The 131,771-nt window shown below is 58.7% G+C and overlaps 10 protein-coding genes and 2 non-coding genes across 18 annotated transcripts in view; 5 read left to right on the top strand and 7 right to left on the bottom strand.

Moving 5' to 3' along the window:
- The window catches only part of WDR54 (WD repeat domain 54), a 5,412-nt gene extending 5,291 nt beyond the window's left edge, over positions 1-121 (bottom strand). Inside the window, exon 1 of the mRNA XM_041473833.1 lies at positions 96-121. Within this exon, the coding sequence (XP_041329767.1) occupies positions 96-115 (20 nt within the window). The 5' untranslated portion in view covers positions 116-121. The remainder of the gene's footprint in view (positions 1-95) is intronic.
- Positions 122-1,047: 926 nt separating this feature from the next.
- On the top strand, positions 1,048-7,890 carry LOC121356942 (mediator of DNA damage checkpoint protein 1-like). Its single transcript, XM_041473842.1, has 12 exons — positions 1,048-1,069; positions 1,113-1,447; positions 1,585-1,749; positions 1,836-2,030; positions 2,151-3,041; positions 3,716-3,804; positions 4,104-4,396; positions 5,962-6,201; positions 6,866-6,955; positions 7,027-7,215; positions 7,463-7,569; positions 7,660-7,890. The coding sequence occupies exons 1-12, from the start codon at positions 1,048-1,050 to the stop codon at positions 7,846-7,848; spliced, it is 2,805 nt and encodes a 934-aa protein (XP_041329776.1). The 3' UTR covers positions 7,849-7,890.
- Positions 7,891-7,943: 53 nt separating this feature from the next.
- LOC121356939 lies at positions 7,944-10,522 on the bottom strand. Its single transcript, XM_041473839.1, has 3 exons — positions 10,343-10,522; positions 10,085-10,251; positions 7,944-9,279 (listed from the first exon to the last, which is right to left on the bottom strand). The coding sequence occupies exons 1-3, from the start codon at positions 10,491-10,493 to the stop codon at positions 7,978-7,980; spliced, it is 1,620 nt and encodes a 539-aa protein (XP_041329773.1). The 5' UTR covers positions 10,494-10,522; the 3' UTR covers positions 7,944-7,977.
- A 14,767-nt stretch (positions 10,523-25,289) lies between these two features.
- Positions 25,290-62,288, top strand: DCTN1 (dynactin subunit 1). 6 transcript variants are annotated; one of them, XM_041473823.1, is made up of 30 exons: positions 25,290-25,534; positions 26,603-26,681; positions 29,350-29,381; positions 31,214-31,234; positions 41,374-41,394; positions 44,380-44,568; positions 45,935-46,132; positions 46,823-47,027; positions 47,329-47,407; positions 47,958-48,117; positions 48,807-48,911; positions 49,064-49,255; positions 49,839-49,955; positions 50,635-50,787; positions 51,551-51,711; positions 52,573-52,741; positions 53,101-53,169; positions 53,597-53,659; positions 54,258-54,407; positions 55,130-55,291; positions 56,696-56,827; positions 56,940-57,068; positions 57,602-57,744; positions 57,995-58,161; positions 58,551-58,565; positions 58,891-59,024; positions 59,883-60,072; positions 60,840-60,916; positions 61,181-61,270; positions 61,931-62,288. In XM_041473823.1, the coding sequence occupies exons 1-30, from the start codon at positions 25,307-25,309 to the stop codon at positions 62,066-62,068; spliced, it is 3,768 nt and encodes a 1,255-aa protein (XP_041329757.1). In that variant the 5' UTR covers positions 25,290-25,306; the 3' UTR covers positions 62,069-62,288. The 6 variants fall into 6 exon arrangements, with proteins under 6 accessions (XP_041329757.1, XP_041329760.1, XP_041329758.1 ...); XM_041473826.1 differs by lacking the exon at positions 31,214-31,234; XM_041473824.1 differs by lacking the exon at positions 58,551-58,565.
- A 571-nt stretch (positions 62,289-62,859) lies between these two features.
- On the top strand, positions 62,860-67,341 carry NOP56 (NOP56 ribonucleoprotein). The gene is made up of 12 exons (XM_041473830.1): positions 62,860-63,000; positions 63,197-63,286; positions 63,533-63,647; positions 63,727-63,888; positions 64,082-64,280; positions 64,550-64,737; positions 64,814-64,965; positions 65,146-65,246; positions 65,420-65,568; positions 65,808-65,929; positions 66,416-66,553; positions 66,677-67,341. The coding sequence occupies exons 1-12, from the start codon at positions 62,998-63,000 to the stop codon at positions 66,911-66,913; spliced, it is 1,656 nt and encodes a 551-aa protein (XP_041329764.1). The 5' UTR covers positions 62,860-62,997; the 3' UTR covers positions 66,914-67,341.
- LOC121356947 lies at positions 65,665-65,736 on the top strand. The gene has a single exon (XR_005955658.1). It is a non-coding gene; the product is annotated as a small nucleolar RNA SNORD56 (small nucleolar RNA).
- Positions 66,279-66,347, top strand: LOC121356946. Its single transcript, XR_005955657.1, has one exon. It is a non-coding gene; the product is annotated as a small nucleolar RNA SNORD57 (small nucleolar RNA).
- A 105-nt stretch (positions 67,342-67,446) lies between the features above and the next one.
- On the bottom strand, positions 67,447-77,780 carry IDH3B (isocitrate dehydrogenase (NAD(+)) 3 non-catalytic subunit beta). Its single transcript, XM_041473831.1, is given in 12 exon segments — positions 67,447-67,574; positions 69,319-69,379; positions 69,464-69,558; positions 69,649-69,795; positions 70,624-70,694; positions 70,697-70,802; positions 72,459-72,591; positions 73,687-73,747; positions 73,905-74,025; positions 74,703-74,795; positions 77,073-77,153; positions 77,675-77,780. Coding segments are annotated over 12 exon segments (1,086 nt in total). The 5' UTR covers positions 77,711-77,780; the 3' UTR covers positions 67,447-67,493.
- A 797-nt stretch (positions 77,781-78,577) lies between these two features.
- Positions 78,578-99,127, bottom strand: VPS16 (VPS16 core subunit of CORVET and HOPS complexes). Its single transcript, XM_041473837.1, has 24 exons — positions 98,975-99,127; positions 98,125-98,213; positions 97,948-98,042; positions 96,999-97,127; positions 96,352-96,496; positions 95,823-95,938; positions 94,093-94,215; positions 93,333-93,388; positions 93,102-93,191; positions 92,270-92,364; positions 87,084-87,160; positions 86,867-86,998; positions 86,668-86,795; positions 86,554-86,589; positions 85,132-85,240; positions 84,923-85,057; positions 84,740-84,848; positions 83,890-83,987; positions 83,007-83,111; positions 82,287-82,364; positions 81,296-81,465; positions 81,128-81,224; positions 80,147-80,250; positions 78,578-79,064 (listed from the first exon to the last, which is right to left on the bottom strand). Exons 1-24 carry the CDS (start codon positions 99,025-99,027, stop codon positions 78,920-78,922), a joined length of 2,514 nt encoding a protein of 837 aa, XP_041329771.1. The 5' UTR covers positions 99,028-99,127; the 3' UTR covers positions 78,578-78,919.
- A 470-nt stretch (positions 99,128-99,597) lies between these two features.
- On the bottom strand, positions 99,598-102,995 carry NAT8 (N-acetyltransferase 8 (putative)). Its single transcript, XM_041473840.1, has 2 exons — positions 101,983-102,995; positions 99,598-100,749 (listed from the first exon to the last, which is right to left on the bottom strand). The coding sequence occupies exon 2, from the start codon at positions 100,739-100,741 to the stop codon at positions 100,082-100,084; it is 660 nt and encodes a 219-aa protein (XP_041329774.1). The 5' UTR covers positions 100,742-100,749; positions 101,983-102,995; the 3' UTR covers positions 99,598-100,081.
- Positions 102,996-103,518: 523 nt separating this feature from the next.
- Positions 103,519-114,611, bottom strand: CPXM1 (carboxypeptidase X, M14 family member 1). Its single transcript, XM_041473841.1, has 15 exons — positions 114,148-114,611; positions 113,597-113,994; positions 113,363-113,482; positions 113,044-113,153; positions 112,264-112,403; positions 112,112-112,196; positions 110,550-110,700; positions 110,250-110,338; positions 110,019-110,142; positions 108,700-108,896; positions 107,562-107,741; positions 106,221-106,518; positions 105,293-105,432; positions 104,441-104,543; positions 103,519-103,862 (listed from the first exon to the last, which is right to left on the bottom strand). The coding sequence occupies exons 1-15, from the start codon at positions 114,609-114,611 to the stop codon at positions 103,519-103,521; spliced, it is 2,943 nt and encodes a 980-aa protein (XP_041329775.1).
- A 4,121-nt stretch (positions 114,612-118,732) lies between these two features.
- Positions 118,733-126,232, bottom strand: LOC121356937 (zinc finger protein 638-like). Of its 2 annotated transcripts, none has more exons than XM_041473835.1 (7): positions 126,128-126,232; positions 123,374-124,604; positions 122,888-122,953; positions 121,092-121,956; positions 120,791-120,883; positions 119,328-119,446; positions 118,733-119,008 (listed from the first exon to the last, which is right to left on the bottom strand). In XM_041473835.1, exons 1-7 carry the CDS (start codon positions 126,229-126,231, stop codon positions 118,955-118,957), a joined length of 2,532 nt encoding a protein of 843 aa, XP_041329769.1. In that variant the 5' UTR covers position 126,232; the 3' UTR covers positions 118,733-118,954. The 2 variants fall into 2 exon arrangements, with proteins under 2 accessions (XP_041329769.1, XP_041329770.1); XM_041473836.1 differs by having other exon boundaries at positions 120,791-120,880.
- Positions 126,233-131,771: the final 5,539 nt, after the last annotated feature.

Raw genomic sequence — 131,771 nt, 5'->3', positions numbered from 1 at the left:
GCCCCCCGCCCTGCCCGTCCCGCCCTCCCCGAGGTCCGTTCCCCCTCAGTGTCCCGGTTCCCCTCAGTGCCCCCCGGTTTCCCCTCCCCGCTCACCCGGTGCTCGCCGCCGCCATGGAGACGCGTCGCGGCGTGATGACGCAAAGGCGGGCGGCGCCGGGTGATTACGTCACGTTGCCGTGGAGGCCGGGACGCCGAAGGGGCGGGATGGCCGAGGTGGGACTGGGAGAGCCGGGAGGGACTGGGAGGGACTGGGAGGGACTGGGAGGGACTGGGAGGCGGTGAAACAGAGCAGAGCGGGCGGGGGTTGGCTGGGAGGAGCTGGGGATGCTGGGAGGCACTGGGCTATACTGAGATGTACTGGGCTATACTGGGATGCACTGGGATGTACCGGGCTATACTGGGGAGGCATGCTGAGGTGGGCTGGGATGTACTGGGCTATATTGGAATGAGCTGGGGGCCGTGCTGGGGTGGGCTGGGAGGCACTGGGCTATACTGGAATGCACTGGGATGTACTGGGCTATACTGGGGAGCCATGCTGGGGTGGGCTGGGAGGTATTGAGCTATACTGGGATGTACTGGGATGAGCTGGGGGTCCATGTTGGGGTGGCCTGGGAGCTACTGGGCTATACTGGGCTGCACTGGGCTACACTGGGATATACTGGGGTGTACTGGGATGAGCTGGGATGCACTGGGCTACACTGGGATGAGCTGGGGAGGCATGCTGATGTGGGCTGGGACGTACTGGGTTATACTGGTGTGCACTGGGATGAGCTGGGATGTACTGGGATGAGCTGGGAGGTACTGGGCTACACTGGGATGAGCTGGGGAGGCATGCTGATGTGGGCTGGGATGTACTGGGCTATACTGGGATGCACTGGGCTATACTGGGGAGCCATGCTGGGATGGGCTGGGAGGTACTGAGCTATACTGGGATGTATTGGGATGAGCTGGGGGTCCATGCTGGAGTGGGCTAGGAGGTACTGGGCTATACTGGGATGCACTGGGATGTACCGGGTTATCCTGGGATGTACTGGGCTATACTGGGATGCACTGGGATGAGCTGGGAGGTACTGTGCTATACTGGGATGCACTCGGATGCACTGGGATGAGCTGAGGGGCCACGCTGGGCTGCGGGCCGTGTACTGGTCCGTACTGGGGCGCACTGGGCGGCCCCGCCGGGCAGCGGCAGCCGCGGGTGTGTCTGTCCCGCGCAGAAAGCGAAGCCCAGCGGGTCCGGCAGCAGATCGAAGCAGGACAAGTCCCGAACGCCGGGCCGGGCCGAGCCGCGGCAGTCCAAGAAGGGAGCCTCCCGAGGCTCCGGGCGGACCGAGCCCGCCGTGTCCCCGGACGCCGAGCCCCGGGAGCCGCTGGATGTGGGGCCCATCCTGGACGAGCTCCTGGAGCGGGTCCTGACCGAGAGCGCGCAGGCGGCCGTGGCTCGGCAGGTGAGAGACCTCTCCCCTCCCCGATTTGGGGAGGTTTTGGGGGGTTGCGGGTTGCGGGCGGGCTCTCAGCGCTGTGCCCGCAGCGGGTGCCCTTCGCGGTGTCGCGGGCGCGGGATGCCATGCTGTTTGTCGCGGAGTGGCGCTTCCTGGTGAGGGACGACGAGGACCCGGACCCCGAGGGGGACCCGGACCCCGAGCGGGACGGAGTCTGGAAGGAGGACGAGGAGCCCCCAGCCCACTTGTGGGACTCGTGGACACCGGGCGTTATCCCCGTCGTGGACGTCTCTCTGCCCTCGGAAGAGGTGAGAGGTTCCCCGAGCCCCCGGAACCCCCCGGGCCGTGGGACCCGCGGTGTCACCCACAGCGGGTCCCCTCTGTCCCCGGCCAGGACCTGCCCGAGGATCTCTCCGTGGCAGCCGAAATTCCGCCCGTGCGTCCCGGCGAGGTCCCCGGCGCTGCTCCCGCCCGGGATGTCCCTGTGTCCCCCGGGCAGGTCCCGTCCGGAGACGTCCCCGTGGCAGCTCACGCTGAAGGTCCCCTCGGCCAGGACACAGCCCTGGGTGTCCCTGTGCCCCCGGGCCAGGTGAGTCGTGCCCCGATCCGCCCTTCCCGAGACCCCTCGGGCTGAGCCCCAGCCCGGTGTCACCCCACGGGGGCCCCGACACCCGCACCGACACCGGGTCCGTTCCGCCCGCCGTGCCAGCCCCGCTCCGCAGCCGCCGCAGCTCCTCCCAGGCCACGACAGCCCCGCCGCAAGCCAACCATGGCTCCCCAGCCCCCCAGGAGGGGCCGCCAACCCTCCCGAGCCCCCGAGAGGAGCCTCCGACCCTCCCGGCCCCCGCGGCCCCGGGCGGCCCCGCCGGCCGCGCCCCGGCCCCCGGCTCCGCCACCGGCCGCGCCCTCGGAGCCCGCGGCACCGGCAGCGCAGGAGCCCCGCGAGGGCACGGCGAAGGTCGGCGACCAAGAGGCACGGCCGCCATCCTCCTCCTCCCTCTCCAGCGTGCCGTCCATCCAGCCGCGCAGACCCTCCCGCAGCCCCGGCGTGCCCAGGCTCGGTGCCCGGCGCGGTGCCACCCGCTGGGTGCTGCCCGAGGTCAAGGTGGTGGACGCGAGCGGCGAGCCCGAGCGGGGGCGGGCGGGAGCCTCGAGGAGCCGGTTACTCCTGCCGGGATCCGTGCAGGTGCTCCCGGGAGCCGGGCGGGTCCCCAGGACCGAGCCGCAGCTCTGTGACCCCTGGCTGGCCTCGGTCCGCCTGGCACCCGGTGTCACCGTGCGCTGGGGCGGCAGCGAGCGCCGCGGGCCGGCCCTGGCGGGGCACGGCGACGACGAGCAGGGGGAGGAGGCCTTGAGGAAGGCGGAGGACGACCTGAAGCCCATCCTGCCCTACCCGGAGTGCCGGCTCTCGGAGTACAAAGAGTCAGAGGAGGAGCCGGAAAACCCGCTGGGAGCGCGGCAGCTCCCGGGGGCTGTCCCGGCTCCGGACGGATCCCCGTCGCCCCGGGTCTCGCCGGTACCGGAGCTGGCACCGGGCGTGGCACCGTGGGACGCTCCCGGAGCTCGGGGCTCTACGCTAGCGCTCCCGAAAAGAACAGAAGTAAATAAAAAGATTTAAAATGAGTTTTGCGGAGCCGGCCGTGCCACCGGAGCCGGGCGGGAGCACCGGGCGCTGCGCCTACGGTGCCACCAGCGCCCGGACCCGCACGCGGCTGGTCCCCGCAGCCCCTTTGTCCCCAAAAGAGGAATAAGGGCGATGTGACGGGGGTGACACGTGTGGCTTCGCCCCGGGAGATCCCGTTCTGGGGAACGGAGCCGGCCCGGAGCCTCCTCTGCCTTCCCGGGCGCAGCTCGGGGTCCCTCGCTGGGACTGTCCCCGCCCGCTGGGCCATCCCACAGGGACGTGCTCCGGTCCTGCAGTGTCCCCGCACTGCCCGAAGGGGACTTTGGTGGGCATCGCCCCTCCTGCAGCCGCCCCGGGGCTGCAGGGAGTCCGAAGTGGCACCGGCGACACCGAGGCGACACCAAGGACAGCGGCATGACACAGGGAGCTTTACCTCTCCCCCGAGTTGCATTTATAGAGACACTCATTAGCATTGATGAGTGGGCGTGGTTTCATTCATTAGCATGAGATGCCGTGTTTTTCAGATAGTTTCGGCACCAGGTGAAGCCTCGGGGGATTTCGGTCCCTCATTAGCAGAGGATGATAGAGTGGGCGTGGCTTTCATTCCTAATTAGCGTGAGGCTGGTTTCACCACTCGGGTCTTAATTCAGCGCTCATCGAGGGTCCGCTCTGGCGGCCCTACAAAACAGGAAACCCCAAACTCAGGCCCGCCCTGGATGTCCCTCTGCCCCCGGACCAGGTGAGACGTGTCCCGATCACCCCATTTGTGACCCCATTTTTTTTTTTTTTTTTGCGTGGGTGCACTTCCTCCCGCGTTACTCAACACCACAAATTGAGGTGCAAAATATCGTTTGGGGTCCAGCCTGGGCGGACCGGCAGAAATCGTTGGTGGAGAAAATAAAAAAAAAAGCCCGTGTGGTTTTACAGCACCCACAGCTTATTAAGAGCAGTAAACGAGCTGTCATTTCCTGACAGGGTGGCACTGGGGACAGTGTGGTGGCACAGGCGACACGTGGCTCACCCTCCTGCCTGCTCCAGACACTCTGCTGTCCCTGCTCGGCTGCCAGCGGCTCACGGAGCAGAGGGACTCGTGCCGTGCCGTGCCGTGCGGTGCCACCGGCCGGGCAAAGGTCCTGCTGTGACCTCTGTCCCCAGCCCCACCCCGCGCCCGGCCATGGAGCTGCTGGGGGCTCTGAGCCCCCCGGGGTGGCTCCTGCTGGCCCTGCTGCTGGCCCTGCTGCTCTGCGCCACGCGAAGAAGCCCCTGGGATCCCCGCAAGTGTCCCACCGACCTGACGGGCAAGACGGTGATTGTCACCGGAGCCAACAGCGGTGAGCGGGGGCGGGGACACGTGTGTGGGTGGTGGCATCATGGCTGAGCGGTGACCTGCAGGGGACACGGGTGTCGCTTTGCCAGGGCCCCAGTCCCTGCTTTGGGAGTGCAAATGGCTGCAGAAGAAGCTGGTGGCCATCCCTGGGCACTCACAGTGTGCTCCCGGTGCCCCCTGCCCACCTCGCGAGGCTGGACTCGGACTGTTAGTGACTGATGGACAAGGCCACCATGGCCACCATGTCACACCAGGGATGGGGTCACTTCTCCCACCTGTGTTCCACTGCCATGTGCTCGGGCTGGCACTGCTGGAGACCCCCAGGCTGGGATTGGGATACCCACACGTGCCCAGGGACAGAGTGACCCCGCACGTGCTGGGCTCCATCCCCTCCCCAGTGCCCATCATTTCCTGCTGGGTGGCTTTAAATTTTTAATTTAATTTTAAATTTTTAATTAGAAAACTCAACATTTTTTTCTATACCGTTTTTCATAGATATCTGGAATATTACTTTACCACTTTTCTATACTGTTAGGAGTTAAATTTGATTCTGAGAAAAACAACATCCATACACCTTGCTTAAACCACTATTTAGGAGTATTTTATGACCAAATCTCTCTTAATATTCAATGAGTATGAGTGCAGGAATGCAAGACAATGCTCAGCTGTTAATGAGTCCTTACTCTTACATTTAAAGACTAAAAAAGCTCCCATCAGATACCCAGAGAAGACAATGCTATCACTTACTAAAACTTAAGCGTAACAATCCCAAAGAAAACACAACCCAGGGACAGAGTGACCCCGCACGTGCTGGGCTCCATCCCCTCCCCAGTGCCCATCATTTCCTGCTGGGTGGCTTTAAATTTTTAATTTAATTTTAAATTTTTAATTAGAAAACTCAACATTTTTTTCTATACCATTTTTCATAGATATCTGGAATATTACTTTACCACTTTTCTATACTGTTAGGAGTTAAATTTGATTCTGAGAAAAACAACATCCATACACCTTGCTTAAACCACTATTTAGGAGTATTTTATGACCAAATCTCTCTTAATATTCAATGAGTATGAGTGCAGGAATGCAAGACAATGCTCAGCTGTTAATGAGTCCTTACTCTTACATTTAAAGACTAAAAAAGCTCCCATCAGATACCCAGAGAAGACAATGCTATCACTTACTAAAACTTAAGCGTAACAATCCCAAAGAAAACACAAAAAGGAGAAGAGCGAAGGAGGAGTGTTATGGAGGACACAACACAGATGTTTTCAAGCCTTCAGCTTTTGGACATAAGTATATCTTTGCAATACCAATATTCACATATATTTTGCCAGCACATAAGTCTGCTATTGGCCAATCAGCCTGGAACACACCAGCCTGTTGACACAACTCAAGAAAAGTGTATTTCAGGGCAGTGTGTAAATGGACCAGATTTCACTGCTCCAGTCATAACAAGAACCTGTGTTTCCCACTGTTGGGCTGTGGCAGGGGCTGCCCAAACCTCGGGGACACAGTGGCATGGATTCCCAGAGACCCCTTGCCAGGGATCAGCCTCTCCACATCCCGCAGGCATCGGCAAGTGCGTGGCCATGGACCTGGCACGCCGCAACGCCCGCACCATCCTGGCGTGCCGGAGCCGGGAGCGGGGCCAGGCGGCCATGGAGGAGATCCGGGCGCTCACCGGGAACCCGGCGGTGCTGCTGAGGCTGCTGGACACCGGCTCGCTGGCCTCGGTGCGCGCCTTCGCCGGCGCCGTGCTGCGCGAGGAGCCGCGCCTCGACGTGCTGGTCAACAACGCCGGCGTCACCGGTACGTGCCAGGCAAAACGAAAACCCCTGCAGCCCCAAAGGGGTCCAGCGCCCCGTCCCCATGGAGTGCCCAGCTGTGGGGGTTCTATCTGGGTTTGTTTTGTCTGGGTTGGGATTGAAGGCGCTCGAGACAGTAGTTCGTGTTTGGACTTGGGTGTTTGTTATTTCTCATCAGTTAAACAGTCTCACTACTGTGAGTTCAGCAGCTTGTCGTTAGAAGGCACAGAATGGCCAACAATCTCGTTACAAGGTCTTTGAACACTAAACCATCCAATTAAGAACTGACACCTAGATTGTTTCCCCTTTTAACCCAATAATTGATACCAAAGAGCCCCCAATGAGGATTTTTCTGCTCAATTACAAAATGCCATCCAAACCCATGAAGAAGAAGCATGAAGAAGAAGCCCAGGACAACACCCTGTGCCCTCCATCTTGCTCCCATCCACAACATACTAAACATCCCAAAACCTAAATTCCCACCTAAGTGACACACCTACACTGCTCTCTATAATCTATTTCACGCTTTTGTGGATTCTGGTCTACCTTCTGGGAATCTTTCTCCATGGATGAGTCACAGTCAGTGCTCCCCTGGGGGTCAGGGCACCCCAGAGCAGACAGAGAAATATTCCCAGTGCCCTGGATTTCCACACCCACCCTCCTTTCAGGTTTGCCCTTCGCCATCACGTCGGAGGGGTTGGAGCAAACCTTCGTCACCAACTACCTGGGCCCGTTCCTGCTCACCAACCTGCTCCTGGGTGAGTGCAGGGGCTGGGGGAGTCAGGGGGGCTCTGGGGACTCCTCCTCGCTCACCCCCTGCTTGGCACAGACCTCCTGAAGGCCTCGGCGCCCGCCAGAGTGGTCAACGTGTCGTCGTTCCGGCACAGCGTGGGCACGGCCGACAGCGGGTACCTGACGGGGCAGCGGCGCCCGGGCGGGCACGACGCCGCCTACAACAGCACCAAGCTGATGAACGTGCTCTTCACCGCCGAGCTGGCACGGCGCCTGCAGGGCACAGGTGGGTGCTGGGCCGTGCCGGGCTCAGCCGTGCCCCGTGGCTCCCTGGGGACACCCCCTGTCCCAACTCGCTGTGCTCCCGTGGCAGATCCCGGGGGCTGCCGGCAGAGCTGGGGGGTCTGACACGGGTTAGAAACTCGCTGGGAACCCCCAAGGGTGGCAGAGCCCAGGCTGAGGTCAGGCTGGGGGCTGCTCCTGCTGCTCTCCCCGAGGGATTTGGGGACCCTGCTGACGGTGTGGCCTGGCAGGGGTGACGGCCAACGCGCTGAGCCCCGGCGTGGTGAGCACCAGCATCATGCGCCACTTCAGCTGGGCCATGCGGGCGCTCTTCGTCCTCCTCCGCCCCTTCATGAAGGTGAGCGGGGCCGGGTCCTGCCCGTGCCGGGGGCAGCGGGGTGGGTGGGTGGCAGGTGCCAGACCCCTCCTCACCCCCGTTCCCCCGCAGTCGGCAGAGCAGGGCGCTGCCAGCACCATCTTCTGCGCCGTCTCGGAGGAAGCCGCGGGCATCAGCGGGAAATACTTCGACAGCAGCTGCCGGCTGGCGCTGCCCTCGGCGGCCGCCCGCGACCCCGCGCTGGCACGGAAGCTCTGGGAGGCATCGGAGCGGCTCACGGGGCTCACGGAGCAGGACTGAGCCACCGGGATGTCACCCCTCAGCGCGGGAAGGGGGACACGGACGCCGCTCTGCTCCCCCTGTGCTGCCCAGGGGACATCACGGCGCCGGCCAGCTGTGACTGTGACGCTTTTATTAAAAACCCCAGCGCTATTCCCAGGTGATGTCCAGGTCCAGCCGCTGCTTCCTCACGGCCTGCAGGAAGCTGTCGTAGTCGCGCCGGTGGATGTCGGGGCAGCGGGACAGCTCCAGGCGCCGCAGGGGCCCCTCGGAGCCCAGCAGCTGCCACACGGTGCCGGGGGACACGCGGCTCTCGGCCAGCGACAGCTCCCGCAGCTCCCGCAGCGCCGGCCCCGCCAGCGCCGGCTCCAGCACCGAGTCCAGCGGGAAGGGCACGGCCAGCAGGCGCAGCGTCTGCAGCCGCGGGGCCGCGCACAGCAGCGAGGCCAGCGTGGAGCTCAGCACCGGCCCGTGCGCCGCCGGCACCGGCCCGGCCAGGCTCAGCGAGAAGCTCTGGAGCCGGGGCAGCCCCCGGGGTAGGAGGTCGGTGGCCCAGCGTGGTGGCGGGGCGGGGGGCTCCTCCTCGGGGGGCTCGTGGTGGGCGTGGGGGTCTGGCGGCACTTCCAGCTCGGCGCTGAAGCTCTGCAGGCCGGGGCAGCTGGCGAGGAGGGTGGGCAGCGAGAGAGGGTCCCAGCAGCTGAAGCCGTGCAGGGTCAGGGCGCGCAGGCGGGTGCCCAGGCCCTGTGCCAGGGGCAGCACCTCTGCCAGCGCCCGGCCGTGCCGCCCGGAGCAGCCCAGCGTCACCCGGGACAGGCACTTCCAGCCCGGCAGCTCCCGCAGCCCTGAGGGGCCGGGACTGTCCCCCAGCCACACGCTGACCTCCTCGGCTTGGGGACACACGGCGTGGACGGTGCCCAGCGCGTCCTCTGCCACCTCCTCCAGCTGCCGCAGGGGCAGCGTGAGCGGGGCTCCCTCTGCTGCAGCCCCCCGGCCCCGCGCCAGCTCCTCCAGCGAGGGGAAACCCTCGGAGTCCTCGGTGCCGTCCAGCTGCCCCGAATGGAGCAGCCCGAGCGCATCCGGCAGGGCGCCGTGTGCCAGCACCTCCAGGCACGGCAGGGCCAGCAGCAGGAAGGCCACGGCAGCCACCGTGTCCCCGTCCCCGGCGTGCTGCAGGTCGCGGGCCAGCAGGACGCGGAGCGTGGGGCAGCCGGGGCTGCGCTCCACGGGGTCGTAGCCCAGGTGGCGCAGGGCGCGCGGCGTCACCTTCTTGCAGCCGGACACGTCGAGCTCCCGCAGGTGGTGGCAGCAGGAGCCCACGGCCGAGAGCACCTGGATGTTGGCCTGGGTGTGGGCCAGCCCCAGGCGGCTCAGGCGGGGCAGCCCCTCGGCCAGGTCCACCAGCACGGAGGGCGAGAGCCGCCCGCAGCCGCCCAGGTCCAGCACACTCAGGCCCTGCAGACACACGGGGAGACCCTCAGTGGGGCGGGCAGGGGGGCACGGATGCCACTCTCAGCCCCTGCAACTCAAGACTCAGAGAGGGTGGGCAGGCCCTGTGTGCTCCCCCTGTCCCAACCCCTTGGCACACGGATGATGGCACCCCCAGCCCCACTGATGGTGGGCATCCCCAGCCCCATGGATGGCGAGCGCCCACCCCAAGCTCTATCCCCCTTACCCCATGGAAAGTGGGCACCCCAAACCCCACAAAGGATGAGCACCTCTGTCTCACTCTCCCATCCCCTAGAGGGGGTCACACCCAGCCTTACTCCCCCTGCCCCATAGACCATGGCACTCCCAGCCCTGCTCCCCCAAAGTGTTGTCAGCCCCTGCCCCACGGATGGCAAGCACCCACTCCAAGCTCTATCTGCCCTATGGGAAGTGGGCACCCCCAGCCCTACAAAGGATGAGCTGCCCCACTCTCCCATCCCGTTAGAGAGGGTCACACCCAGCCTAACTCCCCCTGCCCCACAGCCCTGCTCCCCCAAAGTGTTGTCACACCCTGCCCCATGGATGGCAAGCACCCACCCCAAGCTCTATCCCCCTTACCCCATGGAAAGTGGGCACCCCAAACCCCACAAAGGATGAGCACCTCTGTCTCACTCTCCCATCCCCTCAGAGGGTGGTCACTCCCCCTGCCCCACGCACCGTGGCACTCCCAGAGCGCTGTCACCCCCTGCCCCATGGAGGGTGGGCACTCCCAACCCCACAGACGTCACTCCCCGCCCCGCTCTCCCTCTCCCAGCCCATGCCCTCTGCCCACCTGGCAGCGCAGCACGATGAGGTGCCCCAGGGCGTTGTTGGCCAGGGCGGGGCAGGCCCGCAGGCTGAGCTGCCGCAGGTGTGGCAGTAGCAGTAGGTGCAGCGCCGCCCGCGACAGCCGCCGGCTCGTCCCCAGCAGCTGCAGCAGCTCCTGCACCAGCCCGCAGGCTGGGGGGGAACAGGGGGGTCAGCGAGGCCCGGGACCCCCCCTGCCCCTCACAAGGGGGTCCCGGTGGCCTGACGCACCCCCCGAGCTCACCCAGGTCGTTGAAGGGCCCCACGAGGAAGCGGAACTCGTACTCGTCCAGGTAGTTGTCACTGTAGTCCCTGGCCCAGAGGCTCTGCATGTGCTGGGCCAGGCTCTGCAGGCACAGCGCGGTCAGCGCGGGCACCGCCCGCCGCCGGGGCATCCCTGCGCGGGGACAGGGACAGGGACAGTCAGGGACAGCCAGCACAGGTACTGTGCCACCAGGGCATCCCTGTGCAAGGACAGGGACAGTCAGGGACAGCCAGCACAGGTACTGTGCCACCAGGGCACCCCTAGGGGGTGGGACCTAGGGACAGGGACAGCCAGCATGGGCACTGCCCGCCACCGGGGCATCCCTGCACAGGGACAGGGACAGTCACGGAGAGCCACCATGGGAACTGTCCACTGCCAGGCCATCCCAGGGACAGGGACAGTCAGGGACAGCCACAGGGCACCACTGGGGGGATGGGACACTCAGGGACAGGATGGACACCGCCACCCCTCACAGCCCGACCTCATTTTGGGGTCACTTGCCCCAAACTGCCTTGGAAACCACCCGGTGCTGGTGCCGGTCTCACTCCGTTCCCGGCGGGAATAAACCCGGGAATTATCCCGGGAATGAACCGGCACCGGGTACCGCGGTTCCCGGCAGGCACCGGGACACCGCGACGGGATCCCTCGGCTCCGGGAGTTATCCCGGGCTTAACCGGGACAGGGGACGCCCGGGCGGTGGCGCTGGCTCCGGTGCGCCTGGAATTCGGCAAGGAACCGATCCCGATGGGATCGTGAGAGCCCCAGCCCGACAGCAAATCCCGCTTTGGATTCCCCAGGAAACATCCCAGTGCAACCAGTGGGGAGGGGAAGGGTGACTGGGATGGGAGAGGGGCTGGAAGCTGGAGAGAGGGAGGTGGGAGCACGGGGAGAGGGAAAAAAATCTTTAAGGACCAGGGAAAGGTTCTTGGAGATGGGAAAAGTGATGCAGGGATTGGGAAAAAGTGGAAAAATGGAGGAGACCCCCGTGAAATGGGGAGAGAGCCCTGGGAAATGGGGGAAAAACATGGGAAATGGGGAAAAAACACCTGGGAAATGGGGAAAAAACACTGGAAATGGGGAAAAAACACGGGTAATGGGGAAAAAACACGGGTAAAGGGGAAAGAGCCCTGGGTAATGGGGGAAAAACACGGGAAATGGGAGAAAAAACCTGGGAAATGGGGAAAAACATGGGAAATGGGGAAAAAAAACCTGGGAAATGGGGAAAAAAACCTGGGAAATGGGGAAGAAAAACCTGGGAAATGGGGAAAAAAAACTGGGAAATGGGGAAAAAAAACTGGGAAATGGGGAAGAAAAACATGGGAAATGGGGAAAAAAACCCTGGGAAATGGGGAAAAAAACCTGAGAAATGGGGAAAAAAACCCTGGGAAATGGGGAAAGAACCTCAGGAAATGGGGAAAGAACCCCGGGAAGTGGGGAAAGAGCCCTGGGTAAAGGGGAGAAAACCTGGGAAATGGGAAAGAGCCCTGGGGAATGGGGGAAAAACATGGGAAATGGGGGAAAACTCCAGGAAATGGGGAAAAGATGCTGGGAAATGGGGAAAAAACCCTGGGAAATGGGAAAAGAGCCCCGGAAAATGGGGAAAAAATCCCCTGGAAATGGAGATAGTATCCCAAGAAATGGGAAAAGGACCTGGGAAATGGGGGGAAAAATCCTGGGAAATAGGGAAAGAACCTTGGGAAAAGGGGAAAAACTCCAGAAAATGGGAAAAAAACCTGAGGAAGTGGGGAAGAAACTTGGGAAGTGCAGAGAGAGCCCTGAGAAATGGGAAAGGAGCCTGGGAAATGGGGAAAATCCCTCAGGTACTGGAAAAAGCCCCTCTGGGACAGGAGGAAATCCCCCTGGACTGGGAAAAGAACTCAAAAATGGGGGAAAAACCCCGGAAAATGGGGAAAAGCCCTCAGGTTCTGGAGCAGGACCCTCTGGGACAGGAAGGGACCCCCGGGAATGGGGACAGTCCCTCCGGGAAGCGGCTGAGGCACAGGGAGAGGGCTCTGGAGCACGGTGAGTAATCAGGGCAGGGCCGTGTGACACTGCCACTGTCACTGTCACCAGGGCACGGCCCGCCGGGACTGGGAAAATCCCTCAGGTACTGGAAAAAGCCCCCCTGGGACAGGAGGAAATCCCCCTGGACTGGGAAAAGAACTCAAAAATGGGGGAAAAACCCCGGAAAATGGGGAAAAGCCCTCAGGTTCTGGAGCAGGACCCTCTGGGACAGGAAGGGACCCCCGGGAATGGGGACAGTCCCTCCGGGAAGCGGCTGAGGCACAGGGAGAGGGCTCTGGAGCACGGTGAGTAATCAGGGCAGGGCCGTGTGACACTGCCACTGTCACTGTCACCAGGGCACGGCCCGCCGGGACTGCCACGGACAGCGGCGGGACACCGGGAATGGGACATGGGAATGGGACACCGGAGAGGGGATACCGCGAATGGGACATGGGAATGGGACACTGGGAGGGGATACTGGGAATGGGACATGGGAATGGGACACTGGGAGGGGATACTGGGAATGGGACATGGGAATGGGACACCGGGAATGGGACATGGGAATGGGACACCGGAGAGGGGATACCGGGAATGGGACACCGGGGATGCGACATTAGCATGGGACATTGGGGATGGGACACCGGGGAGGGGACACTGGGAATGGGACACTGGAATGGGACACCGGGAGGGGACATTAAGATGGGACACCGGGAATGGGACACCAAGGATTGGACACCGGGAATGGGACACTGGGATAGGACACCGGGATGGGACACCGGCATGGGAGCGGATCACGGCGCTGGGCCCAAACCCTTCCCGAGGGGTTTTAGGGTCATTTCGGGGCTGTGGAGGGGTCTGCAGGGATATTTAGGGGTGGTTAGGGTGGATTTAGGGGTGTGTTGAGTCATTTTAGGGGTGTTTCAGGGGACTTAGGGTTTTTTTTAGGGTTATTTCAGGGTTGTGGGAGGGTCTGGAGGGGTGTTTGGGGGATTTAGAGGTTTTGGGGGGTATTTTGGGCTTGTGGGGGGTGTCTGCAGGGGTATTTAGGGATGTTTTGGGGATATTTAGGGATGTTTTGGGGGCATATAGGGATGTTTGAGGACATTTTGGGGTGTTTGGAGGGGATTTAGGGGTGTTTAGGGGGCATTTAGGGGTGTTTAGGGGGCATTTAGGGGTGTTTAGGGGGCATTTAGGGGTGTTGAGGGGGGGATTTAGGTGTTTTTAGGGGCCTTTCAGGGTTGTGGGGGGTCTGCAGGGATATTTAGCAGGGATTTAGGGATGTTTTGGGAGAATTTAGGGGTGTTTTGGAAGGGATTTAGGGGTTTTTAGGGTCATTTTGGGGTTGTGGGGGGGCTGCAGGGATATTTAGCAGGGATTTAGGGATGTTTTGGGAGAATTTAGGGGTGTTTTGGGGCGTTTAGGGCTGTCTGGGGAGGATTTAGGGGTGTTTGGAGAACATTTAAGGGCGTTTGGAGCAGATTTAGGGGTTTTTAGGAGCATTTTGGGGTTGTGGGGGGGCTGCAGGGATATTTAGCAGGGATTTAGGGATGTTTTGGGAGAATTTAGGGGTGTTTTGGGGCGTTTAGGGCTGTCTGGGGAGGATTTAGGGGTGTTTGGAGAACATTTAAGGGCGTTTGGAGCAGATTTAGGGGTTTTTAGGGGCATTTCAGGGTTGTGGGGGGGTCTGCAGGGATATTTAGGGGTGTTTTGGGGCGTTTAGGGCTGTCTGGGGAGGATTTAGGGGTGTTTGGAGAACATTTAAGGGTGTTTGGAGCAGATTTAGGGGTTTTTAGGAGCATTTTGGGGTTGTGGAGGGGTCTGCAAGGATATTTAGGGGTGTTTTGAAGGCATTTAGGGGTGTCTGGGGAGGATTTAGGGATGTTTGGGGGGCATTTAGGGCTGTTTGTGATCCTTTTGGGATGTTTAGGGGGGATTTAGGGATGTTTGGGGTCCGTGTGAGGGGTCAGTGATGGGATGTTTGGGATTGGGAAGGTTTGATCCAGAGACAAAGCGGGAATGACTCAGCCCCGGGGCTAATTAACGCCTGGGCTAATTGGGGGGGCTCATTAAGAGTGGCAGGGCTGGATATTCCCAGTGCTGGCTCCAGGAAACGTTGGGATTTTCCAGCAGGGAATTCTGTGTGCTGGGAATTCCAGCAGAGCGCGACCCGCCCTCACTAGCACGATATAAATAATTAATTACCAAGGATTAATTAAGGCATGGAATGCAGGCAGAGCCGTTTACCTGTGTGAGTTGTGCTGGTCCCTCACTCCACGCTGCTCAGGGAATTCCAGAATTCCCAAATTCCCACCGGGAGGGACCTCCCCGGTTTCACGCAGCATTTTTGCCTTTTCCTCTTGGTTTCTCAAAATTCCAGCTCTGGATCAGGAATTGCTGGAATTTCTGGGGTCTGTGCTGGGTGTTTGTGACCTTGGAGCTTCTTTCCTTTCTCCCTGCATTCCCAAACCCGGAGCTGCCTGGTGGCTTTGGGAATAAACACAAGGATTTCATTATTTGCTGTATTTAAAGGGGAAAACGTGGAATTTTAAAGGATTCCAGGGAGCTCTCCATGCTGAGGTTCTGCTGATTCTCCAGAACCTCAAATCCCACCCAGGAGCTGCTAAATTCCAATTTTGGGTGGGTTTTCACACCCATTGCTGAGTTTTCCAGAGGAAAATTCCTAAAGAATGAAACCAGGGAAGGGTTCTGAGGATGGCAGGGATTGGGAACTGCTCTGGCTGGATTGTCCCCTCGGCGTGGGGCAGAGAGCTCTGCTCCAGGGGCTGGCTTTGGGGGGATTGGGGTTATTCATGGATTTGGGGGTTGGTTTTTTTGGGGGGGATTGGGTTTTTTTTTGAGGGAATGGGATTTTGATTAATTGGGTTTTTTTGGAGGGAATGGGGTTTTGATAGAATGGGGTTTTTGGAGGGAATGGGGTTTCTTTATGGATTGGGGTTTTTTTGGAGAGAATGAGGTTTTGATGGATTGGGGTTTTTGAGGAAATTGGATTTTTAGGAGGGATTGAGGTTTAGATTAATTGTTTTTGGGGTTTTTTTTTGAGGGAATGGGTTTTGATGAATTGGGGTTTTTTTGAGGGAATGGGGTTTTTGGAAGGAATGGGGTTTGGAGTGATTGGGTTTTTTTTTTAAGAAATGGGGTTTTTAGGAGGGAGTGGGAGTTTGATTAATTGTTTTTTTTTTTGATGGAATGGTTTTTTTTTTGGAGGGATTGGGGTTTTTTTGAGGGAATGGGGTTTTGATGGATTGGGGGTTTTGGAGGGAATGGGGTTTTGAGGGACTGGGTTTTTTTTTATAGATTGGGATTTTGATGGAATAGGTTTTTTTTAGGGAATGGGGATTTGATGGATTCGGGTTTTTTGATTAATTGGGTTTTTTTGGAGGAAATAGGGGTTTTTTTGGGGATTGGTTTTTTTGGAGGGAAGAGGGTTTTGATGGATTGGGGTTTTTTTGAGGGATTGGGGTTTTCATGGATTGGGGGTTTTTTGAGGGATTGGGGCTTTGATGAATTGGGGTTTTTTTCCGAAGGAATGGGGTTTTGATGGAATGGGGTTTTTTTGGAGGTAATGGGGATTTTTTTGAAGCTGTTGGGTTTTTTTGGAGGGAATGGGGTTTTGATGGATTGGGATTTATGGATTATGGAATGACTTCCAGCCCCGGGTATTCCCCCCTGCTCCATGCCCTCCGAGGGAAGTGGCTGCTGAGCAATTCCATAAGGAACGAGGGAATAAAGTTTAAAGCTGGGAATTGCTCTGAGCAGGAGCCGAGGGCGTTTGGGAGGGTTTAAACCCAGGGATTTCTGCTCCGGCCGCCCCGCACAGCCCCGCACAGCCCGCGCGGTTCCGTGGCTCCCGTTCCCCGAGGACCGAGCCCTTAAATCCAGCTTTTCCCTGGAAGCGATCCCGGTGGGGATCCCGCGGGCTGAGCTGAACCCCACTGACCTCCCGCCGCATCCTCGGCGTGTCCGGGCGTTGCTGTGGCTACGGAGCATCGATCCCAGCGCGGAAAGAGCCGGGAATGCGGCGGGATGATCCCCGGGGTCGGGAAAGGAGGGAAGGAAGGAAGGAGGAGGAGGAGGAGGAGGAGGCGGCTGCGGGGGCTGCGGTGCCGCGGTGCAGCCGAGCAGGGCGCAGGCTCCAGCGGCGGGTCCTAGCGCCGGCATCCGCCGCGCCTGGAATGAGCTCCCGGGGGGAAAAGGCATCGGGAGGGACCGAGAGGTTCCGTGCAGGAGCCTGGAGTCGGGATGGGTCGGGATGTGCTGGCAGGGAGCAGGGATGGGGGAGAGGGGATGGCGTTAAGGTGTGGGGTTTTAGCTGGGTGATAATTAGTATTGACTGTGTGATTCTAGAAGGCTGATTAATTGCTTTATTCTATTCTATATACTGTACTTATTAAGAAGTTTGTTACTCTTACAGGCAGTATGATCCAGGCAGATGTAATTGGTCAATGAATTTATTTCAAACACTATCACCAGTGTCCAATTAAGAAATCACCCTTTGGTAAACAAATCTCTGTAACATTCTAAGTGTGCACGACAGGTGAAGCAAGTGAAGAGAAGAATTGCTTCTCATTCTTTTCTCTGAGCTTCCCAGGAAAATCCTGGGAGAGAGCTGTGTGTCTCTGTTAAGGGGATATGTGATTACCACAGTGCCAGGTTCGGGTTGGACCCTGGGAAAATTCCTTCATGGAAAGGAAGGCTTGTCCAGCCCAGCTCCTCATCCCTGGGGGAATTTAGCAGCCCTCTGGATGTGGCACTTGGGGACATCCCAAGTGCTGGCCTTGGCAGTGCTGGGAATGGTTGGACTCGATGGTCTCTGAGGAATTTTCACCCCAAACCACTCTGTAATTCCATGGGAATTGCTGTGAGATCCCAGGGGGTGACACCGTGTCCCCCTCCAGTTTGTGTTGTTGTTCCCAGGTGGACTCATTTTGGGTGCTGGATGTCCCCAAATTGTTGGGTCAAATTCTGCAGAGGGGGACTGGGGACAAGGCCTGCAGAGACAGCACACAGGGAATGGCTCCCACTGGCAAAGGGGAGATTGGGCTGGGATCTTGGCAAGGAATTCCTGGCTGGGAGGGTGGGCAGGGGCTGGGCTGGAATTCCCAGAGCAGCTGTGGCTGCCCTGGATCCCTGGCAGTGCCCAAGGCCAGGTTGGGATGGGGTTGGATCCACCTGGGACAGTTGGAGGTGTCCCTGGTGGGGCTGGATGGAATTTAAGGTCCCTTCCCATCCAAACCATTCCAGGATTCTGGAGCCCCTCTTCTCTGGGAGAGCTGGGAATGTTCCCCTGGAGAAGGGAAAAATCCAGGGAATCCTCAGAGTCCCTGAAGGGGCTCCAGGAGAGAGGCAGGGGGACTGGGGACAAGGCCTGCAGGGACAGCACACAGGGAATGGCTCCCACTGGCAAAGGGGAGATTGGGCTGGGATCTTGGCAAGGAATTCCTGGCTGGAATTCCCAGGTTGGCCTTTGGGGCTTGGAGCAGCCTGGGACAGTGGGAGGTGTCCCTGCCATGGCAGGGGTGGCACTGGGTGAGCTTTGAGGTCCCTTCCAACCCAACCCATTCCATGACTCCAGGATTCTGATTCCCCTCCACAGGGAGACTTTTGGGGTCCCCTGGGAGTGTTCAGGGCTTGGAGGGGAATTAACGTCCTAAACTCGCTCTGGATTTATTTTGAGTGATTAAAAACCAAAACCCAAATGCTAGTTTAGGATTTCTCTCCTGAACTCAGTTTCCTGACAAAGTCAACCCCCAAATCAGCTTTGTGCAGGAATTTCACCGGGAGATGTTTGTAAAAAAAAAAAAAAAAAATCAAAATGCAATAAGGTGGAATTTTGCTTCTTCTGGATAAACAGTGGCAGTTTCTGAAGGTTTTTAACCTCCCTCCTCCTCGTGTTCCCTGAGCTGGGGGTGTTCCAGCTGCTCAGCAGGGGGCTGGCATGTATCCCAGATCCCAGAAAAGCCTGGATGATGAGGGGGGATATTTCTGGACTCCTTTTCTCTGTGCTGATGAATTAGACAGAGAGTTTGGGCAGCAGGAAATCCATGTGGATCCTGCAGAGCCGTGGCTGGGGGGGTTTGTGGGGGGATCCATGGCCTGGGGAGTGACGTGGGTGGCACTGGGAATCCCTGGGAGTGGCATGGCTGGCACTGGGAATCCCTGGGATTGGCATGGGTGGCACTGGGAATCCCTGAGATTGGCATGGCTGGCACTGGGAATCCCTGGGATTGGCATGGCTGGCACTGGGAATCCCTGGAGCTCTGTGCTGGTGCTTCCTCCCAGGAGAGCCTGGATGGCTCCAGTCCCAGCCTGGTGTGACCCTGAGGATGCTCTGGGCTGCTCCATCCCAGTGTCCATCCCAGTGTCCATCCCAGTGTCCATCCCAGTGTCCATCCCAGTGTCCATCCCATGTCCATCCTGTCTTCATCCCAGTGTCCATCCCAGTGTCCATCCCATGTCCATCCCGTGTCCATCCTGTGTTCATCCCAGTGTCCATCCCAGTACCTGAGCAGCAGTGGGAGCACCTGCAGTACGTGTTGTTCCTGATAAATCCCAAAATACCTGGCATGGGATCCTGCTTCCTGTGCCAGGGGTCCCCTGTGCCAGTCCCATCCCTGCTCAGTGCACCAGGAAATTGAATTCTGAGCTTTAATCAGATTTTGGGTTAATCAGGTTTTGTGTTTGCCTGGAAAAGTTTTTGGAAGACTTAGGAAGGTTTATTTATCCTGGGGATTTTTTTGTCCTGACATGGCAGTGCCTGAGTTTGGGGGAAAATTGGGGTTTTTCCCCTTTGTACAGAGAAGTTTTGGCCCCAGATCCGTAGGTTTTGGCAAGGGTGGAGCAGCCGAGCCCTGCTGGAGCTTGGGGTGTTCCCAGAGGGCTCTGGATCATCTCACAGAGCTTTAATTCCCAAAACTTCCCATATTCCCTTAACTCAGGCACTCATAAAGCTCCTGTCCCACCTCAGCTTCCTCTTTAAGCTCAGGACCCTTGTGGGTCTTTCCCAGCTCAGGATTTTCCAGGATTCTTTCCCTCAGGGCTTCATTTCCATCCCAAATCCAAGCAGTAAATAAAGCAGGAGATGGTGAGTGGTGCCTGTGACTTTGCTGTGTTGAGAAATGGGATATCCTGGGGGGTGCCAGTGGGATATCTGGGACTCAAAAAGGCTTTTCCAACTTAAAGAATTTCATTATTTTAGTCTGTGATTCCATGATTTTCAACACAGGTTTCCCAGAGAAGCCCCTGGATCCCTGGAAATGTTCCAGCCCAGGTTGGATGGGGCTTGGAGCAGCCTGGGACAATGGGAGGTGTCCCTGCCCGTGGCAGGGGTGGCACTGGGTGGGCTTTGATATCCCTCCCACCCCAAACCACCCTGTGATCCTATAAAATTGTGTTTGTGAGGAAAAAATTCCCTGGTGCTTCAGTTTAACATGGAAAACTCCTAGTGAGGAGGAGCAGGAGCTGTGTGACATTCATAATCTTCTTTTTAAATTAACAACTACTCTTGTGCTCCACCTGGGAGCAAAATCTGTCTGGGATTTTCCTGGCTTTGGCTTTGTCCTGCTATTCCCAGAGCTCTGTGGGAAGAGCAGTGAGGAATTCCCATATTCTGAGGGGGTGTTCATCCTTCCTCCCATCTGAATTCCTGCTGAAATTCCATGGCTGTTTCCTGGCTTTCCTTGCACTTAGAGGAGGCTTCTGCAATTTGAGTTCTCTCTTCAAGCATTCTGGAATTTGAGTTCTCTCTTCAAGCTTTCTGGAATTTGAGTTCCCTCTTCAAGCTTTCTGGAATTTGAGTTCCCTCTTCAAGCTTTCTGGAATTTGAGTTCCTTCTTTGGCATTCCAGCCTCTCCTTGGAACATTTTCCAAGTGTTTGTGTCCATGGCTGTTGTTCTGCTCCTGCCTCTGGGATCATCCAGGATCCTAGAGGAGGATCCTGCAGGGGAGAGGAAGAGCAGAAATCCTTTAGAATTTAGGATTTCTAGAAGAAATCCTTCCCTGTGAGGATGTGAGGCCCTGGCACAGGGTGCCCAGAGCAGCTGTGGCTGCCCCTGGATCCCTGGCAGTGCCCAAGGCCAGGCTGGACAGGGCTTGGAGCAGCCTGGGACAGTGGAAGCTGTCCCTGCCATGTCAGGAGGTGGAATTTTTGGGATTTAAGGTCTCTTCCCACCCAAACCATTCCAAGGGTCTATAAATAGGTGCCACAGGTGATATTTGCTCCCAGGTTCTGGCAGGGAAGCAAGGTGAGCTTCTCTGAGGAGGTTTCTCCTTGTATGGATAAAATAATTCAGATTTTCTAAATCATCTACACTGGTTTAGAGTCTGAGGCTGAGGAGCTCATCCTCTTTGTAGCTTTTTGGAGAATTTTGTGTGCATTTTGTGCATGTGAAGTTTCCTTTAAAGCAGCGTGGAGAGGGGAAGCAGCTGGAGCTCCAGTGACCAGCAGATACCTGAGGTGACTCTGGTTGAGCTCCTGATGCTCCCAGGGAGAAATTCCCAGTTTCCAGCTGCGTTTTGTGTTGTTATCCCACTTGTGCCTTGTCAAAACCCCTTCCCTGAGCAGCATTCCCAAGGCTGCCAGAGCTCCAGGAGTTTTCAGGGACAGGGTGGGATTGTCCTGTGCAGGGGAGGAGTTGGATCCCTGATCCTGTGGGTCCCTGATCCTGTGGGTCCCTTCCAACTCGAGCTATTCTGTGGTTTGGGTGCTTCCATGTGTTGGGATGTCGGGCAGTGGCCAGTCCTAGTGGCTCCTAAATCCCCATGGCAGTGGCCAGTCCCGGTGGCTCCCAAATCCTCTTGACAGTGGCCAGTCCTGATGGCTCTAGAATGGAGCTGGGGAGGGCAGACCCTTCCCAGCTCTCCACGGGACCCCAGACCCTCCGTGGGCACTGGGTCCTGCCTGCTGTGGGACCCACAAGGCCCAGAGCTGATGGGATTTGAGCTGTGGCCAAAGGGATTTGGCTGTGGAGGGAAAACTTCCCAGCCTGGAGCCTTTTTTGCCCACCCCAGCAGGATCTGTGTGTGTGTCCACAGGGACAGGTGTGTGTCCATATGGGGTTTTGGGGGCTGGAGCCCCACACCTGCCCCCCAAAGCTCTCTGTTTTCCATGGGGGAGCAGGAGGAAGGGGGTGAGATTCCAACCTGGGTCCTGACAGCTCTGTCACAACAGCCTGGGGGCTCCAGGGGGATGGGGGCTCAGGGAAGGAGCCAAACGCTGGCTCCAAGGACTCATGGAGGGAGATGTGGCAGGACTGGGAGTCCTGGGGGTCCCAGGGATGCTGGGGGGTGCCAGGACAGCACTGTGAGTAGATTCCCCCTGTTTGGCTCACGTGGATTTTGGAATGGGCACTGCAGGAACCATGGCTGGAGCCACCCTGGGTCCCCTCTGGGTTTTGGGGACATGGCTCCTGGTGTCCAGAGACACCCACACCCTCCCAGTTTGGCAGCCTGGAATCCAGTGCCACCATGACTTCATCCCAGTGCCACATCCTGGTGTCACCCAGGGCAGCCACCCTCAGTGCCAGGGGGATCCTTCCTTTCCACAGGGCTGTTGTGGCAGCAGCACCTGGCTTAAACCCAGAATTCTTCCCAAGTCTTTCCCTCTTCCAGCTTTGTGGGCAGCACCTGGAATTTGGATCTTGGCAGAGTTGGCTGCTTGGGATTCTCGTGAAACTTTTGATCTGAGCTTTGAGTGGCAGTTTGAGGCTCCATCAGTGTCCCCTGCGTGGGGGAGGCGCTCCTGCAGGAACACTGAATATTCCTGGGCTGATCTGCTGGGGTGGGATGGAACACTGGAGCCCTCAGGTTTGGATGGAGCACAGGGGTGACCCAAATCACTGATAATTCACCCCATTTTCAGTGCCTTGGGGCACACAGGCTGTGGGTGTCTATCACGCTTCAGAAAGGGGGGAAATGGGAAAATGCTGGATTCTGGAGCGGTGCCAGGTGGGAAGTTGTGGGGAGCAGTCTCTGGTGGTGGTGGCAGCACTGCCACGTGCTTGTCCCTCAGCTGGTGTCCCTGGATGGGAGCTCTGGGATGTGGCACAGGCTCCTCCTGGGCTGCTGGCTGCTCCAGAGGTTCACCATTCCTGGCTGTCCCATTCCCACCACCTGCCCTGTGCTCTGCTTGCTCAGCTGTTCCCCACTGCCTTCACTGTGTATCCCTGGATTTCTCATTTCCTGGGATTTAGGAGCTTATTCCCCTTGCACACCGAGGGTGACAGGGCTGTCACTGTCAGTGGCCTCAGCTCTTGTGGCTTCCCACAGTTCTGCTCCTCCACCCTCTTCCTTTGCTGTCCCTACCCCCATTCCCAGGACTGGGGTATCCTGAGTGTGTTCCTTTGGGAGGTTGGTGTGGCAGAGGGGGATCCACGAGGAGCTGGCCTGGGAGGTTGAGGGAATTCTGGGCTGTGTCACCACCTGCTGTGCCATGGTGTCCCCATGTTTGTCCCTCAGGGATTGTCACCACGGCCAGGAGGTGTGACCACAGGTGTGTCCATCATTCCCCTGGGAATGCCCATCCCACCTGCTTCCAGCTGGGCCACTTCTTCCTCTTGTAAAACCTGGATTAATCTTGGTTTGAATCTTCATGGGAATTGCAGTCAGGGGTTTATCCATTGCATTGGAGCTTCCAGGTGTCTCACAGACCAATTTCTGATTAATTGGAAACAGAAGAGACTCAGTGCCTGGTCCTGAGGGGTGGGAGAGATTAATTCTGGGCTCTCCTTCTTTTCCCAAGTGTGAAAGACTCGGGAAAAGTTCAGTGAAATTGGTGCTGGTTGTCAAATGTCTGTCAGGGACAGGCTGGGAGAGCTGGGAATGTCCAGCCTGGAGAAAAGGAGGCTCCAGGGAGAGCTCAGAGCCTTAGAGGGGCCTAAAGGGGCTCCAGGAGAGCTGGAGAGGGACTGGGGACAAGAGACGGAGGGACAGGACACAGGGAATGGCCAGAGGTACCCCAGGGCTTGGAATGTGTCACATCCAAGGGATCTTACCTGGCTGCAGGTGCCATATGGACACCAGGAGGGATCAAATCTGCTCCTGGAACCTTCCCGTGTACTGGGGATTTGGGATTTTCCTTTGGGCTCTGCTCCCACTTTCTGTAACACCTGGGACACGATTTTCCAGGGGCTCTCAGGATGTTGCTGCCAGAACTTTGGGAGATATTTGGGTCTGGAGCATCAATTTTTCCTTTGAGGTGTTGGGTTTCTTCATTGTTTGATAGATTTTCAGTCTTAATGTAAGATTATTTCGTGATGTTTGATTCGTGCCAGTTGTGTTTGGATGAAACCTGGAATCCAGGCTCATGGGAACACCCACACCCCTGGTTTTAGTCCCAAAACCCCAAACTGGGTGGGCTCACTCTGCATTCCAGCCTTGGGAAGTGATGTGCAAGGGAAGGGGGTGCTTTGGTAGCATTCCAGGAGTTTCCAAAGTCCCCTGGCTTCTTCCACAGGCTGAGAATTCCCTGAATGTCCCAAACCCCCTGTTTGTCTGCAGGGCCTTCCCAGCCCTGCAGGGTGAAAGGGGCTCTGTTTTCCTGGCATAAAGAGCAGATTCTTTGGCTGAAGCCAGGCCCAGAGTGACCAAAATTCCACATTTCTGCACAATGACCAGAACCAGGGACACATGGGGTGGGGGAAATGCCAAACTGGTCCCGTTTTGGGGATTGCTGGGAGGTTGGGATGAGTGGGAAGATGGAGCTGAGCAGGACAGGGAACATCTGTGTCCTCTCTGGGATAGAGGTAGTGGGATGGAAAGGTTTCAATCAGGGTTTTGAGGATCTCCAGAAGATCTGGAGAGGGGTTTTGGACACAAGGAATGGCTTCCCACTAGGAAAGAGGAAATTTGGGTGGGATTTTAGGAAGGAATTGTTCCCTCTGAGGGTGGGCAGGCCCTGGCACAGGGTGCCCAGAGCAGCTGTGGCTGCCCCTGGATCCCTGGGAGTGCCAGGACCAGGCTGGAGAGGACTTGGAGCTGTCCCTGCACATGGCAGGGGGTGAAATTGTTGGGATTTAAGGTCCCTTCCCACCCAAACCATTCCAGAATTCCATGATAATCTGTTTTGCTCAGGCTGGTTGCAGAGCAGGCGGTGTTGGGGGTGGATCCCAACAAATTTCCCTGGGATTTCAATAATCCTGAGGGTCTCCAGTACCCAGGGAGTTCCTCACATCCATCACCTCATTGATGATCCAAGAGCATTGATCACCTGGATAACCCCACCTGAACCCAGGGACATCCCAGGATGTCACACTCGGAGTGTCCTGGTGCCTGCTGAAATATAAATGTGGATGTAATGTTGATGACATAGACTCATGGAATTGTTGAGGTTTTAAATCCCTCCAGGGCTGGGGACTCCACCTCTGCCCTGGGCTGGAGAGCCCTTCCCAGGAGGAATTTTCCCATCTGAAGCTCCCCTGGAACAACCTGAGGCCGTTTCCTCTCTGGTGGATAATGACAATCCCACCTGGAAAGCTGCTGGACTTTCCCACCCACATTCCAAGCTGGGGTACCCTGAGTCCAGGCATGGGGCAGTGCCAGGAGCTCCCAGCAGTGTGAAGGGATGGGACAATGACCTCTGTCAGCTCCTGGGCACAGAGTTCTCAGGCTGGAAACCCATGGGAATGCTGATAAAATGGGAAAAGATGGAGCATGAGCTGGTTAAAGCTGACTGACTGCTGCTCTTGTGTTTTTTTTCCCCCAAGGCTTATAAAAATGTTATAAAAGGGGCTAAATCAGGTCTGTGAGCCACTGCTGGTGGCTGTGCTGTGTCTTGTGCTCTCCCGTTGGGGAGCAGAAGGAATCACCCAAAACAAAACCCCTGGAGGAGGCGAGCGGGGCCGGAGGGAGATGAACCCTCCCGACATCCAGCCCACCTTTCTGAGGCATTCTTTCCCCCTTTGGCAGGCCTCCAGCACGGCCAGGATGAGCTCTGACGGCGGCAGCAAGCCCCTCAAGGTGGGCTCCCGCGTGGAGGTCATCGGCAAGGGCCACCGCGGCACCGTGGCCTACGTGGGGGCCACCCTGTTCGCCACCGGCAAGTGGGTCGGGGTCATCCTGGACGAGGCCAAGGGCAAGAATGACGGCACGGTGCAGGGCAGGAAGTACTTCACCTGCGAGGAGAACCACGGCATCTTCGTCAGGCAGTCCCAGGTGGGTGGGATCCCGGCGTGCCGGGGTCCCGGGGTCGTGGCTTGGATGTTAAATACAGGGAAATAGCCCTGGGGGTTTTGGGATTTTCTGTTTCTCGAAGTGGGGGACAGCAGGCTCCAAAGCCAGGTGGAATTTCAGCCTCTGCACTTGAGGTCCTGCGTGGGGTGGCACTGGGTGGGATTTGAGGTCCTTTCCCACCAAAGCCATTCCAGGCTTCCCAAGCTGGCAATTCCATTCTGTCCAAGCATGGCTGCTCCTTTTCTGGTGTGTAGAAATCCCTGATTTTGGCATCACCTGGAGCTGCCTTTGGCAGAGGAGCTCGATGGTCACGATGTGCTCAGTCTGTGGTGGCAGTTCCCAGTGTCACTCCAAATCCAGTCTCTCTGTGTCCCTGTCCCCAGCCTCTCCAGGAGCTCTGGAATTCCCTCCTAGGCTGTATCTGCTGGGGAGCCCCCAGACCACTCAGAATTCCCACCCTGCATGGCTGTAGGTGTCTTGATTTCCTTGGAATCATCTTTTCCTTGGTCTCTTTGTGGCTATTAATTAAAATTTCATTATTCCTGGTGTCAGGAATCTTCCAAAAATGGAATTCCTGTCTGACAGCTTCCCAGGTTATTTTGATTTTTAAGCTGAGCTTGCAGGTGGGAGGTGTGATGGATCAGGCAAATTCCTGCAGGAACAATTTGGGAGGTGCTGATCTGAGGCACAGGGATGGTTCTCTCTCAAGGATCTAATCCCTCCCAACCTCATTTTCCATGTTTATCCAGCAAAAATGCATCTAAAAATAGTTCAAAAGAAAAATCCCTGAATCTGGTACGGATGTTCCGGGCTGTCAAATCCAGAGCTTTGACTTTCCTCATTGCCTGTGTGAATATTCCGTGTTCCCAGTGAAAATAAGGAGTGTGTGGCTGTTTTCAGAAGGGTTGATGGCAAAACCAAAATGATGAAACTAAAAATCTGTGCCAAAACCATGGGATCTGCTCAGCTGAACCCACTCCCAGAGGGATCTGTTCCCTGGTCTCCCTGTCTGGGAATTTTGGGCAAGGGTGGTCGTTGTGTTTTTTCCAGATCCAGGTGTTTGAGGATGGAGCGGACACAACATCCCCAGAAACCCCGGAATCTGCTGCCATGAAGGTCCCTAAGAGAGGTATGGCCCAACTGGGAAATCCTTCCCAGGGAGGTGGGAAATCCTTCCCAGGGAGATGGGAATCCTTAGTGGAGGGGATGGGAAATTATTCCTGAAGGGGATGGGGAATCCCTCCTGGAGGAGTGTGAAATCCCTCCTGGAGGCGTGGAAATCCTTCCTGAAAAAAAGGGAAATTTCTCTTGGAGGAGTGGGAATCCTTCCTGGAGAGACTGGAAATCTCCCTTGGTGGGATAGGAATCCTTCCTGGAGAGATGGGAAATCTCCCATGGGGGAGTGGGAATCCTTCCTGGGGAGATAGGAAATCTCCCTTGGAGGAGTGGGGATCCTTCCTGGAAAGATGGGGAATCCCTCCTGCAGAGGTGGGAAGTCCTTCCCAGGTGAGATTGGAAATCCTTCCTGGAGAGGTTGGAAATCTTCCTTGGTGGGGTAGGAATTCTTCCTGGAAGGACAGGAAATCTCTCCTGGAGGAGTTGGGAATCCTTCCTGGAGAGACCGGAAATCTCTCTTGGAGGAGTGGGAATCCTTCCTGAATAAATGGGAAATCTCCATTGGAGGAGTGGGAATCCTTCCTGGAGAGATTGGAAATCCTTCCTGCAGAGGTGGGAAGTCCTTCTGAGGTGAGATGGGAAATCCTTCCTGTAGAGGGGAAATCTCTCTTGGAGGGGTTGGGAATCCTTCCTGGAAAGATTGGAAATCTCCTTGGAGGAGTGGGAATCTTTCCTGGAGAGATTGGAAATCTTCCTGGAGAGATGGGAAATCCCTCCTGCAGAGGTGGGAAGTCCTTCCCCGGTGGGATGGGAAATCCTTCCTGAAGGAAGGGGCAAATCACGGAATATTTCCCAGCGGGCACTGAAGCACTCTGAGCCTGTGGAATTGCAATATCCAGTGGAACAGGAGCATCCCTGTCTCCAGCCCCTTGCCGTGCCCCGTTCCCCCGGGGGCAGGGATCCCTTCCCGCTCCCCTCTGAGCGTTCCTGCCCCGTTTTTCCCACATCCGCTGTCCCTGGCTGTGGGCCCAGCCGGGCTTCCCTCCCTCCCTCCCTCCCTCCCTCCCTCCGTCTGAGCTCTGCTTTGTCGGGAATGTTTTCCCCGGGCGCTGCGGGATCCCGGGAGCTGCCGGAAGGGGCTCTGCCAGCTTCCTGCCTTGGCTGCTCCCCCGGCTCCGTGTGCCAAGCCGGGAGCTCCGCGTGGGAAGCGTTTGTGGCATCGGGATTAACGGATCGGGGTGGGCTGGGGGCTGTGGGTGTTGGCTGTGGGTGGGATTTCTCCTCTCCGAGGAAGTGAGAGGTAAAATTAGTTGGGAAAAATGGAATGGGCCCTTCCTTGCTCTCTGCTTCGGATGCTGCAGTAGAATTATGGAATCCTTCAGGCTGGAAAAGCCCTGGGACACCCCCAAATTCCCCAGCACTGCCCAGGCCACCACTGACCGTGTCCCCAAGTGGCACATGCACAGGGCTGGTAAATCCCCCCAGGGATGGGGACTCCACCCCTGCCAGGGCTGGACAGCCCCTTCCAAGAAGGAATTTTCCCAATATCCAACCTGGCCCAGCCTGAGGCTGTTCCCTCTCCTCCAGTCCCTGTTCCTTGGGAGCAGATCCCACCTCCCACCTGGCTCCAGGAATTCAGGGAGTTTTGGAGAGCTAGAAGTTTCCTCCTGATCCCCCTTTTCTCCAGGCTGAGCCCCTTTCCCAGATCCCTCAGCTGCTCCTGGAGCTCCAGCCCCTTCCCAGCTCCTTCCCTGGACGCTGGGTTGGGACAGACGGACACCAGTCCCAGCCCCCCCATCTTGGCATCCCAGAGCAGGAGGAGCCCGGGCTGCAGGTGGGGTGTGGGATGATGCTGTCAGGGATGCAGGGCTGGGATGTGGCTGCCTGCCAAGGGTTTCCATGGAAACAGCAGCTGCTGCAGCAGCACTGCAGTGGGAGGTGCAGGGATGGCTCTGCCATGGAGCCAGCACGGGAGGGGACACGTGGGGGGAGCTGCTGGTGACACCTGGGTGAGGGTGGGAATCCAGACACACCTGCCAGGGAGGGACAGGACACAGGGAATGGCTTCCCACTGGAAAAGGGAAGATTTGGGTGGGATATTGAGAAGGAATTCATCCTTGTGAGGGAGGCCCTGGCACAGGGTGCCCAGAGAAGCTGTGGCTGCCCCTGGATCCCTGGCAGTGCCCCAGGCCAGGTTGGACAGGGCTTGGAGCACCCTGGGATAGTGGGAAGTATCCCTGCCCATGGCACGAGGTGGGGTTGATGGGATTTAAGGTCCCTTCTCACCCAAGCCATTCCATGATTCTGTGTCCCCAAATGTCACACACACATGGATTTCAACCCGCAGCCATGGTGACTGCCAGTCCCTGAGCAGACTCTGCCAGTAGCTCAGGAATCCATGAAATCCAGGGATTCAGCCCAAGGAGAGCAGTGGAACTGCCCCAGCTCTGAGGTGTATCCAAGTGTTTGCCTTCCTCAGCCAGCAGCTCCCATAAGGAATTCCCTGTCCCCCCAAACCCACACCCCATGTGCCAGCATTTCCTGCCAGATCCTGACTCTGCTTCACTCCCACTTCCCAAAATTCTCCTGTCCCCCTGCTGGGTGCCCTCTGGCTGCAGGGACACTGGGATGGGGACAGGGGTGTCCCTCAGGCTCATGGCTCTGTTCTGTTCTCTTCACAGATTCCCTTGATGCCACCAAGGCCAGCAAACTGGTGAGTGACCCTGGCACTTTGTCACCTCTGAGAGGTTTTCATCCCTTTGGGAAGAGCACATGGACACACTTTCATGAGATAAAATGCCCGTGGAAAAGGGAATTTCTCCTAAAACCCATGGGAAACCAGGTGTAAAAAATGTCATTTTCAGCCACTGGCCAGGAATCAGTGGGTTCCTGAGGGATTATCCAGCACAGGTCCTGTGTCACACATTTTGATCTGAGTTCAGCAGCATTCCCTGGCTGCTTCCTCCAAACCCTGACCCTCCTGGAATCCTGGAAAGGACCTCAAAGCCCCTCAGTTCCTGCCATGAGCAGGGACACCTTCCACTGTCCCAGGGTGCTCCAAGCCCTGTCCATCCTGGCCTTGGGCACTTCCAGGGATCCTGGGACAGCTCCCCTCTGAGTACCTTCATCCAGGAGCTCCAGAGGCTCCTGGGACATGTTGTACCCAAATATGAGGGATATTTCCTAAGGAATGGGAATCTGGAGCGGGTTCCTGTCCTTGGGAATGGCCATACAGGTGTGGGGTAGAGAGGAATTATGGAATACTGAGGCTGGAAAAACTCCCTGAGACCATCAGGTCCAGCAGTTCCCCCAGCACTGCCCAGGGCACCACTCCTGGGGACCAGGGATGGAACTGGGTGATCCTGGGGACACGCTGGGTGGGTTTGTGTGTTTTGGGGCAGAAACTGGATTTTCCATGGGGATGAACTGGCCCAGCTGGGATGTGGGCAGTGTGGGAAAGGAAATGGTGGGGTCAAGGGGCTTCTGTGCATGTGGAACCTGTGGGCTGGGTTGGGGCACACTGGAGCCCAGCCTCCTGCCCTGCCATTCTGGGTAATTCCCAGGAGTGGGAATTCTCCCCACCCTGCTGTGGAGCTGGATGCTGGGTGTGGGAAAGGAGCAGCACCTGGGGGTTCACTGGGCTCAGATCCTGGGGAATGTGAGCTCCAGCCAGAGGGGAGGATGGAAATGGATTCCCTGCCCTGTGTTAGAGAGATTTGGGAAGGTTTTTTGGTTTTTGCTGCTGTGTGGGGTGTGATCCATCAACCCCTGGCACTGCTGGAGCCTGTGCTCCGTGTGCTCCCTGCCTGATCCTCCTGGTTTAATTCCACCCTGGAATTCATTAGAAGACAAAGAGAATATTTAGAAAACCTCAACATTCTTGAAATCAGGGAACGGGGATTGTTCTTGGAATTTTTTTGTGCTGCTGATGTGGAGAAGGAGTCAGGACAGGAGATGCTGCTCCATGTGCAGCTGTGTTCAGGGGCTGGTTTGTCATGGAATCCTGGAATGGTTTGGGGTGGGAGGAACCTTAAAGCCCATCCAGGGACATTTTCCACTATCCCAGGTTGCTCCAAGCCCCATCCAAGTGGGGAAGTGGCCTTGGGCATTTGCAGGGATCCAGGGGTAGCTACAGCTTCTCTGGGAATTCCATCCCAGCCCCTCCCCACCCTCACAGGGAGGAATTTCTTCCCAATATCCCAACCATCCCTGTCCTCTGGCAGTGGGAAACCATTCCCCCTTGTCCTCACATCCTTTTCTTCTGCATCCTGGGAGATCCTGGCCCCCCAATCCCTTTAACCAGTCTTTGCACCATGAAATGATTTATCCCCCTTTGCACATGTCCTGACTCCCCAAATTCTCCGTGCTGGGGTGGGGGGACAGGAGGTGACTCCAGAGCAGGGGGTGACTCCAGGGCTATTTTCTCCTTAATTTCCTTCAATTTCCCTGATCCTGTTTCCCCTCCTGCCTCTCCTGCAGCCTGGAGGGGTTCCTAGGAGAGCCTCCAGGCCTGTCTAACCTTCCTTCTGTTCCCTCCTCACGCAGCGCGGAGCCAAGCCCAAAAAGGTGCTGTCCGTCCCTTCCCCGCGCGCGGCCGCATGCCGGGGCCATCGTCACCCTCACTGTCCCCATCCCGCTCCATCCCAGCGCTGCATGGCTGTCCCTGCATGTGCTCCCAGCCAGGGAGGGGACGTGGCTGCGGGTGGTGTCACTTCACCGCGGAATCGTGGAATGTTTGGGTGGGAGAAGCCTCCGAGGCCAGCGAGTTCTCAGCAGTGTCCCCAAGTGTCACATCTGCAGGGCTGGGAAGTTCTCCCTGGAATGGGGACTGTCCCCCTGCTCTGGGCAGTGTCTTCCAATTCTTTCCAGCTCTTTCCATGAAGGAATTTTCCCACTATCCAACCTCAATCTCCTCTAGCACAGCCTGAGGCCGTTCTGTCACAGATGTGTTTATAACCCCTGAACCCTCCGGTGACTCGGGGACAAGTGGCAACTTCTCAGGGCTGTCCTGTCCCTGGGCTCTGGCTCCTCTTGGGGACACTCAAACCCACCTGGTTTGTGACAATTACTGAAGGCAAAAATCTTTAGTGCAAGGATGAGCTGAAACTCCAGAGGTCTTGGCAAAGAATCCCCAAATGGTTTGGGTTGGGTTGGGATGGACATTAAAGCCAATCTCATTCCACACCACGGGCAGGGACACCAAATCATCATTCCCTGCAGGAAATTTGGGGATCTTTCTTTTCCCCTCTTGGGAATTTTGCCAATAGAAAAGCCAAGGTGGGCACTGGAGCCATGGGAGAGGGGAGGAAGGTGTTACCTGTGCACCCTTTGGTCCAGATTTGCTTCCCAGCCGCTTTTGAGTTGATTTTTGGATGTAAATATGATCCAAAGAGCTGTGTTTGTCCATGGGAAGTCCAGAGAAGAGGAGCAATGTGGAATCTGATGAGAGCCTGTGGAGAGAGGTGGGGAGCACCTGCCCCCAAGTGTCCCCTCCTTGTGTCCCCCAGATCCAGGTGTCTGCATGTCCCCGAGGCTTCAGGGGCCGTGTGGATCCCTCATTGTTGTCCTGCCAGCTCCAAGGGGCTCTGCTGGGATGGAATTCCTGTTTGGAATGTTGGGTTCTACCTTCCCTGTCCTTGTTCTGGTGGGTTTGCAGCTGCTCCGTGTCCCCACTGTCTGCTCAGAGCTGTGGCTGGGATTAGGATCACGGGGGTGTGACTGTCACTGCCCTGAGCATCATGGATCTGTCACTGTCACTGTCCTGGCAGTCATGGGGGTGTGACTGTCACTGCCCTGAGGATCATGGATCTGTGACTGTCACTGCCCTGAGGATCATGGATCTGTCACTGCCATGGGGATCTGGGATCTGTGACTGTCACTGTCCTTGGAATCATGGGGGTGTGACTGTCACTGTCCTGGCAGTCATGGAGGTGTGACTGTCATTGTCCTGAGGATCACAGATCTGTGACTTGTCCTAGGGATCTGGGGCTGTGACTGTCACTGTCCTTGGAATCATGAGGATGTGACTGTCACTGTCCTGAGGATCATGGATCTGTCACTGCCATGGGGATCTGGGATCTGTGACTGTCACTGTCCTTGGAATCATGGGGGTGTGACTGTCACTGTCCTGGCAGTCATGGAGGTGTGACTGTCATTGTCCCGAGGATCACAGATCTGTGACTTGCCCTAGGGATCTGGGGCTGTGACTGTCACTGTCCTTGGGATCCTGGTTGGGTGACAGTCACTGTCCTGAGGATCTGTGTCTGTCACTGTCCTGAGGACCCTGGATCTGACTGTCACTGTCCTAGGGATCATGGATCTGTGACAGTCACTGTCTTGAGCATCTGGATCTGTCACTGTCCTGGGGATTGTAGTGACAGTCATTCTTCTGAGGACTGTGGCTCTGTGACTCACTGTCCTGGGGATCTGGATCTGTCACTGTCCTGAGGATCATGGATCTGTGACTGTCACCATCCTGGGGATCTGGATCTGTCACTGTCCTGACCCTCGTCCTGGCTGAGTGGACACACCTCACACAAGCATGTCCCCACTGAGGGACAGCCCCATACCAGGCCCTGCTGTCCCCTCACATTTTAACCTTTTCAGCCATTCCTGGCTGAGAGCCCCCCATGAGAGCCCCCCTGCCCCTCGGGCAGCTCCTGCCCCACACAGGGACGTGCCATCAGGGTGGGGACCTGGATAATGAGAGTAATTAGCGGGTAAATCCTCGTTCCGGAGATTACAGCGGCTCCTGTGTGTCAAATATAGACTTTAATCGTGTGCAGAGCTGCTGCCAGATGGGCCTTGCCCCCTGCTGTGCTCCTTCCCTGTTTTCCATGGATTTGGGAGTGCTGTGGCCTTTGTGGCCTTTGGGTCGTGCTGTCCCCAGGGCTCAGAGCAGGGGCTGCAGGACACTGAGGGTCCTGTCCCTTGGCTGTGACACTGTGTTGGGTGTCCTTGTTCTTGGAGCAGGAGGTCCAGGCTGTCCTCAGGAGGTGCTGACCTCTGTCCTGGGCCAGGCTGGCTGGGAAAGACCCCAAAATCTGGTTAAAGAGCAGGAAAAGGGTCTTTCCCAGGTCATTTTTGGGATGAAACAGGTTGTGTTGTCTTCATCCCCGTGACAATGTGTCTGCGGTGGTGACAGGCCAGTCCCTTCTACTGCAGTGCTGGGTGACACTGAGTCATGGGTGTCACCTCCCAGGGACACGGAGGTGGCAGGGCTGTGACGGGAGCAGGGGAAGGCTCCAGCAAAAGCTCTGCCTCGTTTGGGGGCGTCAGGATGAGCTGCCAGGGTCTGACCCATTCAGGGATCATGGAATTGTGGGATATTTAGGTTGGAAAAGCCCTCTGAGACCTCTGAGTCCAACTGTTCCCTAGCACTGCCAAGGCCGTGTCCCCAAGCGCCACATCCACAGGTGGCACGTGCTGGTGCTGTGACCCTGCTGTTAAATCCTGTCCTGCCACCTCAGGTCACCTGTCCCCTGCTGCTGCAGCCAGTTTGATCCTGGGATTGTCCCTCGGATGGATCAGGTTTGTCCCCTCCCAGTGACATCCCTGTTCTTTCACCCTCCCAGCGGCATTCCATGTGCCAGGGCTGGATTCCCGTGGCGTGTCCTGGGGCTGGGCCTCCCTCTCTGCTGGGCACCTGCTCCCATCCCATCCCATCCCATCCCATCCCATCCCATCCCATCCCAGGGTGACCCGTCAGTGGCTGGGTCAGTGTCCGGGTGTTACCCTGGTGTTATCCCAGTGTTATCCCAGTCTCCATGCAGGAGCAGCCAGGTCAGTGTCCGGGTGTTATCCCAGTGCTATCCTGATCTCCATGCAGGAGCAGCCAGGTCAGTGTCCGGGTGTTATCCTGGTGTTATCCTGGTCTCCATACAGGAGTGGCCAGGTCAGTGTCTGGGTGTTATCCCGGTGTTATCCCGGTCTCTGTGCAGGAGCAGCCAGGTCAGTGTCTGGTGGTTATCCCTCTGTTATCCCGGTGTTATCCCGGTCTCTGTGCAGGAGCAGCTGGCCCGTTCCAGCCCGGGGCAGATCCCAGCTGGTCTGTTGAACGCAGAGGGGCCACCCCAAGCCCCGTTAATCCTTTAAAGGAACGGATAATCCGATCAGCTCCAAAACCCCAGCTCACCCCAGCTGCCCACACCGTGTCCCATGGCAGGGCCAGGATGAACCCAGGGCTCATTTTCCAGCACTGCTGTTCCTCGGGCCGGGTGACACCCCTGTGGCGGCTCTTTGTGTCCCCAAGGGAGCCTCTGGTGATTATTTTGATGTGACCCCCTGGGGCCAGGAGCTGAGCAGCATCTGGTGCTGCAAACAGATGACTCCGTGGAAAAAAGCTGGAGTTAACCCTGGCATCTCCTCTCCAATCCCCCCAAGAGCCAGGAATTCTCCCATCTGTGGTGCTGCCACAAGCTCCTTCTCATGGATTTAGGATAAAAAACCTCCCTTACCCATCCCTGAGGAGTTTCAGGGACAGCCCAAAGCACCTGACACCATTTCCCTGGGGTTAAATTGCATTTTCTCCCTGCTGCTGCATTTATTGGATCTTTGTGTGGGAAGAGTTGATATATTCTGGATTTGGAGGGCAGAGCTGTGTGCGAGGAGAGGAGCTGGTTCATTAGAGCACCTCTAATACCCATAATTATCTTAAACTTAAATCCTTGTGAGCCTGCACGTGGCTCCTCCAGAGATGGACACGGCACTGGGATCATTCAGGGGCTTAAAGCCACGGATCTGGGATGATTTCATCTGGAAATGCTTCAAAAGGGGTTCCTGGTTTGGGCCAGGACTGGTGGGAATGGGAGGGAAATTCTGTTGGAGCGTTGGAATGGATTTGAATGATCCCAAAAGCTGGGCCTGTGTCAGCTCTGACTCCTGAAGGGGTTTGTGGTGCTCAGGCTGGTGGAGCTCGGGGTTTCTTTGTTAAGAGATGCAATTCCAGCTCCCAAAAATGTCCCTTGGGAATGCTCCCCTGCCCCAGCGCCTGCCAGCAGCCAGAGGGAGCTGCAGGAGAGCAGATCATGGAATGGCTTGGGTTAAACCCATCCAGGGACACCTCCCACTGTCCCAGGTGGCTCCAACCCCAGTGTCCAGCCTGGCCTTGGGCACTGCCAGGGATCCAGGGGCAGCCACAGCTGCTCTGGGAATTCCAGCCCAGCCCCTGCCCACCCTCCCAGCCAGGAATTCCTTGCCAAGATCCCAGCCCAATCTCCCCTTTGCCAGTGGGAGCCATTCCCTGTGTGCTGTCCCTGCAGGCCTTGTCCCCAGTCCCTCTGCAGCTCTCCTGGAGACCCTCCAGGGACTCTGAGCATTCCCTGGAGCCTTCTCTTCTCCAGGGGAACATTCCCAGCAATCCTAACTCCAGAGCAGAAGGGCTCCAGAATCCTGGAATGTTTTGGATTGGAAGGGACCTTAAAGCCCATCCAGTTCCATCCCTTGTCACAGGCAAGGACACCTCCCACTATCCCAGGCTGTTCCAAACTCCATCCAGCCTGGCCTTGGACACTTCCCCCACAGCTGCTGGATTCCCTGATGCAGGGTTTGTCAGGAATCAGATCCCAGCACAGATCAGCTGGACACAGGATGTCCCCAGCATGACATCCTCGAGGGGCTGCTTCCAGGGAATGTCAAAGAGGTCTTTAAATGCTTTTTCCAGGAGATTGGCAGGATTGTGCTGAGGGACTGGAAATACTGGGGGTAAAATTCCCTCTGTGGGTGGAGGGTTAGGTGTGCAGGTGAGCCCAGGGCAACCTGAGCTCCTCTACCCTCATAGTGTGGGAATTTTGGGAAAAAACGCAGTTGGAATGGGAACTGGATGAGTCTGTGTTCCTGTTACATAATATAATATCGTATCATAGGTGGGATTTAAGATCTGTGCATGGAAAGGGAGCTGCTGTCCTGCTCTCCAGCACTCCGTGGGGCATGGAGAGTTTGGAGATGGTGCTTGGTGACATCCTGTGGGTTCCCAGCAGAGTTCTTATCCAGGGACAACGGGAATGCCGGGCAGGAATTGTGGGAATGGTCCTGGCAGGGCAGCGAGGCTCAGGACGTGCTGGACACCACCCTGAGTGGCATTTTTAGGGCAGGAATTTTGGGGAGGGGCTCTCCGAGGCCCGGGGGGGTCTCTCCGCACCCTCAGCCGTGCGGGGCTGCCCTGAGCTCCCGGCAATCCGCCCGTGTGGGCCGGGGGTGCTGGATGGCAGCGCGGCAAGATGATCCCTCTGTCCATCTGTCCATCCCTCCGGGCTCGGCGCCGTCCATCTGTCCATCCGGGCTCCGCTCCGTCCGTCTGTCCGCTCCCGGGGGATTTGCCCGGCGCTCGCAGCCGCCGGCGCGGGGCGGGTTCGGCCGCGGGCACCGCGGGGATACCGAGCGCAGCCCCGGAGCCGCAGAGCATCGGGAGGGCTGTCCCGGGGGGCTCCGACCCGCTGAGAACCCCCCGTCCCCTCCCCGAGAGCGGCATCACATCCGCACCATCCTCATCCCCATCCTCATCCGCACGCCGCCCGGCTCGGTGCAGCGCCCGGCGGTGCGGCCCCTCCGCGGTGATGTCATGAGCCGCCGGGGCGGTGGTTGGAGCCACCGGCGGAGCGGGGACGAGCGGCCGCGGCCGGGGGGGCCTGCCCTGGACCCCCGGAGCCCCCGCCGAGCCCCCGGGCAGGACGTGGCGAGCGGCCGGCAGCGGCCGCGGCCATTTGCCGTGTCCGGCCGTGCTGACTGACCCGCTGCTCCGTCTCCTCCCGCTCCGGCCGTCCCTGCGCGACGATGAGGCAGGCCCCGGCCACTCGCAAGGTACGGTCCGCGCCCGCATCCCCCGGCGTCGCATCCCCGCTTCCCAGCCGCCTCCTCGCTGTTTTTTCTCCCCGTTTTCCCCGTGTTGATGCTGCCGGGCTGTAACTGAGAGCGTGACGGGCTCGGGGAGGAGGGGGGCGGTGGGTGAGCATCGGTTCATGGCTGGCTTTGCCTTCCGAGCTCCCGGAGTCCCCTCTCCGTGTCACCCGGCCAACGCAGCGGCTCTGCGGCTCTGCCGGGGCCCTGTCCCCGCTGCCGATGTCATCCCTGCTCGGGGGGGATGCTGATGCCATCCCTGTCCCCGCTGCCGATGCCATCCCCTCTGCCTGGGGGTGTCAGTGCTGTCCCTGCTGCCTGTGTTGTCCCTGCTGCTGGTGTCATCCTCACTCCAGAGGTGCCAGTGCCATCCCTGCTGCTGTCCCTGTGCCCACGGCTGGTGCCATCCCTACTCTAGGGGTGCCAGTGCCATCCCTGCTGCTGTCCCTGTCCCCACAGCCTGAGAGTGTCAGTGCTCTTCCTGCTGCCGGTGCCATCCCCGCTTCCAGTGCCACCGGTGCCCACCCTGGGGAAGCTGCGTGCCCATAATCCCGGTTTTCCTGCCAGCCACACTGTTGGGTTCAGCCTTTGGCATTCCCAGAGGCTGGCAGTACCCGAGTCCCTGCCAGGCTGCCATTCCCGCAGGTGACAGCGCGGGCACTGGCCTATATGTTTATTTTTAGTGTAACCACGATGTCACTGCTCAGCTTAAAGAGAAATCCTGGGAATTTCTGGCTGATGGCAGGGAATAGACCCCAGCTGGGGCGGCCAGGCCAGTACCTGGCAGTAAATGCTCCTGATTTACACCTGCACCTCCCTGAGCCCAGACACCGAAGCTCCTCGTCACGTGTCCCTGTTAATCCTCTTCCCCATGGAAAGTTTCACGGATGCTGCTTTCCCTCTGCCCCATTGGAGCAGGGAGTGGGGGCTGCTGGTGCTCAGCCCCACACCTAGATTCCATCCTGCTTTTTCTGTTGCTGCTCTCCTCACCCATGGAATCACACCTGTGAGACCAGGCACCTGCTGGGTGGTGCTGGTTGTTTGAAATGCAGAATTCCCAGCAGTATTCCAGGGAGCCACACCCTGAGGGGCTCATCCTGGGGCTGAGACACAGCTCCAGCAGAGGGGAGGTGCCTCTGAAGGGCCAAATTCCTGGGAATGGAGTGGGATGGTATCAGCATGGACCAGCACTGGATCAGTGCCTGGGCATCACCCCCAGCACTGCCTACCCCACTCAGGAGCTGCTGCCAATCGGAATCCTCCTGGAAACTGGGAATCCTCCACAGCAGCAGCCACAGTCTGTGAAGTTCAGATTTGAAGCCTTGAAACTTAATCCAGGAGAAGGCTCCAGTGACACCTCCCCTGTCCTGCCTGCTGGAAGGTGACATTCACACACTCCTGCTCCTCCATCCAGCACTCCTGCTCCTGGCTGGATTGGGATTCCCACACCTGGAGCGGGACCAAATCAGGAGGGCCTTGTGAGACCCCACCTTCAGCAGGCAATGCTGACCCCACCACAGTCAGTCCTTGGTATCCAGGAGGATTTTTCCAGAGTTCCTGCTGCCAGGAGCTGAGTCCATCTCGGAGCACGCCGGTTCGGAGCCCCCAACGCTCCCCTGGGAGCAGAGGTTTTGTAATTCCATCAAATATTGATGCAGCAGCATTACACAGCAGAGCCCAGAGCCTCCAGTGGAACATCCATCCCCATCCATCCATCCCCAGGGAGAGGCTGGAGCATCCTGGGTCCAGGTGGGGCTGGAGCCTCTGTTCCCAGTGCTGGCACGATGCCGGACACCGGAAAATCCACGTCCCATCCTGGTCACCGACTTTTCCAGAGCCCAGGGATGACTGGCTGGGGACAGACGGTGCCACCACAGAGGAGAGCCCGGCCATCCCCCATTCCTGATGGAGAGAGCAGCTGGAGCATCCCAGAGCATCCCTTTGCCACGGATCCCAGGGGTCTTGGAGCTCCAACTTTCAGTGATCATCACATGGAGGTGACCACAAAGGATGCACAAAGCAGGATTATTCCCTGTCTTTCCACATGGCTTTAGGGATGGTTACCATGAGGCTTCTCCCTGTTTTTAGGGTTTGGTGTGGTTTGAGTTGGTGTACGCCCACCCCATGGCCAGGACAAGGCTCAGTGTCCCTCAGTTCAGGGCTTGGTGTCCCCCAGGACAAGGCTCAGGGTCTCCTGGGACAGGGATCAGTGTTCCCCATCCAGGAAAAGGCTCAGTGTCCCCCAGGGAAGGATTTGGTGTCCCCCAGGACAGGACTCAGTCGTCTCAGGTGACATTTCCCCATGTCCAAGGACTTGGTGGTCGGTGTGGGATCCCCCAGCCCTGCCCCACTCCTGAGCCCCCCCATGTGTGGAATTCCTGAAGAAGATGTTTTCCAAGTGTTTCCCAGATTTTTGTTGCTGCTCCATGTTGCTTACTTGGACTTTGGGAAGGTGCTGGAGAGCTCCTGAAGAGCATCCTGAGGGTTTCACCTGAGGGTCTGGAACTTCTGCTGCTGCAATTCCATTTTCTTGACCAATTTGGTCACTCAGGAGATGCTGTGGAAGATGGGAATGTCTTCCCTTGGGATTGACATGGAATACAGCCTTTGGGAGAAGGCTGCAAGTGAGCAGAGCAAGATTTAGCTGAAGATCCAGAAGTGATGGGAAGTTTGGAAGTGCAAAGACATCCAGGTTTACATTGAAAACAGGGAAATGGAGCTCCGAGGTTTCCCGAGGCCTCGGGAGGGAACACAGCCGTGTTGGAGATCAGCTGGAGCTGCTGGTCCCTGCTGGGCTCTGTGCCTCATGTCCCCATCCTGGACGTGGGATCATGTGGCAGTGCCATTATCCATCTGTTCTGCTCCTGCTTATTCCCAGCTGGGATTAGGTCATGGAATCAGAAATGAGGGAGAGTGTGGAAGTGCTCCAAGGCTGCAGCTGGACAGATGTTCCCAATGCCCACCCGTTGTCCCCCAGGACCAGCCTGGTCACTCCTCCTTTTCCATCAATTAGGGATTGTTTTTAAGGGGAAAAATACTAAATAATTTCATATTTGTCTCTGTTCCAGGCTGGGCCCCGTGGCCTTCCCTCCCTGAGCTGCTGGGAGCTGCTGCATGTGCATGGAGGGGTGCGGGGGGTCCTGCCCCAAAATCATGGATGATTTAATTCCAGCCATGAAAGGAAAAGTTGGGAGCATGGGATCAGCGCTGTGGTGTCCCTGGAATTTTTGGTTAAACAAAGCAGAGCCTGGGGGCTCTGGGGCAGCTGGTCCAGGGTGCTCTGGGCCCTTTGGAAAACCAGAGGGATGAGGAGAGCTGAAAACTCATGTTTAAGATTAAATCCTTTCCATCTCCTCCTCTGGGGGTCGCTGGGAAAGGCGTGGGAGGTCAAACCCCCCATGCTCACGGAGCTTGGAATGCCCAACCAACCTGAACCATGCTTTGCCTCTGAAGACCAAAATTCCTTGGACATACAAGGTGGATCTGCCCTGGGGTATGTGTAGGGTTGGGATGGGGGTTCAGGATGTGCCCTCTGTCCCCAGCCCTGTCCCCACACTAGGCTGAAGGGGCAGGGATGGAGCTTGGGGGTGGCTGTGCTGACTGGGCTCTGCTCCTGTGGTCCCCTGGGAGCTGTGCCAGGGGGTCCCATGGGATCTCTGCCCATGGAGCGGGTTAACGAGCCCCCACGCTAACGACACCACACGCACCCGGTGCCACTGGGCACACTAACGATGCCGGGCACACTAACGATGCCGTGCTGTCTTTTGTCTCCTTTCCCTGCTCTGCCGCTCCGGCCGCCGCCGGCTGTTCTCTGCTCCTCTGTCCCTGTGTGACTGTCTGTCCTCTCTGCTTCCGCTCCCGCTGCCCTCCAGAGCACCGCCCGCCGACCCAAGGTGAGCAGCCACGGTGGGGGCACCGAGCGTGGGGGGCACCAGGTGACAACGGCCCCGTGGGTGCCAGTGCCACTCAAAGCATTGGGTGTCAATCCCGTCACAAGCATGGATCACGGGGTGCCAACAGCACTGCAGACAGGATCCATTGGGTGCCAGCCCCACTCAAACATGGGTCATTGGGTGCCAGCCTCACTCAAACATGGGCCATTGGGTGCCAGCCCCATTCAAACATGGGCCATTGGGTGCCAGCCCCACTCAAACATGGGCCATTGGGTGCCAGCCCCATTCAAACATGGGCCATTGGGTGCCAGCCTCGCTCAAACACAACCCATTGGAAGCCAACACCATCTCAAACATGGTGCATTAGGTACAAACCCCACTCAAACATGAGCTGTTGGGTGCCAACCCCACCCAAACACGATCCATTCATTGCCAACCCCACCCAAACACAAGCTGTTGGTTGCCAACCCTGCTCAAACACAACCTCTTGGGTGCCAGCCCCACTCAAACATGGGCCATTGGGTGCCAGCCCCACTCAAACACAGGACATTGGGTGCCAACCCCACTCAAACACAGGCCATTGGGTGCCAACCCCACCCAAACATGATCGATTGTTTGCCAACACCATTCAAACATGATCCATTCATTGCCAACCCCACTCAAACATCAGCTGTTGGGTGCCAACCCCACTCAAACACAATCCATTGGTTCCCAGTCTCACCCAAACATGAGCTGTTGGGTGCCAGCACCACCCGAACATGATCATTCATTGCCAACCCCAGTCAAACTTGGCCATTATTCTGGATGCCAACTCAAACATGATCCATTGGGTGCCAGCCCCACTCAGACACAACTTGTTGAGTGCCAACCCCACTCACAAACAATCCATTCTTTGCCAGTCCCACTCAAACATGATCCGTTTGGTGCCAATCCCACCACAGACACGATCCATTTGATACCAACCCCATTCAAACACAATCCATTGGGTGCCAGCCCCACCCAAACATGGTCCACTGGTGGCCAGCCCCACTCAAACATGACCCACTGGGTGTCACCCCCACTCAAACATGACCCATTGGGTGTCACCCCCACTCAAACATGGGCCATTGGGTGCCAACCCCACTGAAACGTGGCCATTCTTGTGGAAGCCAACTCAAACATGATCCACTGGTGGCCAACCCCACTCAAACACACCCCACTGGTTCCCAATCCCACCGTTGTCCTTCCACCTCATTGTGCAGAGCCCAGAGGAGCTCACAGCGGTGATGGACTCCTGTGGAGCAGGTCCAGATCCTTGGGGACCCTCTCCCAGGATGGAACAGCGTGAAATCCATGTGGCAGTGCCCAGGGTGTGCCAGGGGGTCCCTGTGGGGGCTGCTGCTCCCTGACTGTCCCAGTTTGTGCCGGTGTTCAGTGGGATCTGAGTGGGGTCTGAGGGAGCCTGAGGTGTCAGCCAGGGCTGTGTGGTCTCAGCTGGCCTTCAGGGGCTGCTCCAGCAAGCAGCATTCACCTTGGGAAGGGACTTGTGGCTTGAAGGGAGGAAATGTGGGAGAGAAATCCTTAAAGATTGAGTTTGGAGATGGAGAACTTTCCTGCAGGGAGGGCTCCATCCTCAGCAGATGCTTCCAACACCTTGCCCCAGGCAGGGGTGGATTCCATCAGCCCCAGGGCTCTGGGATCCCCCATTCCCTGGCTTTGAGTGGTTCTTGTTGATGTCTGCAGGGATGTCCCATGGGACCTCCTGCTCCTTTGGCCTCACATCTGCGCTGGGCAGGGTGGTGGAGTTGGGATCCTGGAATCATGGAATGGGTTGGGTTGGAAGGGACCTAAAGTCCATCCAGCTCCATCCAGGAACAGCTCCCATTATCCCTGGTGGCTCCAAGCCCCATCCAACCTGGTCTTGGACACTTCCAGGGGTGTGGCAGCCACAGCTTCTCTGGGCAACCTGTGCCTGGAATTCTTCTCAGCACCCTCACAGCCTGGAATTCCTTCCCAATATCCCATCTAACTCTGCTCTCTGGGATCTGTGACCCCAAAAGCACCCAGGAACAACAAACATCTTTGTTTTGAGCTGTACCTGGAAGAAAGCTTGTGGGGCTCAGTGCTACCCAGAAATTCCCTGTTTTCTGTGCCTGGGAGAATTGGGATCATCCCAGGAGGGCAGGCTGGGCCTGTCCTAGGGGTGCTGGACTTGCTGCAGTCAAGTTCACTCAGGTTTGCCGCTATTTTGGGGAAAATTAGGGCAGAGGGTGAATGTTTCTCTTTCTCAGCTGTGCCTCTGGGTAAAACCACACACTTGGTGAACCCTCATGGCACCAAAAATCCCATTTCTAGAAATAAAATCAAGTCAGGAAATTTAATTTACACAGTCAGAGGTGAGTGGTCCAGAAATAGGGTCCATGAGGAGACCAGTGGGAGCGTGGGGGGGCACCTGGTGCTTCCTTCATCCCTTTTACCACTGAGCTGGGCTCACACAGTGATTAATTAACAGCCTCATAAGCACTAATGAAGCAGCACCAGGCCCCACTGGACTCTGGGAACTCACTCCTTGTTAATTTTCTTGTTGCTCCCCTAAAACTGGGTTCTCATCTTGGGGGACTCTGAGGTTTTGCTGTCTCACCCTCTGGAGTTGGGAAATGGAATCCTGGAATGGTTTGGGTTGGGAGGGACCTTGGAGATCATCCAGTGCCACTGCAGGGACACCTCCCACTATCCCAGGGAGCTCCAAGCTGGCCTTGGGCACTTCCAGGGATGTGAAGCAGCCACAGCTTCTCTGGGAGACATGTGGAGTCCTTCCCCAATGGATCATCCATGAATTCTCTCCGAGCCCAGCTCCTCCAGAGCAGAATTCCTGGCGGTCCGACAGTGACACTGCTGGAAATGGGAAGCTGGGAGTCACCAGAAGTGTCACGGTGGGATGCTGTGGGAACACCATCCCTTGGGATATCCCTCCTGACTCCCCCTGACCCTGCTGGTGTTTTGCAGCCCACCCGGACCCCCACATCATCGGCGTCCGGCGGCACCGCCGGGCCCTCGGGCTCGGCCTCGGCGTCCGGCGGGGAGATGAGCAGCAGCGAGCCCGGCACGCCCGCCCAGACCCCGCTGGTGGCCCCCGTCATCCCCACGCCCTCCCTCGGCTCCCCCGGGGCACCCCCGGTCCTCTCGCCCACCAAGGTGAGCCGTGCCCAGGTGAGCTCTGCCCTGAGCGGTGCCCAGGTGAGCGCTGCGCTCTGCCGGTGCTCCCCGGCAGAGGAAGGACGGAAAACTGCACTCACCGCTGGGAGGAGGAGGAGGCGCCCTGGAGGGTCCTGGGGTGGTCACTGGGCTGTGGGAGGAGCATTGGGACATGGAGCTGGCCAGGGCAGCGGCAGCACAGCTGGGAGGCCACTTCCAAAGAGAATTCCCAGTGCAGCTCCATCCCTTCCCAAAGGGACACGGGTGGCATCGGAGCAGTTTGGCAGGGTTGAGGTTCTGAGTCAGAGCGTGACCCTGTTAAATCCAGAGGGTCCAGTTGGCAGCTCCCACTGGGGTGGAGGGACTGGGGGCCCTCCTGCCTTGGGATGGAAAGACCCCTTGGAGAGGTTCAGGATTTCCCAAACTTGGGAGAATTGGGGTGGAGGGACCAGCAGGGATGCACTGGGTGCCCTCCTGCCTTGGGATGCAAAGCCCACCTGGAAAGATGCAATATTTCCCAAATTCAGGGATTCTTAATCATTACAGAGTTATTCCTGTTTTGATCTTTAAAAAACTTTTTCATCACTTCCATCTTGCTTTGATTAATGAGTTAATTAGAGCTTGGGAGAGATTTGGGGCACAAGGCCAGGGAGGGAATAGCAGGAGAGGACAAGGCTTTGGGATTGTGTGTGGAAGGCAGAGCTGGAGAAGGCACCCCAGGGTGGGAACAGGGGATGTCCCCACCTGTGTCCCCATTCCCAGAGCTCTCTGGTGACTGGTTTCTGTAACTGGGTGCAGAAGTGGCTTTTTTGGGGACACCAGAATATCCAGGCTGGGAAAGCAGCAGAGGAGGAATCCACGGGAGGTTCCAGATTTTTCCAAGAAATTCCTTGGAATTCCTTGCTGTCACCCAGCTTTGGGATTTGAAGCATTAGCCCCTGTGGCTGCTGCTAGGGAGGGAGGTGACATCCCTTTGTCCCTGCAGCCCTTCCTTGGGGAATGCTGGCATCAGCCTTTCCCTGCCCTGGGAGCTGAGCTGCTGGAAAAGGACCTGGATCAGTTTTCCCTGGGGGGAGATCACCTGGGAATGACGTGGATGCTGCAGTGGGATCAGGTGGCCACAGCCTCTCTGGGCAACTTGTGCCAAGGCTTCCCCACCCTCACAGCCAGGAATTCCTTCCCAATATCCCATCTAATCCTGTTCTCTGCAGTGGGAAGCCATTCCCCCTTGTCCTGGCACTCCAGGCCCTTGTCCCAAGCCCCTCTCATCTCAAACTGCCCCAGTATTGATGACCAAAGTCAGGCCAGGTTCCCAGAGCTCTGGGATGTCCCTGTTCCTTCCCTAATTCTTGGCTCGTTGTTGTAGGAGGAGGAGAATCTCCGTGCTCAGGTCAGGGACCTTGAGGAGAAGCTGGAGACACTGAAAATCAAGAGAAATGAGGACAAGGCAAAGCTCAAGGAGCTGGAGAAGTACAAGATCCAGCTGGAGCAGGTGCAGGAATGGAAGAGCAAAATGCAGGAGCAGCAGGCTGACCTCCAGAAGCGCCTGAAGGAGGCCAAGAAGGTGAGCGAGTGTCCCTGGGAATGGGGCAGTGCCTGGAGAGGTGACTCCAGGAGGAATTCCAGCCCTGACAAACCTTTCTGTGAGGAAATTTTCCCAATATCCAACTAAACCTCCCCTGGTGCCATTTGAGGTCTTTTTCTCTGCTCCAAATCAACGTTGGGTGTATCTGGGAATCAGGCTGAGCCAAGGTGGGATTTGAATTCCTTATTCCCTCTCTTTCCAGGTGTTTTCCTCTTCCTTCTCTCTCCAGATGTTTCCCCCTTCTATCTGTCTCTCCAGGTGCTTCCCTCTTCCCTCTCTCTCCCCAGGAGTTCCAGGTGCTTCCCTCACTTGTGCCTGCAGCTCCCAGCATTCTGTCCAAGCAGCCAAGGAGCATTTTCTTCTCCCTGCCCTACTTTTCCACGGTGGATTCCTGGTTTCTTTCCCTAGGGATTTCTCTGTCTGCTCCAGTATCCCCTGTCTCCTTACCTTTGTCCTCACCTGCAGATGCTTCTCCTGCCAGGCTCTCTGGGTGTGGAGGAGGGAAGAGGGGAGTGGGACACCCTGGAGTGCTTGGCTGTCCCCTCCCATCCCAGATAACCCGGTGCCCATTGGATTTGGGAGAGCCTTGAGGGACAGTAATTTCCTGAGCGCTGCTGTGGGGTCTCTCCAGAGTTGTGGGGTCTCCTCACCTGCTGTGCTTGCCCACAGGAAGCCAAGGATGCCCTGGAAGCCAAGGAAAGGTACATGGAGGAGATGGCAGACACGGCCGACGCCATCGAGATGGCCACGCTGGACAAGGAGATGGCCGAGGAGCGGGCAGAGTCCCTGCAGCAGGAGGTGGATTCCCTCAAGGAGAAGGTGGAATACCTCACCATGGACCTGGAGATCCTCAAGCACGAGATTGAGGAGAAAGGTGGGATAGGAGAGGGACTTTGGGCTTGGAGAGTGGGGAAGGGGTGGGGTTAGGTGGGATATTGGGAAGGAATTCTTCTCTGTGAGGGTCTTGAGACCCTGGAATGAATTCTTCCAAAGAAGCTGTGGCTGCTCCACCCCTGGAAGTGTCCAAAGCCAGGTTGGATGGGGTTTGGAGCACCCTGGGATAGTGGAAGGTGTCCCTGCCCATGTCAGGAGATGGGAATGGGTGGGATTTAAGGTCCCTTCCCACCCAAACCAGTCTGGGATTCTGGGATTCTGATTCTTCCCTTCCTCTGCAGGCTCTGATGGAGCAGCATCCAGCTACCAGGTCAAACAGCTGGAGGAGCAGAATGCCAGGCTCAAGGAGGCTCTTGTCAGGTGGGAGCCCACCTGTGCTTCCCCAAATTCCTTCCCAGGCCTCTTGTGATCCCAATCCTTCTTTGGAGCAGTCCATGACATTCCTGCTGATGGTTCTGGGATCTTTGCTGAGCTCTTAAAGCATCCACAGGGAAGGGAGGGTCCCTTGTCACAGGGGATTGGTGGGGATGGGGACAATGAGCCACTCCAGACCATTCCCATGCCTCATTCCCTATGGAATGCCTCAGTCCCTATGGATGTGGTGCTCGGTATCCCAGCACTGTTCTCCAGACCCTGCCCAGCCCTGGGATCCACTTTTCCCTGGATGATCCCATCTTCCAGGGCTTGGGGCTCAAGAGCTTTTTATTTGGGAATCCACAGCCAAGAAGTTCAGGTGGGACCCATCCCTTGGTGGAAATCAGCTGGATTTTGGGAACGTTGCTCATGTCCCCACCAGGGAGGGGCAGGTGGGGATGGATGAGCTCCGTTATCCTGGCTGGAGCAGGCAGGGGCTCTGGGGAGGGCCCAGGTGCTCCTGGGCTGGCCCTGATGGGACCTGTGGCTGTCCCAGGATGCGGGACTTGTCCGCCTCGGAGAAGCAGGAGCACGTGAAGCTCCAGAAGCAGATGGAGAAGAAGAACACGGAGCTGGAGTCGCTGCGGCAGCAGCGGGAGAAGCTGCAGGAGGAGGTGAAGCAGGCGGAGAAGACGGTGGATGAGCTCAAGGAGCAGGTGAGGGACAGGTGGGATGGGATATTTGGGACGTTTGTGGACATTTGAGACAGTTTGGGGACATTTGGGGCATTGAGACTCCCGGAGAGCCACGTGCAGTGATCCCGCTGCAGGAACCAACGCTCCTGGTCCCATATTCCCCAATTCCAAATCCTATTCCAGCAGCAGGGCTGTGCTTGGCTCTGCCTGGAGGTGGAGTGTGTCCTGGCACATGGATGGATTGGGATGTGTGTCCTGGAGCATGGATGGATTGGGATGTGTGTCCTGGCTGGGATGGGTTGGGATGTGTGTCCTGGTGCAGGGATGGATTGGGATGTGTGTCCTGGTGCAGGGATGGATTGGGATGTGTGTCCTGGTGCAGGGATTCATTGGGCTGTGTGTCCTCATGCAGGGATGCCTTGGGATGTGTGTCCTCATGCAGGGATGCCTTGGGATGCGTGTCCTGGCACATGGATGCATTGGGATGTGTGTCCTGGTGCAGGGAACGATTGGGATGTGTGTCCTCATGCAGGGATGGATTGGGATGTGTGTCCTGGTGCAGGGAAGGATTGGGATGTGTCTCCTGGTGCAGAGATGGATTGGGATGTGTGTCCTCATGCAGGGATGGATTGGGATGTGTGTCCTGGTGCAGGGATGGATTGGGATGTGTGTCCTGGTGCAGGGATGGACTGGGATGTGTATCCTGGCAGGTGGACGCAGCGCTGGGTGCTGAGGAGATGGTGGAGACTCTGACAGAGAGAAACCTGGATCTGGAGGAGAAGGTCCGGGAGCTGCGTGAGACCGTCGGGGACCTGGTAAGGCAGAATTCCCTGGGATAGCAGCTGCTCCAGGGGGTCGGGAAGCTGGAATGATGAAGCCAAAGCAATCTGGGGAAGCTCTCAGGAGTACCAGAACACATCTGAGCCACACTGTGTGACTTTGTCCCCCCGGTGCCACCTCCCTGCAGGAAGCCATGAACGAGATGAACGACGAGCTGCAGGAGAACGCCCGGGAGACGGAGCTGGAGCTGCGGGAGCAGCTGGACATGGCCACGGCGCGCGTGCGCGAGGCCGAGAAGCGCGTGGAGGCCGCGCAGGAGACCGTGGCTGACTACCAGCAGACCATCAAAAAGTACCGTGAGCTCACGGCTCACCTGCAGGTGCGGCCCCGTGGGACACCTCCAGCTCCTCCTGGAGCTCACCTGGTGGCCAGGAGAGCCAGAGGGAGCATCCCCTGGGAATGCCCTGGGCACAGCAGGATGCAGCTTGGAGCTCAGTGGGTTCTTCGTGGAGCTTCCATAGGGATCCCCCAGTGTCTTCTCCTACAGGGATAGGCTGGGAAAGCTGGGAATGTCCATGAAGGCTTCAAGGAGACCTCAGCGCCCCTTTCAGTGCCTTAAAGGAGCTCCAGGAGAGCTGGAGAGGGACTTGGGACAAGGGTTGGAGGGACAGGACACAGGGAATGGCTTCCCACTGGAGATTTAGATGGGGTACTGGGAAAAAATTCCTCCCTGTAGGGGCTATCCCAGCCCTGGGCTCAGGTCTGCTGGCAGGGAAGGGAGCTGGAGAGTGGGCCTGTGGATATTCCTGGACTGGAACACGCTCTGTGCCTCTCCCTCCCCTCCACCTTCACTGGGTGTTGCACAAGGAGCCCCCCGAGGAGGAGGTGCTGGGAGGTTTGGGGAGAGGCTTGCTGGGGGTGTGGGGTCCCTGATCTCCATGTCCCTGTGTCCCTGTGGCCAGGATGTGAACCGGGAGCTGATGAGCCAGCAGGAAGCGTCTGCGGAGAAGCAGCAGCAGCCGCCCCCCGAGATGTTCGACTTCAAGATCAAATTTGCAGAGACAAAAGCTCACGCCAAGGTAGGGCCAACAGGAGACCTGGATGGGCTTATCCATACCCTGGGACTGGCTCCAAGGTATTCCCAGAGTTGTGACTGTCTCTGGATCCCTGGATGTGTCCCAAAGCTGGTTGGACAGGGCTTGGAGCAACCTGGGCTAGTGGGAGATGTCCCTGCCCATGGCCAGGGTGGAATGAGATGGGCTTTAAGGTCCTTCCAACCCAAACCATTCCAGGATTCTGGAGTCCCTCTGCTCTGGAGTCAGGCTGGGAGAGCTGGGAATGTTCACCTGGAGAAGGGAAGGCTCTAGGGAGAGCTCAGAGCTCCTTCCAGATCCTAAAGGGGCTCCAGGAGAGCTGGAGAGGGACTGGGGACAAGGGATGGGGGTACAGGACACAAGGAATGGGTTCCCACTGGAAAAGTGGAGATTTAGATGGGATATTGGGAAAAAATTCTTCCCTGTGAGGGTGGTGAGGGCCTGGAAGGGATTTCCCAGATAAACTCTGGCTACCCCACCCCTGGACGTGCCCAAGGCCAGGCTGGAGCACCCTCAGCTAGAGGAAGGTGGCATGGGGTGACACTGGGAGATCCCAGACAGGCCTTGAGGCATTCTCCAAGGAGCAGGGTTCCATGAGTGATCCCCCTGAGCCGGGCTGTGCCGGGGAGGCTCCGGAGCAGCCGGGTGACTCGGTGTCCCTCAGGCCATCGAGATGGAGCTGCGGCAGATGGAAGTGCAGCAGGCCAACCGCCACGTGTCCCTCCTCACCTCCTTCATGCCCGACAGCTTCCTGCGGCACGGCGGCGACCACGACTGCGTCCTGGTGCTGCTGCTCATCCCACGCCTCATCTGCAAGGTGGGACAGGCTGGGGAGAACCCCTGGGTGGCAAACGACACCTTTGGCCCCAGGGGAATTGGGGATTTTGGGTGTTTGCTGCTGGAGAGCTTCCCAAAGTTCTTGAGTGACTGGAGTTGCCATCCCTGGAGGGGTTCAGGTGGGATATTGGGAAAATTCCTTCTGGAAAGGTGTGTCCAGGCCTGGCACAGCTGTTCAGGGCAGTGTGGAGTCCCCATCCCTGGTGGGATTTATCAGCTCTGTGGATGTGGCTCAGGGCAGTGTGGAGTCCCCATCCCTGGTGGGATTTATCAGCTCTGTGGATGTGGCTCAGGGCAGTGTGGAGTCCCCATTCCTGGTGGGATTTATCAGCCCTGTGGATGTGGCTCAGGGCAGTGTGGAGTCCCCATCCCTGGTGGGATTTATCAGCCCTGTGGATGTGGCTCAGGGCAGTGTGGAGTCCCCATCCCTGGGGGGTTTAACAGCTCTGTGGATGTGGCACTTGGGGACATGGTCAGTGGTGGTGCTGGGGGAACAGTTGGACTCCATGGTCTTAAGAGACTTTTCCAACCTGAATAATTCAGTGATTCCATGATTATTAAATGGTCTGGGAAAAGGGAAGGGGAGGAAGCAGCCAGGGGTGGTGACTCGGCAGTGAGAGCGCTCAGTGGCCACTTTGCAAGGACAGGTCAGTTTTTGGGGCTGCAGGGGTTGTTATCCATGGCTCAGCAGGACACAGCAGGGAAGCACGGAACGCCCTGAAGGATTTCCCTGTCTCCCCCAGGCCGAGCTGATCAGCAAACAGGCTCAGGAGAGGTTCGAGCTGAGCGAGAGCTGCGCGGAGCGGGCGGGGCTGCGCGGAGCCCCCGGGGAGCAGCTCAGCTTCGCCGCCGGCCTCGTCTATTCCCTGAGCCTGCTCCAGGCCACGCTCCACAAATACGAGCAGTGAGTACCCACCCCGCCCCTTCCCTCCCTCTGCGGGCGGAGTTCCAGGGATTTGGGGAGCCGGGCTGGGAAAGGGTGGTGGGGTCGCTTTTATTGCCTTGCCCTGGGGTCATTTCTCTGTGAGCCTCCTTGTGTGTGCTTCCCAAGGGATGGCGTGGGAAGGGATTTTGGGAGCTGGGCTAGGAAAAAAAAAGGGGAAAAAAAAAGCAGTGGGGTCCCTTTCACCATCAGCTCTCTGTGTCCCTCAAGAGATCACATGGGATCTTGGGAGCCAAGCTGGAAAAAAGCTCTGAGTTCTCTTTCTCCATGACCTCTCAGTGTCCCTCGCAAAGGGTGACATGGGAAGGGATTTTGGGAGCCAGGCTAGAAAAAAACAGCAGAATCCCCTTATTCCCTTGTGAGGATCCCCTTCTCCATGACCTCTTTCTGTCCCTTTCAAAGTGTGACATGGGAAGGGATTTTGGAAGCCAGGCTGGAAAAAAGCAGTGGGATCCCTTTATAACCTTATGAAGATCCCCTTCTCTGTGTGCCCTTTCCAAGAGATGACACATGAAGGAATTTTGGGACCCAGTCTAGAAAAAACCAGCAGGATCCCCTTCTCTGTGACCTCTGTGTGCCCTTCCCAAGAGATGACACATGAAGGAATTTTGGGAGCCAGGCTACAAAGAAGCAGCAGGATCCCCTTATTCCCTTGAGAGGGGTCACATCTCCATGAACCTCCTGGTGTCCCCCAGGGAAGCACCTCCAGCCCCAGCCAGGTCACAGCCGTGTCCCTGTCCCCAGGCCAGCAGTGCCTCAGGGGCTCCAGTTTCCCATGTCCTGCCCGGAGATGCCCCCAGCCCCTTGTCCCTGTCCCCTCAGGGCCCTGAACCGCTGCAGTGTGGAGGTCTACAAGAAGGTGGGGACCCTGTACCCCGAGATGAGCGTCCACGAGCGCTCCCTGGACTTCCTGATCGAGCTGCTCCACAAGGACCAGCTGGACGAGACCGTCAACGTGGAGCCGCTCACCAAAGCCATCAAGTACTACCAGGTGGGGCTGGGGCTGGTGACACTGGGGGCAGGTGACACTGGGGGCAGGTGCCACCTCAGCTGTTGGACATGGAGCAGCTGGGATTTAGCTCCTTTTGGCAGCTCTTTCCTTTGGGTGTTGTCACTCAGGTGACTGTGGCTGTGTCCCCTGCTCTGTGTCCTTGGGGGATGTGGTTCTCCCACCACACATTTCTTCCTTCCACGCTGCTCACCTGTGGAATTAAGCACCCCCAGCTCTTTTAGGGCACTGTTGTTACTTCCATTTAAAAAATGGCCCAAACCCTCAAAATTTGGGGGTCTTTTTGAGTGTTCCCAAATTGGATTTTTTCCATGTGGATGCTGATCCTGCCATTCCCACAGCACCTGTACAGCATCCACCTGGCCGACCAGGCTGAGGACTGCACCCTGCAGCTGGCCGACCACATCAAGGTGAGTGGGGACAGCCCTTCCCTGATCCCTCTTTTCCACCTTTGTGTCCCCCACGATCCCTGTGGGAGGGGAAATGTCCCTGCTGCCACTCCCCAGTCCAGCCACTCTTCCCCAGTGGTGGCAGTGGGGTCAGGGAGTGGGGACATGGGGACGAGAAGAGCAGGAGTGGGAATGTGGAGACGCTCCTGTCTCAGGGTGGGGGCTGTATCCCCGATTTCCCAAGGGAAGAACCAGCATCCTGCACCCCTGGATAAATCCAAAACAGACCAAGAATAGCCTGACTGCCTCAGCCCCTTCCCCTGCTCCTGAAAATCCTGGGGTGGTGGCAGGGTCCATCCTGGAATTCCTGGGACTGAAGCCCCAGTGTGCCCTGGGACCCCTCCTGTCCCTGTCCCTGTGCTGAGCGTCCCTGTGCCTGTGCCCACAGTTCACCCAGAGTGCCTTGGACTGCATGGGGGTGGAGGTGTGCCGGCTGCGGGCCTTCCTCCAGGTAGGATCTTCCTCCAGGTAGGATCTTCCTCCAGGTAGCACCTGCCAGGATGGCTGGGCACATGCCAGCTTCCTGCTGTCCCCGTGTCCCTCTGTCTGAGATCCCTTCTTGTCCCTCTGTCTGAGATCCTTCCCTGTCTCTCATGTCCCTCTGAGGTCCCTCTCTGTCCCTGTGTCTGTCAGAGCTCTCTCTGCTTAAGGTCTCTCTGTGTCCCCTTGTCACTCTGTGTCCCTCTGAGGTCCCTCCATGTCCCTCTCTCTCCCTGTGACCTTCTGAGGTCCCTCTGTCTACAGTTCCTCTGTGTCCCCTTGTCCCGCTGAGGTCCCTCTCTCTAAGGTCCCTCTGTGTCCCCGTGTCCCTCTGTTCCCGTGTCCCTCTGAGATCCCTCTAGGTCCCTCTGTCCCTGTTCCCCTCTGTGTCCCCATGTCCCTCTGAGGTCCCTCTCTCTAAAGTCCCTCTGTGTCCCCGTGTCCCTCTGTTCCCATGTCCCTCTAAGGTTCCTCTCTCTCCCCGTGTCCCTCTGAGGTCACTCTAGGTCCCTCTCTCCCTGTTCCCCTCTGTGTCCCCATGTCCCTCTGAGGTCCCTCTGTGTCCCCAGGCCGGGCAGGAGGCGGCCGACCTGGCCATCCTGCTCAAGGACCTGGAGACGTCGTGCAGTGACATCCGCCAGTTCTGCAAGAAGATCCGGCGCCGCATGCCGGGCACGGACGCGCCGGGAATTCCGGCGGCCCTGGGCTTTGGAGCACAGGTGAGGGGACAGGGACACCCCTCAGGCACAAACTGGGAGCTGTGGGATGCACTGGGCTGGCAGCAAACACCCCGGGGAAGCTGGGCAGCAGCTCAGGGCAGAGGGAAGTGGTGCAAGCTGAGCTGGGATCATGGAATCAGGGATTGGTTTAGGTTGGAAAATCCCTCGGAGATCCCTGAGTCCAACCATGCTCCAGCACTGCCAAGGCCATCACTGACCATGTGCCACCAAGTGCCACATCCACGTGGATGTTAAATCCCCCCCAGGGATGGGGACTTCCCCCTGTCCTGGGCAGCTGTGCCAGGGTGGGACAGCCCTTCCCAGGAGGAATTTTCCCAATATCCAACCTGGCCCAGCCTGAGGCCATTCCTTTCCTCCCATCCCTGTTCCCTGGGATAAGATCCCAAATCCACCCCCTGGCTGTCCCCTCCGGTCAGGGAGTTGTGCAGAGCCACAAGGTCCCCCTGAGCCTCCTTTGCTCCAGGCTGAGCCCCTTTCCAGCTCCCTCAGCTGCTCCTGGAGCTCCTTCCCTGGACACAATGGAGCTGGCATCTGCATTTTTTCTTCCCATCTCTGATAGAGACCTGGATTCACACCCAGGACCGGTTTCCCTTCATCTTCCCCTTATTTCCCCCAATCCTGGTGACAATTCCAGGGCACGTGTGGACTCCAGGAGCCCACGTGTCCGTGCCATTCCCGCTGCTCCCGCTCTGCCCTGCCAGGTGTCGGACACGCTGCTGGAATGCCGGAAGCACCTGACGTGGGTGGTGGCCGTGCTGCAGGAGGTGGCGGCGGCCGGGGCGCAGCTGATCGCACTGCTGGCCGAGAACGAGGGGCTGCCGGCCCCGCGCCTCGAGGAGCTGGCCTTCAAAGTCAGCGAGCAGGTGGGCAGCCTTCACACCCCCAGGTGGGACCATTCCCAGGTGGAACATCCTCCCCACCATTCCCAGGTGGAACATCCTTCCCACCATTCCCAGGTGGGGCATCCTTCACCATTCTCAGGTGGGATGTCCTTCCCACCATTCCCAGGTGGGGCATCCTTCACCATTCCCAGGTAGAACATCCCACCATTCCCACCATTCTCAGCTAGAACATCCTTCCTACCATTCCCAGGTGGGGCATTCTTCCCGCCATTCCCAGGTGGAACATCCTTCCCACCATTCCCAGGTGGGGCATCCTTCACCATTCCCACATGGAACATCCTTCACCATTCCCAGGTGGGATGTCCTTCCCACCATTCCCAGCTAGAACATCCTTCCTACCATTCCCAGGTGGGACATTCTTCCCACCATTCCCAAGTGGGACATCCTTCACCGTTCCCAGGTAGAACATCCTTGCCACCATTCCCAGGTGGAAAATCCTTCACCATTCCCAGGTGGGACACCCTTCCCACCATTCCCAAGTGGAACATGGCCAGGGAATGCGACACATGCATGGTGCCTTGCCCTGTGCTGTCCCTGAGACTTCAGGGTCTCCCTGATCCCCTGATCTCTGATCTGTGCTGGGGTTTTGCCAGGTGTGGTGGGGTGTCCCATCCATATTCCCACATTCCATAGGGTGGAACGATCATGGGAATTCTTGTAGAGAGAGGAAAGGTCCCCCCTGAGCCTCCTTTTCTCCAGGCTGAGCCCCCTCAGCTCTCCAGAGCCTTTTCCATCTCTTTCCCTGCACACAGTGGATGTGGTGTCTCTGGATTTTGGTGTAATTATGGTGAAGGGACAAAGGGTGGATTTGATGTAAATCATCCTCTTCTGTTTGGTGTTACTTGGATTTTTGCGTGTGGAATTTTTTCTGCATTTTGTTGGTTGGATTTGTTGATGGAAGTGAAGGTTTTGTGTTGGATGTGGATTTTAAGGATGAGTCTTAAACACCAGAGGGACATCCTTAAAAATCAGAGAAACATCCTTAACCATCAGAGGGACACCCTTAAACATCAGGGAGACATCCTTAAAAATCAGAGGGACATCTTAAACACCCGATGGACATCCTTAAAAATCAGAGAAATGTCCTTAACCATCAGAGGAACACCTTAACCATCAGAGGGACATCTTAAACATCAGATGGACATCCTTAAAAATCAGAGAAATGTCCTTAACCATCAGAGGAACATCCTTAAACATCAGAGGAACATCTTAAATATCAGAGGGACATTTTAAACATCAGAGGGACATCTTAAACATCAGGGAGACATCCTTAAACATCAGAAGGAAACACCAGTTGTGGGATGTGGGTTGGGGGCAGTGAGTCCAGCCCAGGGCCACCAGCCAGGTCCTTCCTGTCCTTCCCAGATTTACGGCTCCCAGGGCATCAATCCCTACGAGTGCCTGCGCCAGTCCTGCAGCATCCTCATGGCCACCATGAACAAGATGGCCACGGCCATGCAGGAGGGCGAGTACGACGCCGACCGCCCGCAGAACAAGGTGGGTTGGGCTCTGTTGTGTCACCAGCAGGCTGTGGGTGACCAGCACAGGGAGTTGGGCAGCTGTGGTGTCTGGGATTCTTCCTGAAATCCTGATTGTCCTGCTGGTCCAGCCCACGCCGCCAGCGGAGCTCCGTGCGGCCGCGCTCCGGGCGGAGATCACGGATGCCGAGGGGCTGGGGCTGAAGCTGGAGGACAGGGAGACGGTTATCAAGGAGCTGAAGAAGTCCCTCAAGATCAAGGTGAGGTGTTCCTCACTGCTCCCTGCCTTCCTGGCTCCTCCTCAGCAATTCCTACCTGTCCCTCACCGATTCCTGTCTGTCCCTCATTCATCCCTGCCTGTCCCTCACCGATTCCTGCCTGTCCCTCACCCATCCCTGCCTGTCCCTCACTGATCCCTGCCCATCCCTCACCCGTCCCCACCTCCTGGCTGCTGTAGGATTCACCTCCACACTCCTGGTGACTTCCTACCTATGGAGATGCTGATACCAAGCCCCATCCAGATCTCCTGGGGATGTTTTTCCCATGGGCAAGGAGGTGCTGCCATCCAGATCTTGCCCCCACCGTGTTCTGGGGTGCACAGGGTGGGAGCTGGGTTCCAGCTATGGTTCCAGCCATGGGTGTTGGTGATTTGGGGACTCAGGGGAGCTGTTCTTGGTTCTAGCCATGGGTGCTGGTGATTTGGGGACTCTGGGGAGCTGTTCTGGGTTCCAGCCATGGGTGTTGGTGATTTGGGGGCTCCCCCAGCTCCCTGATTCCCTCCCTGCTGTTCCAGGGCGAGGAGCTCAGCGAGGCCAACGTGCGGCTCAGCCTGCTGGAGAAGAAGCTGGACAGCGCGTCCAAGGACGCGGATGACCGCGTGGAAAAGATCCAGACCAAGCTGGATGAGACCCAGACGCTGCTCAAAAAGAAGGAGAAGTGAGTTTGGAACGGGGATGGGAGTGTGGAGCTGGTGGAGCTCATCCAGAGGAAGCCACGGAGCTGCTCCAAGAGCTGGATTCCCTCTGCTTGCAGCCAGGCTGGGAGAGCTGGGAATGCTCACTTGGAGAAGGGAGGCTCCAGGGGCTGAAGGGGCTCCGGGAGAGCTGGAGAGGGACTGAGGACAGGGGATGGAGGGGCAGGATAAGGGGTCCTGGACAAGCAGCATCCCTCTGTGTGCTCTTCCCAGGGAGTTTGAGGAGACCATGGACGCTCTGCAGGCTGACATTGACCAGCTGGAGTCGGAGAAGGTGGAGCTGAAGCAGCGCCTGAACAACCAGTCCAAGAGGACCATTGAGGGGCTGCGGGGGGCCCCGGCCTCGGGCGTGGCCTCCATCGTGTCCGGCATCGCCGGAGGTGAGTGACATGGGGCTGGGGTGTCCTCCTGCCACAGGAGCTCCAGGGGTGATGTGTGGCCAGGAATTGGGGAATGGTGCTCCCACAGCAGCTCCTGACCCTCACAGAGCTACAGCCTGTCCCATATTCCCAGTCCTGGCTCCCAGGAATGTTGCTGGCACATTCTCATTCCCAAAGGAGCAGGAGCAGCCTGGGAGCTCTGTGCCAAGCCCCTGGCTCTGGGGGAGCATTGCAGGGGCCCTGCTTGGGTCACTCCCAGCTGCTGGGAATGGGGTCAGTCCCAGCTGTGGCAGCCCAGAGCTGCTCCAGCCACAGCTCCTCTCCTGCCCAATCCGGGGCTTTAATCCTGATTTTTCTTGTCTCTCCTGGCCCCTCTCCCTGTGCTGCAGAGGAACAGCAGCGAGGTATGGACACACCCTGCATGCAGCCCCAGTGCATGGGGGGAGTGAAATCCCAGGACACCCAAACCCTGGGACACAGCTCCGTTTGGGAGCCAGGGAAGGATCCAGGTCCTGCTTGGAGGCTGCTGGCCCTGGTGGCTCCAGGGGGGCTGGGAAGGGAGGGATGAGCATGGAACTGTGATGGATGTGGAGAGGGGTGACCCCCAGCTGGAGAGCCTTGGGAAGGGGCACTGGGAGCTGGTGGGACTTCTCCAGGGAGGTGTTGGTGACAGCAGGCCGTGCCCTGTGCCCCTCGCGGTGGCAGTGCTGATGGCAGCGCCCTCCGCAGGGGTTGGTGCCGGGCAGGTGCCGGGAGGCGGCTCCGGACCCGTGCAGGTGAAGGATTCCCCCCTCCTGCTGCAGCAGATCGACGCCCTGCAGCTCTCCCTGAAACACCTCAAGAACGAGAACAACCTGCTCAAGGTCTGGGGGAGCGGCAGGGGGTCCCTGTGGGATGGGATTCCTGTGGGATGGGATCCCCATGGGATGGGATTCCTGTGGGATGGGATCCCCATGGGATGGGATTCCTGTGGGATGTGATCCCTGTGGAATGTGATCCATGTGGGATTTGATCCCCAAGGGGTGTGATCCATGTGGGATGGGATCCATGTGGGAAGGTCTGGGGGAGCGGCAGGGGGTCCCTGTGGGATGGGATCCCGGTGGGATATGGGATGAGCTGGAGAACAGGCTCTCGTGTGGAGTGCTCCAGGGGAAGGGGCTGGGAGCAGGGTCAGCACTGGGAGCTGGGAATGCTGGTGGAACTGGGGGTGCTGCTGATGTCCCTGCCAGCCCGGGTCCCCGCGGTGCAGATGCCACTGGCACAACCTGATTGACTGATTGATTGATTGATTAATGAACATCCATGAGGCACAGCAGCCGATAACCCAATTAACCAACTATTCTAACGGATATTAATTCTTGCTGCTGATGTCCCTGCCAGCCCGGGTCCCCTCGGTGCAGATGCCACAACCTGATTGATTGATAGATTGATCAATTGTTTGATTAATGAACACCCCACGGGGCACAGCAGCCGATAACCCAATTAACCAACTATTCTAATGGATATTAATTCTGATGGATATTAATTCATGGACGGGATGGAGCAGCTCATTAACACCTCCCATACCAACCAGCCCCACGTGCAAGGGACACCCATGGGGACCGTCCCTGCTCCCACCCCTGCTGTCCTTGTTTTTCCCACCCGGCCTCTCCTCCCCGCTGCCTTTTCCCGGCGTTCTCCCCGTTTCCCGTGCCCTCACTCTGGTTTCCCGCGGATGCCAGGGTGCCCAGATGAAGATGGAGCTGGCCAGCCTGGCCCCGCTGCAGGTGCCACGCGTGGCCGTGGCCCGGGAGCGCCCGGCCGAGGGGCTGCCCACGCAGAGCCTCTACCGCAAGACCACGCAGCTGCTGGAGACCCTCTACCAGCTCAGCGCCAACGCCAAGGTGGTGGACATGAGGCACAGCAAATCCAGTAGGTCCTACAAAAACATTCCTTGGGATTTGGGAGGGTCTGTGGCACCTCTGTGTTGTCCCTGTGCCCACAGAGGGACTGGCAGCGATGTGCCACCCGGAGCAGGGCTCGCTGCGGGGTGGGATCTGCTCTGCTGGCAGGTTTGGGGTGTTTGGGTTGAGTGCCAATCCCTGTCCCCTCTCAGGGCCATTGGTGTGTTGGGGACACGTGGCTCAGTGTCCAGGGGATGAGCTGCTCCGGGTGGCTCAGCCTCTCCCTGCTGGGGAGCCCCCCAAGCCCTGAAATCCCCCTGGTACTAATCCAAGGGGGTCAGACCTTCCCCAAAACCCACCTGGTATCACCCTAAGGAGATCAAACCCTCTGAAATCCCCTGGTACCAACCTGAGGAGGTCAAACCCTCCAAAACCACCTGGTACCAGCCTGAGGAGGTCAAACCCCCCAGGACCCACCTGTACTAACCTGAGGAGGTCAAACCCTCCAAAACCACCTGGTACCAGCCTGAGGGAGTCAAACCCCCCAGGACCCACCCAGTACCAACCTGAGGAGGTCAAACCCCCCAAAACCCACCTGGTACCAATCTGAGGAGGTCAAACCACCCAAAACCCACCTGGTACCAACCTGAGGAGGTCAAACCCCCCAAAACCCACCTGGTACTAACCTGAGGAGGTCAAACCCCTCAAAACCCAGCCGGTGCCAGCCTGAGGGGTCACAGTGCTCAGCTGTGCCCGTGTCCCCCCGGCCCATCCCTCCCTTCCCGTTGTCCGCAGCGAGGAGCTCGTCAGCGCGGCTGCTGGAGCAGACAGCCCGGCTCTGTGCCCTCAAGAATTCCATCGATGCCCTGAAGGTGAGGAAGGGTCTTCTCCAGCCTGGGGGACCTGGTGGCACCCCCAGCCCAGCACTCAAGCCCCCAGGCTGGGGCTGGTGGCATCTGGTGGCAGTGAGGGGACAAAGTGCTGCCCGTTCCCATTCCCTTCCCTAAACAGTTGGGTTTGACCCCTCTGATTCCTGCCCAGGGTGGGCAAGGGCTCGGTAGGGTGGGTGAGGGGCTCTGGGGGGTGATGAGGGTCCCCCCGGGGTGGATTTTGGGGTGACCTTGCTGTGCCCCCAGGACGACACGCTGCGGGAGATGGTTCAGCAGCAGCCGGGCGCCGGCGTCTCCACCACCTTCGGCACCTTCCCGTCCTCTTCCTTCCTGAAGGTGAGAGCCCCGTCCTGAGGGACCCCCAGCTCTGAGGAGCCCCGTCCTGAGGGACCCCCAGCTCTGAGGAGCCCCATCCTGAGGGACCCCAATCCCAAGGAATCCCCAATCCTGAGGGACCCCCATTCCTGAGGGAACCCTGATTCCAAGAGATGCCTAAACAAAAACACCCATTCCTGAGGACCCCCAATCCTGAGGGCCTCCCAGCCCAAGCAACTCCCAATCCTTAGGGACCCCAATCACAAGGAACCCCCAATCCTGAGGGACCCCAATTCCAAGAGACGCCGGTTACAAAAAACCCTATTCCTAAGGGACCCCAGTCCCAAGGAACCCCCAATCCTGAGGGACCCCAATCTCAAGAGATCCCCTGTAGTGAGGGACCCCAATCACAAGAGATCCCCAGTCCTGAGGGACCCCAATCACAAGGAACCCCCAATCCTGAGGGACCCCAATCCATCCCAAGGACCCCTGTTCCTGATCCCCAATTTCGAGGGACCCCCTGTTCTGACAAACTCCAATCCCGAGGGCTCCCCCATTCCCACGGGATGGGACGGGTAAGGACCCCCTGCTCCACCCCAGCACCTGTGACCCACACCAGCCACCAGGTGCCACCCCGGGTGCCCCCCTGGGGACCCTCTGAGGGTGGCTCTGTCCCCGCAGGCCAAGCAGGAGCAGGCGCAGGGCCCGGCGCTGTGCGGGCGGGTGACGATCCCGTGCGCACCGGGGCACGGCCAGGCGCACCGGGTGCTGCTCACCCCCGACCTGCTCCAGCACCTCCGCCAGCACTTCGTCGCCTGAGCCGCCCCCGAGGGACCCCCGGCCCGCTGTCCCCTCCCTTGGGATTCTCCGTGTCCCCCCCCAGCCCGGCCCCACTCGCGGGTGGCAGCCGGAGCCGCTTCCCCCGGGGGGATCCGGGCCCCCCGCGCTGCTCTCGGACACTACAGACCCCCCCGGGACCCCCCCGGGACCGGGGCTGCGGCCCCCCCGTGCTCCTGGCATCCAATAAAACTTCCCTGGACGCGCTTCCTGCGCCTGGAACCGGGCACCGACCGGGAGGGGACACGAGGGGCTTCGGGTGGAACACGGGGGAGCATAAATGGGGACCGGGGGGTCACAGGAGGGACCCGAGAGGGGCACTGGGAGTCCCGGAGGGGACTGAGGACCCCGGGGGTCACAGAGAGCGCCGGGGTGGAACCACGGGGACATTTGGGGATCCTGGGGTGGCACCGGGAGCACCGGGAGACATTTGGGGGTCCCGGGTGGGACCGGGGGGACACTTGGAGGGCACTGAGGGTCCCAGGAGGGGACCGGGAGCGCTCTGGGCGCCCCCGCAGGGGACAGAGGGGGACAGGGGGGGACAGGGGGACACCGGGGGGACACCGGGGGGACACCGGGGGGTGCCGGGTCCCGCCACGTGCGGCCGCGCGCGCACCGACCTGCGCGGGAAGGGGCGGGGCCGGGGCGCGCGCGCGCGTCTCCCATTGGCCGGCGCGCAGGAAAAGGCGGGAGGGAGCGCCCCATCCCGGCTCTGATTGGTAGGCGCCGCTGAGGGGGCGGGGTCAGCCCGTCCTCTGCTTCATTGGCTGCGGGGCGGGCCCATCGAGGGAGACCCGCGGTGATTGGCGGAGGGCGCGGTGCAGTGGGCGCTGATTGGTGGAGGCGGGACGAGGAGGGGTTCCGGCGTGGACAATGCGTCAGTTCCGGACGGCGGCGGTGGCGGCAGGACGATGGTGAGTGAGGGTCGGGCCCGCGTCGCATCCGACGCCATCGGGAGCGGGGAGGGACCCAGGAGCCCCCTCCGACCGCATCGGGACGGGCCTGGGCCGGAGGGAAGCCGGGGCAGCCGCGTGGGGGCGGCGGGCGCGGGGATGGGCGGGAGCGCGGCCGCGGTGGCGCCCCCGGTGAGCGGAGCCCTCGGTGCCGCAGGTGCTGCTGCACGTGCTGTTCGAACATGCGGCCGGGTACGCGCTGTTCGCCGTGCGGGAGGTGGAGGAGATCGGCCTGCTCCTGCCGCAGGTACGGCACCGGGACCGGCGGGAGCGGGGACCGGGAGGAACGGGAGCGGAGCGGGGAGAGGGAGGCTGGGAACGGCGTGGGGAGGGACAGGGGCGGGCAGGAGGGGACACCGGGGATGGAGAGAGGTGGAAGGAGCGGGGCGGGAACCCGGGGAAGGCCCGAGGTGGCGGGGGGGTCGCACTGCCGGGGCCGCTCCCGGTGCCCGGGGCTGACCGCAGCCCCCGCCCCGCCCCGGCTGCCCCGCAGGTGGAGGAGAGCGTCCTCACGCTGGGCAAGTTCCACAACGTGGTGAAGCTCGTGGCGTTCTCGCCGTTCCGCTCGGCGCAGAGCGCGCTGGAGAACATGAACGCCGTGTCCGAGGGTGAGCGCGGGGCCGGGGACACCGGGACCCCCCTCCCGCGGGGACCCCCGGGCCGCCCTGAGCCCTCCGTGTCCCGCAGGAGTCCTGCACGAGGACCTGCGGCTGCTGCTGGACACGGCGCTGCCCCCCAAGAGGAAGAAGGTGCTGCTGGGGGTGGGCGATGCCAAGATGGGCGCGGCGGTGCTGGAGGAGCTGGGGGTGCAGTGCCAGACCGGGGGCGTCGTGGCCGAGCTCATGCGAGGTGAGCGGGGACAGAGGGGACAAGGGACATCTCGGTGGGCTCCTGCTTCAGTCGGGATTCACCTGGGAGGGCTGAGGAGCGGGGGGGACCCGGTGCCGTGGCTGTGCGGCGTCCCTGGGGCTGCACGTGGTGGCAGCTCAGTGTCCGTGCGGTGGCACCGTTGTCCCCCCGTGGTGACCCCGTGTCCCCGCAGGGATCCGGCTGCACTTCCCGGCGCTGGTGCGGGGCCTCACGGCGCAGTCGGCGGCCAAGGCCCAGCTGGGGCTCGGCCACAGCTACTCCCGGGCCAAGGTGAAGTTCAACGTGCACCGGGTGGACAACATGATCATCCAGTCCATCAGCCTGCTGGACCAGCTGGACAAGGACATCAACACCTTCTCCATGCGTGTCCGGTCAGTGGGGACAGGTTTTGGGGGGTTTAGAGGGTTTTTGGGGGTCCCCCTCCCTCCCTCCCTCCCCATGCTTACCACAGGCAGCTGCCGCTGCTCCAGCTGCCTGTACAGACCGGGGAGGGACAGCAGCTCCCCAGGGGCCACTGGCCGGGCCACAGGGCCACGGCGTGGACCAGGGGGACACTTGGGAACAGGGTGGGGTGGCCTGGGGACGCACAGAGCTGGGGTGGGGCCTGGGTGGCACCAGTGACCGTGTCCTGTCCCCGCAGGGAGTGGTACGGGTACCACTTCCCCGAGCTGATCAAGATCGTCCCCGAGAACTCCATGTACTGCCGGGTGGCCAAATTCATCGGGAACCGCCGCGAGCTGAGCGAGGAGAGCCTGGAGGGGCTGGAGGAGATCGTCATGGACAGCGCCAAGGCCCAGGCCATCCTGGAGGCCTCGCGCTCCTCCATGGGTGAGGGGGGCTCTGAGGGGCTCGGGGGGGCCTGGCCTCGTGCCCAGTGCTGCCGCTCACCCGGTGCCACCCCCAGGGATGGACATCTCCCCCCTGGACCTCATCAACATCGAGAGCTTCTCCCGCCGCGTCATCTCGCTGTCCGACTACCGCAAGGGGCTGCAGGAGTACCTGCGCTCCAAGATGAGCCAGGTGGCCCCCAGCCTGTCAGCCCTCATCGGGGAGGTGGTGAGTGTCCCCAGAGACCCCCCTGTCCCCTGCCCAGCCGCGGAGATGATGTCAGAGTGAATCTGTCAATCCACTGAGTTGCGCTGCTGACGCTTCCACTGCTGATCCGCGGCCCGTGGGGACTCTCCCTGCCCTTGGGGGCTTCGGAGCCACCCGTAACCCCCCCGTGCTGTCCCCCAGGTGGGCGCCCGCCTCATCTCTCACGCTGGCAGCCTGACCAACCTGGCCAAGTACCCGGCGTCGACGGTGCAGATCCTGGGTGCCGAGAAGGCCCTGTTCAGGTACCGCGGGCGGTCGCGGTGATGGCGGCCGCGGGGCCGCGGCTGTGACTCGCTGGGGGTGAGCAGCCGGCCCCAGTCTGAGCGACCCCCGGAGCACAGCGGGCTGGGGAGGGGCTGTCCGTGGGTGGGGGTGGCGTTCGGGGGTCCTGACCCCACACCCTGGGCACTCGCAGGGCGCTGAAGACGCGGGGGAACACCCCCAAGTACGGGCTCATCTTCCACTCCACCTTCATCGGGCGCGCGGCCGCCAAGAACAAGGGGCGGATCTCGCGCTACCTGGCCAACAAGTGCACCATTGCCTCGCGCATCGACTGCTTCTCAGGTGGGCGGGGGGCTTAGGGGGCACAGACGTGCTGGGCACTGTCACTCGGTGCCCGGGTGGGCACGGGGAGGGCACTCGGGGGGATTCAGGGCCGCTCTGCCGTGATGGGAACATTTTTCGTCAACAGCATCTCACCGCGGTGAATGGTGACTCCTGTGGGCTGAGCAGAGCACGGGGGGGCTCAAGGGGGTTTGGGGGTGCAGGGTGAGTGCTGAGCCCCCCCTGTCCCCTCCCCGCAGAGGTCCCCACCAGTGTCTTTGGGGACAAGCTGCGGGAGCAGGTGGAGGAGCGCTTGGCCTTCTACGAGACCGGGGAGCCGCCCCGCAAGAACCTGGAGGTGATGAAGGAGGCCGTGGTGGAGGTGAGGAGGAAGAGGAGGAGGGGATGCTGAGGGATGGAGAAGGGTGGTGAGGGTGACAAATGGAGGCAGTGGGAGAGATGGAGGAAGAGGAGGTGAGATCTTGGGGGAGACAAAGATGGAGGTGAGGTGTTGAGGTGAAAGTGATGAAAGTGTTGGGGCGGTGAAGATGATGGAGGTGAGGTCCTGGGGGAGATGAAGATGGCAGTAGTGAGGTACCAGAGGATGGAGATTGTGAATGGGAGCTGTGGGGGCAGTGAAGGTGGTGGAGATGATGAGGGTGATGAAGGTGAGATCCTCTGATGATGAGGGTGATGCTGAGGTGCTGGGGGATGAAGGCGAGGGCCCGTGTCGGAGGTGATGTCACTGTGCCATCCTGACCCACTGTGGAGGCCAAAGACTGATTTAATGAGTCTGATCCGACCAGGGCCAGGTGTGGGGACAAACGCTGGGACCCTGCCCTGGCTCACGTCCCCTGTGTGTCCCCAGGCCAACGAGGTGGTGGCTGAGGTGAAAAGGAGGCAGGAGAAGAAGGAGAAGAAGAGGAAGAAGAGGGAGAAGCGGCGGCTGGAAGCCCTGGCAGCAGCTGCTGAGGAGGCAGCAGAGAACTCTGTGATGGAGACAGAGGTGAGAGGGAGGGGGCGAGACCCTTTTGGGGGGTCCTGGATGCTCCTGATGGTGAGGGGGATGTCTGTACCCCCCATGAGGGGAGGGAGGATGGGGTCAGAGCTGATGTGGGGCTCCCCACAGGAGAATGACGTGGGGGCCAAGAAGAAGAAGAAGAAAAAGAAGCAGCAGCAGCCAGAGGAGTCAGAGCCAGAGCCAGAGGAGAACGGGGTGGAGGAGGAGGAAGAGGAGGAGCCATTGCCCAAGAAGAAAAGGAAAGTCATGGCAGAGCCTGAGGAGGAAGAGGAGGAGGAGGAGGAAAAGAAGAAGAAAAAGAAGAAGAAGAAGAAGGCAGTGGCTCGGGACTCGGAGGAGGATTAGGGAGCAGTCAGCACATGGACTGACAGACTGACGGACAGGCAGCAGCCAGGAGTGGCCACTGGAGACACCACAACCCCGAGGTGTCCCCAGCTGCGTCCTGTGCCACCGTGGCCACTTGGAACGTGTCACAGCCCCTTGTGGCCTGGGTGAGTCCCTCTGGCCACCAGCAGCCCGGGACTGTGCCTTACAGAGTGGAACTTCCAGCCCTGTGTCCCCTTCCCTGGGGACCTTGTCTGCGTGGGGCTGTCCCCAGGCCGTGTCCCCTTCCCTGGGGTCCTGGGCTGCGCGGGGCTGTCCCCAGGCCGTGTCCCCTTCCTTGGGGACCTTGTGCTGCGTGGGGCTGTCCCCAGGCCGTGTCCCCTGTGCAGTGCAGGCCAGGCCCCGCTCGTGGTGCCCAAACCCCAATAAAGGGCTGAGGTCGTTGCTGATCCCTCCTGTCCTGCTCCGTGGCAGGGGGTGCCCAGGCTGTCCCCACGGGGGTCACCCTGTCACCAGCAGCCTGCCCGGGCCCAGGGACGCTGACAGCAGCACGGTCACACCTAAGGCCACTTTATTGGAGTCGCCAGGGGCAGGGGTGAGGTCACTGCACCTCCAGGGCATCTATCACAGCCTGGGTGAAATCCATGGAGGTGGAGTAGCCCCCCATGTCCGCCGTGCGCACCTGCAAGGAGACGGGAGGTTAGGGGGACCAGCAGGGGACCTGCAAAAGCGGGGTCCCCCCAGCCCCAGGCTGGGCTGTGACACTGGGGATGGGCTCCCTGGAGCCCTCTGCACCCCCAAAAGTGTCCCTGTGCCCTGGGGACATGCAGAGGGGCTGGTGACTCCTCTGCCCCACACGGCTCAGGGGTGCCCCAAACTCCAGCTGGAGCTCTGGTTTCAGCATTGCCCCCCCAGCTCAGCAGCCCCAGCACCCCAAAAGCTGCCCCAGGGCAGGGCTGGAGGGAAGCGTTGGACCCTTTATTAGCAAAGCAGAATACAGAGCGTTACACGATGGCACAGCCCGGGGTGGCACCGGGCCTGGCCCCCCGGGCACAGCAGTTGTGGGATCAGAGCCCTGCAGCTCCCCAATTCCCATGGATTGGGGGGCACAGGGTGCACCTCCCCACCCCTTCCCAGGTTTGGAGTGTTCCAGGGTCACCCCACGCCTGGAATTGTCCCTGCGTGGGGTCCCTGTGCCAGCAGCTGCCTTGGGGGTGGAGGGTGGGGGACATCACCCTGTTTATTGCTGAAAGCTGCATGGGATGGGTCCCACGGGAATGGGGTCACAGGGATCCCACAGTCACACTGGTCCCATGGGAATGGGGTCACAGGGATCCCACAATCACACTGGTCCCACATTTCCAAGGATCCCATGGGAATGGAGGTCCCACAAGAATCCCACACCCACACTGGTCCAGCAGTCACAGGGATCCCATGGGAATGGGGCTTCCAGAGTCTGAGGTCCTGCTTTCACAAGGATCCCACAAATCCCACCGGTCCAACAGGCAAAATGACCCCATAGGAATGGGAGTCCCACAGTCCCAGGTCCTGTTCTCACAGGGATCCGAGAATCCCACTGGTCCCACAGGAATGATAATCCAATAAAGGGGATCCCATGGGAATGGGGGTTCCAGAGCCATGCTGGGTGGTCCCGATGTCCCTAGGAGCTGCCTATGATTTAGGGGCACTGCCCCATCCCCCAAAACCACCCCATAAACCCCAAAATCTGCACTGGCCGCCTCCTGTGGGGGATGGGGAAGGGTAAAGCGTTACTGGGGGGCTGGGAGGGCATTTGGGGAGGGGGCCGAGGCGCTGGGGGAGCTGCCGGGGGTCCTAAGCCCCATAGTTGGGGTGCAGGTTGTCAATGACGGACTTGACGAAGTCGGAAGTGGTGGAGTAACCGCCCAGGTCCCGCGTCCGGACCTGCAAATCCAACACAGGGAGGGGAGAAACGGGAAGGAGGCGCTGGTGAACGGAGGAACGGCCGGGAGGGGGACAGGACAGCAGAGAGACAGCGGGGACCCTCCGGAGCCCTGCCAGGACCTGGGGTGGGAACGGGGCTGTGGAACATCCCTGAGAGCCCTGCCAGGACCTGGGGTGGACACGGGGACGTGGAAAGGTCCCTGAGAGCTCTGTGAGAACCCAAATGGGGACAAGGCCATGGAGGATCCCCAGCTCTGCCTGAAGTCCCTCCCTCATGACCACAGGGGCTGGACACAGCTGTGGGTCTGGGATTGTAGCTGGAGAGAGGAGAGGAGCCAGAATTCCAGCTGGAAAGAAGAGAGGAACCAAAATTCCAGCTGGAAAGAGGAGAAGAACCAGAATTCCAGCTGGGAAGAAGAGAAGAACCAGAATTCCAGCTGGGAAGAAGAGAGCAGAGACTGTGACCCAGGCACCACCAGCCCTACCCACTGTCCCGCACTCACTTTTCCACCTTTGATCACCTTCTTCACCGCGTCCGAGACCATGTTGGAGTGGTATTCCAGGCTGGAAAAGACGGGGAGACAGGGGGTCAGCCCCTCAGAAGCCCCCCCAGACGCCCCAAACCCCCCTTTAGAGCCCAGCACGTACTTGAGGTGCCGCAGCATGTTGGAGGCCGAGAGCAGCATGGCCGTGGGGTTGGCGATGTTCCTGCCCACGGCCTGGGCGAAGGGGTGCCGGGCTCCCTGTGGGACACAGGGCACGGTGACAGGATCACCCCACCCTGCCAGCCTTGGGAATCCCCTCTGGGATGCCCCCGGAATGCCCCTCCTCACCAGCTCGAACACGGCGTACTCGGCGCTGTAGCTCTCGCCGGGCACGACGCCGGCGCCGCCCACCAGCCCCGCGGCCAGGTTGTCCACGATGTTCCCGTAGAGGTTGGGCATCACCAGGACGTCGAACTGGTAGGGGTTCTGCACCAGCTGGGATGGGAATGGGAATGGGAATGGGGCAGTGAGGCCTGGAACAGCTGGGGGGAAGCTCAGCCCCACCCTGGGACAGGGGGCAGAGCCCAGGTGTGTGGGGCTGGATGATCTCCCCGGTGTGGAGGGGATGGATGAGCTCCCAGGTGTGTGGGGCTGGATGATCTCCCCGGTGTGGAGGGGATGGATGAGCTCCCAGGTGTGTGGGGCTGGATGATCTCCCCGGTGTGGAGGGGATGGATGAGCTCCCAGGTGTGTGGGGCTGGATGATCTCCCCGGTGTGGAGGGGATGGATGAGCTCCCAGGTGTGTGGGGCTGGATGATCTCCCCGGTGTGGAGGGGATGGATGAGCTCCCAGGGGTGTGGGGCTGGATGAGCTCCCAGGTGTCTCCAACCCAGATCATTCCATGCTTGGCACACCTGCCTGGAGCAGCAGGGAGGGGACTGGGGGAGTTTTTAGGGATGTGAAGGGGAATTATTAGGGATATAAAGGGGAATTTTTAGGGATAGAAACATGCCCAGCCCCAGTGAGGCTGCAGGAACCCAGGTCCCCAAATTCCCCCCAGGAGCAGCACTGGGATGGCCCTGGAGCCACAGGCTGGGCAAGGCCAGGTGAGACACAGCTGGGAGTGCTGGGAATGTTGGGAATGCTGGGGGGGCTCCTGCCTGGCACGGGGACAACCCTGGGGCCAGGTGGGCTCAGTGTGCCCAGCCTTGGAGGTTCCAGCTCCTCAGGGGGGGATTGGGAAGGGACCAGGGACAGGGACAAGGGATGGGGACACAGGGGCGTGGCCAGCCCGGGGGTGTGGCCCGGGGGGCGTGGCTCACCTGCATGCAGCAGTTGTCGATGATCATGGTGTCGAATTTGATCTTGGGGTACAGCTCAGCCACCTCCTTATGACCTTGGCCCGGCCCTTCTTGGTGGCGTAGTCGAAGGCGAACTTGGCGATGCGCTGGGACTTGGCCCTGGTGATGATCTTGAGGCACTCGATCACGCCCTTGGCACTCTGGGGGCACAGGGGGTCACAGCCTGGGCACGGCCAGCCCGGCCTGCCCTGGCACTGGCACCTGCCCTGGCCCCTGTCCTGCCCTGGCACTGGCACCTGTCCTGGCACTGGCACCTGTCCTGCCCTGGCACCTGCCCTGGCACCTGTCCTGCCCTGGCACTGGCACCTGTCCTGGCACTGGCACCTGTCCTGCCCCGGCACCCGTCCTGCCCTGCGCTCTCCTCCCTTCCCTAGTGCTGTCATCATTTATCAGTATTGTTATTGCTATTATTAATATTCCCTTTCCTCTCCTTATCATCACATTTATTATTACTACTATTATTATCATTATCATTAATTATTACTATTCACCACATTTATTATATGTTACATGTATTATTATATCTATTATTCTTACACGTATTTATATTTATTAATTCTTACCATCGTGATTTTTTTCAATCAAATATTTCTTATCATTAAAATTTTGTTCCAATTACTATATATTTCTTATCAAATTTTTTTCAGTTATTAAATTGTTCTCATCATCATAATTTTGTTTCAATTATTGAATTGTTCTTATCATCATCATTTTGTTTCAATTACTGAATTGTTCTTATCATCATCATCTTGTTTCAATTATTGAATTTTTCTCATCATCATCACCATTTTGTTTCAATTATTAATTTGTTCTAATCTCAACCCAGGTTTGCCTTTTCTGTCCAGTTCTCCTCCCCGCTGGTGTCTCCATTCCTGGCCAGCGTTAACCCAGGACAATCCATGTGCCACTGTCCCTTTTGCCAGGCGTTGTCCCCCTGCAGCCACCCCATTCCTCACTGGGGCTGGGTGTGCTCCTGTCCCAAAATATTCCCTAATTCCACTGCTCCAGGCAGGTCCAGAGTGCCGAGCAGGGAATGGGGTGGGTTGGAGAGACCTTGGAGCTGATCCCATCCCACCCAGGGACCCCCTCCCACTGTCCCAGGTGGATCCAAATCCATCCAACCTGGCCTTGGGCACTGCCAGGGATCCAGGGGCAGCCACAGCTGCTCTGGGAATTCCAGCCCAGCCCCTGCCCACCCTCCCAGCCAGGAATTCCTTGCCAAGATCCCAGCCCAATCTGCCCTTTGCCAGTGGGAGCCATTCCCTGTGTGCTGTCCCTGCAGGCCTTGTCCCCAGTCCCTCTGCAGCTCTCCTGGAGCCCCTCCAGGGACTCTGAGGATTTTTCCCTTCTCCAGGAGAACATTCCCAGCTCTCCCAGAGCAAAAGAGCTCCACAATCCTGGAATGGTTTAAGTTGGAAAAGACCTTAAATCCCATCTATTCCCACCCCATCCATGGACAGGGACACCTCCCACCATCCCAGGTGGATCCAGCCTGGCCTTGGACACTTCCAAGGATCCAGGGGCAGCCACAGCTGCTCTGGGAATTCCATCCCAGCCAGGAATTCCTTGCCAAGATCCCATCCCAATCTCCCCTTTCCCAGTGGAAGCCATTCCCTGTGTCCTGTCCCTCCAGCCCTTGCCTGCTACTTTTATCATCCCTGATCCCTATCCCTTAAATCCAACCATTCCTTTTCCCCTTTTTCTCAGTTCTTTTCCCTCTTTTCCCCTCTCCAGCCCTGCTGGAGCCCCCCAGGCTCGCAGGGCTGCCTGGAGCTGTGCCCTGTGGGTGGCAGTACCTCGTGCTCCAGGGAGCTGTACTCGCCCTCGGTCTGCTCCCGGATGATCACCAGGTCCAGGTTGTTGTGCCGGGTCTGGTATCCCGGGAGGCTCTTCACGTGCACCACGTTGGCAAACAGGTCCAGCTTCCTCCTGGGGACAGGGACACCCTGTCCCCTCTGAGCGCTGGGGACACCCCCTCTGCAGGACCCCACAGCTCCTGGCCAGGGAGGGTCCCTCGGGAATTCTGCCTCACAATAACTCATTAATTATTAATTAACGGGGTTTTCTCAGTGATGAGTTCTGGGATCCACCACCTCCAGAATTGCCAGGGAAGCAGGATGAGTCAACAGGGACAGCTCCAGGCTATGGAGTTTTGCCTCCCAATAATTCATTAATAAATAATTAGCGGATTTTTCCCCAGTGACTGTCCCCTGCAAGTCCCAGGGGACACAGCTGGGGTCACCCCCTCTGCAGGACCCCACGGTGAGCAGGGACAGCTCCTGGCCAGGGATGGTCCCTCGGGAATTTCCCTTCCCAGTAACTCATTAACTATTAATTAATGGATTTTTTCCCAGTGACTGTCCCCTGCAAGTCCCAGGGGACACTCCCAATAACTCATTAATTATTAATTAACGGGGTTTTCCCAGTGATGAGTTCTGGGATCCACCCCACCACCTCCAGAACTTCCAGGGAAGCAGGATGAGTCAACAGGGACAGCTCCAGGCTAGGGAGCTTTGCCACTCAATAACTCATTAATTAATAATTAATGTTTTCTTCCCCAGTGACTGTCCCCTGCAAGTCCCAGGGGACACAGCTTCCCTCTGCAGGACCCCACGGCGAGCAGGGACAGCTCCTGGCCAGGGATCACCCCTCAGGAGTTTTGCTTCCCAATAACTCATTAATTATTAATTAACAGGGTTTTCCCAGTGATGAGTTCTGGGATCCACCCCACCATCTCCAGAACTTCCATGGAAGCAGGTTCAGCCAGCAGGAACAGCTCCAGACCACAGAATTTTGACTCCCAATAGCTCATTAATTAATAATGACATTAATAAAAACATTAATTAATCTTTTCTTCCCTAGTGACTGTCTCTTCCAAGTCCCAGGGGACACAGCTGGGGTCACCCCCTCTCCAGGACCCCTCAGGGTCCCACTGAAGGTTTTGTTTCCCAGCCCACACAGAATCCCTCAGCCTTCTCCTCTCGCCCATAACTCATTAATGATTAATTAATTAACTCCCCTCACCTGAGCCTCATGTCATAGGACGCCAGGTCTCCCTTGTACTCCATGGGCGTGTGGATCTTCCCTGCAGGACACGGGGGAATTGTCCCAATATCCCAGAAATCCCTCCCCTGGCACAGCCTGAGGGGTCAGCACTGCCTCGGGGCTGGGGGGGACAGGGACAGGGACAGGACAGGGACAGGACAGGACAGGGACAGGACAGGGACAGGGACAGGGCTCACCAATGAGGGCCACCTTGCTCTCCTTCATGGAGTCCACCACCCGGTCCAGCTTCTCCTCGGACGCCGTGTTCTGCACCTCGCTCAGGTGGTGCTCGTCGAAGATCACGGGGACATTGCCAGCCTGGGACAGGGACAGGGCCACCCAGGGCCACCCAGGGTCACCTCAGGGGGACACGGAGCCCTGAGCCAGCCGGGGCCGTGCTCAGGGACAGCTGGGATCACCTCAGTGGCACTGATGGAGCCATGGGATATTTCACTTGGGAAAAACCCCCAGCACTGCCAAGGCCACCCCTTGGGATGTCCCCAAGTGTCACATCCACAGGGCTGGTAAATCCCTCCAGGGATGGGGATTCTCCTCTGGGAGCCATTTTTAGGAGGAATTTTCCCAATATCCCAAATTATCCCCAGTCCAATCATCCCAATATCCCAAATCCCTCCAGGACAGGGGACCCACCCTCTGCCCGTGGGCAGCACCACTGGGGACAGGGGGCACAAGGACAAGCAGGGACATTTAGGGACATGCAGGGACACTCAGGGACACCAGGGACATCTAGGGATGCTCAGTGACACACAGGGACACTCAGTGACATGTGGGAACACGCAGGAACATTTAGGGACACTCAGGGACAGGCAGGGACGTTTAGGGACATTCAGAGATACTCAGGGACACTCAGGAGCATGCAGGGACACTCAGCGACAAGAAGGGACACGCAGGGACATCAGGGACATTTAGGGACACTCAGGGACAGGCAGGGACACTCAGGGCCAGCTGCTGCTGGTGTCCCTTCAAGGCCATACCTTGAAGACCTCCTTGACAGCGTGCATCAGCTCCGGGCCCACGCCATCCCCCGGCAGCATTGTCACCTGGAATGTCCCCTCAGCCCTGTGGGACTGCGGAGACACGGCGGGGTCACCCCAAAAACATCCCCAAAGGGACCCCCCGGGGACCTGGCCCACGTCACACCCACAGGGACACGGAATGTTCGGCCTGGGAAAGCCCTGCAGTGCCAAGGCCACCACTGAGCTTTGTCCCCAAGTGTCACATCCACGGGGCTGGGAAACCCCCCAGGGATGGGGACTCCACAGCTGAGCAGGGCTGGGCAGCCCTTCCCAGGAGGAAAATCCCCAAAACGTCCCCCCAGGGGACCCTTGGGGACATGCAACCCTCTCCTGGCACAGCCTGGGGCCGTGTCCCTTTGTCCCTGTCCCCTCCTGGCAGGAGCTGTGCAGAGCCCCAGGGATCCCCTGACCCCCTTTCCTCCAGGCTGAGCCCCCTCCCCAAATCCATCCCTTCCCTGGGCACGCTCCAGCGTGTCCCGAGGGGCCCAAAGCCAGCCCTCCACGGAGCTGTCCCTGTCCCTGTCCCTGTGCCACCCCGGGGTGACAGCAGCCCTGAGCACACCCGACACCACGGAGAGACCTTGTCCTGCTCCAGACACAACCTCAGCCTCTGCCCAGAGGGAGTCCCGGCAGCTCCCAGCACAGCCCGGTGCTCCTAAATCCCCTCACTCCTTTGCCCTGCCCTTAAGGAACTCCTGGAATTCTGGACAGCCATTTTTAGGAGGAATTTCCCCAACATCCCACCCAAATCTCTCCAAGGGTGGGGATTCCCCCCTTCTCTTTCCAGGAGGAATTTCCCCAATATCCAACCCACTATCCAGGCATGGCCCAGTGTTCCTAAACCCCCTCACTCCTTCTCCCTGCCCTCAGGATCCCATGGAATTTTGGACAATCATTTTTAGCAGGAATTTCCCCAGTATCCAACCCAAATCTCTCCAAAGAGGAGGTCTCCACATTTCTTTTTCCAGGAGGAATTTCCTCAATATCCCAGCACAGCCTGGTGTTCCTAAATCCCCTTCGCCCTGTCCTCAGGATCCCATGGAATTCTGGACAATCATTTCAGGAGGAATTTTCCCAATATCCAACCCAAATCCCTCCAGGGATGGGGACTCTCCCCTTCTTTTTCCAAGAGGAATTTCCCCAGTATCAAATTTTCCCCAATATCCCCTGGTGTTCCTAAATCCCCTCACTCCTTCTCCCTGCCTTAAGGAACTCCTGGAATTTTGAACAATCATTTTTAGCAAGAATTTCCTTAATAATCCACCCAAATCCAGGGATGAGATCTCTCCATTTCTCTTTCCAGGAGGAATTTCTCCAATATCCAATCTCAGCACAGCCTGGTGTTCCTAAATCCCCTCACTCCTTCTCCCTGCCTTAAGGAACTCCTGGAATTCTGGACAGCCATTTTTAGGAGGAATTTCCCCAACATCCCACCCAAATCTCTCCAAGGATGGAGACTCCCCATTTCTCTTTCCAGAAGGAATTTCCCCAATATCCCAGGACAACCTGGTGCTCCTAAATCCCCTCACTCCTTCTCCCTGCCTTAAGGAACTCCTGGAATTCTGGACAGCCATTTTTAGGAGGAATTTCCCCAACATCCCACCCAAATCTCTCCAAGGGTGGGGATTCCCCCCTTCTCTTTCCAGGAGGAATTTCCCCAATATCCCAGCACAGCCTGGTGTTCCCAAATCCCCTCAGTCCTTTTCCCTGCCCTCAGGAGCTCCTGGAATTTTGCCAAGCCCCATTTTCGTGGCCCAGACCACAGGAGAATCTCCCTGATCACTCCTGGGCTGTCCCTCCCATCCCTCCCCTCCTTCCCCAGCCCGGAATTCCCTGCTGGGAGCTGCTCCCAGCTCAAACCCCCCAAACCCAGCCCAGGGAATTCCCAGGGAAACCCCAAACCCCAGAGGGAACGGGGAAGGAAGGAGGGAGGGAGGGAAGGAAAGCTGAGAGTGACAAATGGGGAGCTTTAAATAAGCTGGAATCAAATGTCCAGGGCAGAAATGTGAAATGCCAGGAGGCAGAGCTGAGGGAAGGGCAGTGCCTCAAGGTCACCCTCGGGGCTCAGCCCTTCCCTCAGTCACATTTCCCATGGAATCAGGGAATTTCCTGGCTGGGAAAAGCCCCAGGGACCCCCCACCACCGGCCGTGTCCCCAAGTGCCACATGCCCAGGGTGAAAACCCCTCTGCCCTTCTTCCCAATATCCCACCCAAACCTCCCCTGAGGCCTTTTCCCCTTGTCTCCGACCCCCCCCTCTCCTCTCAGGGAGGTTTGGGGGGTCAGGAGTTCCCCCCTGAGCCCCCTTTGCCCCACCAGCCCCTCCTCACCTTGGCCTGGGCTTGCTGCAGGAGGGTGGCCGAGGTGCCCAGCCCCCGCCATGCCCCGAGGCTCTGGGCACGCAGGAGGCCCTGGGGGTGCCACAGGTCAGAGAGCCCCCTCAGGGGGTGCCCCCCACCCCTAAAGTCCTCCCTGACCCAAAAATGTCACCCCCAAAACGACACCCCCACAATCCAGCTTGAACCTCCCGCACCCCCAAACTGAACCCAGCCGGCCTTCACCTCACACTGTGCCCCAGACTGAGCCCCCCGACCCGTCTGACCCCTCACGGACCCCCCAGACCCGTCTGACCCCTCACTGACCCCNGGATCCCCTCAAACCCTCAATGACCCCTCACGGATCCCCCCAGACCCGTCTGACCGCCCCCAGACCCTGCCTGACCCCTCACGGACCCCCCCAAGCCCTCAGTGACCCCTCACCCCTCACAGCCCAGAGAAGGATGAGGTCAGAGCCCGTTTGACCCCCCTGACCCTGCCCGCCGCCCCTAACCCGATTCCCCACCGCAGAGCGATGTCCCCCCTCGCTGTGTGTCCCCAGTCCCCGGGGCTGTGCCCGCTGTCCCCTCACCGCCCTTGTCTCGTCCCCCCCTCACCGCCGCCGCCGCCCGGCCCGCGCTGAGCGCCGCCATCTTTGCGATCCCACAATGCACCGCGGGGCGGCGCGGGGAGCGGCACGTGACGCAAAAGGGGCGGGGCCTCGCCGGCCCTGCGGCGCCCCCTGCCGGACGAGCGAGATAGAGCGGGGACGGACCCCCCCCCGTGTCCCCACAATGTCCCCCCGGGACCCACCAGTGTCCCCCCAAGGACTCCCCAATATACCCCCAAGGACCTCCCTCAATGTCACTTGAGGGACTCCCCAATGTCCCTCCAATGGGCCTCCCACAATGTCCCCCCAATGACCCCCACAACGTACCCCCCAATGTCCTCCCAAGGACCCCCCCACAATGTCCCCACAATGTCCCCCTCAAATGTCCCCCCGGGACCCCTCAAATGTCCCCCCAGTGTCCTCCCAGGAACTCCCCAATGTCCCCCCAGTGTCACCCCCAATATCTGCCCAGAGCTCCCCGCAACCTCCCCCCAACGACCCCAGCAATGTCCCCCCAAGTGACCCTTGGGGACACCCGGTGACCTCCCCTCCCTGGAACCGCTCCTGAAGCCCCGCTGTGTCCCCGACTGTCCCCTCCCACCATCCCGGTGTCCCCAAGGCCCCCACGCCCTCCTCGGTGGCCCAGGACACGGAGCTCTTCTCTTTATTGCACACGCAGGGAGGGGACAGCCCTGTCCCCAGCGGTGCCACCTCTGCCATCCATCCAGCAGGGACAAGGCCGGGAGCAGCTTCCAGAGGACAGGGACACCCTGGGGGGGCTGGGGGTGTCCTCGGGGGTGTCCATGGGGTGTCCATGGGGGTATCCCTGGTGGTGTCCATGGGGTGCCCCCAAACCCAGCCCCCCAAGTGTCCCCGGGGTGTCCCTGGGGGTGTCCTCGGGGGTGTCCCTGTGGTGTCCTGGGGTGTCCCCGGGGTGTCCATGGGGGTGTCCTTGTGGTGTCCTGGGGGGGTCTCCCTGCAGTGTCCCTGGGAGCGTCCATGGGGTGTCCATGGGGGTGGTCCTGGGGGTGTCCATGGGGGTGTCCCTACGGTATCCTAGGGGTGTCCATGGAGTATCCCAGGTGGTGTCCATGGGCTGTCCTGGGGGTGTCCCCGGGGGTGTCCACGGGGTATCCCTGGAAGTGTCCATGGGATATCCTGGTGGTGTCCCTGGTGGTGTCCCTGTGGTGTCCATGGGGGTGTCCCCAGGGTGTCCCTGCGGTGTCCCGCGGTGTCCCCGGAGTGCCCAGGGTCACTTTTTGAGGAGCTGTGCCCGTGCCCGGGTGAGCCTGTCGGCCAGGGCGCTGTCGGTGCCGGGGCAGCACCGAGCCAGCACCAGGCTCATCTCGGCCTCGCTCCTGCGCTCCATGGCCGCCTCGGCCGCCTGCTCCAGGTCCCTGTGACACCAGCGAGCCGTCAGGGGACAGCACGGGGTGGGGACAGCACGGGGACACGGGGCACCCTCACTTCTCAACGCTGTCCCACCGCCCCGGCGGCTCCCGGCGTCCCCAAAGCCCCACACGGTGTCACCCCCAAATCCCCGCTGCTGCCACACAGGGAGTCCCACTGCGTGTTTCCACAGCCTGGTGTCCCCATGAGGGTCCCCTGGATGTCCCCCCCGAGGGTCCCAAGGATGTCCCCCCGAGGATCCCGTGGACTTCCCCCTCAGTGTCCCCAGGATGTCACCCCTGAGGGTTCCCTGGATGTCCCATGAGGTTCCCCAGGATGTCACCCCTGAGGGTTCCCTGGATGTCCCCCCTGAGTATCCCCGGGATGTCCACCTGAGAGTCCCCTGGATGTCCCCCCAAGGGTCCCCTGGAGGTACCTCTAAGGCTCCCCTGGATGTCCCCCTGAGGGTCCCCTGGGGGTCCCCTGGATGTCCCATGAGGGTCCCCAGGATGTCCCCTGAGGGTCCCCTGGATGTCCCCCTGAGGATTCCCAGGATGTCTCCACAAGGATCCCCTGGATATCCCCCCAGAGCGTCCCCCAGATGTAGCCCCCGAGTGTCCCCTCGATGTCCCCAAGAGGGTCCTATGGATGTCCTCCCGAGTGTTGCCTGGATGTCCCCTGAGGATCCCCTGGACGTCCCCCTGAAGGTCCCCTGGATATCCCTCCAAAGGGTCCCGAGGATGTACCCCCCCGAGGGTCCCTGGATGTCCCCTGAGGGTCCCTGGGATGTCCCCCTGAGGGTCCCTGGGTGTATGTCCCCTGAGGATCCCCTGGACGTCCCCCTGAAGGTCCCCTGGATATCCCTCCAAAGGGTCCCGTGGATGTACACCCCGAGGGTCCCTGGATGCCCCCTGGGGGTCCCCGGGATGTCCCCTGAGGGTCTCTGGATGGCCCTTGAGGGTCCCTGGATGTCCCCTGAGGGTCCCCTGGATGTCCCTCGAGGGTCCCTGGATGTCCCCTGGGGGTCCCTGGGATGTCCCCTGAGGGTCCCTGGATGTCCCCCGAGGGTCCCTGGGTGTCCCTGACGCACCCCACGAGGACGAAGGCCTTGACGCGCTGCTCGGGCGGCACGCGGGGCGCGTATTTCTTGGCCTCGTAGCGGTTGTGGTGCTTCACCGCCACCTCCACGAAGGGCTGGGGAGGGAGGAGGAGCAGGGAGAGGTGAGGAAGAGCAGGGAGAGGTGAGGAAGAGCAGGGAGAGGCAGGGAGAGGAGGATGGAAGGGCTGGAGAGGGGAGGAAGAGGGTGGGAGGGTCAGAGTGGGGAGAAAGGGGATGGGAGGGTGGGAAAGAGTGTGGAAGACTTGGAATGGGGAGGAAGAGGATGGGAGGGTTGGAGAGGGAAGAAGATGGGAGGGCAGAAGGGAGGAAGAGGATGGGGAGATGGAGAGGGGAAGAAAAGGATGAGAGATTTGAAGAAGGGAGGAAGAGGATGGGAGGGTTGGAGAGAGGAGAAGGACAGTGGAGGTGGAAAGGGGAGGAAGAGGATGGGAATGCAAGGATGGAAGGACTGGAGAAGGAGGAAAAGGATGGGAGGAAAACAGTGGAAGGGCTGGAGAGGGGATGATGAGGGTGGGAGAGCAGGAATGGGAAGGCTGAAGAAGGAAGGAAGAATGGGAGAGATAGAGAAGGGAGGAAGAGGGTGGGAGGTCAGAGAGGGAAGGGTGTGAAAGAGCTGGAATGGGGAGGAAGAGGATGGGAGGGTTGGAGAGAGGAGGAAAAGGATGGTGGAGGTGGAAAGGGGAGGAGGAGAGGGAGAGGATAGGAGGGTTGGAGAGGGAAGAAGGTGTGGGTGAAGAAGGGAGGAAGAGGATGGGGAGATGGAGAAGGAAGCAAAACGGTGGAAGAGCAGGAATGGGAGAGATGGAGAAGGGAGGAAGAGGATGGGAGAGCTCAAGAGGGGTAGAAGGGGATGGGAGAACTGGAACGGGGAGGAAGATGATGGGAGGGCAGGGAGGGGAGGAAGATGCTGGGAGGACACTTGGGGGTGACTGACACAGCCCAAGCTCTCACCAGGTACCCAATGGGCGACTTCTTGCTCTTGGAGAACTTCTCCATCTCCTCCCAGTCCCCGCGGGTGGCCAGGGCGTTGATCTTCAGCCACCAGTACCTGGGAACAGGGGCACGGGGGGTCAGGGCTGTCCCTGGAGCCCCCCCAGCCCCCCCAGAGCCCGTGCCCACCTCTTGTCAGGGATCCTGAAGTCCCGGTAGAGCTGCTCGGCGCGCTTGTGGTGCCCGTCCAGGATGAGGGTGGCCACGGTGTCGTGCAGGGACAGGTCCAGGTAGGGCTTGTCCAGCTCCTCCTGCAGGTGCCGCTGCAGCCGCAGCAGCTTGATCTGCTCCTCCGTGGCCTGGGACACGGGGACAGCTGCGGGGTCCCTGGCCCAGCCTCCATGTCCCCTGTCCCAGCCCTGAGGTCCCTGGCCCAGCCTTGTGGTGGCTGTCCCAGCCTCAATGTCCCCAGCCCAGCCTCAAGGTCCCTGTCCCAATCTTGGGCTCCCTGTCACAGTTCCAGGGTCTCCATCCCAGCTTTGGGGTTTCTGTACAAGCCCTGAGGTCCCTGATCCAGCCTTGGTGTCCCCAGCCCAGCCTCAGTGTCCCTGTCCCAGTCCCAGAGTTCCTGGCCCAGCCTTGGTGTCTCTGTCCCAACCTCAATGTCCCCAGCCTAGCCCCAGGGTCCCTATCCCAACCTGAGGTCCCTTTTCCAGCCCTGTCCCATCCTTGAAGTCCCTTTTCCAGCCCTGGAGTGGCTGTCCCAGCCCACAGTTCCCATCCCAACCCTGAGGTCCCCAATCAAGCCTTGGTGTCCCTGTCCCAGACTCAATGTCCCCATCCCACCACCAGGGTCCCCATCCTAACCTGAGGCGCCTTTCCCAGCCCTGTCCCACCCTTTTCCAGCTCTGTCACAGCCTTGGAGTGGCTGTCCCAGCCTACAGTCCCCATTCCAACCCTGAGGTCCCCATTTAAGCCTTGGAGTCCCTGTCCCAGCCCCAATGTGCCAATTCCATCCTTGGTGTCCCTGTCTCAGCCTCAGTGTCCCCAGCCCAGCCCCAGGGTCACTGTCACAGTTCCAGAGTCTCCATCCCAGCTTTGGGGTCCCCAGCCCTGTCCCAGCCTTGTCCCCAGGTCAGACACAGGTGACTTTGTCCCCGGTGTCCCCGGGCACTCTCACCTTGGCAGCGAAGTCGTTCTTGGCCTTGTAGAACTCGTCCAGGGCGTTCTGCAGGGCGGCCACGCGGCCCTCGATCCGCTGGGAATGGCACGGGGATGGCACGGGGATGGCATGGGGACAGGGACATGGCACGGACATGGGGACATGGCACGGACATGGCATGGACACGGGGACATGGCACAGACACGGGGACATGGCACAGAGACGTCATTCCCTGGGTGGGATCCCTGGATAGATCCTGACCCCCTGGGCAGCATCCCAAACCTGGCACACGTGGCATGGGATGGGCATGGTCCCCCCAGCCCTGGGGTGCAAACTGGCAAGTCCCCATTCCCACACCCAGAGCCCCATTCCCACATCCCAACCCCTGCCATTTCCCCCATCCCAAATCCCACAATTCCCAGATCCACCCCAAATCCCACAACCCACTCCATCCCAAATCCCTCAATTCCCCCCATCCCAAATCCTGCAATTCCCCCATCCCAAATCATCCCATTCCCTCATCCCAAATCCCACAATTTCCCCACCCCAAACCCCAGCCCTGCTGACCCTCTGGCAGCAGCCCCCCAGCACATGCAGGTTGCCCAGCTCCTGGTAACCCCCTGAGGACCCCCAAAACCCCCCCCAAAACCCCACATTCCCCCATCCAGACCCCCATTCCCCCATCCCAAATCCCACAGTTCCCCTCTCAAATCCCAAATCCCCAATCCCAACGCTGACCTTCTGGCAGTAGCCCCCCAGCACGTGCAGGTTGCCCAGCTCCTGGTGGTTGTCGTCCTGGTTGTACAAATCCTTCAGCGTCTCCCGCTCCTGGTGCCGGCAGAACTGCGGGGACGGGAGTTTGGGGTCACCTTTGGGGTCAGGGGGACATCCAGGGGGTCAAGGGGACACCTTTGGGGTCAAGGGGACACCTTGGGGTCAAGGGACGTCTTTGGGGTCAGGGGGTTTTGGGAAAGTCTCTGCTTCAAAGCTCCTCAAGGTTTTTTGGGGGTGCTCAGGGGGTTTTTGGAGGGTTCAAAGGGTTTTTGGGGGATTAAAGAGGTTTTTGGGGGGTTGGGGGGTTTTGGGGGGGTTTCAGGGAGTTTTTGGGGTGGTTCAAGGGGTTTTTGGGGGGGTTCAAGGGGTTTTGGGGGATTTAGAGGGTTTTTTTCAGAGGGGTCCCTGGCCTTCATCTGGTGGTACAGGCTGTGCTCTCAGGGGGTTTTTGGGGTCACTCAGGAGTTTTGGGGTGCTCAGGGGTTTTTGGGGCGCTCACCTGGTGGTACAGGCTGTGCTCTCAGGGGGTTTTGGGGTCACTCAGGGATTTTTGGGGCGCTCACCTGGCAGTATAGGCTGTGGTGTCAGGGTGATTTTGGGGTCACTCAGGGTGTTTTGGGGTTTTTGGAGTGCTGACCCGGCAGTACAGGCTGTGCTCTCAGGGGGTTTTGGGGGTGCTCAGGGGTTTTGGGGCGCTCACCTGGCGGTATAGGCTGTGCTCTCAGGGTGTTTTTGGGGTGCTCAGGGGTTTTGGGGGTGCTCACCTGGTGGTACAGGCTGTGCTCTCAGGGGGTTTTTGGGGTCACTCAGGAGTTTTGGGGTGCTCAGGGGTTTTTGGGGCGCTCACCTGGCGGTACAGGCTCAGGGCCACGGGCTGGTTCTGCAGGGTCATGAAGAAGGAGCCGCGGTTGAGCTCGTTCTTGAGGTGCAGCACAACCGTGTACACTGTGGGGACAGGGGACACAGGGGAGGGGACAAGGGGGACAGGGGGTTTGGGACAGAAGGGTTTTGTGTGGGGATTTTTCCTGCACCTTCCAATCCCCTCTGTGCCCCCCGATCCTCCACGTGCTCCCCAAGGCCACAAAACGCTCCCCAAAGGCTCTTCCAGACCCCAAAACATTCCCAAGGGTCTCCCCAAAGACCCCAAAATGTCCCAAAGGATTCGTCCAGACACCAAAACATTCCCAAGGTGCTCTCCCAGACCCCAAAATATTCCCAAGAGGTTCCTCCAGATCCCCAAATGTTCCCAAGGGACTCCCCAAATACTCCACAATGGTCCCAGGGGATTCATCCAGACCCAAAAATGTTGCCAAGGTGCTCTCCCAGACCCCAAAATGTTCCCAAGGGACTCCCCAAAGACCCCAAGATGTTCCCAAGGTGCTCTCCCAGACCCCACAATGTTCCTAAAGGGCTCTCCCAGACCCCACAATGTTCCTAACGGGCTCTCCCAGACCCCAAAATGGTCCCAAGGGACTCTCCAGATCCCCCAAAATGGTCCCAAGGAATTCATCCAGACCCCAAAACGTTCCCAGGAGGCTCCCCCTGATCCCAAAACACTCCCAAGGGGCTCCCCCAGACCCTATTACTTTCCCAAGGAGCTCCCCAAAACGGTCCCAAGAGGCTGTCCCAGACCCCAATACACCCCCAAAAGGCTCCCCAGACCCCAACTTCCCCCCAGGGCTCCCCGTGTCCCTCACCCAGGTCGGTGTCCCCGCTCTCGATGGCTTTGCCCAGGGCCAGTTTGCTCCGTTTCATCTTCAGCAGCAGCGGCACCTGCTCCCCGCTCCGGGGCTCGTACTCCAGCAGCTGGGCAGGGCACAGCGGTGTCACCTGGGGGTGGCAGTGCCAGCCCGTGTCCCCTCCCCGGGCCACCAGCCCACCTTGATGGCCAGCTCGGCGCGGCCGCAGTCGTAGGCGCGCGTGGCGATGTCCGAGTAGGAGATGCCCGCCGTGTCCCCAAGCTTCTGGTTGATGGCCTGGGCCACCTCCTCGTCCGACTTGTCCTTCTGCTGCACCTGTGGGGACACCGAGGAGCGTCCCCAGGTGTCCCCAAGGCGGGGTTGGGGGTGTCCCCGGGGTGTCCCCTCACCTTGTAGCAGGCCCAGTGTGCCAGGATGCGGCTGACGCCCTGCATCTCCGGCAGGCGCAGGAACTCGCAGATGCGGATGGCCAGCGGGTACAGGCGGCGCAGGACCAGCCTGGGGACACAGGGACAGGGACATCAGGGGGACAGGGGACACCAGGGGGGACAGGGGACACTGAGGAGTCAGGGGGATATGGCGGGGAAAGGGGACACAGGGGGACAGGGGACAACAGGGGGAACAGGGGACATGGAGGGGTCTGGGGAATGAGGGTCAAGAGGACACATTGGGAGTCAGGGGTATACGGGGGAACAGGGGACACCAGGGGGAACAGGGACACCAGAGGGGGACGGGACACCAGGGGGACATGGAGGGGTCAGGAGGATATGGCGGGGAAAGGGGACACAGGGGGACAGGGGACAACAGGGGGAACAGGGGACATGGAGGGGTCAGGGGGATACAGAGGTTCAGGGGGAAACCAGGGGTGTCAGAGGACATGAAAGGGACAGGGGACACCAGGGGGACATGGAGCGGTCAGGGGGATATGGAAGGGAAAGGGGACACAGGCGGACAGGGGACAACAGGGGGAACAGGTGACACCAGGAGGAGTCAGGGGAATGAGGGTCAAGAGGACACACTGGGGGTCAGGGGGATACGGGTGAACAGGGAACATCAAGAGGACAGGGACACCAGGAGAGTCAGAGGAGTCAAGGAGACACATGAGGGGTCAAGGGGACACATTAGGGGCCAGGGGACACATGGAGGGGACAGCAGGACACATGAGGGGTCAAGGGGACATGTTGGGGATCAGGGACATGGAGGGTCAGGGGACACGGGAGGATCAGGGGACATGGGGGGATCAGGGGACGTGAGAGGACAGGGGGACATGGAGGGGACAGGGGACACCAGGAGGGTCAGGGGACATGGAGGGGTCGGGGGACATGAGGGGTCAGGGGACACACAGGGGGGATGGGGAATGTGGGATGGGGAGTTTGGGATGGGGAACGAGGGATGGGGAATCTGGGATTGGGAATGTGGGATGGGGAATGTGGGATGGGGGATTTGGGATGAGGATTGAGAGATGGGGGATTTGGGATGAGGATTGAGAGATGGGGGATTTGGGATGAAGATTGGGAGATGGGGAATTTGGGATGAGGAATGTGGGATGGACGGGATTTATAGGGATCCACAAGTGCTTGGAGCTGCTCAGCCCCTGGATATGGAAATGGGATGGGAACTGTGGGATGGAGAAGGTGGGATGAGGAATTTGGGATAGGGATTGAAAGATGGGAACCTTGGAATGGGGAATGTGGGATGGGGATTTTGGGATATGCAATATCCCAAAATGAGGATATTAGGATGGACACTGTGGCACAGAGAATTTGGGATGGGAGCCACGGGAAGGCTCGGGATGCTCCCGGGGCTCTCACCTGTCCAGCAGCACCTCGATGGTGAGCTGCTTGTATCTGTAGGGACAGTCAAGGCACATTTGGGATCACAGGTGCCCCGGGAAGGCCCTGACCCCACTGCAGGCAGGAGGATACTGCGTGAAGGTGAGCGGGATCCCGATCTGGTAGTCCCGGATGGCGTTGAGGACCCGCAGGTCCTGGCACATGCGCACGAACCCCTCCGGGGGGAACTTATCCAGGAAACACTTCCCAAAGGAAGCTGCCTGTGGGATCAGGGGGGAAAATCAGGGAAAATCCTTCAGCTTCATCCTCCCTCCTCCTGCTGCTGGCTCACCCTCAGCAGGGATTTCTGGGTGTCGGGCTCGTGCTCGTAGCCCGCGGCCTCGATGCACTGGCCCACGGCCTCGGGGAGCAGCTGCTGCTCCCGGATCTCCCGCAGGTACTCGTCGGCTTTCTGGCTCTCCTTCTGCAGGAAAAGGGGAATGGGAACCCCTGGCACACAGATCCCTTGGGATCCCAGCCCGGGGGGGCTCTCTGGGAAGGGGATGTACCTCGTACTCCTTCTGCGCCTCCAGCAGCAGAGCGCCCGGAGCCATGGAGGCGATGCGGAAAATCTCCTGGCTGGCCTCTGCAGGGATGGGGACAAAACGGGGATGAGGGGCTGCTCCAGCCCAGGATCCCACTGCCAGGAGCTGGCAGCACCCTACAGCACCAGGACTGTGGAATGGGCTGGGTGGGAAGGGACCTTAAATCCCATCCCACTCCCACCCCATCCATGACACCTCCCATTATCCCTTCTCCAGGAGAACATTCAGGGCCCGGCTCCAGAATCCCAGATTGGTTTGGGTGGGAAGGGACCTTAAATCCCATCCAGCCCCACCAGGGACACCTCCCACCATCCCAGGGTGCTCCAAGCCCCAGTGTCCAACCTGCCCTGGGACCCTCCCAGGGATGGAGCATCCACAGCTCCTCTGGGAACTCCTGTGCCAGGCTCCCACATCCCAGGGCCCAGGAGGGCAGGGAACTCACCTGGGATCTCGTGCAGGAACTCGTGGGAGCTGCGGGACAGGATCCGGACCCCGTCCAGCTCGGGCACCAGGTAGGAATCCTCATCCAGGACAAAGCTGGGCTGTGCTAAGGACTGGCCATGGACACGGCTCCGGGGGCAACCCCCGGCACTGCCGGGACAGCGCGGAGTGACAGGAACCCCACGGGATGGGGGAGGACCTGGGAGCATCCCCTGGGACAGGGGAATCACCTGGGAGCATCCCACGGGATGGGGGAGGACCTGGGAGCATCTTATGGGACAAGGGAAGGACCTGAGAGCATCTCATGGAATGGGAGAAGGAGCTGAGAACATCCCATGGGATGAGAGAGGACCTGGGAGCATCCCCTGGGACAGGGGAATGACCTGGGAGCATCCCATGGTGGGGAATGACCTGGGAGCATCCCATGGGATGGGGAAAGGACTTGGGAACATCCCAGGGAACAGAAAAGGATCTGGAAGTCAGAGTGGGATTGGGAAAATGCCACGGGACAGGGAAAGGACTTTGGAACATCCCACGGGAGAGAAAAGGACCTGTGAGCACCCCCTGGCACAAGGGAACACCCCCGGTGACAGAGCACCAAGGGGACCCGCAGGGGCAGCAGTGTGGGTGCCAGAGGAGGTGGCAGCAGCCCGTGGATGTCCCCTGTCCCCAAAGGATACCGGATGCACTCCGAGGAGTTGCCCACCACCATCAGCTGCCGCTCCCAGGCCAGCACCACGGCTCGCTGCCGGCTGCGGGGCCGCGTGCACCTGCGGGACCCCAACCCCTCAAGCCCAGCCCTGGGGACCCCAAAGCCAGAGCAGGGACACCTGAGGGTCCCACAGAGCTGGGGGGCAGGTGGGCACTGCCAGGGACAGGGACAGGGACAGGGACAGGGACAGGCAGCTCACCAAACCATCTGCTTGGGCGGGGATCGGATGCCGGTGTTGAACTCGCAGAATTTCTCCTGTGGGAGAGGAGAGGGGTCAGGGACACAGCTGGGCAGGAACTGGGAATGGGGGAATGGGAATGGGGAACTGGGAATGGGGAAAATGGGAATGGGGGGAACTAGGAATGGGGAGAACCGGGAATGTGGGTGGGTGCTGGGCCACCAGAGGGTCCCACAGGAGCTTCCAGCTCAGGGAGCAAGCAGGGCTCCAAGCAAGACAGGAAAAACATTCCTGCAGCTCCTGGCTGAAAGGATGAGGGAAAGGCTGAAAGGTGGCACGAAAAGGGCTGGATTTGGGATTTTATTATTATCAATGGCAGGCAAATGTTTTTATTTTAATTATTATCAATGGCATGCAAAGATATTATTATTATTAGTAGGAGTAGTATTATTATTATCATCATCATCAACGGCAGGCAAAGGTTTATTTTAAATTATTATCAATGGCATGCAAGTATTTTATTATCATTATTATTATTACTATTATTACTATTATTATTATTATTATCACTGGCAGGCAAAGAGGTTTTTTTAATTATTATGAATGGCATGCAAAGATTGATTATTGTTATTGTTATTATTGTTGTTGTTATTATTATCAATAATAATAATACTTCTTCTTCTTCTTCTTCTTCTTCTTATTATTATTATTATCATTATTATTGTTATTGTTATTATTATTGTTATTAATTACTCCTGGGGCAGTGGGGCTCACCTTGAGCGAGGCCGTTCCCATCCAGACGGTGCCGCAGTCGCAGAAGAGCGCCAGGTGCCGGTGGGTGAAGGACACGGCCACGCGCAGGAACGGCCCCGCCGAGGGGCTCAGCCCGGGGGGCGTCTGGGGACAGGGTCACCAGGGGACACAGCGGGGGCTCAGGGACCCCAGAATGACAGGGTCAGGACAGCGGTCACCAGGGGACACAGCGGGGGCTCAGGGACCCCAGAATGACAGGGTCAGGACAGCGGTCACCAGGGGACACAGCGGGGGCTCAGGGACCCCAGAATGACAGGGTCAGGACAGCGGTCACCAGGGGACACAGCGGGGGCTCAGGGACCCCAGAATGACAGGGTCAGGACAGCGGTCACCAGGGGACACAACGGGGGCTCAGAGACCCCAGAGTGACAAGGTCAGGACAGGGGGGTCACCAGGGGACACAGTGGGGGCTCAGGGACCCCAGAGTGACAGAGTGAGGACAGGGGTCACCAGGGGACACAGTGGGGGCTCAGAGACCCCAGAGTGACAGGGTCAGGACAGGGTCACCAGGGGACACTAACGGGGGCTCAGAGACCCCAGAGTGACAGGGTCAGGACAGGGGTCACCAGGGGACAACGCTGGGGGCTCACAGTGACCCCAATGTGGCGTGGTCAGGACACGGGGTCAGCAGTGGGGATCTCGGGGTGACCCCCAAGTGGTGTGGTCAAACAGTGGGGTCACCAGGGGACACCAATGGGGGCTCACAGGGGGCGGGGGCTCAGAGACCCCAGAGTGACAGGGTCAGGACAGGGGTCACCAGGGGACACCAACGGGGGCTCAGAGACCCCAGAGTGACAGGGTCAGGACAGGGGTCACCAGGGGACAACGCTGGGGGCTCACAGCGACCCCAATGTGGCGTGGTCAGGACACGGGGTCAGCAGTGGGGACCTCGGGGTGACCCCCAAGTGGTGTGGTCAGACAGTGGGGTCACCAGGGGACACCAATGGGGGCTCACAGGGGGCTCACAGTGACAGGGTCAGGACAGGGGGTCACCAATGGGGACACAATGGGGGCTCAGAGTGACTCCCAAGTGACATGGTCAGGACAGGGGGTCACCATCTGGGACCTCAGAGTGACCCCTGAGTGGCGTGTTTAGGACAGGGGGGTCACCAGTGGGGACCTCGGAGGCATCTGGGATGGGAGAGGATCTGGGAGCATCCCATGGGACAGGGGAAGGATCTGAGAGCATCCCCTGGAATAGGAAAAGGATCTGGGATCATCCTATGGGATGGGAGAGCATCCCATGGGACAAGGAAAGCACCTGGGAATATCCTATGGGGTGGGAAAAGGACCTGGCAATATCCTATGGGGAATATCACACGGGACAGAAAAAGGAATTGGGAGTATCCCATGGGACAAGGAAAGGATCTGGGAGCATCCCATGGGACAGGAGAAGGACTTGGGAATATCCCATGGGATAGGAAAATGACCTGGGAGCATCCCAGGGGACAGGGGAAGGAGCTGGGAATATCCCATGAGGTGGGAAAAGGACCTGGGAGCATCTCAGGGGACAGGGGAAGGAGCTAGGAACACCCCAAGGGACAGTGGGGACAGCGAGGACAGTGCAGCCCTGTCCCAAATTCCCAAATTGTCTCACCAGCACGGAGCAGGAGGTGTTGTCCAGCAGGAAGAGCTCCTGTCCCATGGCCAGCAGCACCATGGTCACCCTGTCCTGGGCCAGCACGGTCCAGCACGGCGGGGGCTTCTGCAGCCCTGCGGGGACAGCGTGACACCCCTGGGACATGGGCAGACAGGGGGGACAGAAGAGGGACAGGGGGGACAAGGGGACAGGGAGGGACAGACAGAGGGGGACTGGGGACAGAGGGCACTGAGGGATGGTGGGACAAGGAGGGGACACACGGAAAAAAGGAGAGGGGTAGACAGAAGATGGACAGAGGGGGACAGTGGGGACAGTAGGGACAGAACAGAGGGGCGTGTGGGACAGGGAGACAGCGGGGATTGGGGACAGAGAAACAAGGACAAGGGGACACGGGGATGTGGGGACAGAGGGACAGAGAAACAAGGACAAGCGAATTGGAGGGGGGACAGAGGGACAGAGAAACAGAAGGGGAACAGGGAGTACAGAGGGGACAGAGGGGGACAGAGAGGGACATGGGGACACCCACCAGGGACCTCGGGCAGGCGGCGCAGCTTGAGGTCCTCGATGTTGGTGGCCAGGGAGAAGCGCAGCGCTCCCGTCAGGATGGCCACGCCCGTCCCGAACTCCGTGTGGAAAACCTGCGCCTCCAGCACGTGGTTCTGCAGCACCTCCTGCAGGACAGGAGAGGAGGGGACACTGGGGACACCGGGGACACCGGGGCACGCAGGGCTCGGCTGATGCAGGCAGTGAATGTGCTGCCCTCCGGGATGGATCCCAGCTCTTTTCCCCAGGGATGGGACAGCCCCTGGCTCCCCGTGGTGCCCCAAGGAGTCGGTTCTGCATCCCCCAAACTCCACCCAGGGCATCTCACAAGGGGTAGAATGAGGGGGAAATGGAGAAGATGAGATTGGGGTGGGATTTTGGGAAGGAATTCCTGGCTTGAGGGTGAGGAGGGGCTGGGATGGAATTCCCAGAGAAGCTGTGGCTGCCCCTGGATCCCTGGCAGTGTCCAAGGGCAGGCTGGACAATTCCTTGCCAAGATCCCAGCCCAATCTCCCCTTTGCCAGTGGGAGCCATTCCCTGTGTGCTGTCCCTGCAGGCCTTGTCCCCAGTCCCTCTGCAGCTCTCCTGGAGCCCCTTCAGGGACTCTGAGGATTCCCTGGATTTTTCCCTTCTCCAGGAGAACATTCAGGGCCCGGCTCCAGAATCCCAGATTGGTTTGGGTGGGAAGGGACCTTAAATCCCATCCAGCCCCACCAGGGACACCTCCCACCATCCCAGGGTGCTCCAAGCCCCAGTGTCCAACCTGCCCTGGGACCCTCCCAGGGATGGAGCATCCACAGCTCCTCTGGGAACTCCTGTGCCAGGCTCCCACATCCCAGGGCCCAGGAGGGCAGGGAACTCACCTGGGATCTCGTGCAGGAACTCGTGGGAGCTGCGGGACAGGATCCGGACCCCGTCCAGCTCGGGCACCAGGTAGGAATCCTCATCCAGGACAAAGCTGGGCTGTGCTAAGGACTGGCCATGGACACGGCTCCGGGGGCAACCCCCGGCACTGCCGGGACAGCGCGGAGTGACAGGAACCCCACGGGATGGGGGAGGACCTGGGAGCATCCCCTGGGACAGGGGAATCACCTGGGAGCATCCCACGGGATGGGGGAGGACCTGGGAGCATCTCATGGGACAAGGGAAGGACCTGAGAGCATCTCATGGAATGGGAGAAGGAGCTGAGAACATCCCATGGGATGAGAAAGGACCTGGGAGCATCCCCTGGGACAGGGGAATCACCTGGGAGCATCCCACGGGATGGGGGAGGACCTGGGAGCATCTCATGGGACAAGGGAAGGACCTGAGAGCATCTCATGGAATGGGAGAAGGAGCTGAGAACATCCCATGGGATGAGAAAGGACCTGGGAGCATCCCCTGGGACAGGGGAATGACCTGGGAGCATCCCATGGTGGGGAATGACCTGGGAGCATCCCATGGGATGGGGAAAGGACTTGGGAACATCCCAGGGAACAGAAAAGGATCTGGAAGTCAGAGTGGGATTGGGAAAATGCCACGGGACAGGGAAAGGACTTTGGAACATCCCACGGGAGAGAAAAGGACCTGTGAGCACCCCCTGGCACAAGGGAACACCCCTGGTGACAGAGCACCAAGGGGACCCGCAGGGGCAGCAGTGTGGGTGCCAGAGGAGGTGGCAGCAGCCCGTGGATGTCCCCTGTCCCCAAAGGATACCGGATGCACTCCGAGGAGTTGCCCACCACCATCAGCTGCCGCTCCCAGGCCAGCACCACGGCTCGCTGCCGGCTGCGGGGCCGCGTGCACCTGCGGGACCCCAACCCCTCAAGCCCAGCCCTGGGGACCCCAAAGCCAGAGCAGGGACACCTGAGGGTCCCACAGAGCTGGGGGGCAGGTGGGCACTGCCAGGGACAGGGACAGGGACAGGGACAGGGACAGGCAGCTCACCAAACCATCTGCTTGGGCGGGGATCGGATGCCGGTGTTGAACTCGCAGAATTTCTCCTGTGGGAGAGGAGAGGGGTCAGGGACACAGCTGGGCAGGAACTGGGAATGGGGGAATGGGAATGGGGAACTGGGAATGGGGAAAATGGGAATGGGGGGAACTAGGAATGGGGAGAACCGGGAATGTGGGTGGGTGCTGGGCCACCAGAGGGTCCCACAGGAGCTTCCAGCTCAGGGAGCAAGCAGGGCTCCAAGCAAGACAGGAAAAACATTCCTGCAGCTCCTGGCTGAAAGGATGAGGGAAAGGCTGAAAGGTGGCACGAAAAGGGCTGGATTTGGGATTTGGGATTTTATTATTATCAATGGCAGGCAAATGTTTTTATTTTAATTATTATCAATGGCATGCAAAGATATTATTATTATTAGTAGGAGTAGTATTATTATTATCATCATCATCAACGGCAGGCAAAGGTTTATTTTAAATTATTATCAATGGCATGCAAGTATTTTATTATCATTATTATTATTACTATTATTACTATTATTATTATTATTATCACTGGCAGGCAAAGAGGTTTTTTTAATTATTATGAATGGCATGCAAAGATTGATTATTGTTATTGTTATTATTGTTGTTGTTATTATTATCAATAATAATAATACTTCTTCTTCTTCTTCTTCTTCTTCTTATTATTATTATTATCATTATTATTGTTATTGTTGTTGTTATTGTTATTAATTACTCCTGGGGCAGTGGGGCTCACCTTGAGCGAGGCCGTTCCCATCCAGACGGTGCCGCAGTCGCAGAAGAGCGCCAGGTGCCGGTGGGTGAAGGACACGGCCACGCGCAGGAATGGCCCCGCCGAGGGGCTCAGCCCGGGGGGCGTCTGGGGACAGGGTCACCAGGGGACACAGCGGGGGCTCAGGGACCCCAGAGTGACAGGGTCAGGACAGGGTCACCAGGGGACACAGTGGGGGCTCAGGGACCCCAGAGTGACAGAGTGAGGACAGGGGTCACCAGGGGACACAGTGGGGGCTCAGAGACCCCAGAGTGACAGGGTCAGGACAGGGGTCACCAGGGGACACAGTGGGGGCTCAGGGACCCCAGAGTGACAGGGTCAGGACAGGGGGGTCACCAGGGGACACAACGGGGGCTCAGAGACCCCAGAGTGACAAGGTCAGGACAGGGGGGTCACCAGGGGACACAGTGGGGGCTCAGGGACCCCAGAGTGACAGAGTGAGGACAGGGGTCACCAGGGGACACAGTGGGGGCTCAGAGACCCCAGAGTGACAAGGTCAGGACAGGGGGGTCACCAGGGGACACAGTGGGGGCTCAGGGACCCCAGAGTGACAGAGTGAGGACAGGGGTCACCAGGGGACACAGTGGGGGCTCAGCGACCCCAGAGTGACAGAGTGAGGACAGGGGGCACCAGGGGACACAGTGGGGGCTCAGCGACCCCAGAGTGACAGAGTGAGGACAGGGGGCACCAGGGGACACAGTGGGGGCTCAGCGACCCCAGAGTGACAGAGTGAGGACAGGGGGCACCAGGGGACACAGTGGGGGCTCAGCGACCCCAGAGTGACAGAGTGAGGACAGGGGGCACCAGGGGACACAGCGGGGGCTCAGAGACCCCAGAGGGACAGGGTCAGGACAGGGGTCACCAGGGGACAACGCTGGGGGCTCACAGTGACCCCAATGTGGCGTGGTCAGGACACGGGGTCAGCAGTGGGGACCTCGGGGTGACCCCCAAGTGGTGTGGTCAGACAGTGGGGTCACCAGGGGACACCAATGGGGGCTCACAGGGGGCTCACAGTGACCCCCGAGTGACAGGGTCAGGACAGGGGGTCACCAATGGGGACACAATGGCGGCTCAGAGTGACTCCCAAGTGACATGGTCAGGACAGGGGGTCACCAACTGGGACCTCAGAGTGACCCCTGAGTGGCGTGGTTAGGACAGGGGGGTCACCAGTGGGGACCTCAGAGGCATCTGGGATGGGAGAGGATCTGGGAGCATCCCATGGGACAGGGGAAGGATCTGAGAGCATCCCCTGGAATAGGAAAAGGATCTGGGATCATCCTATAGGATGGGAGAGCATCCCATGGGACATGGAAAGCACCTGGGAATATCCTATGGGGTGGGAAAAGGACCTGGCAATATCCTATGGGGAATATCACACGGGACAGAAAAAGGAATTGGGAGTATCCCATGGGACAAGGAAAGGATCTGGGAGCATTCCATGGGACAGGAAGGACAGGAGAAGGACTTGGGAATATCCCATGGGATAGGAAAATGACCTGGGAGCATCCCAGGGGACAGGGGAAGGAGCTGGGAATATCCCATGAGGTGGGAAAAGGACCTGGGAGCATCCTATGGGGTGGGAAAAGGACCTGGGAGCATCTCAGGGGACAGGGGAAGGAGCTAGGAACACCCCAAGGGACAGTGGGGACAGCGAGGACAGTGCAGCCCTGTCCCAAATTCCCAAATTGTCTCACCAGCACGGAGCAGGAGGTGTTGTCCAGCAGGAAGAGCTCCTGTCCCATGGCCAGCAGCACCATGGTCACCCTGTCCTGGGCCAGCACGGTCCAGCACGGCGGGGGCTTCTGCAGCCCTGCGGGGACAGCGTGACACCCCTGGGACATGGGCAGACAGGGGGGACAGAAGAGGGACAGGGGGGACAAGGGGACAGGGAGGGACAGACAGAGGGGGACTGGGGACAGAGGGCACTGAGGGATGGTGGGACAAGGAGGGGACACACGGAAAAAAGGAGAGGGGTAGACAGAAGATGGACAGAGGGGGACAGTGGGGACAGTAGGGACAGAACAGAGGGGCGTGTGGGACAGGGAGACAGCGGGGATTGGGGACAGAGAAACAAGGACAAGGGGACACGGGGATGTGGGGACAGAGGGACAGAGAAACAAGGACAAGGGGATGGGTGGGGGGACAGAGGGACAGAGAAACAGAAGGGGAACAGGGAGTACAGAGGGGACAGAGGGGGACAGAGAGGGACATGGGGACACCCACCAGGGACCTCGGGCAGGCGGCGCAGCTTGAGGTCCTCGATGTTGGTGGCCAGGGAGAAGCGCAGCGCTCCCGTCAGGATGGCCACGCCCGTCCCGAACTCCGTGTGGAAAACCTGCGCCTCCAGCACGTGGTTCTGCAGCACCTCCTGCAGGACAGGAGAGGAGGGGACACTGGGGACACCGGGGACACCGGGGCACGCAGGGCTCGGCTGATGCAGGCAGTGAATGTGCTGCCCTCCGGGATGGATCCCAGCTCTTTTCCCCAGGGATGGGACAGCCCCTGGCTCCCCGTGGTGCCCCAAGGAGTCGGTTCTGCATCCCCCAAACTCCACCCAGGGCATCTCACAAGGGGTAGAATGAGGGGGAAATGGAGAAGATGAGATTGGGGTGGGATTTTGGGAAGGAATTCCTGGCTTGAGGGTGAGGAGGGGCTGGGATGGAATTCCCAGAGAAGCTGTGGCTGCCCCTGGATCCCTGGCAGTGCCCAAGGGCAGGCTGGACAGGATTGGAGCCACCTGGGATGGTGGAAAGTGTCTCTGCCCAGGGCAGGGGTGGAATGGGATGGGCTGTGAGGTCCCTTCCCACTTGCCCCACCCCAAATCCATCCCAAATCCCATCCCAAATCCATCCCAAATCCCGTTCCCTCACGTTTCCCATGCTGAAGTGCCGCTTGAACTCGCAGAAGAGGTTGTAGACCAGGACAGTCCCATCCTCCTGGATGCACAGCAGGTCCTCCCCTGCTGTCCAGCCCAGGTGCACCAGGTGGCCGCTCTTCCACTGGGAATGGCACAGGAAGGGTCAGCCCCGAGCCAGGGATGGCCCTCCAGGGACACACCTGGGGTGGCTGAGGTCTGACAGCTTGTCCAGAGCTTGGACACTTCATCCAGAGGTCCAACACCTCAGACGGAGCTCCAACACCTCATCCAAAAGGTCAAAACCTCATCCAGAGAACTGGCACCTCATCAGAGGTCTGACACCTCATCCAAACGTCCAACATCTCATCCACAGGGCTGACACCACACCTCATCCAGAGGTCCAACACTGACACTTCACCTGGAGGTCAGTGCCTTATCCAGAGGTCCAACACCCCACCTGGAGGTCCAACACCTCATCCACAGTCCAGCGCCTCACCCAGAGGTCCAACACCCCGCCTGTCCCGGCTCTGCAGGTCCCTGCAGTCCTGGCACTGCTCCTCCACTGTCCCATGTCCCCCTCAGCCCCAGGCAGGGGGGAAGGAGGATGTTCCTGTGGCTCCGGTCCTCATCCCACCCTCCTGTCCCATCCCTGGGCAGTAGGGAAAGAATTCTCCTGCTCCAAAGCCCATTCCACCTTCTTCTTCCATCCCTCATCAGCAGGGAGAGGATTCTCCTGCTCCAAACCCCAATCCATGCTCTTCTCCCAGATCCAGATAGGATGAAGGGAGGACTCTCCTCCTGCCCAATCCTGGTGCTCCAACCCCATCCCATCCTCCTCTCCCATCCCTCATCAGCAGGGAAAGGATTCTCGTGCTCCAACCCCATCCCATCCTCCTCTTCCATCCCAGGGCAGCTCCCTCTCCCTGTCCCCCAAACCCGGGCTCTCCGTCCCTCCGGCTCACCGGGACACTGGCCAGGAGCAGCCCTGAGGCCGAGTAGATCTCCAGGAGAGGGCGGGTGCTGGGGGTCTTGTCCCGCCGGGAATTCCTCAGCAGAGCTGGGACAAGGAGGGGACAGTCCCTGAGCCATTGGTGGCCCGGCCCCAGCACGGGGAGGGGGGCTCGGGGGGCTGCACCCACCTATGGGACCCCCGTAGGGGGCAGCTGCCAGCACACAGTCACGCAGGTCCTCCCGCAGCCCCCATTCCATGGAGTAGAGCTCCAGCTTCCTGACGGGACATGGAGGGATGGATGGATGGATGGATGGATGGATGGATGGATGGATGGATGGATGATGGATGGATGGATGATGGATGGATGGATGGATGGATGATGGATGGATGGATAGATGATGGATGATGGATGGATGGATGATGGATGGATGGATGGATGGATGGATGATGGATGATGGATGGATGGATGATGGATGGATGATAGATGGATGGATGATGGATGGATGATGGATGATGGATGGACGGACATGCAGCAGGCACAGCGATGGGAGAGACATGGACAGTGCCCACTCCCAAACTGTTCCTGGGACACCCCCAGGAGCCCCAAGATCCACAGACACCCCGGGAACCCCCAGAGACCCCCAGGGATCCCCCAGACCAGCCTGGGGAGCCGGGGCCACCTTGGGCCCCCCCAGCCCCCCACAGGAGCCTCCTCCCAGCCAGCCCCAAGACCACCCTGACCCCTCAACCACCCCGGGACCCCTCAACCACCCCGGGACCCCCATCCCCAGCCAGCCCCAGGACTGTGACCACCCAGGGACCCCCTCACCCCCCCGGGACCCCCGTCCCCGCCAGCCCCATGGCTACCCCAGAACGGCAAAACAGCCCCAGAACCCCACCCCGGCCATCTCCGGGACCCCCTTTCCAGCCCTGCCATCCCCATTCCATCCCTGTCACCCCCCCGAGCACCCCCGGGACCCCGGAGCCCCGGGATCTCCGAGCACCCTCAGGCCGGTGCCGCCGCCCCTGCCCCTCACCGGTAGAAGGTCTCCTCGCCCAGCGGGTTCCAGTTGGCCGTGTAACAATCCATGGCGCGGCCGGGACGGGGGAACCGGGATGGGCCGAGGGGAACCGGGACCGGGACCGGGACCGGGACCCGGCAGCCCCGGAACTTCCCTCAGCGCGCCACGCCCCACACGTCGCGCCCTGACGCAGAGCTGGGCGCCGCCATCTTGGGTGAGGGCACGGGCAGGTGAATGGGGAACCGCCGCCATCTTGGGTGAGGGCGGCGAGAAAGGGGGAACTGCCGCCATCTTGGGTGAGGGCGGCGAGAAAGGGGGAACTGCCGCCATCTTGGGTGAGGGCGGCGAGAAAGGGGGAACTGCCGCCATCTTGGGTGAGGGCACAGGCCTTGTCCCCCGAAGTGTCGCCTGTCCCCAAAGACTTCCCCTCTACCCCAAAATCTCCGTTGTCCCCCATAGTGTTCCCAGTTCCCCAAGAGGCCTCTTATCCCCGAAGGTGTTGCCCAAGATGTCCCCTGTTCCACGCAGGTGTCCCTCAAGGTATCCCTTGTCCCTCAGAGCGTTCGCTGTGCCCCAGGCTGTCCCTTACCCCCAGGGGATGTCCCCGTGCCCCAAGATGTCCCTTGTCACACACACCGTTCCTACAGGTCTCTCTTTATTTCCTGCTGCTGGAAATCCAGGAAGGGCCACGGAGGTGCCCCCTGTGCCGGGGCGGGGATCGGGGGTGCCATGGCGGTGCTTCAGCGCCGGGGTTGGAGTGCTGCGGTGGATCCCGGAGCCGGGGCGCCGAGGCAGCGAGTGCCACACGTCCTGGTGTCACGGTGCCAAGGCAGTGCCAGGCTGGGGTGCCGCGGCGGTGCTTCGTGTCCTGGGATTGCGGTGCTGTGCCGGTGCTGCTGTGCCAGGATTGGGGTCGGAGTGATGGGGTGGCGTTCCGGGGCCGGGTTTGGGGTGCCATAGCGGTGCCAGGGTTCACGGGCAGCGGCGGTGCCAGGGTTCGGGTGCCACGGCGACGCCTCATGTCCCGGGCTCGCGGCGCCGCGCCGGGGCTGGAGCTGACGTGCCACGGTTTGGGGCACCATGCCGGACCCTCCACGCCGGGACCGCGCCGCCCGGGCCCCCCTACTTATTGCCATCGCCCAAGTCACAGCGGTAGTGAAAGAACTGGAAGTTCAGCAAGGTGCTCAGCAGCGAGGGGTACGAGGTGCCCACCCTGCGGAACCCCTGCCCCTCGTAGAGCCGCTGCGCCACCACCTGCACCACGGAGGTGCTGAGCACCACGGTGCCGTAGCCGCGGGCGCGGGCGAACGCCAGCACCTCCCGGCACAGCGCCCGCGCCAACCCGCGGCCCCGGTGATCCCGGCTCACCGACATCCTCTTGAGCTCCAGCTCACCTCGGCCCGTGGGCACCGCCGCCACCATGCCCACCACGGCGCCGCCCTCCTCGGCCACCCAGAAGCGGCAGTCGGGCGGGCGCAGGTACGTGCCGGGCATGTCGCACAGGTCGGTGCCCAGCGCCTCGCGCACGTAGTCGGCGCAGAGCGAGCGCACCAGCACCCAGAGCAGCACCAGCGCCAGCGCCACCGCGCCCAGCCCCAGCACCCAGGAGCCCGCGGCCGCCCTCGCCGCCACGAAGACGGCCAGCAGCGCCAGGCGCACCCGCGCCGCCCGCAGAACGTGCCGGAAGCTGGCCGGAGCGTGCTCCAGGATGCCGCGGGCGAACAGCGCCCGCACGGCCTCGTAGTCGTGGTCCTGGTACTGCCGGATGCGGAACGACGCCATGGGGGCACCTGGGGGGTGGCACGGAGAGGGGTTAGGGTGGTGCCATGGCGGGGATGGGCTGGGGGAAATGGATGATGGGGGGTACGGGGGGGACAGGGACGGCCAGACCCATCCCTGGGGTGGCACAAGGGGTCGGGGCAGTGCCATGGATGGGGACCCCCAGACCCATCCCTGGGGTGGCACAAGGGGTCGGGGCAGTGCCATGGATGGAGATCCTCCACGATACCTCCAGAGCCCATCTCTGGGATGGCACAGGGGGGTCAGGGCAGTGCCCACCCTCACACGGACCCCCAGGGTGCCCCCAGACCCATCCCTGGGGTGGCACAAGGGGGTCAGGGCAGTGCCATGGAAGGGGACTCCCAGACCCCGTCTTTGGGAGGGCACAGGGGGGTCAGGGCAGTGCCCACCTTCACAGGGACCCTCAGGATATCCCCCAGCCCCATCCCTGGGGTGGCACAAGGGGGTCAGGGCAGTGCCCACGCTCACAAGGACCCCCAGGGTGCCCCCAAACCCATCCCTGGGGTGGCACAAGGGGTCAGGGCAGTGCCATGGTGGGGACCTCCAGACCCATCCCTGGGGTAGCACAAGGGGTCAGGGCAGTGCCCACCTTCACCGGGATCCCCAGGGCGCCCCCAGACCCATCCCTGGCATGGCACAAGGGGGTCAGGGCAGTGCCAGTGCTGCTCCCACCCGAGGGTCCCCAAAAACAAGGGGAAAAAAGTTGGGGAGAGGGTCCCTTTTCCCCCTTGCTGAGCCCTCAGGTGTTCACCCCCCACCCCAGCTGGGCAGGGGCTTTACCTGGCACACCCGCGGTGGCAGCACGGGCACTGGGGAGAGGGGGGGACACAGGGGAAAAGCTGCAGGATCTGGGGGTGCCTCCCACCCTCTCTCCGGGACCCTGGCACTCACCGGGACTCCGGCACTCACCGGGAGCCGCGGCACGAACCCGCCCCGGGCAAAGGTGGGCAGAGCGTGGGCACCGCGCTGTGCCAGTGACGGAGCGGGGCAAAGGGGCAAAGGGGCAAAGGGGCAAAGGGGCAAAGGGCCCGGGGGGGGCACGGGGACAGGAGGGGACAGGAGGGGGCACAGGCACAGGAGGGGACACGGGCACAGCCCCCCCACCCCGCGGGTATGGGGGGACAGAGCCATGCTGGGCACGGCGGGGAGGTCCCCAAAATGCCCCAAACCCGGCGCTGCGGGGGGTGCCCGGCCCCAACCCCCCCCNNGCCGCCCCCCCCCACCTGCTGCTCCCGGCGCTGTCGCTCCTCAGACCGGGACCGGCGGCTCTGCGGCTCCTCGGGGACAACCGGGGGGTCCCTCAGCGGCCCGAGGGGCGCTCGGTGACCCCCCCGGCACCGCGCCGAGGGGCTGTTTTTGGGGGGGGGTCTTTGTTCGCCGCACCCCCCAGCCCGGCCCGTGCCCGCAAGAAGCCGGACGCGTTCAGCCCATCGCTCTGCGGCGCTGCGGGTCGGGGGTCCGGCGGGTTTTGGGGGGGCTCCGGTGGCAGCACGGGGAAGGGGGGACACCCCCAATTCGGGCCGTGCCCAGGCCGGAGGAGGCTCCGGCGGCGCGGCGGGCGCAGGCGCCGAGCGGGAAGCGCTGCCCCTGCCGATGATGCCATAAAGAGATCCCGGAAGGTTGTGGGGTCACGGGGGGGGATTTGGGGGAGCGCAGGGCACGGGGGGTCCGGGCAGTGGCGGGGGGGACACTGCACGAGACCTCTGTCACCCCCAAATCCCGGCGATGGGGCAGCAATGGGTGGCTACGGGGAAGTGGGGTGGGGGTCCAGGCTCTCGCAGAGTGGGTGTCCTCACTGTGGGGACCCCCATGCCCTGCCCAGGGTCACCCCAGGGGGCTGGGGGGGTCCTCGTGGTGATGATCGCCCCCCCCAGCCCCGTGCCGGAGCCTCCCCGTGGGGTGTCACGGGGGTCCCGGGGGTGTTGGGGACCCCCAGGAACGGCTCAGCCCAGCGCTGGGGACAGCCCTTCATTTGGGGAGGGGACATGGTGGCACCAGGGCCCAGCAGGGCACAGCCCCCCACCCTGCAGGGCCGCCGGGGGGGTCACCACAACCCCTTTATTGTACCCCACAACCCCCCAGTGCCCCCCGCGGGACTGGGGGTGCCCCGTGCCGCTGTCCCCGTGTCCCGGGGGGTGCTGGCTCTGATGGTGGTGCCGACCCTCCGGCCAGGACCCCATGGCCCCCCAGACCCCACCCCCGACCCTGTCTCCGTGTCCCCAAAGCCCCGTACGTCCCCCCAATGTCCCCCCGTGTCCCCTCCCCGTGTCCCCGAGCCCCCTCAGTGTCTCCCCAACCCCGCCCCCTCCGCTCCGCCGATGAATCTCGCACCCGATTGGTCCCGCCGCCGCCACGCCCCGCCCCTCCCGCCGCCAGCAGCCAATAGGCCCCCAGAGATGAAGGGAGGGCGGGACAAGCGCTCACGTGCACATGGGGGGGCCAGATGATGCATTGGGGAAAAGGGGCGGGGTCGTGCGGAGACCGCGACACCAGGAAAGGGGCGGGGATTTATGGGCGTGGCTTATAGCCGATTACTATTTCTACCACGGAAAGGGGCGTGTCCTAATGAAGGGCGCGGCTCAGCGCGGGATTCCTATTGGTCCGCAGCGAATAGGCGGGGCTTTACCGCGGCGGCGCGATTGACGGGCGGGAAGTGGGCGTGGCCTGTCGAGGGGCGTGGCCTCGCCGAGTTCCCACGCGGGGCTCCGGGGCAGGATCGAGCCCCGTTCCCGGTCCCGTTCTCTTTCCTGCTCCCACTCCTATTCCCGTTCCCGTTCTCTTTCCCGGTCCCTCCGCCGCTCCATGCTCGCAGACTCGCAGCGGCAGCGCAGCCGAGCTTTACTGGGAGCCGTCCCGCCCGGCCCCCGGGCCCGGCCCAGGCGGCGGAGGCGCAGCCGCTGCAGCCGCAGGGCCGGGTCGGGGCCCGGCCGGGTCCTGCCGGGCCGGTGGCGGCCCCGCGCCCGCGCCAGGCGGAAGCTGCACGGGGTGGGAACGTTCTCGAAGTAGACCCGGCACGGCTGCGTGGCCGCCTCGTAGCCCTCGGCCCGCGCCGTCACCTCGTACTCGCCCGGGTTCAGCAGCCGCCAGTAGTCCCCGTCCGAGGCTGCGGCGGGGGCGGTGTCACACTGCTGTCCCCACCCCTGTCCCGCTCTTGTCCCACCTCTATTCCTACTCCCATCCCCGATCCCACCCCTATTCCCAGCCTAATCCTGCTCCTGTTGCCGTCTGCAATCCCAATCCCATCCCCTTTCCATCCCTGTCCCCAGCCCCATCCCACTCCTGTCCCCATCCCCTTTCCCAGTCCTATTTCCATCCCCATCTGCAATTCCCAATCCCATCCCCAAATCCCAGCCCATTCCTTTCCCTGTCCCCAGCCCTGTCCCATTCACATCCCCAATGCCATCCATTCCTGTCCCATCCCTATTCCCAACCTCATCCCATTTCTCTTCCCATCCCAATCCCATTCCTGTCCCCATCCCATCCCATCCCCTTTCCCAGTCTCATCCTATTTCCATCCCCATCTGCAATTCCCAAATCCCATCTCATTCCTTTCCCTGTCCCCATCCCCATTCCCATCTCCATCCTCACCCCGTTCCCATCCCATCCCACCTTCATTCCCACCTCATCCCGCTCCCATTCCCACCCCAAATCCCATCCCCCCCCATCCCGGTGTCCCCGTACCGGTGCGGACGTCGTGGTTGATGCCATCCACGGAGATGATGGCGTTGGGGATGCCCTGCTCGGTGTCACTGTCCCTGACCACGCCCTTGATCCCGCGGTGCACCTGCAGGGCATGGGCAGGTGCCACAGGGGTGTCCCCCCCCTCCCGGTGCCACCCTCAGCGTTTGGGGACAGCCACGTCCCGCTGCCACCCTGCTGAACCCTGCCGTGCCCATGGCCACCCTGGAATGTCCCCAGCGTGTCCCCCCTCAAAGGTTTACAGAGACCCCCTGGGGGTCTGCCCTGTCCGTGACCCAGTGTCCCCATTGTCCCAGCACCCCCAGTGTCCCCACTGTCCCAGCACCTCCAGACCCCACCCAGTGTCCCCATGTCCCAAAGCCCCCCAAATCCCCCACTCTGGACTCCCAGTGTGTCCCCATAATCCCAGAACCACCTGGATCCCCTCAGTGTCCCCATGTCTCAAACTCCCCAAATTCCCCATCCTGGACCCCTCTTCCCCAGAGTCCCCCTGGTCCCAGCACCCCCAGAACCCCCCCAGTGTCCCCATGTCCCAAACCCCCCCAAATTCTCCATCCTGTACTCCCCTTCCACTCTGGACCCCCCTTCCCCACTATCCCCTGATCCCAGAACCACCTGGAGTCCCTCAGTGTCCCCACATCCCAAACCCCCCAAATCCCCCACTCGGGACCCCCCTCATCCCAGCACCCCATTCCCCCCATTCCCATCACGCTCCGGCCCCTCCGCACGGACAGACCCGGGGTGTCTCCTGCCACCCTCGAGCCGTGTCCCCAAGCCCCGGGTGCCACCCCGGGTGCCACCCGGGTGCCACCCCGGTGCCACCCCGTGCCCCACCTGCTCCATGAAGAGCAGCAGCGACTCGCGGTTGTTCTCCCACTCCTCGGGCAGCTCGGAGGCGTGCGGGAATTTGTCGCAGGAGAGCTCCACGGTGATCTCGAAGCAGTTGGTGTGCAGGTAGCTGAAGTCGTTCATACCTGCGGGGCACAGGGCGGGTGGCAGCAGGGGACAAAGTGACAGAAAAGTCCCGGAGTGTCTCTGAGAATTTCAGACTTTCTGTGCTGGCAGGCACTGACCCCCAGAGAACACTGCATTTAACCTAAAGCCATGGAGAAACTTCCAAAATTAAACGATAGAACTAAGATTTTGAATGTGCTGTTTGATTAAAAGTGTGTAATATCACGTGGTGGAAAACTCAGAGTTTAAGGTTTTAAAATATAATGATATCTATAAAGCAAAATAGAAGTTTCAGGGCACTGCTGGTCCTTCTTTCTTACCTTCTTCTCCATGGGTTTGGGTGGTTTTGTGTAATTAGATAAAAAAGTCCACATTGCAAGTCACAGGTTATTGAGTTAAAAATAAAAATAATTTAGGTGTCATTTCTTTAGTTGGATAGTTTATCCTTAAAAGGCCTTGTAGAGAGAGAGACAGAGCTCCCTTTTTAGCTTGTTAAATTACTGTAAAACTCAGGGTTTGTGACATAGATAAGAACTGACAAACATCTGAGTCCAAACGAGAAATATCATCCCACACATTTAATCCTGACCCTAACAAAAAAGAAAGAAATGCCATGTGCCACCTGAGCTCAGAGTGTCCCTGCTCACTGCCATGTGCCACCTGAGCTCTCAGAGTGTCCCTGCTCACTGCCATGTGCCACCTGAGCTCTCAGAGTGTCCCTGCTCACTGCCATGTGCCACCTGAGCTCTCAGAGTGTCCCTGCTCACTGCCACCGTGTGTCACCTGAGCTCAGAGTGTCCCTACTCACTGCCAGCCACCGTGTGCCAGTTGGCACCGTTGATGATGTTGCCGTGGCGCGTGAAGTCGTCGTAGTGGCAGCGCCGGCGCTCGCCGCTGGCCATGGCCAGGTTGGCGGTGGCGTAGACGGTGGCCAGCCATCGGAAGACGCCGTCGTCGGGCGTCGGGGTCAGCTCCTGGGCCTTCCAGTAGGTGCGGCTCATGTCGAAGGGGTAGGTGACCACCAGCTCGCCGCCGTGCAGGTTGGCGCTCAGCACGAACGGGTAGCGCTGCATCCACGCGATCACCGCCCGCGTCTCCGGGGCCACCTGCGCGGTGACACCGCCGTCACCCACGCCTCTGGGGACACCCAGGCATCTCTGGGGCCACTGGTGAAGTGACACCGCTGTCACCCACGCCTCCACGGACACCCATGCATCTCTGGGGCCGCTGGTGAAGTGACAGCGCTGTCACCCGCATCTCTAGGGCCACCTGTGCGGTGACACCGCCGTCACCGCGTCTCTGAGGTCATGTGTACGGTGACACCGCTGTCACTGCGTCTTCGGGGCCACTTGCACGGTGACACTGCTGTCACCCACACCTCCGCAGCCACCCATGCATCTCTGGGGCCACTGGTGCAGTCACATTGCTGTCACCCATATCTCTAGGGCCACCCGTGCAGTGACACCGCCGTCACCTGCACCTCGGGGCTGCCTGCGCAGTGACACCGCTGTCACCCATTCCTCCAGGGCTGCCTGTGCGGTGACACCGCTGTCACCAGGGCCTCGTGGTGGTGGTGGCCACATCCTTGTGGCTTCTGGTGACCCACGGAGCTGGGCGGGTTCAGCCCCAGTGCAGCGCCCTGTGGGTGGGCAGCACCAGCCCGGTGGATTGGGAGGAGTTTTGGGGGTTTTTGAGGGGTTTTAGGGGGGTTTCAGGGGCACTCTGGGGGGTTTTGGGGCCTCACCATGGATGTGATAGGATGGGGGTTTTGGGGTCTCACCCCAATGTGATAGGATGGGACTTTTGGGGTCTGACCATGACACCAATGTGATAGCATGGGGTTTTTGGGGTTTCACAGTGACAGGATGGGGGTTTTGGTGTCTCACTCTAAGGTGATAGGATGGGGGTTTTGGGGTCTCACCATGGCACCAGCGCGGGAGGGTTGGGGTGTTTTGGGGTCTCACCCCAATGTGATAGGATGGGGGTTTTGGGGTCACACTCTGAATGTGACAGGATGGGGGTTTTGGGGTCTCACCCCGATGTGACAGGATGGGGGTTTTGGGGTCTCACCACAGCACCAGCCCGGGAGGGGTGGGGTGTTTTGGGGTCACACTCTGGATGTGACAGGATGGGGGTTTTGGGGTCTCACCGTGGCGTTGGCGAAGGTGTAGTACTCGGGGATGGGGATGTAGTGGTTGGGGAACTCGTGGGGCACCAGGTCGTTGTCCTCGGCGTCCCACAGCGCCGTGTTCAGGTCGGCGAAGTTGTGGTTGAGGTCGATGCCCTCGTACGTCCAGCGGCCCATGGCCCATCCCGCCAGCTCCGAGCCCTGCCGGGGCACCGCGGGCACCGGGATCACCGGGATGGGCACCATGGGCATGGGGATCACCGGGATGGACACTGGGATCACCGGGATGGGCACTGGGATGGGCACCGGGATCACCGGGATGGGCACCATGGGCATGGGGATCACCGGGATGGACACCACGGGCACGGGGATCACCGGGATGGGCACCAGGATCGGTGCTAGAATGGGCACTGCAGTCACCGGGATGGGCACTGGGATGGGCATTGGGATCAGCAGGATCACTGGAATGGGCACCGGGATGGGCACCACGGGCACCAGGATCACCAGTATGGGCACCAGGATGGGCAGTGCAGTCACCAGGATGGCCACTGGGATGGGCACAGCAGTCACTGGGATGGGCACCAGTATGGGCACTGTGGTCACCAGGATGGGCACTGGGATGGGCATCGTGGTCACTGGGATGGACACCGGGATGGGCACCGGATTCACTGGGATGGGCACTGGGAACCCCGGGATGGGCATTGGGATCACCGGGATGGGCACTGGGATCAGTGGGATCCCCGGGATGGACACCATGGTCATTGGGATGGCACCAGGATGGGCACTAGGATCCCCAGGATGGGCACTGGGATCACCGGGACGGGCACAGGGATGGGCACTGGGATCACTGGGATCCCCGGGATGGGCACCATGGTCATTGGGATGGCACCAGGATGGGCACTAGGATCCCCAGGATGGGCACTGGGAACCCCGGGATGGGCACTGGGATGGGCACTGGGATCACTGGGATGGCACCGGGATGGGCACCAGGATCACCGGGATGGGCACAGCAGTCACTGGGATGGGCACCAGTATGGGCACTGTGGTCACCAGGATGGGCACTGGGATCCCCAGGATGGGCACCAGGATCCCTGAGATGGCACTGGGATGGGCACCGGGATCACTGGGATCCCCGCGGGACGGGCGGTGCCAGCCGTACCAGCTTGTAGGCGGTCTCGTAGCCGTCGGGGTTCATGGAGGGCAGCAGGTGGATGCGCGTGTCCGTCACCAGCTGCACCACGCGGGGGTTGCCCCGGCGGAACTCCCGGCACAGGAATTCCATCAGGTTCAGCAGCAGCTCCCGGCCCAGCACCTCGTTCCCGTGCATGCCGGCCACGTAGCGGAACTCCGGCTCTCCTGCGGGGCCAGGACGGGTGGCTGGAGGGACCCTGGCCACTGTCCCCGTGTCCCTGCACCAGTCTGGGTGTCCTTGTCCCATCCTGGACCAGTCTGGGTGTCTCTGAGTCCCTGATCACTGTCCCCATGTCCCTGCACCAATCTGGGTGTCCCTGTATCCCCATCCTGGGTGTCCCTGTCCCCATGTCCCTGCATCACCCTGGGTGTCCCTGTCCCCATGTCATGTCCCTGCACCACCCTGGGTGTCCCTGTCCCCATCCTGGACCAGTCTGGGTGTCACAGTACATCCTGTCCCCACCCATCTGCACCAGTCTGGGTGTCCCTGTGTCCCCATCTCCATCCTGAGCATCCCTGGTCACTCTGTCCCCATCCACGTCCTCCACTTTGGACATCCCTGGTGACTGTCCCCATCACCCTGCACCAGTCTGGGTGTCCCTGTCCTGTCCTTCACCAGTCTGGGTGTTCCTGTATCCCCACCCTGGACCAGTCCAGGTGTCCCCATCTCCATCCCGCACCAGTCTGGGTGTCCCTGCGTCCCCATCCCCATCCTGGGTGTCCCTGTCCTGCACTAGTCTGGGTGTCCCAGTACATCCCATTCCCATCCTGGGTGTCCCTGGTCACCCTGTCCCCATCCATCTGCACCAGTCTGGATGTCTCTGTCCCTGTCCTGGTGACCCCGTCCCCATCCCATCACCCTGTCCCCACCCACATGCTCCAGTCTGGACATGCCTGGTGGCTGTCCCCACCACCCTGCACCAGTCTGGGTGTCCCTGTGTCCCCATCCCCATCCTGGGTGTCCCCAGCCACCCTGTCCCCCCGTCCTTCACAGGTCTGGGTGTCCCTGGTGACCCCAACTCCATCCTGGGCATCCCATGCCAGACTGGGTGGCCCAGTCACCCCACCCTGAGCCAGCCAGGGTGACAGTCCCCGTCCTCCAGCACCAGCCCTGGTGACTGTCCCCACCCCCCTGCACCAGCCAGGGCATCCCTGGCGCCCCCTCCTCATCCCGGGCACCCCCAGACACCCCATCCCCAGCTGGGCATCCCTGGCCGCTGTCCCCACGCCCATGGTGCCCCACCCCGGCTGTCCCCGGCTGTCCCCAGCTGTCCCCCCGGCACGCACCGACTTCGTGCTGCCCGGGGTTGTCCGAGATCTCCATCACGTAGAGGCGCAGCCCGCGGGAGCTCTGCCCGATGCTGTACACGCGGGTGATGTCGGGGCACTCCTCGCTCACCCTCTTCATCAGCTGTGGGCGGTGGCACCGTCAGGGACACCCCGAGGTGGCACAGCCCCCCCAGCCCCGCTGTCCTCGGGGACACGGAGCCCCCGCAGGGCCCGGGGGGAGGGTGGCACCTTTCTCATCTCCTTGTAGTTGTGGTGGCGGAAATCCAGCTGCGATTCGGGGGGGGCCGGGGAGTGCCAGGCGTGGGCATCGCTGGGGTCTGCGGGGACACCGAGGGGACACGGGGGGACACGGTCAGGGACAGCGAGCAGCCCAGACCGCGACTCTGGCGACAGCGCTGGTGGCGATCGCCCGCGTTTGGGCGCTGCTGGGGCGGCGTGTGGCGACCAGAGGGACAGCCAGGGGGTCGCCACGGGGCAGGGGACAGCCAGCGGGTCGCCACGGGGCAGGGGACAGCCGGGGACACCCACCGGGCACGGGGCAGCCCAGCACCTCGGCCCGCAGGCAGACGGTGCCGTTGGGGAACCAGCTCTGGGGGTTGATGCGCAGGAAGCGCCCCACGAGCGGCGAGGGCAGCAGGTTCAGCACCGGCGTCTCGGGGTCTTTGTTGGCGGGGAACACCTGCAGGGGACAGGAGGGGACAGGAGGGGACAGGAGGGGTCAGGGACAGCCGCCCGTGGGGCTGCAGGCGCTGCCCGCTGCCCTCCAGCCCGTAAGGAGGAGCAGGCACGGCCGGGGGGGCTGCGGGCGCTGCTCGGAGCCCAAAGGCACCAGGGATGGGCAGAGGGAACCCCAAATCTGATCCTGGCATGGGTCAGGCAGGGGAACCCCGAAATCCACCCCTGGCATGGAGATCCCCAAACCTGATCCTGGTACAGCCTTGACATGGTGACCCCCAAATCCACCCCAGGCACAGGGACCCCAAACCCACCCTGGCACAGGGACCCCAAATCCATCCATGGTACAGGAACCCCAAATCCATCCCTGGCACAGGGACCCCAAATCCACCCCAGGCACAGAGACCCCAAATCTAACCATGGTACAGGAACCCCCAGATCTACCCCTGGCACGTGGCCCCCAAATTTGTCCCAGCACAGCCCTGTCCCAGGGACCCCAAGTCCACCCCAGGCACAGGGACCCCAAACCCAGCCCTGGCACAATCCCAGGGACCCCAAGTCCACCCCAGGCACAGGGACCCCAACCCCATCCTTGACACATGGACCCCAAACCCTCCCCAGCTCCAGGCTGCCATGCTCGCCCCTGGTGCCATACCACACCCACGGGTGTCCCCATGTCCCCTGGCTGTGCCAGGGGGGCTGGCAGGTGCCCAGGCAGGGACAAGCAGCCTTTGTGCTGGGGGGAAATGCTGCAGGGTGCCTGGCAGGGCCAGGCCAAGGGCAACAGAGCCCGGGCATGGAGCCAGCTGGCACGGGCACCCCGGGATGGGCTCCTTGGAATGGGCACCCCGGGATGGGCTCCCCTCCCTGGGGTGGTTAACCCTCCTTGGTGTGGTTAACCCGGTGTGGTTAACACCCTGCCCGGCGTGGTTATCCCACCTGCCATGGTTAACCTCAGCACAATTAATCCAGGCCTAATTAACCCCCCTGGCAGGATTATCTCACCTGGTTAAGCCCGAGTATAATTAACCCTGGCATAATTAACCCCCTGCCATTGTTACCTCCCTGGCACGGTTAATCCTTGGAATGGTTAACTCACCTGGCATAATTAACCCCACCACAATTAACCCCCAGTATAATTGACCCTGGCCTAACTAACTCCCCGGGCATGGTTATCCCACCTGGCATGGTTAACCCCACCACCATTAACCCCCAGTATAATTGACCCTGGCCTAATTAACCCCACCCTGGCATCATTACCCACCTGGCACAATTAACCCCTGAACATCATTAACCTCCCCACCATGCTTAACCCCCCTCCCCCATCATTACCTCCCACGTGATTCCTGCCCCCCAGCCCTGTCACCTCCCCATGTCCCCACCCCGTCTGGGGGTGTCACCCCGGTGTCACCCACCGCCTCCTCGGTGCCGTTGCGGCTCGGCAGCCACGCGTGCGAGTCGTTGCTGACCTGCACCTTGTAGGACGTCACCCAGTCGTACCTGTGGGGCACAGGGGGGTCAGGGGGTCCCCCACGCTGTCCCCCCCTTGTCCCCCTCGTCCCCTTACGTCCAGATGGAGTTGAGGCCCTGGGTGACCACGCCGGTGAAGCGGGTGAGGCGCCGGGCGTCCACCTCCAGCCACTGCCGCGTGTCCTCGTGCCCCGCGCACCAGCCACCGTCGTAGAAGTCACCGTCGTAGAGCCCTGACTGCGGGGAGGGGAGGGGACACGCACAGGGACACGGCCCCACCGCCCGCCGTGTCCCCGAGCCCGGGGTGGCACCGTGGTGGTGACACTGGGATCACGAGGAGCCACACGGGAGGGAGGGGACGGAGCTGGAGAGCGCCTGGGACACTTGGGAGCCATGAAGATGCCACAAACTCGCCACCAAATGTCACAAACATGCCATGAAGATGCCACAAACTCGCCACAAAAATGCCATGAAGATGCCATGAACTTGTCACAAAATGTCACAAACATGCCATGAAGATGCCATGAACCCATCACAAAATGTCACAAACATGCCATGAAGATGACACGAACTTGCCACAAAATGTCACAAACATGCCGTGAAGATGCCACAAACTTGCCACGAATGTGCCACACCTACTCTGCGTTTGCCATGCACTTGCCACACCCGCGTGCCACATGCTGTGTAGGTGACATCCAAACATCCCCCCAGCCTGGCACATTCTTGGCACACCCCTGGCCCTCTCCTGGCACTCTTGGCACACTCTGGTCCACTCCTGGCACACCCCGGCCCTCTCCTGGCACTCTTGGCACACCCCTGACACACCCTGGCACACCCTGGCACACTCCTGGCCCATTCCTGGCACACCTGGCAGTACCTGGATGTTGAGGCGGCCGCGGTGCGCGCCCAGCCCGTGCCGCTTGTGGCTCGATGCCCGGAGCTGCTCGTCCAGCACCCGCAGGGACTCCAGCCCCAGGGGGGGACACGCTGGGGACACAGCGGGGACAGCGCTCACACAGGGACCCCGGAACGGCCGGGGCTGTCCCCACCCGCTGTCCCCACCGAGCTGTGCCATGGGGACCGCGCCAGCCACGGGTCAACACCCCAACGCCCAGGTGTCCCCAGGTGTCCCCAGGACACGGCCAGCTCCGCGTGCAGGTGACAATGCCCGGGCCACCCGCACCCAGCGCACGTACGGGGCTCCTGCGGAGCGGCCGGAGCCTCCGGCTTCTTCCTCAGCACCTTCTTCTTCACCACCTTCTTCCTCACCACCTTCCTCCTCCTCACCGCCACCTTGGTCACCGTGGGCGCCGGGGCTGCAAGGGGACAGGGGAACAGCCTGGCACCCCTTTTTTCCGTGAACCCCCCTTTGCACACTCTGTCCTTCACAGCCGCTCCCCTCCCAGCGCCCCCGACCCCTCCGGTCCTACCTGTGACCGCGGGGTCCCCGTCCCGCAGCCCCCCGCGCCGGGAGGGGCCGGGGCTGGGGGGGATCGCGCTGCCCCGCACCGGGGGCGCCGTGCTGCCCTTCGGGGGTCCCGTCGTGGTGCTGCTCCTTGAGGGGGCGGCCGTGGTGCCCTTCGGAGGGGGCACCCCGCTGGGTTTGGGGGGTCCCGCCGTGGTGCCTTTCCAGGGGGGCGTCTCGCTGCCTTTAGGGGGTCCCCTGGCGATGGCCTTCGTGGGGGACACCCCGCTGGTTTTGGGGGGTCCCGTCGTGGTGCCCTTTCTGGGGGACACCCCGCTGGCGGTGCTCTTCGTTGGGGTCACCCCGCTCGGTTTGGGGGTCCCGCTGGCCGTGCCCGCCCCGGTGCCGCGGGGCCGGCGACCCCTCGAACGGGGGACACCGGCTCCCGCCCGCTCACCGGCGGGCCTTGACCGACGTCCCTACCGTGTCCCCACCGTGTCCCCGCTGTCCCATCACCATGTCCCACTGTCCCCTCCCTGTATCCCCGCTGTCCCCAGCCCCCCGCAGTGTCCCCACTGTCCCACCACCACGTCGGGGAGTGGCCCGGGGGTCCGCGGGGGCTCCTCCCGCCGCAGCGGCGGCGTAGCCGGCCGAGCCCGGGGACCCGGGAGGTCCCGGAGACGCCGGTGCGGGCGGAGCGGGGCCGAACCCGGCGGCGAGGGGCGGTCCCCGGCCCCGACCCCTCGGGGGTGCCCCGGGTGGGACTCGGGGTACGGGTCCGGGGTTTGGTCCTGCCTGTCCCCCACTCTTTTTCCGCCCCGAAAGAACTTTCTTGGCCTGACTTTCCCTTCTTTTATTGGGATTTCCCGCGGGCGCGGAGCGGGCACAGGGCGGCGCAGCTGCCGCCGGTGCCATCCCTGTCCCTTGTCCTCATCCCCGTCCTGTCCCTGGGGGTGTCCCAGAGCCCTGCCGGGCTGAGGAGGGAGTGGGACAGACGCCTCTGGCTCTGTGCACCGCTCCGGGATCCTCTGGATCCACATCACCCGGGAATGCTCCTTCGCCAGCCCAGGGGAGCGGGGGGCAGCGGGGCTGGCACCGGGGCCGGAGCATTCCCTGCCCGATTCCAAGGGCTGGATGCTGGGACGGGTTTTGTCCCGGGCTCCAGAGGCAGCTCCTGCCTTCTCTCGCGGCTCTGTCGCGGGCCCAGGAGGGGCGGCCGTGCCCCAGCCCCGCGTGACGGCTCTTTCGAGGTTTGCAGAATTCCCGGCCCCGCTCCTGGCGCCGTTCCCGGCTCCGAGGCGCACTCGGCCCCGATCCGCGCTGGCTCAGCACTTCCCGGGATGTCAGGAATTTCCTGGTGCAGCGCCCGCGGCTGCCAGATCCCGCTTGGAGATGCCTTAAAGGCGCCGTGGCTTTTCCCGGCAGGAATCGTGCCTGGAAGCTGCTCGGGCTCCCCGCACCCCACAGGCGGAGCGGGGTCAGAGCCACCGCGCACTGCTGGGACAGTCCTGTGTCGTGTGTCGCTGTCCCCGTGTCCCTGAGTCCTTCCTGCAGGGAGATTCCCCAGGAGCTCCCAGCCCGTGCTCCAGTCTGGGATCTCACCCGGCCTGGCTGAAGCTCCTCGCGTTCTCACGGTGCCACTGCTCCAGGTGAATCTGGGTGCCCCCAGTGTCCTTCCAGTGTCACCCGTGCCATCTGTGGGGGACAGCCCCCCCTGCACACCCCTGGTGTTGTGTGCGGCTGGGGCTGCAGCTCCAGAAGGTTCCAGAAGGTTCCAGAGGGCCCCGTGGTTGCTGGGATGTCCTGTTGTGACACCGGAGCTGTGCCATGCCCCGATCCCAGTGTGATCCCAAAGGGTTCAGGTCCTTTCCCAGGAGCAGCAGCTCCTGGATCCCTCTGGAGAAGCCAAATCCCAACTCCCAGGCAGTCCAGGGACTGTGGAGGCTCCAGTCCCAGGAAGGACAGGGGATGTCGGCCATGGAGCAGGAAGAGTGGGAATTCTGCGGTCCCCAAGGGCTGTGCCAGGGGGGACACAGCAGAGATCCACAGGGATCCCGAGGGCACGCAGAGAGATCCCAAGGGATGAGGCAGGGCACAGCCCATGGATACAGAGATCTGTCCCAATGGTTGGACTTCATCACCCAAGAGATGTCCCACATGGAAGAATTCATCGACCAAGAGCTGTGCCAGGAGAAAGCCAGGGGAGACCAGGAACTGTGCCAAGGGCAAGGCAACGGATGCGAGGATCTGTCCCAATGGGAAGAATTCACCAGCCAAGAGCGGTGCCAAGGGCAAGGCAACGGATCCCAAGAACGGTGCCAGGGGGAAGCCAATGGATCCCAAGAGCAGTGCCAAGGGGAAGCCAATGGATACAAAAGTGTGTCCCAATGGGAAGATCTAATCAACCAAGAGATGTCCCAAATGGAAGAACTCTTCAACCAAGTGATGTCCCACATGGAAAACTTCGTCAACCAAGAGCTGTGCCAAGGAAAAGCCAAGAGACACCAAGAACGGTGCCAAGGGGATGCCAAGGGATACAAAACAATGTGCCAATGGGAAAACTTAATCCACCAGATGTCCCAAATGAATGAATCTGTCAACCACGAGACATCCCAAATGGAAGGATTCATCAACCACGAGACATCCCAAATGGAAGGATTCATCAACCAGGAGCTGTCCCAAATGGAAGGATTCATCAACCACGAGACATCCCAAAAGGAAGAATCCATCAACCAAGACCCATACCAAGGAAAAGCCAAGAGAGACCAAGAATGGCATGAAGGGAAAGTCAACGGATACAAAACGCTGTCCCAATGGGAGGACTTGATCCACCAGGAGATGTCCCAAATGGAAGAATCCATTAACCACAAGATGCCCCAAATGGACGAATCCGTCAACCCCCTGCACACCCCTGGTGTTGTGTGCGGCTGGGGCTGCAGCTCCAGAAGGTTCCAGAAGGTTCCAGAGGGCCCCGTGGTTGCTGGGATGTCCTGTTGTGACACCGGAGCTGTGCCATGCCCCGATCCCAGTGTGATCCCAAAGGGTTCAGGTCCTTTCCCAGGAGCAGCAGCTCCTGGATCCCTCTGGAGAAGCCAAATCCCAACTCCCAGGCAGTCCAGGGACTGTGGAGGCTCCAGTCCCAGGAAGGACAGGGGATGTCGGCCATGGAGCAGGAAGAGTGGGAATTCTGCGGTCCCCAAGGGCTGTGCCAGGGGGGACACAGCAGAGATCCACAGGGATCCCGAGGGCACGCAGAGAGATCCCAAGGGATGAGGCACGGCACAGCCCATGGATACAGAGATCTGTCCCAATGGTTGGACTTCATCACTCAAGAGATGTCCCACATGGAAGAATTCATCGACCAAGAGCTGTGCCAGGAGAAAGCCAGGGGAGACCAGGAACTGTGCCAAGGGCAAGGCAACGGATGCGAGGATCTGTCCCAATGGGAAGAATTCACCAGCCAAGAGCGGTGCCAAGGGCAAGGCAACGGATCCCAAGAACGGTGCCAGGGGGAAGCCAATGGATCCCAAGAGCAGTGCCAAGGGGAAGCCAATGGATACAAAAGTGTGTCCCAATGGGAAGATCTAATCAACCAAGAGATGTCCCAAATGGAAGAACTCTTCAACCAAGTGATGTCCCACATGGAAAACTTCGTCAACCAAGAGCTGTGCCAAGGAAAAGCCAAGAGACACCAAGAACGGTGCCAAGGGGATGCCAAGGGATACAAAACAATGTGCCAATGGGAAAACTTAATCCACCAGATGTCCCAAATGAATGAATCTGTCAACCACGAGACATCCCAAATGGAAGGATTCATCAACCACGAGACATCCCAAATGGAAGGATTCATCAATCATGAGACATCCCAAATGGAAGGATTCATCAACCAGGAGCTGTCCCAAATGGAAGGATTCATCAACCACGAGACATCCCAAAAGGAAGAATCCATCAACCAAGACCCATACCAAGGAAAAGCCAAGAGAGACCAAGAATGGCATGAAGGGAAAGTCAACGGATACAAAACGCTGTCCCAATGGGAGGACTTGATCCACCAGGAGATGTCCCAAATGGAAGAATCCATTAACCACAAGATGCCCCAAATGGACGAATCCGTCAACCACGAGATGTCCCAAATGGAAGAATTCACTGGCCAAGACCCGTGCCAAGGGGACAATCCAGAGCAGTGTCATGGGAATGTCAAGGGACACAAATCTCTGTCCCAATGGGAAGACTTCATCAATGAAGAGATGTCCCAGTGGGAAAGACTTTCTTGACCAGGAGCTGAGCCCAGGGCCAGCCAACAGAGCAGGGGGCACATCCCCGCCCACACCATCAGTGCCAGGGTCAGCGCCCTCCAGCCCTGCCCATCCTGACTCCAGGGCCTTTCCCACACCCATGGTCACCCTCTGGACCCTGGCACTGATCCCACCTCAGAGAAGTTCAGCATTCCCAGGGATTTAATCCGAGTTTCCCTGACTCACCTGGCTGAAGTCCACGGGGAGAAATGGTTCCCATGTGCTCCCCAAAAAGGCCGGGGGTGCCCCAAGCCCCGGCCACAGACAAAGGAATTAAAGGAATTCCTGAATTCCTGCGGCTCTGTCGGCTGCTAATGAGCCCCAGGTGGGGATGAGTGCTCCAGGGATGTTGCCAAGTTTGGACTGTCACCATGGAACTGAGGGGGCTGGGGGCAGGTTGGGTGCAGGGCAAGGGACTCATGGAATCATGGAATTGTTTGGGAAAAACCCTCAAAGACCACTGAGTCCAGCACTGCCCAGGCCACCACTGACCGTGTCCCCAAGTGCCACATGCACAGGGTTGGTAAATCCCCCCAGGGATGGGGACTCCACCCCTGCCAGGGCTGGACAGCCCTTTCCAAGAAGGAATTTTCCCAACATCCAACCTGAGGCTGTTCCCTCTCCTCATGTCCCTTCTCTTTGGGAGCAGATCCCAACTCCTGGCTCCAAGAATTCCGGGAGTTTTGGAGAGCAAGACGTTCCCCCCCGATCCCCCTCTTCTCCAGGCTGAGCCCCTTTCCCAGCTCCCTCAGCTGCTCCTGGAGCTCCAGACCCTTCCCTTGACTCTCTCCATTGATCCCCTAGATCTCCAGTGTCATCCAGAGTCACCAAACCCCAAGGAATGACCCCAAACTCAAGCCCAGGGGTAACTATACAGTAAGAACATTTATTTCCTGGAGACACCTGGAACAGTCTCTCCCACGTCGGATGATCGGAGACACAAATCCAACCCTCTCCTGCTTTGGGTTTAGTCTGTTCCCAGCTCCGATTTTTTACACCATGGATGCTCCTTCCCGACCCCAAATGACAAAGGAAATCCAAACACACAGAACTGACTGGCCCCGAAGTGTCATTCCTGGGAAGCTCCATCACCTGGAGCTCGGCTCCTCCCCGCCGCTGTCCTGCTGCTTGGCCATGAATTTCTGTGGAGAAAGGACAAGAGATGGTGCTGCAGGGACATTCCAGGATTTTCCCCTAAAACCTGGGCCAGGTTCAGTCAGCTCCTCCCATGGCTGAAGTGGGATTTGTCCCATAAAAGCCCCCAAATTCAATACGGGAAGCTCCTGAGGGGAACGTGGCCAAATCTCAGGGATCAGGATTCCCCACAATCTGGGCATGGAATAAAAATATTCCATATTCCCGCTGCATTCCCAAACCCCATCAAACGTGAACCCCCAGGGAATCCTCGGCACCCCTGAATCCAAGGATCTGGGGGGATATTCCCGTTTTTCTGGGCGGTACCTCCATGTTCTGCCGGTGCAGGGGGGTCCTGCAGTGGTTGATCATGGAGGGTTCGTCGGCGTAGAAGAGGGAGCAGATCTGGCAGAAGAATCCGGCCTTTGGCACCAGGATGTCCAGAGCTGAGGATACACCACAGTCACCACACACACCTCCCAGAAATATTCCAGCCTCACCTTCCTTTAGCCAAATCTGGGGAATTTGTGATTCCTCAGGGGGAAATTACAGTTCTTTAACATTCCAAAAAATCTGGTTTTTCACCCAAGCTGCTCCCTGACCCGTTTCAATCCCCAGGTCATCTCCATTTCCAATATACACAATTTTCTGGGAATAAAGCAACCAATCCCATGGAAGTTGGAGCAGCTCCTGAAGGACTGAGTCCATGGAAGAAGGGAGCCATGCTGGAGCAGTTCCTGAAGGAATGACCCCATGGAAAAGTGACCCACCTTCCTGAAGGATTAATCCCAGGGAAGAGTGGCCCACACTGGAGCAGTTCCTGAAAGACTGACCCCATGGAAGTTGGAGCACTTCCTGAAGAACTGATCCCAGGGAAAAGTTATCTATGTTGGAGCAGCCTGCTCCTGAAGGATTGACCCCATGAAAGTTGGAACAATTCCTGAAGGACTGACTCCATGGAAAAGTGACTCATGTTGGAGCAGCTCCTGCAGGACTGACCCCAGGGAAGTTGGACCAGTTCCTGAAGAACTGAGCCCACAGAAGCTGGAACAACTCTTGGAGGACTGACCCCATGGAACTTGGAATAATTCCTGAAAGACTGACCCCATGGAAAAACGACCCATGTTGGAGCAGCCTGTTCCTGAAGAACTGACTGATCCCATGGAAGACTGACCCACACTGGAAGTGTGAAGAAGTGACCCCATGGAAGTGGGAGCAGTTCCTGAAGGACTGACCCCATGGAAATTCAGGAAGTTCCTGAAGGACTGACCCCACAGAAGTTGGAACAGTTCCTGAAGGATTGATCCCATGGAAAAAGGCACCCACACTAGAGCAGCTCCTGAAGAAAAGACTCCATGGAAGTGACTCATGTTGGAGCAGTTCTTGAAGGTCTGACCCCATGGAAGCTGGAACAATTTCTGACCTCATGGAATTCACTACATCCCTACACCCCCATTTCACAGTCCTGGCAGCAATTCCCTCCCTTCCAGACAATGAATGTTGGGAATAAAACTCACCGCAGGATTGGAACCCTCAGGAGACACCCCACTAGTAATCAATAATTCTACCTGGATTTGGAAATTTCCACAAAAAATTTCCCATGAGAGGCTTCTGAGTTTAACCAACTAGTTAAACATGGATTTGGAGGAGCCAAGAAAAACCATGGATTCTAGGCCCTGACTTTGGTGTTCATTCTGGTTGTGATGCACAGGAGGAGTTTTCAAATGGGCAGGAGAGAATCTTCCAGCCAGGAAAACCCAGAGCATTTTGGGGGATTCCTTTGGATTTACCTTTGGGAGTGCTCTGCGTCTTGGGGACGCCTTGCAAAGTCGCTTTCTTCTGCTGAGACTTTGGTTCTGCATCTTCTGATCCCAGCTGAGCTGCTGGAGACAGAAATTCATGTTGGGATGGAATCATGACATCATGGAACAGAATCACGGAGTGATGGAATGGAATCATGGAACAGAATCACGGAATGATAGAATGGAACCATGGAATGGTTTGGGTTGGGAGGCACCTAAAGGACATGGACACCTTCCACCAGCCCAGATGGCTCCAAGCCTTGTCCAAGCCAGCCTTGATGTTCCTCACCTTTTGGCTTGGAGATTTCAGCCATTTCATCCTCTGGATTTGTATCTCCTAAAATTCCCATTTCTTCTGGTCCCGCAACAGCAACAATATCTTCGTCATCTTCATCCTCGGGCGGGTTCTTCCCTGGGAAAGTGTTTTCTTCTTCCTCATCGCCGACTTCGTCGACTGTAACAAAGTTTAGTTCCTCTTTGAGGTGATTGAAGTCAGCCAGGAAATCATCCTCATCCTCATTAACCTCATCCAGAGTCACCAGAGGATTGTCCTCGTTGTCCTCCTGGATCTCATCCACAGTCACCAAGGCGTTGGGATCGTCGGGCACCTGGGATGCCGCGCAATCCCCGGGATTGGTTTTTCCCTCCTCGGCGGTGCGCAGCTCCGTGGGCTCGTTGAGGGGCAGCTCCTCCACCTCCCCGATCTCATCCACGGTCACCAAGGGCTCGGCCTTCAGATCCCGCTCCTCGAATTCCACCCGGGGCCCATTCCCATGGGAGCCTGGCTCCTCCTGCTCCGAGATCTCATCCAGCGTCAGCAGCGCCTGCGGATCCTTCACCGCTTCCGACAGCTCCTCCTCTTCCACCACCTCATCCACCACCACCAGGCCCTGGGGGTCGACGCCCGGCAGCGGCACCGGGGCGTCCTCCTCCTCCCCGATCTCATCCAAGGTGACAAAGGACAGCTCACCTTCGGCTCCGCAACTCTTCCCTTTCCTCTTCTTGGACGCTGGCTCCGAAGGGTTGGCTTTGGGGGCTTCTTTTCTCTTCCCCCTCGGGGGGTTCCGCCGCGGCATCACCGGAGACTCGGCTTCCTCCAGCACCTCGTCCACCGTGACGAACTCGTCCAGGTTAAACGGGAAGAGCTCTTCCTCCTGGGAATGGAATATTTAACTGTCATCTCCAGCGGGAACATCCACACACGTTGGATCCAAAAAATAACCCCAAACTTAATTTGAGTAGGGGGAAAAAAAAAAAAAGTGGTCAGGGCTTAAATCGCAGCATTGTGCTGAGTAATTAATTTAAATTAACTCAGGTTTAGTTCAGGAAGCCAAAGTCCTTTGGAAAAATGGAGAATTTGCAAAGAAATTGCAGCAGATCAATAGGGGATAAAATTCCATGGATAAAATTCAATGGATGAAATTCAGTGGATAAGGGTCAATGGACAAAATTCAGTGGATAAAATTCAATGGATAAAGGCCAATGGATAAAATTCAGTGAATAAAATTAAAGGGACAAAATTTAGTGGATAAAATTCAGTGGATGAAATTCAACAGATAAAATTCAACGGATAAAATTCCTGCCAATTCAAAGTTCTGGGTCCAAAGGAACGGGTGCCCCACCCAAATGATGCTTCCAATTTCTTCCATTGAGAATTCTAAATTTTTGTTACTTTTTCTGCCAAAATATTCCATCCTACCCTCACATTTTCATGGATCTTTAACACAAGCTGGGAAACTGGGATTTGGGGATGGATTTGTGGGATCTGATCCCAGCTGAGGCTTCCTGGCAGTTCCAGCTCCATGAGCCTGGAAATAGGGACCAAGAGGTCCAAAGGGAACGGATCCAAAGGAATTCCAGCATCCCAGAGCCTACGGGATCCACAGACACCAGACGGAAAAAGTGCAGGAATTTGGTGACTGCATTTTGGGAAGAGGGGAAAGATTCCTGAGAGCAGGAATGTCATGGAATCCTGGAATGGTTTGGGTTGGAAAAGACCTTAAATCCCATCCAATCCCACCCCCTGGAACATCAAAATCCCCTTTTTCATATGTTCCAGCCTTTAAATCCCACAGTTTTCCTCACCTCCTTCTGTTTTCCAGCGCTGCTGGTGCCGCTTTTCCAAGCTGCGGCACCGCCCCCACCAGGAGCCTGCAAAATGGGACAGAAAATTCCATGAAATCCCAGGAAATCCCAATCCTCACCGAGCACAGCTTTGTTTGGATCAAGGAGCTGCTCTGGGATGTCGCCATGGCTCCACCAACAGGTGACACCTGGCTCAGGAGCCTTTTTTCCATCTGTGCAAGGCTCGGAAAAGCAAATTCCAGCTCCCCAGAGGACACGGGGTTTATTCCCACTTGGAGCTCCAAGGAATTCAGTTTGGATTCACTTCCAAAACAACTTCCATAGGATTTTCCAACCAGTTCCACCCTCATGGTGCAGCTAAAAGGAACAGGTTGCCCAGAAGCTCCTCTGGTGGCCCCAGGATTGATGGAAAAGGGAAAGGAATGATCCCAGAAACCCAGAGTGGAAGAAGCCCAGGGAACACCTGGGCATTCCTGCCCTCCTCACCTGATTCCCACTGGGATCTTCCTTCATGCCAGCTGTTCCGCTCTCTCCCTGCTGGCTCTGCTTTGAACTCGCCCGAGATTCCAGCTGGGAATCCTTTTCCTGCTGGGATGAGCCCTTCCCGCCATCTCCCTGTGCTTCCACTCCGGAATTTCCATTCCCTTTCCATTGGCTGTTCCCAGCTCCCGGCTGAGCCACGGTTTTGGGTGGGATTTTCTTCTCCAGCCCCACTCTGGGGGGGATTTTCTGCTCCCCAGTTCTTCCCAGGGAAGGCTCGGTGATCCTGACAGGAATTCTCTGCTTCAGGATGTCCGGGACGGACACCACTGCCTTCAAAAAAGTTTTTCCAATGCAAGATTCCTTCAGGGATGCAGCGGAATTTACCGGAGCCGCCGCACGGCTTTCGTCGGATTTTGCAGCTCCCATCCCTTTATTTTGTGGGATTTTAACCGAACTTCCCCCATGCATCTCACCAACAGCATTCCCAGAGTTTTCCCCACCCTTGGATGGTATTTTTCCAGGTGTTTTCTCCGTCTCTGTCTCAGCCTTGCCCCATATTTTCCCCGTATTTTCCCCGATTTTGAGCACGGATTCCTCCGCTGTCGCCTCTCTCTCTGCTCCAGCCACATCCAATTTTTTCCCTGGAGCATCCACAGTTTTTGGGACAGCTTTCCTCTCCGTGGATGTTTCATGGCTGCTTTTCCCAGCCTCGGGAACGGGCATTTTCTCCAGAGCAGCCGGCTCCATGCTGGGCTGGGTGACACCGGGTGACACCACGGGAGCCTCCTCCGAGCTCGGGGACATTCCAGGGATGGCTCCTGGTGTTCCTCCGGCCGCTGGGATAACCTTGCTGGATGATTCCAGAGGTTCCACGGCAGGAGCAGAGGGTTCCTCATCCTCCTTTTGGATTTCCAGCTCTGGCTCATCCCGAGCTTTGTCCGTCCCCGCTCCGGAAAGCGGCGCCGGTTTCTCCTCCGACCTCGCTCCGGGTGATTTGCTCCCTGCAGGATCCACAGGAATTCCAATTCCAGGATCCAATCCCTCCACGTCCATCCCTGCGGGCGATTCCCTCGCTGCTCCTCCTGCCTGCGACTCAGGAATCTCCAGTTGTCCTGCTGGAATCTCCTCTGGGACATTTGGGGTGGGAATTTGACCTTTCCTGGCCTCTCCCGATGGATTTCCAGCTGGTTTTTGCACTGTTCCTGATCCCTCTGGAATTTTTTTCAAGCCAGAGCTAAAAGCATTTAAAAGAAACAAAAATCAAACCGTGGAGGGAGAATTCCAGAAGTCTCAGAAAGCTCCGGATGCCACCCGTGGGAGTTTACCTGGAGCATGAGGAAATGGGATTGGGAATTCTGTGGGAAAAGGCGACAACTTGAGGTGAATAATTCACATTTTGGAGACCTCAGGCCTTGGAAATTTTCCATCCCACAGAAGGAAAATTGGGAATATCCAACCAAAAGGCAGCTCTTGGATAAGGGAATTAGAGGAGCTTTGCTCTGGCTGCAGCTCCCATATCCCGGGAGAGCAGGTTTGGATTTGGGATTGGATTTTGGATCAGGTTTTGGTTTGGGTTTAAAATCCCTGTTTTCCATGGAGAATCCCCTGGGATAACACAGCCCAAGGTGCCATAGGATGGAGCTTCCCAAGGAATTCCAGAGACTCTTCCCTGAAGGAAAGAATCCCACAGGATGAGCTTGGGAAGTGCTGGAATTAGGGATGGCTATGCCTGGAGCACCCATTCTAGCAGAATTCCAGCAGGGAATTTCTACTCCAAAACCTGGAAAAATCAGGATTGTCCAGGAGAACGGGATTTGGGATCCTCCAAAGGGATTTTCCCATCAATTCAACACTTCCGGCTGTGTTCAGTTTGTTTTCTACTGGGATTCATGGAAAACTCCTGGGATTCATGGAAAAGTCCCCCCTGGATTCATGGAAAACACGGCCTGGGAAAGGCAGAGCCCATGAGTTGAGATAAATTAATTAAAGATAAATAATTAATCATTAACAATTAAAACAATAATTCCAGTCTTTTCTGCTCCCTAAGAAATGGAATAAATTAATTGTGTGGAAAATGTGTGGAGCAGGGGAAAATGTCGATTTTCCAATTTTTCAGGAGCTGGGATTAATGGAAAAATAACTTTTAAATTTTAATTCTAAATTTAAATTTTCATTCCACCTGTCTGGAATCACAAAGTGGCTGTAAGGAAGAGTTTCCCATTAATTTGGGAATTAATGCTCCCAAAATTCAGCAGTTTCATGGAATGACAAGGAAAAAATCGGGATCTGGGAATACAGAGCTTTTCCATGATGGAATTCCTTAAATTTGAGGATGATCCTTACACAATTTTGAGGTTTTAACAATAAAACTCATCCAGAAACCCAAGTTGGAATCACAGAAAAAAAGGGATCGAAGCCATATTTAACAAAAATTCCTAAAGATCTCCAGGAATTCAGCAGTTGGAAAGAGGAATTCCAGAGGCAGGGATAGAGAGAAGAGCTTAAGGATGGAATAAAAGGAGCCAAGACCTGAGCAGGAGAGAAAACCAAAGAAAATTCCCAATAAAAATTGGGATTTCACCCTGTTTTGCCATGATTTTTAATGAATCACAAACATTGTGGCTCTGCAAAAATGGATTGGGAAGGAGGAGCAGCAGGACACAGCTGGAGAGAGGCTCAGCAATCCTTAATCATGGATAAACATTCCAAGAGGGAAAAGAAATGGATAAAATTCCCAAAAATCCTTGCAGGCTGTACCTTCCTTTGCTCCCATCTTCTCTCTTCACTTCCCTTTTCCCGGTTTCAGCCTGGAAAACAAAAATCCAAATCCCTGAGGGAAATCCCAGCCCTGAGACAAACATCCCAACCCTGAGGGAAAAATCAAGATCCTGAGGGACATCCTATTCTTGAGGAAAAAAAATCCCAAACTCTGATGGAAAAATCCCAACCTTGAGGGAAAAATCCCAACCCTGAGGGAAATTCCATCCCTGAAGGAAATTCCAAACCCTGAGGGGGAAAATCCCAACCCTGAGGGGAGAAAATTCCAATCCCTGACGGAAATCCCAGACCAATAATCCCCCCAAAATGAAAAAAAAACGTTCCCCAAAAATTCAAAAAATGCCCAAACTAATCATCCAAACTTCCCAAAAGGTCCCTCAAAAATTCTGAAAAAAAAAAATCCACAAAATTTCCCCAAAAAAATCTCCCACAATTCAGAAGAGTCCCCGCAAAAAATCTCTTAAATTTAAAAAAAATATCCCTCAAAAATCCCCAGGTTTTTTTCTGTGCAAACCCCAATTTCTCCCCCAAAAACCTCATTTTTCCCCAGGCCCTGGGGCCATACCCCATGGCAGCTGCTGAGCACGGCGTAGCCCAGCACAGACCAGCTTCAATTCCTGAAACCCCTCTGTCAAAAATCCTCAGGAAATTCCCAAAAAAAATTGCAAGAAATCCCAAAAAATCCACACAAAAAAAAACCCTCAAAAAAACAAACCCAAAATTTCCACAGAAATCCCCCAAAATGAAAAAATAATTCTGAAATAATCCCCCCAAAATTCCCAAATAAATGCACCAAAAATCTTCCAAAAATTCCAAAAAGATTCCCAAAAAATGCCCCAAAAATCCCAAAGGAAAAGGGGCAAAGAGAGGAAAGGGTAGAAAAGGGGGGAAAAGAAGGAGAAAAGGAAACGGGGAAAAGGGAAAAGAAGGAAACAGGGAAAGGGGAAAAGAAGGAAATGGGGAAAAGGGAAAAGAAGGGGAAAAGAAGGAAACAGGGAAAGGGGGAAAGGGGAAAAAGGGAAGGGGAAAATGGGGATTAAAGTGAGAAAGAGGAAAAAGGAGCAAAAAGGGGAAAAATGAAAAGGATGGAGAAAGGAAGGGAGAAAATGAAAAAATGCGAATAAAGAGAAAAATCCACCAAAAATTTAAAATAAACCCCTCCAAAACCCCCAAAAAACTCTGAAAAAATTCCAAAAAAATCCCCAAAAACCCAAAAGTTCCCAAGGTCCCCCACGTCTTCCCTTCCAGCCCCGATGCCCCGCGCCGGGGCCGTACCCGGTGGCGGTTGCTGAGCACGGCGTAGTGCTCCACCTTGCCGAAGCGCAGCCCCGCGCACACCAGCTCCAGCTCCCGGAAACCCTCGGCAGGGAGGTTCCCCAGGTGCACCAGGTGAGAGCGGAGACAGGCAGCGTCCACCTGCGGGGAGACCCCGGGATGGTTAACGGGGGAAAGGGGGAAGGAAGGAGGGAAAAAGGGGGAAAGGGGGAAAAGGAACAAAGGGGGGAAAAGAGGGAACAAAATGAAGGGGGAAAGGAGGAAAAGGGAAGGGGGAAAAGGGGAAAGAAGGGAAAATGGAAGGAGAAAAAATGGAGAAAAAATGAAGAAAAGGGGGAAAGGAGGCATTCTTTGAAATGAGGAAGTAAATAGAAGAAAATAGAAAAGTCTGCTAGCTTTAATGTTTGTTACCAGATTAGAAGCATCCATAACACTCAGTCATACATATACTTACACTTATGCTTATATAGACACAATGAATTATATGCCAGAGAGAAATACAAAATTCTAACTTTCATCTGCAAATTTAATGTGTTTGAAGGCATAACATGAATTGGTTTTCTTACACAATTCCTTTTTTCCCCTAATGAGGTCTGTAAGACATGTGATAGGTAAATCTGAAGTCTGCTGCACTGAATTTTTCTGAATATGTAATTACATGAAGCTTAGAGGGAAGAAAAAGAGCTCTATTATGAAAGTATGGAAGACTCATGCTGATATAAGGGGTTTTATTGCCGCAACAACAAATGGTTCTCAGGTAGGGATTAATTCCTCTGTATGCTTCCTGAAGGAGAAAAAAGGGGGAAAGGGAGAAAGGGAACAAGGGGGGGGAGGGGGGGAAGAGAGGGAATAAATTGAAGGGGGAAAGGAGGAAAAGGGAAGGGGGAAAAGGGGAAAGAAGGGAAAATGGAAGGAGAAAAAAGGGAGAAAAGGGGGAAAGGGAGAAAAGGGGGAAAGGGAGAAAAGGGGGAAAGAGGGAGAAAAGGGAAGGGGGGAAAGGGGAAAGAAGGGAAAAGGGAAGGAGAAAAAGGGGAAAAAGGGGGAAAGGGAGAAAAGGAACAAAGCGGGGGAAAGGGGGAAAAGGGAAGGGGGAAAAGGAGAAAAAGGGGAAAAAGGGGGAAAGGGAGAAAAGGAACAAAGCGGGGGAAAGGGGGAAAAGGGAAGGGGGAAAAGGAGAAAAAGGGGAAAAAGGGGGAAAGGGAGAAAAGGAACAAAGGGGGGGAAGGGGGGAAAAGAGGGAATGAAATGAAGGGGGAAAGGAGGAAAAGGGAAGGGGGAAAAGGGGAAAGAAGGGAAAAGGGAAGGAGAAAAAATGGGGAAAGGGAGAAAAGGGGGAAATGGAACGAAGGGGGAAAGAGGGGAAAAAAGGAAAAAATGGGAAATATAGGGGAAAAGAGGAAAAGGAAAAAGGGGAAAGAAGGGAAAAAGGAAAGAGAAAAAAAAGGGGAAGGAGGAAAGGGAAAAGAGGGAGAAATGGAAAAAAGGAGTGAAAGAGGGGGAAAAAGGAAAAAATGGGAAATAAGGGGGAAAGAGGAAAAGGGAATGGGAAAAGGGGAAAGGGAAAAAAGAAAGGAGAAAAGAAGGGGGGAAAGGAGAGAAAAAGGCAAAGGGAAATAAGGAGGCAAAGAGGAAAAGGGAAGGGGGAAAAAGGGAAAGGGAAGCAGAAAAAAGGGGGAAGAGGGGTAAAAGGGAGGGAAAGGGGGAAAAAAGGAAGGAGAAAAAAAGGGGAAGAAGTGGAAAAAGGGGGGAAGGGAGTAAAGGAGAAAACGGAACAAAGTGGGGCAAAAAGGGGGCAAAGGGGGAAAAACAGGGAACAAAATGAAGGGGGGAAAAGAGGGGAAGGGGAAAAGGGAAAAAAGGAAGGAGAAAAAAGGAGAAGAAGGGGAAATGGAACAAAATGAGGAAAGAGGGAGAGAAGGAAAAAATGGAAAATAAGGGGGAAAAGAGGAAAAGGAAAAAGGGGAAATAAGGGAAAAAGGAAAGAGAAAAAAGGGGGAAGGAGGAAAGGGAAAAGAGGGGGAAATGGAAAAAAGGAGTGAAAGAGGGAAAAAAGGAAAAAATGGGAAATAAGGGGGAAGAGGAAATGGGAAGGGGAAAAAGGGGAAAGAAGGGAAAAAGGAAGGAGAAAAAAGGGGAAAAAGGGGGAAGGGAAAAAAGGAACAAAGGAGAGAAAGAGGGGAAAAAGGGGGAAATAAAGGAGAAATGAGGAAAAGGGAAGGGGGGAAGGGAAAAAGGGGGAAAAAGGGAAGCAGAAAAAAGGGGGAAGAGGGGTAAAAGGGAGGGAAAGAGGGAAAAAGGAAGGAGATAAAAGGGGGAAGAAGGGGAAAAAAGGAGAAAAGGAGAATATGGAACAAAGGAGGGAAGAAGGAAAAAGAGAGAACAAAGTGAAGGGGGAAAAGAGGGGAAGGGAAGGGGGAAAAGTTGAAAGAAGGGAGAAAGGAAGGAGAAAAGAAAGGGAAAAAGGGGGAATGGAACAAAAGGGGGAAAGAGGGGAAAAAGGAAGGAGAAAAGAGGAAAAAGGGGGAATGGAACAAAAGGGGGAAAGAGGGGAAAAAGGAAGGAGGAAACAAGGGGGAAAAGGGGGAAGGAAAAAAGGGGGGGGAAGAGGTTAAAAGGGAAGGGAAAAACAAGGAAAAGGCAAAAAAGGAAGGGGAGAAAAAAAAGGGAGAAAAGGGGAAAGAAGGGGAACATGGACAAAGGGGGGAAAGGAAGGAAAAAAAAGGAAAAAAGGGAATGGAAAAATGGGGAAGAATAGGGAAAGGGGGAAAAAGGGAAAAAATGGGGAAAAGGGAGGGGGGAAATGAGAGAAAAAGGAGGAAAAGGGGGGAAAGAAAGGAGAAAACAAAGGGAAAAAGGGACAAATGGGAAAGAGAGAAGGAAGGAGGAAAAGGAGGGAAAAAAGGGGGGAAATATGGGGAAAAAGGAAATTAGGGGAGAAAGGAAGTGAAAAAAGGGGGGGAAGGGAAAAACACTTCTCTCCATCTATAAAAGACTGGAATTTTGAACTGGAATTGAGATAAATTTTGATCTTTTCCACACTTTTTTTAGGGAGAAAACCTCCGAGGCACCTGAGGAGAATCTTGGAATTAATCCTGGAATTCTGAATGGATCACAGGGCCCGGGGGATCCCCGAAGTCCCAAAAAATCCCACTCCAGGGATAAAGTGGGGTTTATCCCAACCTGAAATGTTCAGGAATGAGCATTCCCAGCTCCCAGTTAATGAAATTCCAAAGAAAATTGGGATAATGAGGAAAAAATTTGGGACAATGAGGAGAAAAACTTGGGATAATGAGGAAAAACTCACCTTGGGATCAGACTCCTTGATGAGAGCAATGAAAATCGCTTCCTTTAGGGAGGGGAAAAAAGGGATTGGAGCTTCATTAATAATAATTAATAACTGATTAATTGATTGTAGTTCAAGTGTTCATCGTGTCAAAATCCAAAAAAAACTTCCCACCATCAATTCCCAGTGGGAAAAAGTAGTTTTAAACACCAGCTAGTGCTAAAAATTCTGTTTAAATTCTGTTTAAAGCCCAAATCTTGTTGGAAGCGGAAAACTGGGGATTTTTCCCACAATTCCTCCAATTCCCACATTCCCCAAATTCTCCCAGTTCTTCCCATTCCCACAATTCCCACTATCTCCCCAATCTCACAATTCCTACAGACCCCACAATTCCCAAATTTCCCCAATCCCCAAATCCCCACAATCACCCAAATTCCCCAAAACTCACAATTCCCAAATTCCCCCAACTCCCCCAATTCCTAAAATTCCCACAATTTCCAAATCCCCACAATTCCCAACTTCCCTCTATCCCCCAACTCCCCCAAATCCCAAAATTCCCAAATTCCCCCAATCCCCCAAATTCCCCCAACTCCTAAATCCCCACAATTCCCAAAATGCTCACCTTCCCTCAATCCCACAATCCCTAAAGTTCCCAATTCCCCCAATCCCAAAATTCTCCAACTTCCCCCAAATCTCATGATCCCACAAATTCCCCCAACTCCCCCAATTCCTACAATCCCCAAATTCCCTAACTTCCCTCAATCCCACAATCCCTAAAATTCCCAAATCCCCATAATCCCGCAAATTCCCAATTCTTCCAATTCCTACAATCCCAAAATTCTCCAACTTCCCCCAAATCTCACAACCCCCACGATTCCAAAATTCGCTCATTTCCCACAATCCCCACAATTCCCAAATTGCTCACCTTCCCTCAACCCCACAATCCCTAAAGCTCCCAATTCCCCCAATTCTCCAATTTCCCCCAAATCTCAGGATCCCACAAATTCCCCCAACTCCTAAATCCTCTCAACTCCCTCAATTCCCCCAATCCCCACAATTCCCAAA

Source organism: Pyrgilauda ruficollis, unplaced genomic scaffold (genome assembly GCF_017590135.1).
Source record: "Pyrgilauda ruficollis isolate IOZ18807 unplaced genomic scaffold, ASM1759013v1 scaffold302, whole genome shotgun sequence".
Taxonomy (NCBI): Eukaryota; Metazoa; Chordata; class Aves; order Passeriformes; family Passeridae; genus Pyrgilauda; species Pyrgilauda ruficollis.
The sequence above is the reverse complement of the archived record's forward strand: the minus strand, read 5'-3'. Positions and strand labels throughout refer to the sequence as shown.

What these genes read in the sequence shown, in the direction of transcription:
- LOC121356937 (XM_041473835.1), bottom strand. Translation starts at nt 126,231, where the DNA reads ATGTTTGTCTCAGGGCTGGGATTTCCCTCAGGGATTTGGATTTTTGTT. An exon ending in GAAGATGGGAGCAAAGGAAG is followed by an intron (nt 124,605 to 126,127) that starts GTACAGCCTGCA and finishes AAATGCTTTTAG; the next exon opens with CTCTGGCTTGAAAAAAATTC. An exon ending in AAGATCCCAGTGGGAATCAG is followed by an intron (nt 122,954 to 123,373) that starts GTGAGGAGGGCA and finishes CCCATTTTGCAG; the next exon opens with GCTCCTGGTGGGGGCGGTGC.
- VPS16 (XM_041473837.1), bottom strand. Translation starts at nt 99,027, where the DNA reads ATGGATTGTTACACGGCCAACTGGAACCCGCTGGGCGAGGAGACCTTC. An exon ending in GGCACTTCAGCATGGGAAAC is followed by an intron (nt 96,497 to 96,998) that starts GTGAGGGAACGG and finishes CCTGTCCTGCAG; the next exon opens with GAGGTGCTGCAGAACCACGT. An exon ending in CCCAGAAATCCCTGCTGAGG is followed by an intron (nt 86,796 to 86,866) that starts GTGAGCCAGCAG and finishes CTGATCCCACAG; the next exon opens with GCAGCTTCCTTTGGGAAGTG.
- DCTN1 (XM_041473823.1), top strand. Translation starts at nt 25,307, where the DNA reads ATGAGCTCTGACGGCGGCAGCAAGCCCCTCAAGGTGGGCTCCCGCGTG. An exon ending in AGCTGGCCGACCACATCAAG is followed by an intron (nt 53,170 to 53,596) that starts GTGAGTGGGGAC and finishes CTGTGCCCACAG; the next exon opens with TTCACCCAGAGTGCCTTGGA. An exon ending in CTGCTCAAAAAGAAGGAGAA is followed by an intron (nt 57,745 to 57,994) that starts GTGAGTTTGGAA and finishes TGCTCTTCCCAG; the next exon opens with GGAGTTTGAGGAGACCATGG.
- NOP56 (XM_041473830.1), top strand. An exon ending in CAGCCCTCATCGGGGAGGTG is followed by an intron (nt 64,966 to 65,145) that starts GTGAGTGTCCCC and finishes GCTGTCCCCCAG; the next exon opens with GTGGGCGCCCGCCTCATCTC. An exon ending in TGAAGGAGGCCGTGGTGGAG is followed by an intron (nt 65,930 to 66,415) that starts GTGAGGAGGAAG and finishes GTGTGTCCCCAG; the next exon opens with GCCAACGAGGTGGTGGCTGA.
- NAT8 (XM_041473840.1), bottom strand. Translation starts at nt 100,741, where the DNA reads ATGGCGTCGTTCCGCATCCGGCAGTACCAGGACCACGACTACGAGGCC.
- LOC121356939 (XM_041473839.1), bottom strand. Translation starts at nt 10,493, where the DNA reads ATGCCCCGGCGGCGGGCGGTGCCCGCGCTGACCGCGCTGTGCCTGCAG. An exon ending in GGGGCCCTTCAACGACCTGG is followed by an intron (nt 10,252 to 10,342) that starts GTGAGCTCGGGG and finishes GTTCCCCCCCAG; the next exon opens with CCTGCGGGCTGGTGCAGGAG. An exon ending in TCATCGTGCTGCGCTGCCAG is followed by an intron (nt 9,280 to 10,084) that starts GTGGGCAGAGGG and finishes GTGTGTCTGCAG; the next exon opens with GGCCTGAGTGTGCTGGACCT.
- LOC121356942 (XM_041473842.1), top strand. Translation starts at nt 1,048, where the DNA reads ATGCACTGGGATGAGCTGGGAG. An exon ending in TCCCTCTGCCCCCGGACCAG is followed by an intron (nt 3,805 to 4,103) that starts GTGAGACGTGTC and finishes TGCCTGCTCCAG; the next exon opens with ACACTCTGCTGTCCCTGCTC. An exon ending in GCTCACCAACCTGCTCCTGG is followed by an intron (nt 6,956 to 7,026) that starts GTGAGTGCAGGG and finishes TGCTTGGCACAG; the next exon opens with ACCTCCTGAAGGCCTCGGCG.
- CPXM1 (XM_041473841.1), bottom strand. Translation starts at nt 114,611, where the DNA reads ATGTGGATCCAGAGGATCCCGGAGCGGTGCACAGAGCCAGAGGCGTCT. An exon ending in ACTACAAGGAGATGAGAAAG is followed by an intron (nt 110,143 to 110,249) that starts GTGCCACCCTCC and finishes CACCGCCCACAG; the next exon opens with CTGATGAAGAGGGTGAGCGA. An exon ending in ACACCTTCGCCAACGCCACG is followed by an intron (nt 106,519 to 107,561) that starts GTGAGACCCCAA and finishes GTCACCGCGCAG; the next exon opens with GTGGCCCCGGAGACGCGGGC.